At 41.7% G+C, this 123,208-nt stretch overlaps 3 protein-coding genes across 7 annotated transcripts; 1 reads left to right on the top strand and 2 right to left on the bottom strand.

Annotated features, from left to right (window-relative positions):
- The first annotated feature begins 30,302 nt into the window (after positions 1 to 30,302).
- On the top strand, positions 30,303 to 97,064 carry Ca-alpha1d (Ca[2+]-channel protein alpha[[1]] subunit D). Of its 4 annotated transcripts, none has more exons than XM_076785010.1 (41): positions 30,303 to 30,740; positions 31,922 to 32,027; positions 42,501 to 42,640; positions 44,918 to 45,024; positions 45,211 to 45,363; positions 46,693 to 46,889; positions 47,844 to 47,947; positions 49,158 to 49,321; positions 49,400 to 49,502; positions 49,762 to 49,907; positions 50,005 to 50,078; positions 51,190 to 51,341; positions 51,426 to 51,543; positions 51,625 to 51,717; positions 52,260 to 52,380; positions 52,907 to 52,998; positions 61,122 to 61,291; positions 62,148 to 62,254; positions 62,340 to 62,460; positions 63,029 to 63,158; positions 63,234 to 63,400; positions 63,670 to 63,757; positions 65,322 to 65,429; positions 80,831 to 80,883; positions 81,506 to 81,652; positions 81,891 to 82,092; positions 83,579 to 83,848; positions 83,946 to 84,029; positions 84,532 to 84,720; positions 84,803 to 84,905; positions 85,334 to 85,485; positions 85,565 to 85,789; positions 85,873 to 86,077; positions 86,359 to 86,594; positions 86,679 to 86,777; positions 86,946 to 87,064; positions 87,664 to 87,810; positions 89,433 to 89,758; positions 91,768 to 92,223; positions 93,749 to 93,876; positions 94,919 to 97,064. In XM_076785010.1, the coding sequence occupies exons 1-41, from the start codon at positions 30,430 to 30,432 to the stop codon at positions 95,267 to 95,269; spliced, it is 6,564 nt and encodes a 2,187-aa protein (XP_076641125.1). In that variant the 5' UTR covers positions 30,303 to 30,429; the 3' UTR covers positions 95,270 to 97,064. The 4 variants fall into 4 exon arrangements, with proteins under 4 accessions (XP_076641125.1, XP_076641126.1, XP_076641127.1 ...); XM_076785011.1 differs by having other exon boundaries at positions 93,788 to 93,876; XM_076785012.1 differs by lacking the exons at positions 89,433 to 89,758; positions 91,768 to 92,223 and adding an exon at positions 88,172 to 88,215.
- Positions 97,065 to 104,329: 7,265 nt separating this feature from the next.
- Positions 104,330 to 108,836, bottom strand: LOC143352490 (dnaJ homolog subfamily C member 2). 2 transcript variants are annotated; one of them, XM_076785016.1, is made up of 5 exons: positions 108,655 to 108,836; positions 107,993 to 108,265; positions 107,491 to 107,875; positions 105,722 to 106,826; positions 104,330 to 105,394 (listed from the first exon to the last, which is right to left on the bottom strand). In XM_076785016.1, the coding sequence occupies exons 1-5, from the start codon at positions 108,704 to 108,706 to the stop codon at positions 105,344 to 105,346; spliced, it is 1,866 nt and encodes a 621-aa protein (XP_076641131.1). In that variant the 5' UTR covers positions 108,707 to 108,836; the 3' UTR covers positions 104,330 to 105,343. The 2 variants fall into 2 exon arrangements, with proteins under 2 accessions (XP_076641131.1, XP_076641130.1); XM_076785015.1 differs by having other exon boundaries at positions 107,993 to 108,271.
- Positions 108,837 to 109,297: 461 nt separating this feature from the next.
- Rip11 (Rab11 interacting protein) lies at positions 109,298 to 120,331 on the bottom strand. The gene is made up of 7 exons (XM_076785017.1): positions 120,027 to 120,331; positions 113,970 to 114,008; positions 112,466 to 112,712; positions 111,342 to 111,723; positions 111,002 to 111,282; positions 110,411 to 110,858; positions 109,298 to 110,219 (listed from the first exon to the last, which is right to left on the bottom strand). The coding sequence occupies exons 1-7, from the start codon at positions 120,055 to 120,057 to the stop codon at positions 110,043 to 110,045; spliced, it is 1,605 nt and encodes a 534-aa protein (XP_076641132.1). The 5' UTR covers positions 120,058 to 120,331; the 3' UTR covers positions 109,298 to 110,042.
- Positions 120,332 to 123,208: the final 2,877 nt, after the last annotated feature.

Below are 123,208 nucleotides of genomic sequence, written 5' to 3' on the forward strand. Positions count from 1 at the left end.
CCTCACCGTTGTATTACGCATATACATAAGGATACGCCGTTGCAAACTACACGTTCGAACCTATCTCAGTCGTCCACAGACGCTGCTAAGGTATATGCGTAATCATTACATTTCATCGAAAAATATTCAAAACTTTCGAATTTCGGCTTCTGAACAATTTGCGGTGTGTACCAAACAAATTCAGCTTTCTAAGTCACTATTTCTTGTATGATAAATCAACGTATATATTTCAAAAGTAGAAAAACTAACCTCTTTAAATCGATGTTACCCACGCCTCTTGTCAATGCTTTATTGCCTTTACGCCGAGGCGTTTTGTATCCAAGAATTTACAAAACGCCCCATATCAAAATCATATCGTTTATGTATTATGCCGCATTTCTTTTCTTCATTGTTAATAGAAATGCCGCGTAAATATCTAAGGACCACATTAAGGGCGTCATGGTCTGAGAAAGATCTCAATGAGGCAATGGAGAAGGTAAAAACCAAACAAATGGGAGTTAACGAAGCTTCTAGAATGTTCAGTATACCTTCAAGGACTCTAAGAAGTCATATTGGTACAGGAAAATCTAAAGTTCCTTTAGGTCGTTCAACAGTTCTTAGCAAAGACCATGACACAGCGAACAGAACACTGTTCTTTAGAACATACTAAAGATTTAGCCAAGAATAAACATCCTAAAAAGAAACCAAAGACAAAAAAAGGTATAGAAATACTAAACCGAAGACAAAAGGAAGTAAGAATAGAACATCTTCTTCTGAAAGTAGCAATGAGATAGAAGTGAATAAGGATACTTCAGAAGAAGAAATTTCCGACGAAGACACTAATAAGTGCGTAGAGTGTACTGAATACTATTATTGTACTAAATCAACAGAAGACTGGGTACAATGTACATCACGTTTAGCTTGGTTACATGAGTTCTGTACAATGTACAATCCTTTTTACAATCGTTGTGGTCGAAAAGCCAAAAGAGCAGCCCTTAATAAGAAATAATATAATTTCATTAGATATTACTCTATTTTTGTTCGTAACTCTGGTATTTCTTGCTTTTGTTTAAACTTTTATAATACTTTATTAAGCATAATATACCTAAAGTAGTGAATAATTTGTGTAGAGGCGTATTGTCACATGGATGAGGCATTTTACCCGTCTACTGTGTTACAATATGCCCCACCTAAGGTTAACAAAAATAATTATTTTCTGCTACTTTTTATTCCGTTTTGTTCATGATCAAGGAATAGTTGTGAAGAGAAATGAACAATTTATGTGATTTGACAGATAAAATAAAAAATGACTGAACATTTTTTTTTATTGATTTTTCTTTAAAAATGGGGCGTATTGTATAGTTTTACCCTAGAAAAAATCGACTGAACACGATCGTCTGCTCAGATATATGATTATAAAGGGATTCTTCGATTCGATTTTGGAATTTTTTTGAAGTGGCATCTTCCACCTTCAATTTAAGCGGTCGGGAGTAACAAAAATTCCAAAATCGAATCGAAGAATCCCTTTCGAATCATATAAAATTTATCTGAGCAGACGATCGTGTTCAGTTGATTTTTTCTAAAGGTGGAAGATGCCACTTTATATTAAGGGCACTCAGGTTTAAAAGGAAATACAAGATCACGTTGAAGAATTGATGAAATCCGACCGCGTCAACTCGGTAAAAATTGAATCTATTTTAAGAGGATACTTTTGAGTCAGTTTTAGAACATGTTCCCGTAGGAATTCTTTGACTCTCGAGATCTTAAATTAAAGGTGACAGATAGAGTGATAGAGTTGCTGTGGTTTGAAAACATACGAAATCGTATTGAAAAATTAAGAAATCCAGGTTGTGGTAACTTGGAGGAAAAGATGATTCTTCGAGACGATTTTAAAATGTATTCCCGTAGGATTTTTTGAAAGTTTCAAGGCTGGAATTAAAGCTGAAAGATCGGACTTTATGATAGGCTTTTTTGGTGTGAAAGTAAACTCGACGTCATCGATTGAAAAATCGAAGTCGACAGTTCGGACGAGAATGACTATCGTCGAAATGATTTTGAAATTCGCAGTTTCTGGGAACCATGCGATGTTGATCAAACATTCACGAAGTCTCACTCGTGTGTTCGGCAGTTCTAGAATTAATTGCGTGCACGCGGTCTCGTCATAGCAAACGAGGACCCTCCCACCGAAAGGCGAAGCCGTCCGAAAACAGACCCAGCACTGTTGTTTCCCACGTTAAAGACGCATTCAGAGGTTCCGATCACGAAGAGCACCACGCAAACAAATGCTAAGAGCCACACGAATTCCCAAACGAATTTCTGCTCTGCTCTTCCAACAGCGTATCCGCTTTTACCTCGATCAAAGATCGATTCTGCGAACCCGCAGACGACACGGTGAAACGTTTTACTCGCTGGTGACGAGTTAATAGTCCTCTCGAATTGAAAAAAGAAAACAAACGAGTGGAAAACCAATAAGTTGTCTCGAATAACGTAATTCAATCCATTCCCCTGTAATTCGTATTCAAATCCTTCCTTTTGCCATCCTCTCCGCGTTTTCCGGTGGCATCGTCGATTTGCATTTTTGTAAATTTATGCAATGGAAACATCTGTGCAATTTTATCGCGAATCGAACGTTCCTTCTAGAATGATTGAAAGAAAATTATTCAATTTGCTTTTGGATTTACGACAGTCACTGTCGCGCGGACTGCTACATCGGTTATACAAAATTCATTTTTATTAAGACACTTTTATTAGGAAGGGTTCAGAAGGGTTGAAGAGTCACTACGATAAATTCTATATTTCCGGTTTTGGTTTCCATTTACATTTCTTACACATCACAAATGATTTGTTGATTTCGAGTGTAAGATGAAAATGGGTGAAATATTATCCTAGGTTCTTTCATGCAACTATTTCTAAGAGGCGTACGGGGGAGTGGGAGGAGTGTTAATTAGATTGATCTGATTTGTCGAATTTTCTGAAGCTCATCCGGAAATGAGACCATCTGTCTATCTGATGTTAATTTTTCTGGCTACTGGAGAGGATAATCAAGGAGATTAGAGGATCGCGGAACGAGCATACGATAAAAGTAACGCGGTGAAGAAATCGGCCGCGATAAATGTCTATGATCGAGCGATTCGGGCTGGACCATAAAGGTTAGATGACGTTTTTACGGCTCGTATTTACACGCCATCCGAAACGGATGTGATGGCGCAAATTTGCTATATCCACGTTAACTGGCGCGCCGGACAACTGTACGGCTAATAAAGCGAACGGTGTCTTTCCATCAACTTTTTCATCGTTCAGTCGCAGAGATCCTCCATGGAGGATGCGGAATATGCGCCGAAAATGTGGAACAGCATCTCTGCGAAATAAAGGATTCCATAAAAAAGAAACAGCCGATCCGGCGCGAAATTTGATGAATTTTTTCGACGTACAAACCTACAACTAAACAATCCGAAAGTCGTGAACATAAAGCTCTCTTAGAAAGTTGTGACTAGATGAATTTTTCTCATGCGTTCATGTTCGTGGCAATCGGTGAAACACGAAACAGTTGAAGAATTTGAATAGTGTATCAGCTACCGTCGCTCAATTTCCAACTTAACCAAACCATTAAGAGACTAAATGTTTTGCAGTTTTGCTAAATGTTCCGCAGTTTAATCGCGACGAAAATGTTTGAAGCTTCGCGGTGAAGCCCGAAGCTAAAAGTGCATCATCGTACGAGAATAATTCGTCGCGTGCGGAATTGATCCATAAAGTCAATGATAAAAATTCGCTGAAATAAAACGGAGTAACAGCGTCCGTTGCAGAAAATAATAGATACTATTCTCGTTCGTTTATCCTCTGCAAAGATGAGATTGATAGTCGCGCGAGCCGGAAAGAATAGCGAAGGAACAGAAAACGAAGATTAAGGATTAAATCATCTTCGTTCAGTTCTATCATCGCCGAGTATTTTCCGCGCACGAGTTAATCGAGTAAAAGCATTCCATTCGTTGAACATGGTAATTCTAATCGATACGCTCGGATGGCTACATACTCGGCGAAAGACTCCCCCGATCGATCTAAAAGCGAAACGAACACGGTGTTTGGACTCGTTGCGCCGTTTTATTGTCCTCCGTTCGCGAAGACGATCTTGTGGATTCGTTAAACACCCTTCAGAAATTATTCCCGCCGGCTGTCGACATCATCGCCGTTGGTAATCAGTCTTGCTACGATAATCTAGTAGCCGAGGATCGTCCGTTTCGATTAAGGACGATGGCCGATTGCTATTTAGATTACTGAAGATGTTCACTCCGACAGGGATTCCTGACGCCGACGCTTGTTTGGCTGCTTGTAATTACAATTTCGAGAACTGAAGATTTCGACATTTTTCAGAGAGGAGACTGATGAGACAGAAGTCTTACACACGGTAACCAAATTTTTGTTGCAATTTATCGAGACCATTTGACTCCTTTACTTACAATTTTATGGGCTAACGATTTCGAAATAGGTCGGATAGGAGACGGTATCGATTTACTCCGTCTTACACGCGTTACAAAATTTTTTAAACCATTTGACTCCTTTATTTACAATTTTAACGGCTAAAGATTTAGAGATAGGTCGGATAGGAGACGGTTTCGATTTATTCCGTCTTACACGCGTTACAAAATTTTTTACACCATTTGGCTCCTTTATTTACAATTTTAACGGCTAAAGATTTAGAGATAGGTCGGATAGGAGACGGTTTCGATTTATTCCGTCTTACACGCGTTACAAATTTTTTTACACCATTTAGCTCCTTTATTTACAATTTTAATGGCTAAAGATTTAGAGATAGGTCGGATAGGAGACGGTTTCGATTTATTCCGTCTTACACGCGTTACAAAATTTTTTACACCATTTGGCTCCTTTATTTACAATTTTAAGGGCTAAAGATTTACAGATAGGTCGGATAGGAGACGGTTTCGATTTATTCCGTCTTACACGCGTTACAAAATTTTTTACACCATTTGGCTCCTTTATTTACAATTTTAAGGCAAAGCTAAAGCTTTAGAGATAGGTCGGATAGGAGACTATTTCAATTTAATTACAAAATTTTTGTTACAGTTTATTGAGACCGTTTGGCTCTATTGCATGGAATTTTATGCGATTCTAAAATCGGGCAAAGATCTTACGACGGTCAACAAAATGAATTTTATCGAGGGATTAAGACTGTTACGGTAAAGTCTTGATCTAAGCCTAATCTTTGGGTCCGTGCTGTGACATAGATCGTGGAGGGCTACCATTTTCTTGTGACCCCGTGGACCGCGCCTAACGTGGAAAAGGACAGCGCGTGTAAACACGGACCTTACGTCCGAACTCGCACTACATACCGTCAATTAAACCATTAAATACAGTTCAAATCATGTCATGTTTAGTGTCATTTCAATCAGAAATATGCCACAAATCAGTCGGTGAAAGTCCCATAAAAAAGTAATGAAAAATACGGAAGTTTTGTAATTGGATTAGTAGTGGTTCACACGCGACTGGCTAAGATCGTGTAACTCCGTTCAAGACTTTACTATAGTTAGGCTTTATGAAATTAATCTATAGATGTTCCTCCAATTGTTTGACACTTTTTCAGAAGGTTAAAATACAAATTAGATTTCACGATGGTCATCAAAATGAATTTTTCACCAAGGTAACTAGGCTTTACAAAACTATTTTATAGAGGTTCCTCCAGTTGTTTGAGTAGTGTAGTTCTTCATTAACTCGCAATAAAAATAGGAAAATTTTACTACGGCTACGAAAGCGTCTTTTCACCAAATTTTGTGCTTTGCAGAATTGTTCGCAGATGTTTCTTCCCAAAGTGTCTTTGATGTAGATTGAAAATCGCAGAGAACTTTTGTCTGTCTCTACCCGAGATTCGACAACAACGTCTTCGTGCTTCTTCGCGCATCTTCAGACTAACAGTGCGTGGTAGAGAGCAAACTTTGGCAATGAGTGGCGTCCCATACAAGAATGGGGGAAAAACATGTCGCTCGTGAAACCAGTGCCTCGGTGAAAGCTGCAGGGTTGAAAGGGGACGAAATAAAGAACGAACGAGAGTGTGGGAGTGAGAGAAAGCGGAAAAGTGAGAGAAGAGAGACCATGGAAAGGGTAAGGGAGAAGGCGGAGGAGCAACGTTTCCAGCGATATGCATCCTACGTAATTCTATTGTCCGTTAATGCGAGCCGATTTTCCAAGCTGATATTAATATTTCAGCGTCGCGCAGTCCTTTATCGACACGATGAAAGAAGCCTGATCGTTTGTGAAATACGCACTTCCCCTTTTGCTCCCTCGTGCTTTCTATCGGTCTCCTTCTTATTTTTCTTGTTTCCTGGATTTCGTCTCTGTCCGACCGCTGGGACAGGTAATAATAATCTCGTTATCGCGCGCACGACGGGACAAAATATTTATAACGGACGGCTTGGAGAATAGTGAAACAAGGATAAACGCGTCGTATGGTACAATGGACGGAGGAAAAAAATTTCACCCACGCGATTTGACGTAAATGCATAGGGACCCGAAGTTCATGAACCGGCAAAGAAGATAACGAGAGACACATTTATAAAATGTACACGATCGCGTTGCATAATAGAAGAAATATCGGAAAACGCATGAAACGTAGATATTAGTGAAACGTAATACAGCTTCATTCTATTCTATATCTGTACAGATGAGTAACAAATATCACACGAAGGGTTATGTAAACGAATTCCCTTCTCCGTACATTCCTTGTTTATTTATAGGCAAACGAATTCCCTTCTTCATAAATTTCTCCTTTATTTATAGGCAAACGAATTCCCTTCTGCATAAATTCCTTATTTATTTATAGGCGATTGGCATAAAGAACGAGGAAAAAATTAATCACCCTATTAGAGGGTGCTGTCTTCTTATTGTCGCCCCACGCTGTATACAGTGGGGGGAACAATATGTCCTATATGTTCTCTATATATGTCGCCAAGGCCTGGATGATAAACGTCGCGAGGTTATCCCCACTACCGCGGGGTACGAGGGGCCACAAAGCTCGACAGACCTTGGACCTTTATTGAGATATGCTTTTGCAAAAGACAGTCTTCTTTTCGATTTACCGCATTAATATATGGCTTCTTTCGTGGTACACTGCCATGAAAATCATTATTTCGTAAGATTCGTCGACATAATTCGGGATGAACTACTTTATGAAACATATCAGCTACCATATTTGTGAGTTTAGGAGCGGATATAGTAGGATCTTTTTTTTTATTTCGCGAATGATAATTTTCTGTTCTCTTTCAGTTAATTTCTTTCGTCGACCTGATCGAGCGTTGTTCGCAATTGTTTCTTCATTTTTTGATTTTTCAATAATATAATGTATTGTAGACTTACTTCTGTTTATAATTTCTGCAATCTCGTTACATGATTTTCCATCCTTATGCAATCGAAGTATCATTTCTCTTTCACACTTTTGTGTTTCTGACTTTTTAGTCTTCATTTTAACTACTACTGTGCACAGTTCTACGTTGCCGTTACGGAAACGATGCCTTAACATCAACTGAACGTACCAATGTTTGCATTTAGCAGTAATGTGTACATTCCTTTCTAAGAAAGATGAAAACATATCAACAGCGTTACAGCGTTCGAATACTTTTGTGAGTCACTTATTTCGCGTGTTTCTAATAAATATATCATAACTTCTGCCTACGTTGTTGAATCCTTTTCAAATTTTACTGACATAATCTTGAAACTTCCCCCGTACTACAGATACCAAATTGTTCTATACAGATTAGTTTAGTACATCTTATTTTATTCATTAAAATTTGTAAACGTAAGCGTTCGAATACTTTCGTGAGCCACTGTATATCGAGAATTCGCTGTATTTGAAAACGTAACAGTTCGGTCGACACGGGATCGGAAAAGGTTGTCGGCGAACGTGCTAATTCGTAGTTGATCGCCGGCGATAATTCCGTTTCGAGAGTCCTTAAAATTCCGAGCGAAAGCCCGCAAGCGACACGTTTCGCTCGATCCGTCAAACGTTCTCGTCGAAGGACGGGCTCCGATTAATCGGGAAAAATCTATCGACGACCCGCGACACCCGGGAAAACGGAAACACCGGCTGTCGCGATGAAAGAGCGGATGTGCGAATTGATCGCCGCTGTGCGATACAATTCGCGCATCTGGAGCACGAGTGTCCGCGATTCCAGGAACAATATCAAACGCGAAATTGATCGTGTTTCGACACTGCCGCATTTACTGGCCCGTGGTGATCGTAATTGGGCGTTGTGATCTCCTGTTCAGGCTCAAAAATTTATTTTCAGTTGCACTAAATATGCCTATTCTACATTATTTTATAAAGATAACGAAAAAACGTATCTATCCAAATTTTTAAGCCATTTCTCTTTTACAGCACCGAAAGAAATGAACTTGTTGAATCATTTCTCATTTGTGCGTCTTTTAAGAGTACAATTGTAAATATATTTATTTGACAATAATTGAGAGAAAGTTTTTATTCTGCACAAAAATCCACGATATAACGGTCACTCTGATAGAAGTTTTAGGGTACGGTTTTATTCAATAAATTGCTCTGATTTTGTGCAGATATTGAGAATGTTTGCTCGGCGATAAACCTGTTGAAACTAAACGAATTCACCTTAGTTAAACGATCGATATTTTTATCGTCCGATTTATTATTGAAATTATAAAAATGCATTCGGTCGTAAATTCTTTAGCGAATGTTCTTACATTCGTGTGGTAGATTCATTCTTGTTATACATTGTCTATTTATTGTTATTGCTCGGTGAATTCGGCGTTAATTCGGCGCGGTCCGTGGCTGAATAGGCGATCGCAATTCGGTAGGCAAGATTCGCAGTGCAACTGTTCCCATTCAAATGTTCCCAGCGTATTCCTCGCGGTCTCCTTGCTCCTTGCACGCCCCTTTCGGATCTCTTGTCGAGCTTTAGAATACGTCTAGCTGAAGTTGCACAGCGAACGATTCGTCGAACTGAATTTCATCGATGATGCATCCGAGTTGCACGCGTGCGAACGTGACTCGCCTTTTTGAACTCCGAGCTGCGAGGCAGCTCGAGAAGATGGCCTTTCCGACGCGTTTACGGTCTCATATCGCAGCCTTTGATCGAAGAAAATTAGTCGTGTGTCGTGTAGATATAGTGACAATATTTTCAATCTATTTTCTCTGCGAGACTGGTTAATAATAATTTATACAATATGGACTGCACCTGGCCGCGTCCAGCTTGTTATATAAAGCAACGGTAAAATCGATATTGCAAATTTATGTCGCACTCTTCTGAGTTGACACACACACGCATATGTTCACATTTATGTATGTCGAGAAATTAGTAATTCAAGAGATATTTCAACTTTAATTTCGTTGAATTCTGCAGATCACAATTCTGGTGGACAAAGTTTTTCATATTTTTAAAAACTGCGGAGATAATCACGTGCTAATATGTACCGGACCAACCTGTACAAATACTAACCATTTAGAGTGAGCAAAAATTTCAAAATCAAAATTTGATACTTAACGCTAAACCTACCAGCGCCGGTCAAAATGACCGGTTCCAGATTTTTCATTTTACAATTACTGAAATTATGAAGACGCTTTCGGGGGAAAATGATTAAATAAGTATATTTAGTACCGCACAAAATCCAAATAAATTCAATCTCGTAATTTTTATAAGACAACACGTATCAGTTGCTTTTAAAGCTCGGTGGGTTTAGTGTTAATATGATGATCAGTTTCAGTGTTCGGTGCTCCACAGTGAAGTCTGATCTCTACACGTATCAATTTCTATGAAAATATTCGGAATTCCTTGAAATGTGAGGTCGTCCCATAAGTTCGTGCCGTTTACTCTTGTACCATTTCAATTCTAAAAATAAAATATGTAATCACCCTTTCATTCCACAACCTGTTCTGACCTTTTTGGCAAAGACATCACACCGTCACTATAAAATTTCTGCGGGTTTTCATTAAAATACTTTTCAATGGTGTATAATATAAACATATCCACGGCACGAACTTATGGGACGACCCAATATATGCGCGTACGATACTGAAAAATTGCTCGATGGAGCCGGTGTTCTCATAAAGAGGACCAAGATGGGAATTCGATGTGACACCTCCGTCAATTCCGAATTCAGACGGCCGATCCCCCGAGCAACGTTAACTCTGTCAAAAGAAGACAAAAGGAACAGAATGATCGGTCACTATACGGCGCCCGTGGAGCAGCTACGATTGGAGCTTCTTCTCGAAGCCGTACTCGAGATATTTTTACTCCTAGACATATGTCCGGGTACCCGTCAAGATCGTCGAACTCCTCTTATCTATCGTGTAGAAATAGAACGAACTCGAATTGTTCGCTCGAACCTCGCTACGAATCTTCCCTTTGTTCCGAAACAGCGTCGTTTGAAGTATTCAAGCACTTTATTCGAGAGAACACTGCTACCCCCCTCCTTAGCGTCGCGTTGGCCACGTGGCGTTGCATAGCGTTCGTCAGAAAAATCATATTCAGTCACGTTTTATCAAAAGCGAGAAACGAGGAGAGAAGGATTCAAGAGGAAATATGTTTCGATTGGCACCGTGCTTATACGAATTGCGAAGCATTATGGCTTTGTTTAAAATTGTGTAAAAATAAAGAAACTTCATATTTGCAGTTGTGGAATACAGTAGCGACAATTAGAGAAATTTTCTCGAGGTCATGCGAGACCCCAGGACATCGTTGCAGGGTTCAACGGTTGAAGTAGGTACAGCTATCTTCTCCCGGGAAGACAGTGGACTCTGTGATCGAAGAGAGTAAAGATCATCGAATATCGTAACAGAAAAATCGCCGACAAGGAAACTAGTCCGAGAAGATAGAGGACTCTGTGATCGAAAACTAGGGATCAAGAGGAGGATAGAAATCGTATTGCCCAAAAAGAAAGGGCCGAGGCTGCGATCTTAAAAACGAAGATCGAGGGTCTGGAATCGGGACAAGGATAGAAAAACACATCAGCGTGGAGGCATTAGGCTCGCGTTCCGTGTGGAAGAACGTGGAAATTGCGTGATAAAGCTGGGCGTAAATAAAGCGGGAAAGAGAGAGGATGAAGAGAGGGAAAGAAATAGTGAACGAAGACGAATCGGTCGCGCGCGGCTCCACGGACCGGATAGAACGGGGAAGAAGCCTTTAAAAATAGTTGGTACTCTAGGTCACGAAGCCGAGAGCATTCGGGATGATATCCCAGCCCCGAATCTGCAGAATTAACGTTTCTCCCCTGAAAGAGACACTTGTGACACATCGATGACTCGGTTCGGCCTCTCTTTCACTCTCTTCGTCTTCTCTCTCGCTCTCTCTTTCCCTTTCATCTCGCGGGCCAAGTGGATGATGCCCTTGCGACTCGCGAGGAACGCGCACTCGACCATCGCACACCCACGCCACATTTTACCCGGCACCTTTTTCGACTAACTTCCACATGTGTGTCACCGGCGAGCCGCGTCGACTCTGTATATCGTTTTCGTCTTCCTCGAAGTATACACTCGACTACAAAAATACTCGGAGATTCATTGAAAAGCGACGCCGTTTTCGAACACCCCGAGAGAACCGAGCCACTTCAACACGTTCCACAGTGGGCCAGAACCGCCAAAACGGTCAAGCTTACAATTTTACGGAAATTGAATTTTTTTTTTGTGCGTGTACCGTGGATGCTGTTCCTGGAAGTAAATACCATACATAATAATAACGTTGGATTTATATTAATTAATGCTTGGAATGTATGAAGTGAACGATAAAACTTAGTGCACAGATTTGACAAATGTATACTAAAAATTGTATATTCCACAATATTCCACGGAGATTCTTGTCGAGTCTTGTAGTAGATACTATTGTTTAACATTATTTTGAAAAAGTAGCTGCCCGAAACTGCCCCTTTCGTAATGCGATCCATTTTTGTGACGCAGAGGTAGTCATGGTACTAGTTACAAGCATGTTTTCTCGAGAAATTTAGATGTTATAATAAAATTTGTCAAATAAGCATTGTGTGGTTCCACTTATAGAATTTTCTGATAAAACAATTTTTTTTTAACAATAATTTTTTTATTGTTTAAACAAAATTTTATTTTTGTTTTTTGTAATTTTGACATCGGATTCCTATTCGCCGGCCAAGAAAAATATGGGAATACTAATTTTCAAGAAAGTCCAATCATTTTTTTGGTTACGCATCCGCTATATTGAATAAGTCATTTTATTTTTTGTAATTTTGACATCAGATTCATATTCGCCGGCCCGAAAAATATGGGAATACTAATTTTTAAAAAAGTCCAATAACTTTTTTGGTTACGCCTCCGCCATATTGAATCCGCCATTTTGCTTTCTTTTTATAATTTTGACATCAGATTCATATTCGTCGGCCCGAAACATATGGGAATACTAATTTTCAAGAAAGTCCAATAATTTTTTTGGTTACGCATCCGCCATATTGAATCTGCCATTTTGTTTTGGTAATTTTGACATCAGATTCATATTCGCCGGCCCGAAAAATATGGGAATACTAATTTTCAAGAAAGTCCAATCATTTTTTTGGTTACGCATCCGCTATATTGAATAAGCCATTTTATTTTTTGTAATTTTGACATCAGATTCATATTCGCCGGCCCGAAAAATATGGGAATACTAATTTTTAAAAAAGTCCAATAACTTTTTTGGTTACGCATCCGCCATATTGAATCTGCCATTTTGTTTTGGTAATTTTTACATCAGATTCATATTCGTCGGCCCGAAACATATGGGAATACTAATTTTCAAGAAAGTCCAATAATTTTTTTGGTTACGCATCCGCCATATTGAATCTGCCATTTTGTTTTGGTAATTTTGACATCAGATTCATATTCGCCGGCCCGAAAAATATAGGAATACTAATTTTTAAAAAAGCCCAACAATTTTTTTGGTTACGCATCCGTCATATTGTTTTTTGTAATTTTGACATCAGATTTATATTCAGCGACCCGAGAAACCTATGAGTATCAATTTTGAACGAAATTGAAGTACTCCTTCCTATTTTGGCCACGTTTTGGCGCTTTTGGCCCACTGTGCGTTCGCCCGGCGGACTACACGCTGCGATCATGATTTCACAGTTTGTGCACAGAAAATCAATCTCGTTTTTTATAAATACCTCCGCTTCGGTTCTATCCGCCGTTCGGAAACCGCCTCCGTGCAATGTTTCACGGTCTGTTCGAATTCATTGAGAAATATTAGACGTTCCTATTAAAAACACGAAGGTGCCTTTCGTCGCTCGATAAAAAAACCAATGTAACGATAAAAACGATTACGGTATTTTATGCGTTTCCCGAAGCTATGCAACTTTCGCCGAGAACATTTTTGTCTACTGCGAATAATTTACGATCGAAGAATACGTCACGTTACGAGAATAGCCTGGAACAATACCAATTTGTTAACATAACTTTTTTGTTTCTAATTATTTTCTTACGCAACTGTTATCGACACGTTCGTCACGCTTTTCTGAATAAAATGAGACCAAACACGGCACTGTTTGATTCGCGTTTACTCGATGAATTCACGATAATGTGGAACCTCTGTTATCCGAACCTATCTCTACCTCGATAACCTGGGAAAATATTCGGTTATCATTATCCAAGTGCAGATTAACGCGTTCGTTATTTAATATTTTAATATAGAGGGTGGTTGGTAACTGGTGGTATAAACGGAAAGGGGGTGATTCTACGCGAAAAAAAGAAGTCGAAAATGTAGAATAAAATGTTGTCATCCGAAGCTTCGTTTTCGAGAACATTGAGTTTGAAAACGCAGCCAATGCGCGTGTTATTCGATAGGAATTGTCTGCTGCGTCTGATCATGACCTACCAATTCTACTTCCTGCGCACACTAAAGCACGCGAACCCGACGGATCTTTAAATTCGATTTTCTCGAAAACAAAACCTCAAACGAAAAATTTTTATTCTATATTTTCGACTTCTATTCTCGCGTAGAATCACCCCCTTTCCGCTTGTACCACCAGTTACCAACCACCCTGTATAATCGTTGGAACGTCGAATGCTTAAAGCGTTAATGGGAAACAACAAATAGTGGAATGAAATTTCGCTGCGGACATAAACGGCCCAGGTTGCGGACGGAGGGTTAAAATGGCAAAGTGTGTAGAACTAATTCGACTGCCTTCAAGTAGATTGCAAGATCGTAATCGTCACACGGGTGGTGTTTGCGAACGTGTTAAGCCTTTGCTGCTTTTGTGTAAAAATGAATCGTGTTCTACATCGTTACAGATTGCGAATTCAATTGTGTAGATAATAGCACGCGATCGGTTGGAGGATATCGCAGGGGCTTCGAAAGCGAAAAAGGAAGAAGCGAACGACGGAAAGAGAGATTGCGGAAAGAGAAAAGGTCGCAGCAAAAGACAGAACGTATAGCTGGCACAGCGGTACACAGATATCGCGAGTGTGCCGTGTTTCCCGATCGATCGCCTCGCCCGAAAACAACGTTTCCCGCCGCGCCGGAGACGCGTTCGCTAAAAGAAAAAAGAGAAAGAAATCGCTGGGCTGTCTGGCTGGTGGTCTGCTTTTGATCGCCGGAGAAAAGTCGGCCATTTATCCGCTCGGATAAATGGAACGGCGAAAAAAAAAAAGGAGAAAGAGAAACATCGTTCGAGCATCGAGATAGGCAACGGGGAAGGAGTCCGAAGAGGGCAGGCCCTGAATCGATTTCCGACCCGAATAATGCCAGTAATATCCACGGGCTTGAAACTTTCTCTCTCTCTCTCTCTCTCTCTCCCTCTCTCTCTCTCCCCGTTCGAAATTCCGCGGATCCTTTAACTCTTTACCCGTTAACCGCTCAGAATTCCTCCTTTCCGAACCGACTGCGACCGCTGCGCTCTTCGTTCGACTCCGAGGAACAAACAAACTTCCCCGATTTAAGCTTTTAACCCTTCCCCGGATGAAACTTCCCCGAAAATATCAGCCAGTGAGCTTTTCAAGCGGCGAGAATCGGCTTCTTCTTCGTGCAGATGATTATTGCAAGGTTTCCTGTTATTCGTTGCCTCCTTCCAAATGCAGTAACGACGAGATACATTTATAGTGGAACAGACTTGGAAAATTTGTTCCCACTACCGAGGCCCGGAAGCTTGATCATTGAAATGTTTATCGTAGTTTTTTATAGGTGACTTCTTTCTTCTCAATTAATTTTTGATGAATCTTCCATCGGCATATTCGGGACATTTTTCCGAGTAAAAAGAGATCAAGCACGGTACAGTTCGGACCTTATTTACTTGTTTAATCCACGATTTAGTAGAACCTCCATTATCCGAACCGACGATGTCTCCATTATTCGAATACGTGTTCCACATGTTTTAGCAGTTCGATCTAAAGCGGTTCATGTAGAACACGATGTATTGTGCAAATTTGTACATATTTAATCTAACATTGCATTTATCTAAGTAATTGACTGATTAGTTCGGATAATCGAGGTTCTACCGAGTGTATAATACGATACAAGTTGTATTGTTTTTGGACTCGTTTTAACCAGAAAAATGAGACGATCATGTATCGTATTTGACACTAAACCTACCATGGCCGGTCAAATTAAACTTTTAAAACTTCTGCGTGCAATTTCGTACATACAACATGATCACATCGCTGTTTATCTTTACCACTTTTCTTAAAGTATGTGTACAATGTATTTTTCATTACTTATTTCTCGTTTAATTTTTTTTTTTTTATCCTGCCTACCGCACGAGATAATATCGTATTTAAATAGCTCTTCTAAACCTAAACAATCGGTATAAAAGAAAGGCTACTCTCAATGTGGCATGCCCAACTCAAAATAAATGAGACGCTATCAAGTCAAGCACGGGCCTGTTTGATAATACTATTTCATGGCAAATACACCAGAGGTGAACCACACAGTACAATTTTGTAAATCGAGGAGAGAGCATCGAAGTATTTTTTATATAATCGTAATTATATGGAAACAAATTTGTATCGTCATTTTATGGAAGACTATTATCTATGTTTAATGATATTAACCATAACTTGTTTTAAGGTCTGGTCATAGGAATAGGTAGGAATAGGTATACAAGAAGTATCGGTAGGTTTAACTGGTTTAGTGTTAACTGAAACAGAGTTGTTTAATTTAAAAACAGAGTTACTTGATTGAATAGATTGCTGATCTTCGTGAGATACAGAAGCTGAATCAAAATTCTTCGTCCGTTGATCACTTTAATAAATATACATACGTACGTCACTCGTCCATCTTTCTTCGAAGTGCACAAGATCCTCAGTCTATTTGCAAGCGTTAATATGGTTGGTTTCATGTTTCCCGAACGGAGTTCCGTTCGCAGCGACTGAGAATAATCATTGACCGACGATTCCAAGGATTCTATCGCGATGTTTCCCGCTAATCCGGAAGAACGCTCCTTCGATTAACGCCGATCGATATCGGAACTCGAGCCGGTGTCGTCCCGCGTACTATCCAGATAGAAAAGGAAACGACATTTCCTCGCCGCTAAAGTAATCCGTCGACGGAAGCGTGACGAAACGGAAACCCAATGGAATTGCAATATCGAACATCGTCGCGCCGATTCTGCGTCTGCAAAGAATATTATCGCGGATCCGATCCCGCGTTCTCGTCGAATCGCGCGAACAATTCGGGGCTTCTCTCTCTTTCATTGATCTCTCTTCTCTTTCTTTCTCTCGTTGTTCCCTCTCTCTCTCTCTTTCCTTTCTCCACTGTTATCTCGTGGCAAGGGAAATTGCGATTGCTCGTTACCACGGGAACCGATCGCTTCTTTTTTTTGTTTAGTGATGAACGACACAGGGACGAAGCAGTTTAGAGCTCGTGTTTTGCGTCGGAATAATAGAAGTTGGTTGCATAATAGAAGAAATATCGGAAAATGCATGAAACGTAGATATTAGTGAAACGTAATACAGCTTCATTCTATTCTGTGTTTGTACAGATGAGTAACAAATATCACACGAAGGGTTATGTAAACGAATTCCCTTCTCCGTAAATTCCTTGTTTATTTATAGGCAAACGAATTCCCTTCTGCATAAATTCCTTATTTATTTATAGGCGATTGGCACAAAAGAACGAGGAAAAAATTTGATCACCCTATTAGAGGGTGCTGTCTTCTTATTGTCGCCCCACGCTGTATACAGTGGGGGGAACAGTATGTCCTATATGTTCTCTATATATGTCGCCAAGGCCTGGATGATAAACGTCGCGGGGTTATCCCCACTACCGCGTGGTAGGAGGGGCCACGAAGCTCGACAGACCTTGGACGCCGAGGAGTGTAAACATAACACGGCTCGGGTATGTCCCCTGGACGATACAAGACGTTGCATAGACCCGTGTTGTTGACATATATCGAGAATTCGCTGTATTTGAAAACGTAACAGTTCGGTCGACACGGGATCGGAAAAGGTTGTGGAAACAGCTCGATTTTTATTTATTTGCGAAGTTGTTTCTGGTGGAAATTGTTGCATTTTTTGGTCTAAATTATTTCTACGCTTGTGTCTGAGTTGTATTTTTTGATTGTTACATTAGTGAGTTTTTAAATAATCAAATCATTGGTTCTTAAAATAATCTATTTCGTGGTATTTACCACTTTTGTTATAATTAATTCGAATAGCAGCTGTGTGTAGTCTGTGTTTGACGAATATACTCGTCATTAATTAATCTGAATTACGCAAGCAGACGCACAGTTTTAAAATGAAAGTTCAGTATTAAAAGACTAAGAACAATCGTTTTGCAATGACTAATTGCACCGAGCAACGCCGCGTCGTGTTCGCGTACTGAATAAGTGCACCGTGTCTGACCACTGCACGACCCTTTCTACTTACGGTAAACGACACGTGCCGGCAGTGCATTATCATCTCCATCTGTTACTTTGCATCGCGTTATTAATGATGTTACGCGGAATATAAATTTTCAAGAGGAAAGACTGCTTTTTCCAACGCTTCTTTCTTTAATGATCCACGGCGATTGCTTCGCTCGTTATAAATAATTAAAGCATAAGGGACCATTTTGTCTTTGAAGTTGAATAAGTCGGTTCAAAAAAATCGTACGACAACCAATTTAGACTCATTTTGCATAGAAAAATAGCCACTTTCGACTGGTATAATTGTAGGTTCCTTTAAAAGTTCCGCTCGCTCTGCATAACATTACATAGTTGGCCAGAATTTTAAAAAATTCTGTTCTTTTTTTTTGTTATAACTTTTTTGAAAATCAATACAACTAGAATTTTGAACAAATAACTTTTCAATGCCATCGATACACTATTTTTTGCCAGAGTTGCGGCCATTTGAACTCGACCCGTTTTCTTAAAGTATAACCATTTCTTAACGTGCTCTTCGCCCGACCAATTTTCGTTTACTTTACGATCAAGCGTAGCTCGCGCACGCCTCTCGTTATTAGAATTAATGATTTCGCTATATATCAGCGGGAGTAGAAGTAGCCTGGCGCACACGAACACGTGACCCACTGCTCTAATTCATCGTCGTTTATCGACAAAAAGAATTGATGACAACGAGCGAGCGCAACTTCGAGGCAGCAGAAAAATTAAAACAACCAATTAAATGTCCGCCCGCCTCCTGTCTCCAGCACTTGACACAGAACAGTTTGCTTTCGCACAAAAATCCACATCTAAGATTATTATAACGTAACCGAAGAACATCAGTTATCTTCAACGTATTATTTTCCAACTATTAAAATTCTTAAAAGAAGAACTCTAAAAGAAAAATATAGTAGAAAGCTCCGTAGTTGCAATTAAAGTAACAGAAAAATATCAATATAAATATTTTGAACCTTTAAATTTATTAAGAAGAGACTCAAGTGTCTATCTGCCTCCAATGTCTTCCAATTGATGCAGAAAAATATAGTAGAAAGCCCCGTAGTTGCAATTAAAGTAACAGAAAAATATCAATATAAATATTTCGAACCTTTAAATTTATTAAGAAAAGACTCAAGTGTCTATCTGCCTCCAATGTCTTCCAATTGATGCAGAAAAATATAGTAGAAAGCTCCGCAGTTGCAATTAAAGTAACAGAAAAATATCAATATAAATATTTTGAACCTTTAAATTTTTTAAGAAAAGACTCAAGTGTCTATCTGCCTCCAACGTCTTCCAATTGGTGCAGAAAAATATAGTAGAAAGCTCCGCAGTTGCAATTAAAGTAACAGAAAAATATCAATATAAATATTTCGAACCTTTAAATTTATTAAGAAAAGACTCAAGTGTCTATCTGCCTCCAATGTCTTCCAATTGATGCAGAAAAATATAGTAGAAAGCCCCGTAGTTGCAATTAAAGTAACAGAGAAATATCAATATAAATATTTCGAACCTTTAAATTTATTAAGAAAAGACTCAAGTGTCTATCTGCCTCCAATGTCTTCCAATTGATGCAGAAAAATATAGTAGAAAGCCCCGCAGTTGCAATTAAAGTAACAGAAAAATATCAATATAAATATTTCGAACCTTTAAATTTATTAAGAAAAGACTCAAGTGTCTATCTGCCTCCAATGTCTTCCAATTGATGCAGAAAAATATAGTAGAAAGCCCCGTAGTTGCAATTAAAGTAACAGAAAAATATCAATATAAATATTTCGAACCTTTAAATTTATTAAGAAAAGACTCAAGTGTCTATCTGCCTCCAATGTCTTCCAATTGATGCAGAAAAATATAGTAGAAAGCCCCGTAGTTGCAATTAAAGTAACAGAAAAATATCAATATAAATATTTCGAACCTTTAAATTTATTAAGAAAAGACTCAAGTGTCTATCTGCCTCCAATGTCTTCCAATTGATGCAGAAAAATATAGTAGAAAGCCCCGTAGTTGCAATTAAAGTAACAGAAAAATATCAATATAAATATTTCGAACCTTTAAATTTATTAAGAAAAGACTCAAGTGTCTATCTGCCTCCAATGTCTTCCAATTGATGCAGAAAAATATAGTAGAAAGCCCCGTAGTTGCAATTAAAGTAACAGAAAAATATCAATATAAATATTTCGAACCTTTAAATTTATTAAGAAAAGACTCAAGTGTCTATCTGCCTCCAATGTCTTCCAATTGATGCAGAAAAATATAGTAGAAAGCCCCGTAGTTGCAATCAAAGTAACAGAAAAATATCAATGTAAATATTTTGAACCTTTAAATTTATTTAGAAAAGACTCAAGTGTCTATCTGCCTCCAACGTCTTCCAATTGATGCAGAACAATATGGTACAAAGCACCACAGTCTGGTCGCACGAAACACGACCACTAAAAGTCGTCTATTTTCTCGTAGAACGAAGAAAGTGGCGAGTAAATTTCAAAAATGAAGAGCAACATCTCGTCTCGCGGCAAGGTAATAATGTTTCCCGTCGATCGGGACAAGGCGCGACAGGTTTCATTAATGGAACGACAGAGGGGAAGATGGCGGTGAGGAAGGGTGGGGGGGGGGGGGGGGTGCGGTGTTTCCGAGGGAAATCAGAGCCGATCTCTTTGTCCCACGGCTTGTAGCGCTCGCGTGACTAGTCCCAACGAAACCGAATATCATTAGCCTGAATATCGAGCGAACACGCCCGAACCCCGCGCTTTTGTTTTTCGTCGGCCGGGAGACAGCATGCGAGAGAGATAGAGAGGGGGGGGGGAGAGAGGGAGAGAGAGAGAGAGAGATCAGACGACAACGACGGTTCCCTCGAGCGTGTGCAGCAGCAGCAGCAGCAGCAGCATCGTCCTCCGTGTCCTCGTAAACCATCGAGCAGGACGCGTAGTCCTGGCGCCAGCCTCCTAATAATGGATCGAGGATCGCTGTCGTCGCGACCCACGGAACCGAAACGAGTATCACCAACTTTTCATGATCTCCACCGTCGACTTTCTCCTTTCGCCTCCGCCCGCGAAATCTTTTCCGCCGTCCTTTTCGACTCGGAGAAAAATATTAGCTTGCCCCAAAAGTTCCTCTAGCGACGAGGTTCATGCTGTTAGGCGACTGCGGACAAACAGTCTCGTCATTAGACCGACGATTTTACAAATTGCCGAGAAAAATTGGTAGATGCAGCATAGAGCTGTGTGCACACCGAGGCAAGCTACTGTTCTTTGTCGCCTCTTGCTCCTGTTTTTCTTTTCTTACCGAATAAAACAAGAACGAGGCGACGAAAGTTGCTCGATGTTGCTTCTGTGTGGACCGTAGCTTATGGGTACAATAGTAAATTCTCCTCTTTAGTACACTCAACTTGACGAAATTAAGTAACAGTAGGTATAGTACATTCTACTCTTTACTATTGTACATTCTACCTTTTAGTCCGTTCTATTTGACAATATTAACACGTTCACGGACAGTAAAAATTTCAGTGAGCTGCAAAAATAGACAGGCAATTTTTCTTGAAACTAGTTGTACTATCCGAAATCTGATTAGACGTAAACAATAATAATAAGTTAACTGTCATTAGTAATGACAGTTGGTCATTACTTTGAAATGTATATTAATTACAAAACCTTAAGGTTGTATAAAACTAAATGAATAAAAATTGGCTTTAAAATTTGAATGCTACAGCATTCGTGTCATTTTGCATCACTATGAAAATGAATGCTATAGCATTCACACGTCCGCGAACGTGTTAAATAAAAGGTCAAGTTTTAACCCGAGAGGATCACTCACAGACTCTCATGGTTCTATCACTCGATCCTTGTGCTTTCCATGGGGTTTTTATCGCTGATAAAGGAGTCAAAGGTTAGAAAGATGAATAGAGAGATACTAATAGCCTTTAATATAAAGATACTTAGAGTGTCTAACTTTCCCAGTTCAAGAAAAGCCTTCATTCTCGCGGTTGCCTGTGGCGCCTTCTGGGTTATCATGGGGTTTCCATGGTTGGACGAGCAGTTGGGGGGAAGAGTGAGTAACAGAGGGATTCTGGGGTCCTCGGTCTTGGTTCCATCGAAAGAAAAAGCGAGGTGCACGCGCCAGGAGGTAAACGGGTAAGCGGGTAAGCGGCCCAGCTCGGCTGACGCTTCCGTGGGAGCGAACGCGGCGAACTAAATTTAACTCGTTAGCACCGGTCGGTGACTATCTTACGAGCGAGACCGTGTCTCTTTATACCTATCCGTTCGACACCGGGAAAAGTTTGCCGACGGTTTTGGATCGGCGATCGATGCCCGATAGGACGCGAACGAGTCACCTGGCAGCGCACCTCGGTTCAGGAACCCCGAAAACTTGGCAGAACTTGTCGTTTTTTCAATCCGCTCCGAGAAAAGAACGCGCAGCGAATGCATATTGTAATGTTCTATTCGGAACACGTACCGCCACAATTCTGGTGTATTACCCATCGAAATGCGAATCTCTCTCTCTTTGCACAAAATAACAGTTTATGAAATAATGTCTTTCATGTAAGATATCATCCGGGGAAAATGTTCATTACATGTGCATTCACGTTTTCAACCTTTCACGTTTTCTCAAAAGTGAGATTTAACACCCAAGTTGTTAGCCAGGTTAATGGTGTCACCTTACAAGAGAACAAACTGTCCATTGCTTGAAAACCACTGCTCTATAATAATACAAGAACATCCTGACAATAACAATTTTTCATACACCAAGTCCACGGTGACAGTGTGTTGCTCAGCATGTCTCGTTGCTGACGAGACTCAGCATGTATCTGAAAACCGCGCTGTTAGAAAATCGTCCGGAGAAAATCGCTTAAAGAAAATCATGCAGCAAAAATCGCTTAAATCAAATCTTCCAGCGAATACGCTGAAAGAAAATCGTCTCGAGAAAATCGCTTAAATAAAATCTTCCATCGAACTCGCTGAAAGAAAGTCGTTCCGAGAAAATCGTTCATAGAAAATCGCTTAAACAAAAACGTCCAGCAAAAATCGCTTAAATAAAATCGTTCTGCAAAAATCGCTTAAATAAATCTTCCAACGAATTCGCTGAAAGAAAATCGTTCAGAAAAAATGACTTAAAGAAAATAGACCAGCGAAAATAGCTTAAAGAAAATCGTCCAGCAAAAATCGCTTAAATAAAATCGTTCAGCTACAATCGCTTAAATAAATCTTCCAACGAATTCGTTGAAAGAAAATCGTTCAGAGAAAATCACTTAAAGAAAATAGTCCAGTGAAAATCGCTTAAACAAAATCGTCCAGCAAAAATCGCTTAAATAAAATCTTCCAGTGAATTTGCTGAAAGAAAACCGTTCCGAGAAAATCGTTCAGCGAAAATAGCTTAAATAAAATCTTCCATCGAACTCGCTGAAAGAAAATCGTACAGAGAAAATCACTTAAAGAAAATAGTCCAGCGAAAATCGCTTAAACAAAATCGTCCGGCAAAAATCGGAAAAATAAAATCGTTCGGCAAAAATCGATTAAATAAAATCGTTCAGCAAAAATCGCTGAAATAAAATCTTCCAACGAATTCGCTGAAGGAAAATCGTTCAGCGGAAATCGCTTAAATAAAATCTTCCAACGAATTCGCTGAAGGAAAATCGTTCAGCGAAAATCGCTTAAACAAAATCGTCCAGCAAAAATCGCTTGAATAAAATCGTTCAGCAAAAATCGCTGAAATAAAATTGTCCAACTTCTTCAGCAAATTCGTTGAAGGAAAATGGTTCAGCGAAAATCGCTTAAACAAAATCGTCCATCAAAAATTGAATAAAATCGTTCAGCAAAAATCGCTGAAATAAAATCTTCCAGCGAATTCATTGAAAGAAAATCGTCTCGAGAAAATCGCTTAAATAAAATCGTTTGGACGGCGGTTTCAATCGGTGGCGTCCGTTTGTTTGCACGGATAATGACCGCACGGAGATCGGCGGCAATTCAATTACCCATAAACCGATTAGCCGGCAAATCCGTTTCGATATTATATGGACAAGTCCGCGCGAAATGCGTGACGCGGCCGCGTAATTGATTCGACGAGGAGGCCGCGACCCTCGATTGAACCGCGTGGATCGCAGATCGTTCGTTGGATCTGCCTCGTTGTCACGGCACGCACACACCGGGAGGACTGCCTTTTATTTTCGTCCCTCGCGGACGATCGATCCTGCCAGTGGTTCGCAGATATTCTGCAATTCCTTTTGGGAAGTCCTTGCGAGAGTGTATCCTCGGTTTTCCCGGATTCCGTTCGCGAGCTTGGCTCTCCCTTCGGGCCGAAGAAGGCGGTCTCTTCGGTCCTTCGCAGATAGTTCCATTTCAGGAATTGCTTCCTACAAGAAACGCCACTTCCCTCATCGATTCGCCAGGGTTTTGGCAAGATTTGCCCGGATAAATAGGGAACAGCCCGATGGAGGCCCGGCCCGACCCGGCCCGAACCGCACGCGAGGGGAAAATCTCGCGGATGCACGATTTTCCGCGAAATTCGGGAACCACGATGCTTTAAACTTAGGATGCGGTTGTACTGAATACCTATTCTGACAATTAGCTCTTGTAAATTATCGAGAAGTTCTTCAAGTACCAGACCACATAAGGTCTTTTGAAATATACAAAATTATTCACGTTTTCTCGATCTTTTCTTTGCATGGAATTGACATAAACGGAGGAGTCAGAAGAAACGCATTTAACCCTTAGCACTCGAATGGCGACTGTAAGGCGCCACTAAAAATTGCTGTATCATTATTCAAAATATGTTTTACACTATTAAATTTGTTTGTATGTAATAAATTACTAAACACTTCAGTATTGTACGAGTAAAATGCAGCATTCTCATGTGTATAACAAAAAAAAAAATATATACAAGGGAAATATTCTGTCAGAAGAAATGTTTCGTTTCGGAGTTAAAATACCTTCGAGTGCAAAGGGTTAATCCACATGAATATTCTTCAGTTTCCTAATATTGAACAATAAAAAAAAACACGTTAGACTTGTTGGAAGTACACTTTTAAACAAGTTTAAACGTTTAGAACCGACGACTCTCCATTGTTTAGGAAATTAATGATTTTTCTTATTAGAATTGTTGGCAAACTATTATATCTCGTACTATCTGAACATGGATTACAGAAGAGATATGAGATTACAATAAAAATCTTGTTTCGAATTGCTATTTCCTGTCGCTGAATTCTTCGATCTGGACCACTGATTGAATTTGTGGATTGTGCTTCGAAGTTTTAGATCAGAATTTTTAATTCAATGGAACTGTAGGGATACTCGCAAGTTGGCGTTATTTTTCTGTTGAACGAAATAGTTCATTGAAAGCCTGAGTAGGTAATGTACATCGCCGATTGCCGATTCCAGGCGAGTTCGCGCGATGAAACGACCACGCGCTCGACTCTGCTCGCAGGTAGAACTTTCTAGTATTTGGGCTCACTAAATATAGCGCGAGTTTGCTATAAATCCCAGACTCCCGGACTTGCCGAAACTCCGGCGGCTTGTCTCGCTACGGTTTCCCTCGAACAGGCCGATTTTTTCGCGAACTGACCAAACACGTTCCATCAAATAAAATTTGCCAGTGTCAGGAGAAGTAGAAACGGCCCACCACGCGCAGACAAATCGCGTACGTGTTTCGGTAGTAGCAAACATATTAGTTACATTTATAACAAAAATTCCATAAAATTCAAATGTATTAACCATCTGCCCCCGAATGGTGACTCTGAGGCATCACTAAAAATTGTTAAATGATTATTTAGAATATTTTTTACATTACCGAATATGCTTGCATTGTATGAACTACGAAATATTTAAGTATTGCACGAATAAATTCGGTCAATTTCATACGCATAAAATGAAGACAATCGCGTAGAATGAAAATATTCTCGACCGGAAGAAATATGTGGTTTTGAGTTGAAATAGCTTCGAGTGCAGCGTGAGTGTTAACCCTTTGCACTCGGCGCTATTTTCATTCTAAAACTAAATTTTTCTTCCGTCTTGGAATATTTTCATTTTATTCGTACGAAACTGATCCGATTTCCACATATAATATTTAAATGTTTAGTAATCTATTAAGTAAAAATTTTGTAATGTAACAAATATTTTGTAATATTTTTTGTAATTTCTTTGAAATAATGCCACAACAATTTCTAGTGGTGCTGTAGAGTCACCACTCGAGTGCAAAGGGTTAATAACAAAATTAAATTAGCCAGGATGCGGAGAAGTACATACAGCCAGCCAAATTGATTAGCATGAAGAAATTCGATTGTGTCTCCGGACACGTGGGGCTCAATCGGTCCAGTGACGATTCCGGTTGCGACACAGGACTAATAAGGCGTCCTTTGATCAAGGGTTCGGGTCTTCCCGGCAATCTGGCCAGCCGCGTTACGATTCCACCCGGATATTCGAGGCTTGGATCTTGATCCACGTTTCGGTGTGTCTCGCGAATGCTAAATGGGCGTTCCAGGACGGAGGAAAACAACGAACGGCTTTTAACTGTCGACAGGCTTTTCCGAAACTTTCGTTTCGGTGCTCTCGCGGGGGAGGGTGACGTAGTTCTTCGCGGCTCGAGTACAGCCTTAAATGTTAACGAGGCAAGAAACGGGGAACTACTTCTCGTCCCGCGGCTATAAATATTTATCGCTTTCAGCGCGAACTCTCGATCGTCGAAGGCGTCACCGGTGCCAGATTGCTGGTCTCGCGAACCTTCAGAATATTCACGGGAAGCGTCGATCGACCGGCTTCTTTCGATGGCCCTCGTTCGAACACCGCTGGACCAAGAGGGCCGAGGGTCCCGCGCCCTTTTGTCGACGATCTTCCACTTTTCTTTGTTGTTGCGGTTCTTGACCCCGGACGATGCTCGCTGCAACAAACAGTCCATGTTACCGAGTTCAGTTTAGTCTCGGCATCAATGGTCCTGAAAAGGATTTTTAATTCCATTGTGCTTTATTACATACTTACTATTACACAGGATGTCCGAAAACTCAGTCAACTCCGTGAAATGGGTGGTTCCTGAGGTCATTTGAAGCAACATTTTCCTTTGCAAAAATGTCCGTCTCGGCTTTGTTAACATTAGGTTTACGGAGCACTATAAGTGACTATTTTATATTACGTTATAAAGTAAACAAGAATGTGCTGTCCAAATTTTTAGCAATTTTTTTTTTTAATAATATACACAAAGAAATAAATTTGTTGAATAATTTCTCATGGATGTATCTTTAGAGACTTAACAATTGTAAATTAAAAATATTAGAACCCGTCATTTTGACGGGTCCCGTAAACTTATAAACATGCGTAATGCCCTTCCTAAACTGTTCAGAAAAATCTTGCGCAGGACCAGTGTCGTTCTTAGACTTGTCAATTTAAAAATCACGGTTACCAATACGTGTGTTTTTAATAATCATATTTAAACTAATCACTAGACTCCGGAATATTGTGCAAAATAAAAGTTGGCTGCTGCTATTGCAATGGACAGGAGCCAGACAGATAGTGGATTCTTGCTTTAATCATTTTAACAAGTTGAAAATAATAAGTTGGTGTTTTTGAATTATTTTAATCTCTTTACTGTTTTAAAGTGCACCTACTCACTTTTGCTACGAATGTGCATGACATTCGCAGTCTGGTGACCACGTTAACTGATTGTTGTGATTTTTGGTTCAATGCAAGCGATATTGCAATTGTTATTAGTACATAGCTATGCGTTGGCAAATGTGAACAGAGAGCGTGAGCGTGGACAAATTTCAGGGCATCTGTGCGAAATAAACATACGATTAATTTATCGATAAGACAGTGAAAGTGGAAGTCAGGTTCATTGACCTGACCGTATGTCCCTTAGTTATCGGCATTGCCGCATACCTGAAGTCAGCTGTGAAGTTCAACCCGAATGGCCCAGTGACACGCATTTCGAAGCAGCAAGTGCATTTACGGCTGACAAAGCGAATTCTAATTATTATAAATTAATTTCTGTTCCTTCTGTTGTTCACTCTTTCTTCCATCTCGCGACTCTCTCCGCCATCGCGCGCCGTTCTGCGCTCTGATTGGTCCGTGTTTTTCGTTAATACATAACTCCTCAACAAAGTCCAGGCGGACATTTTTCCAAAGGATAATGTCGCTTCAAATGACCTCAGGAACCACCCATTTCACGGAATTGATTTAATTTTGGGACACCCTGTATACAGGGTGAGTCAGTAGGAACTACTATCTAACTCGAAATCTATTGGTTCTATCAAAAACTTTTGAATAAACTAAGTAGCATTTTAGGGGACGCATTAAACGTGTGCAATTTGATTTTTTATATCGCTTTTTTCTCTGACATCAAGGTAACCTTGAGTATTTTCAGAGGTTTCTCAAGATCAATTCAAGGTTACCATGTTACAGGTCGCTGAATTCGTCCTTCCATTGGTAACAGCGTGGTATTGAAACAAGGTTGCATTGACTTTGAAAAGCCTCAAGGTCACCTTGATATCTCGGAAAAAATGAGATATAGAAAAATCATATTGTACTCATTCGACGCTTAAAATGCTACATAATCGAGTAAAAACTTTTTTGATACAACGATTGTTATAGAACCGTTTAGATATCGAGTTATTTCAGATAGTCGTTGTTACTCACCCTGTATATACAATATATTTATCCAATTTCAACCTCGCAGTCATGAAATAGGAATTGGTTTACTATTCCCTATCTCTTATACAATAATTATGTATCCTCATACTTCGTTATCAACGCAGTACACGATTGATTGCTGTCGATTACGTCGTGGGTTCCTCGAAAGGAATTTCTTTTAGACCCACCCACATTGTTATTGCTCTAACCTTTTAATAAGATAGCTTTGCACTTACGAACACGCTTGTAAAAATGTGCCGTAAGACAAATTGAAATTGACGTAACGAAGATTGTCCTGCAATCGATATGAATACAATATACATAGTTTGCATCAGAGTGGATTGATTGTGATATGATAAAACTTGTTGGATTAAGGGGAATGTGAAAGGTTCCTAAACGAGTTCATTCGTCATATCCTGTTCAAAGATTAATACTGTTACGACTATGTAATTATCTCTTAATAAGTCGTTCCATCAATATTTTAAAATTGCTTTCACATATGAGAAACGCAAAAGAAAATTGTCACTAATGTACACGTCTCTCTTTTCTCAGTATTAACACATTTCTTTTTAATTTTTAGCCTCAATCTATACAGAGTGTTTCAATTAATGTGGACATCTAAATTCCAGTCCCATTTACTGTCGAATAAACAAACTGTTCAAGACATAAATACACCGTTTCACAATTGTATTTATTACATAATTTCACTGGACAGGCATATCGGGTGAGAAGGATTCTCTCTCAAGGTCATCTGTTTAGGCAATTTCAAGGTCACCGATATATTTTTGAATAGTATCCTATATTTTTTCTTAGATGTCCTTATGGAGCATTCAAGGACGAATCCAACAACTATAATAACCATACTATTTCGAGATATTTGTGTTTGAAAGACTTTCAAGTACCCTATCTTTCAGACAAACATTTCGAGAGTTAAATTATCACTCTGGTATAGTTATTATACTCTTTGCATTCGTCTTTCTATTCTCCATAAGCACATTCGAACAAAAACACAAGGTTCCAATCAAAATCATGCCCGTGACCTTGAAATCTTCTACAATGATGACCTTGAGAAAAACTGTTTGCTCCCTTTACACGCAACCCTTAAAACAGTACAACTTTACTCTAAGAAATGTCTTCATACAGCGAACACAAATAAAACCAAACATTTACACGATCTCCCTAATCTGATACACTTTGTATGTCACGCAACATTTTAGCAAATTTTCCAAAGATTCTCGATACACCGTTTCACAGCCTGGAGCATTGTACCGAGACAGTGTCAAGAGACAATTCCGACTCGTTTAACCCCCTTATTTCGATAACAATAAGAGTCGCAATGCTCCTCGCAACTTGAGGCACAGTTTTCCTCCGCGGCAGGTTTTCTCGGTGACGACGGAAAACAGACGGAAAAGCGGTCTATCGTCAGGATAACGAGACTAATATCGACCGGCGTCGCGTTGCAGCGGGTGTCCATATTGGTTCCGAAGGGAAGCGAAGCGGAGCGTGAAGCGTAGAGCGTAGAGACAAAAGCCCCCTCTCTTTCTCTCTCTCTCTCTCTCTCTCACTCCGCGCGCGCGGAATCTCGATGACAACGCGGATAATAACGATGTTGCGTGTAATGTTTAGGTCACGGAGGGAGGTTCGAAAGAGCCCAGTGCCGTAGCATGCCGGCGAGCTGCAGCGGGTGGTGGGGCGTCTCTGAGAGAGCGCGTCGAACGGCGTCGTCGTCGTCGTCGTCAGACGTCTGCACGGGCGTCTGCGTGCAGGCCAGGCAGCAGGGTCCAGAGGAGCGTGGTTACGCGTGCAGAACCGGAAGAGGAGTCGGCGGCGGAGGCGAGGCACCGATCAGACAGGACGGTGAAGGGAGAGGAGGAGGAGGCGGAGGCTTTGCAGGCGGAGGAATAGAAGGTGGTGGGGGCGGAGGAGGCGGCGTCGGTGTAGGTAAGCGAAAGCGGAGGAGAAGGGGGAGGAGAAGAAGAAGAGGTGAACTGGGAGCGGTAAGCACGGGACCGATCGCGGCGAGGAGCAGCGACCGATGAGCGCGGGGGGGGATGGGGGCTCATTGTTGGGCCCCCCTGGGCTGTCGGGGGGCCAGCCGACTGCCGCGACCCCCCCCATCCTCGGGCAGCACCGGAACTCCCAAACTGCCCAGGACGGACAGCCGACGACTGCGCAGTCGCAGACAGGACAAAATACCGGGACCAGCCAAGGTGCCGCGAAGTCCGCCCCTAAGAGGCCGGCTCGAAGGGGCGGCAAACCACCGCCGGACAGACCCGTCAGGGCACTGTTCTGTCTACCCCTCAAGAATCCCGTGCGCAAGATGTGCATCGACGTCGTCGAGTGGAAGTATCCTTTTCGGAATTATTTCTTCGACACACCCTTCCACATTCCCTCTATTTTTTCTTCATCCCCTCCAATTCTTCTACATCCCCCTCTCAGTGTTCCTATGTTCCATCTAGTTCGTTTACATATTCTACATCCTAGGTTCTTCTACATCCGCTCCAGTTATTTCACATCCCTTCTACTTCTCCCACCATCGAACCAACCAAGCTGCCTTTCTCCACCAATTAACATCCGCGTACCTCCATTTAGGTCTTCTTCAGTTCATTCCAAAAAACAGGGAAAGGGAAATAGAGCTATTTCACTAGCCCCGCCATTTTTTTAACTATGCCAGTTCAATACAGTAGTGGAAGTGATTCAGGTGGCCCGCGGACCACGGAGTCAACTATGAATTAAACTAGTAAAAGTAAGATCCAAATTGTTTCAATTAACACGTTGAATGCCACGTCACCCGTATGTGGGTGACAGAATTATTTGTGCAGGTTTTAAAATGAATTTTCACGTTGATATATTCATCGTGCTGAACTTGATTAGGATCTGTAACATGCAAGAAAGTTGGAGGATTACTCAGTATCACACATTTAATTTTTTGCAATTTTTATTTCATTAAATAATTTACTTTGATTTTATGGAATTTTTGGGATTTCTAGTTCGGCGTTCGAAGTGTTCATTAATTAATTTCATCAAAATATATTTACGAGAAAACATCAATTTTCATGTTAAAATCAATACGTGAACGCATTGCAAACGAACAGTTGAACGTTAGAACAACACGCTACTCAAATATACTTTGGAGAGTTCACATAACAATTCCTAAGATAAATTTTGACGTGGGAACTGTATCAACAAATGACTCACTGTGCACGTGTATGGAAATCATTGGCTACCATCCACGAGAACGATCGGACCGTCTTTCTTTTATGATTGAACGCGACGTTCTTTCTCTTCGAGCAATGCGGAATCGAAGCTTCCTTCTCTTTATTTATTTCTGCGAGAAAAGTTTTTACGGTTTGCATCTAAGAGGTCTTAAGTATCCTGGGAACCGAGCGCATCGGTTCTCAACGAAGAGACCGGAGGAAAAGTTGAAGAGAAGTTCGCTAGGCCGGGACGAGGCCGGCCTGATACGATTCCTCCTGTTATTTTCATTTTCCTTAACCAGAGAAATTCTCATCGACGCAACTTTCCAGACCTTTCGAGTGGCTTATTCTCGTGACGATATTCGCGAACTGCGTCGCCCTGGCAGTCTACACTCCCTACCCGTTCGGCGATTCTAATCTGACCAACCAGTATTTGGTAAGTACCAAATCTTCTATTTCAAGATTCTTCCAGGAACTGTCGAACAAATCCAACGTATACAAGGAGTTCATTTGAAAACTTTCCAGCCGAATATCTCGAAAAGTATGGAAGATATTAAAAAAGTGTAAAATACGTGTCCAAGGATTTCGAGGGGGGTAGTATCAGTTTTTTATTTGGGCGGCGTTTTTAAGGTCATTTGAAGGTCAACTTGGTTTTTCAAATGGAAACCTATATTTTTTATTATGGGATCGTATCGTGCGTAAAAAGACCAGCGATTTTCGTAGGATACTTTTTCTATTTAAAATTTATTATTTTTATTTAAAGAGAAGTAGAGCGAGTCATACTTATACTGCGAGACAGTTTGTAATTTCCTATAACTATAACAAATTTTCAAAATGCTCTCCGTTGTTTTCTAAACAATAATACAGACGATTCTCAAATTCTGAATCAACATTTTTGAAGGCATCTGTTGGAATAGCTCTACATTCCTGTACAATTCTGCGACGCAAATCGTCGACGCTTTCTGGTTGTGTTTTATAAACAACAGACTTTAAGTGTCCCCACAAAAAGAAGTCGACTGGAGTTAGATCTGGTGATTTTGGTGGCCACTCAATAACACCTCTTCTACCGATCCATCTTAGTGGGAATCGATTGTTTAACCACTGGCGAACTGGTAACGTGTAATGTGGGGGAGCACCATCATGTTGGATGTACAAAAGTTCTTCATTTAACAAAAATTTTCATCTCTTTGGTTTTCAAGACTTCTGTTATAAGTGGATCAATGATGTCGTCCAGTAAATTTATATACAGATTGCCATTCAAATTCGGTTGGAAAAACAGAGGACCTATAATAGCATTTCCAAAAATGCCTGCTCAAACATTTATTTTTTCCAGCCATTGAGTATTACTTTCTCTAATAAGTTGTGGATTTTCGTCACTCCAATAACGACAGTTATGACGATTTACAGCATCGTTTAAGGAAAAAGTGCATTCGTCACTAAAACAAATGTTTTTAATTAGATTAGGAGTGACGTTGATCATATTTGTTAATTCCTCACAAAACTCAATCCGCCTGTCAAAGTCATCTTTCAATAACTTTTGATGCAACTGCATTTTATAAGGATGAAACTTGTTATGTTTAAGTAATTTGTGCACAGATCCCACGGATACACCAGTTACCATTGAAACTTGTCGAATTGAACTAGTAGGATTCACAGTAAACTGTTCTATAATTCCGATTTGATCAGTTTCTTTTATGAATTTTGGCTGGTTTCTTTTTGTCACTGAATCTGTTTCTTTAAACTTTGCAACTAATTTTAACACGTATGTACGTATGCGAAACATGTGTATCAGGATGTCTCTCATTAAACCTATCAGCAGTTCAACGAGCACACTCATCAGCTTCATATATAAAAATTATTTCTACTCCTTCTTCTAAAGAATACACCATTTTATACAATTAATTGTACTACTATGTAGTATCTCTTATTACGATAACACTTGGCTAAATAGTACAATCTTCTATTGAAAGACAGACAACAGAAACAAAAGATCAATAGAGGACAATTTTGTTTTCAAACGGTGCGTGCTAGTGCAACTGGAAAACATCAACGATTTGCGTCAAAGAATTTTACACAATAATATGCCTCGCTCTACTTCTCTTTAAATATCTCCGAAATTAGTGCGCAGACAAAAAAAAGTATCCTACGAAAATTGCTGATCTTTTTCCATTTGAAAAATCACAGTTGACTTTCAAATGACCTTGAAAACGCCACCCAAATAAAAAATTTATACTGCCTCCTTCTTTCCCTCTCGAAATCTCCCATGAACACCCTGTATAAGCGTTCCTTGAAAAATGATCAAAATGAAAGCGAGCTTGACGTTTCAATACAGTTTCAAATACGTGAAAATCTAATCTTGAATTATGAAAATCTAATTCAGTGCACTGGTGAGCCGTGATTTAAAAGTAGAACGTAAAGATTCCATTTATTGTTGGTATCTGCCTGTCTTGCAGAACAACCAACGAGGTCCCTTAAAATTTGAGGAACTGCAATGAAGTTTCCCGTCGTAAGAAAAGTTTAAGGAACGCCGTCCTATTGTATCAATCTCACGTACCAGTTCCGCAGACAAGACGCAACGAGCGCGGGAAATATTCTTCCCCTTTCTCTTCGCGAAAATTGAAGTTGCAAAGACTTCGGAGTCTATTCGGGTCATTCGGGAGTCTGAAACTGAAATTCGATTCCTAATGGCGTCGCTTTAACGCTGGAAGCACGTAAACTGGTGGCCCGCGTACTCTTCTACGAATTGAATCTCGATTTCATCGGCGTGCAAATAAGACGGTTTGATCCTTAAGTGGACTATTCGAACTGCCACGGCCTGTGCAATTTTACGTTAAAAATTGCTTACCCTCAAAAATAAGTGTTTTGACCGAAGCCTGTTCAAAAATATGTGAAAGAAAATCGAGGGGTAAGGTTTTCAGTGGATTTGGGTATACTAGGAACTGCCTGGCATAATCGTGTTTCTAATTTGATATCTAGTTACCAAGTCGTGAAAGGTCAATATTGAACATACTCATTGAGTTGGCTACATTATCCAAGATCATTCCGAAATCCTCTGAAGGGCGAAGAATTTCACACAGGAGTATCGCGCTCTCGATGACTGGGAAAGAGAAAGTTGGAAATTCTGTTATTTGCTGACTTAAACGTCGTTCTAAAACGTTGTGCGCGGGGGTGTGAAATTCTCCGACAAGAACCGCACAAGCCCAACGCCAATTAGTGGGTTCTGCCACCAGTTAGTTGTCTATCCACTCCCGCCACGATTCAGCTGACACGTGACCGCAGCTCGTGCAATAGTTGATTGATAAACATAAAGGCGTGGAGATATCTCGAACCTGCAAAGACTCGAAGCGGTTTTATTCGTCGCAAAAGCGTCTCGCAACCGAGCCCCGGATCTCAAATGGAAGTTAGGGGATTCCGGTCGCGTATAATTCTACTACGAACGACGTAGAATACGTCCACACGAGAATCCATGAAGGGATCAGAGCGTGAGATCTTCCCGTCGACGAAAGTAGAACACTAGACGGAAACACGGGGGGTGGGAACTGTCCGCTCGTCACCCCCCGATCATTGTACGCGAGCCTAAACTCCTGGGACGAGACCCGGTTAGATTCCATCTGGTCGAATGATAGTGGAAGCCTTGTGCTTCTCTGTTTTCCCCGTGCCTTGTCCTCCAAGGGTCGGCACACGCTGTGAACTTCGACCGAAAATTTTCGATCGAGGCCAAGAATAGACGGGCGCGCGTTGCGAAGGAAGATTCCGTTCATCGAACCGTCCCCGGGCTATCGATAAACAAACCGTGTGTCCGACTGACGGAGTCGACGGCATGAAATTTATTCGAGCTGAAACTTCGATAATTGTTCAATCTTGCTGACACCGTCTTGCACCGCGGCCTCGCCATTAACGGCAATGATAGCACCGGGAATGCCGCTGGTAGTACAATCTGCAGTATAGCGCAGGAGTTTCTTGGAAATGCAGGACTCATTTTGAACAGTGGTTGTAGATATTATTGTATGGGGTTGGTTATACACCTAACTTGTCCAGATACGGAGAAGTAGACGGCTATACTACTATTACAAGAAGCGAGAATGATACTTTAAGATCTTATTAAAAGAAGATGTACGTTTCAGCTAAAAATGTGCCACAAACAAACGACTTCGTATAAAACACTGTAATCAATACAGCGTGCAGTAGAGGGTTCGCACTAACTATACCAATTGGTAAAATAGCGATACCCACAACTGGCACACCTGAAAAAAATTCAAGATCACAGTCTGACCACTGCTTCTCATTTCACTTAAAGAATCGTAACGATTGTAGGAAACGTACTAGATCTAAAAATGTGTCACGAATAAACGACTTCACAGAAATCAATACAATTAATAGAGAATATAGTAGTGGGATCTTACTAACTATACCAATTGGTAAAATAGCGATACCCACAGCTGGCACGTCTGAAAAAATTCAGGACCACAGTCTGACCACTGCATCTCATTTCACTTAAAGAATCGTAACGATTGTAGGAAACGTACTAGATCTAAAAATGTGTCACGAATAAACGACTTCACAGAAATCAATACAATTAATACAGAATATAATAGAGGGTTCGCACTAACTATACCAATTCGTAAAATAGCGATACCCACAACTGGCACACCTGAAAAAAATTCAGGACCACAGTCTGACCACTGCATCTCATTTCACTTAAAGAATCGTAACGATTGTAGGAAACGTACTAGATCTAAAAATGTGTCACGAATAAACGACTTCACAGAAATCAATACAATTAATACAGAATATAGTAGAGGAATCTTACTAACTATACCAATTGGTAAAATAGCGATACCACAGCTGGCACGTCTGAAAAAATTCAGGACCACAGTCTGACCACTGCATCTCATTTCACTTAAAGAATCGTAACGATTGTAGGAAACGTACTAGATCTAAAAATGTGTCACGAATAAACGACTTCACAGAAATCAGTACAATTAATACAGAATATAGTAGAGGGATCTTACTAATTATACCAATTGGTAAAATAGCGATACCACAACTGGCACGTCTGAAACAATTCAGGACCACAGTCTGACCACTGCATCTCATTTCACTTAAAGAATCGTAACGATTGTAGGAAACGTACTAGATCTAAAAATGTGTCACGAATAAACGACTTCACAGAAATCAATACAATTAATACAGAATATAGTAGAGGAATCTTACTAACTATACCAATTGGTAAAATAGCGATACCCACAACTGGCACGTCTGAAAAAATTCAGGACCACAGTCTGACCACTGCATCTCATTTCACTTAAGGAATCATGATAATTGTAGGAAACGTACTAGATCTAAAAATGTGTCACGAACAAACGACTACAGAGAAATCAATACAATTAATAGAGAATATAGTAGAGGGATCTTACTAACTATACCAATTGGTAAAATAGCGATACCCACAGCTGGCATGTCTGAGAAAAATTCAGGAACACAGTCTGACCCCAGCTTCCGGTTCAATTAAAAAAATCTCGACGTGAAATGCACTAGATTAAAAAATGCGTTACAGCCGAACAACTTCACAGAAATCGATATAATTAATACAGGACGTTGTAGAAGGTTCACGCTAACTATACCAATCGGTAAACCGTAGAGCCAGCTACCGCAACGCCTACGTTCATTACTCAACAAATACACCGCGTGCACCAGAACCTGAACCTCCTAATCAGACGTTGCAGGATTGCCATGGAAATTGCGCTGCCGCGATCACCACGGCGTTTCCGCCATCGATCGCGTTCCACCGAGGGCTGTGTTCGGCGATCGTGACATTCGGTTTCGATTCACCGAAAGTCGTATGATCGGATCCGGGGGTACGCAACGACGCGTCGTATGGTCGTTGTCGGTGAAAGATTACGATCGTTCGGGCTCGTAAAACGTCCCAGCTCGTCCGCAAATAGCCGGGTTGATTTCCACGCGGCGTGAATCTCGTTGGGGAACGATCGGAGCCAGCCGAGGTCGAAGCGGTCGTTTGCTCTCTGTCTTTCTCTCTTCCTCTGCGCGAGGAACGCTCGAAGAAGAACTATCCCGAAGGAGGACAGGCGCCGAGAGGGGGACACGAAGGAAAGTGTTTCGAGGGTGAAAGGAGTCGTGTGTTCGTGCTCGGATAGAATCGAAAGTGGCGAGCCCGTGTCCCGGAAAATGGGTAAAAGGCTCGCCCGACGTAGGATCCGTTCTTCGAGGCGGATCGCGCGGACCCTTTTATTAGAGGCCGGGAAGGTTCTTTTTTTTTTTTTTTTCTCGCGGCCGATAGAGCAAACGAGTCTATGCATCGCGCCAGACCGGAAACTCCGGCAAAAGCCGTGTGTTCCGTACATGCACGATATCTAATGCTTGCTCGGACACCAAGAACGAGTCCCGGATCCAGGTCACAAACACCGTAAAAATGTCCCCGTAAACGCCCCTTCGTCGTCGTCGTCGTCGTCGTCGTCGCATTCGACATCGTCGCGTTCCGACGACGTCGCCTTGTCTCTTTGACCTCGTTTCCGTAATTCAACCGCGTTTGCGTTTTCATTAATTGTGCGGCCGGCCGCGTCGGATCCTAGCAACTCGAAGAATCTCGTGATCGAACGATACCACTGCTCGAGGTCCACTATAATGCACGACGTGAGAGCATTCTCTTCCTTCGAATGAACTTGGCTTTTAGCGCTAGCGACAATGTTGGACGACGCCTTTTCCGTTCCGTCGGCATTTTATCTTCCGCCGTCGAATCCCGTGAGCTTCTTTTTACGGGAACATTCCAGAAACAATTCTTATTTCCCACAACGATCCACAGTCTAAATTCGCTAAAAATTACAAGGGGAAGCGCGCGCAAGTTACGAGCTCCCGTGGGCGTTCATGACCGGAAAATCGCCGTTTATCAGGTTAATCCCGAAACATCGTGCCGGCGCATAATTTCTATTGTATGCATAAATCATTATTCGATGCTCGGTTTGCACTGTCGGCTCGATTGCACGGTATATTTAACAATCTGAATTTTGTTTAAACGTACCAGTAATGGGAGTCTTCATTTGCCTACCTGTTAGGACGAACCTTCTGCTGCAACCTCCGATATTAATTTTTCTTTTTTTTTTTTGCGTTTGCTTACGCCACATTTTTGAAGTCAACCACGACAAAACTGAGAATGTCACCGAGCGAGGACCAAATGCGACTCGAGGAACAGAGGACGATGAACAACGGAGAAGGTGATAGGAAAAGTTGGATGAGCAAGGACGTCGGAGCAGTCGGATGCTCTCGGAGCGTCCATTACTTTTAATATCCGAAATCGATCGATCATTGGCCGTGGTGGCCGATTGGCTCCGGCTAGCGTTATATTACCGGCCTATCGCTCCTGGAGATTTCTGTCACCCCGTCCACCCACGAGGACCACCATATCCCCCTGTATTATCTTGAAATACGTCCAAAAAAGCTGCCGGGACAACGCGGCTATTTTTGTTTTCTTTTCGGCGTGTTTTTTTTTCTCTCTGTTTGGCAACGTTGCGCGGAAAGTTTGCCACGTCTGGAAATATTTGCTCTTCCGTAACGTCGAAAATCGGTGGTGAGGGGGGCGGGGGGTATGATCAATGGCCGATCAAACTCAGTCCACACCCACTCGCCGGCTTCGCGTCGCGTTCATACTAGTCGCGGCGGCTCAATACACCTTCGCGCGCAGCTTATCGATGGCCGATCAAAACCGTCTACATTCGCTCGCCGGCGATCGTAGACGATCTGTCTCGCACGCGATGTTGTTGTAAACTTCCTTCGGGTAACCTCTTCAAGGATACCCCCGCCCGCCTTATCGGATCGTTGCATAACTTCCGTTCTATTTTTGTCAGCTTCCGTGTCCTAACGCTGAAAATTTGAATGCGACCTTTCGAGGACAGTGTCGAGCCAGAAGGGTGTGTGTGCTACCAATTTTCTGAAATGGTGTCTTCAGTGTCAATGTACATTCGTGCTTCTGAACACGATGCCACCGGCAAGTAAAAAATTCAAGAATACGTTTTGATCTCTTCGCCTCGTTTGAGAAATACGTGACGAGCATAGCAAATGTGCTGAATATAAAAATGCGGCGCAAGCAAACGACTTCGAGGAATTCGATGAAATTAATACTGATGGTAGCAGAAGGTTCGCTACAACTAGTCCAGTTGTCCAAACACAGATTCTGTCTCCAGTACGTCTGGAAAAAATTCAGAAACACGATTCATTGTGTCGAAAAAATCGTGGCGATCATAGAAAACGTACTAGATGTAAAAATGTGGGATAAACAAACGACTTCAAGGAATGCGATGAAATTAATACTAAAGGTAGCAGAAGGTTCACTTTAACTAGTCCCATTGGTAAAATGGAGATTCTTTCACTAGTACGTCTGGAAAAAATTCAGAAACACGATTCATTGTGTCGAAAAAATTGTGGCGATCATAGGAAACGTACTAGATGTAAAAATGTGAGATAAGCAAACGACTTTAAGGAATGCGATGAAATTAATACTAAAGGTAGCAGAAGGTTCACTTTAACTAGTCCCATTGGTAAAATGAAGATTCTTTCACTAGTACGTCTGGAAAAAATTCAGAAACACGATTCATTGTGTCGAAAAAATTGTGGCGATCATAGAAAACGTACTAGATGTAAAAATGTGGGATAAACAAACGACTTTAAGGAATACGATGAAATTAATACTAAAGGTAGCAGAAGGTTCACTTTAACTAGTCCCATTGGTAAAATGAAGATTCTTTCACTAGTACGTCTGGAAAAAATTCAGAAACACGATTCATTGTGTCGAAAAAATCGTGGCGATCATAGAAAACGTACTAGATGTAAAAATGTGGGATAAGCAAACGACTTTAAGGAGTGCGATGAAATTAATACTAAAGGTAGCAGAAGGTTCACTTTAACTAGTCCCATTGGTAAAATAAAGATTCTTTCACTAGTACGTCTGGAAAAAATTCAGAAACACGATTCATTGTGTCGAAAAAATCGTGGCGATCATAGAAAACGTACTAGATGTAAAAATGTGGGATAAACAAACGACTTCAAGGAATGCGATGAAATTAATACTAAAGGTAGCAGAAGGTTCACTTTAACTAGTCCCATTGGTAAAATGGAGATTCTTTCACTAGTACGTCTGGAAAAAATTCAGAAACACGATTCATTGTGTCGAAAAAATTGTGGCGATCATAGGAAACGTACTAGATGTAAAAATGTGAGATAAGCAAACGACTTTAAGGAGTGCGATGAAATTAATACTAAAGGTAGCAGAAGGTTCACTTTAACTAGTCCCATTGGTAAAATAAAGATTCTTTCACTAGTACGTCTGGAAAAAATTCAGAAACACGATTCATTGTGTCGAAAAAATCGTGGCGATCATAGGAAACGTACTAGATGTAAAAATGTGGGATAAACAAACGACTTCAAGGAATGCGATGAAATTAATACCAAAGGTAGCAGAAGGTTCACTTTAACTAGTCCCATTGGTAAAATGAAGATTCTTTCACTAGTACGTCTGGAAAAAATTTAGAAACATGATTCAGTGTGTCCAAAAAATTGTGACGATCATAGGAAACGTACTAGATGTAAAAATGTGGGATAAACAAACGACTTCAAGGAATGCGATGAAATTAATACTAAAGGTAGCAGAAGGTTCACTTTAACTAGTCCCATTGGTAAAATGAAGATTCTTTCACTAGTACGTCTGGAAAAAAATTGAGGAACACGATTTTGTCGCGACTCTTCGTCTCGTTTAAAAAATGGTGACGATCGTACAACATGTACTGGATCTAAAAATCTGTCACGACCGGACGACTTTACAGAAATCGATACAATTAATAGAGGATATAGTAAAGGGTTTGCACCATCTAGTCGAATTGAGAAATCGACGATCCAGCTACTGGAACGTCTGAAGAAAGTACGGAAACACAATTGGATCTGTTCGTATCGTTAAAAATGTCGTGGCGATCACAGAAAGCGCGTACCTTCCGAATGTAAAACAGCGACATAAGCAAACTCACGAAGTTCCCGTTAACCAGTCCAACTGGCAAAACGAACATCCTGCCCCTGATACATCCACTTCCCGTGTTTTCCATCGTTTTCCATTCTTCTCTCTTGGTATTCGATCCTTGTCCGGTTCCATTCTCCGCGGAGACTCGACTTTTTCGTGTTCAGGAAAGTTTGAGCTTGTCCCGACAGTGTTTCTTGCGATGGTGGTTGGAGCCGTGGTATCGATCAATTTGATTAGAAAAACAGATGGGGACTCTCAATATTCATCATAGCTGCCGCGATCGTCCGTCAGCTTTTCCACGAAGCTGCCAACGAATTTTCGGAACTGTAAATGTCTGGAACGTGGTTGTTCGACCTGTGAGCGAATTAACGTCGCGTTAACACTCTGGGATTTAGCTGTTCACGATTGTCGTAAATTTAAGTGTTTTACGATGAATTTTAGACGCGGGAACATTGTTATAGAATCGTTTAGAGCGATTTGGTAACAGGATTTCGAACCTCGTTGATTTCTTCCGGATACGAGAACTAAGCAAACATTTATTTCCCTAGTTAATGATTTGAAAATGTTCAAAATAATAGACATTCTTGAACTCCTCGAATCTTTTCACTGTGTTAAATTCAGTTTTGTTCTAAATGCGGAAAATCCATAGTTTATTTCTAAATCGTGATCTATTAACACCGCTAGTAATATCGTAAGTATTTTTCTTGTTAGAGTACGAAGCTAAACCAGATTCAAAGCATAATTTCTAATGAATTAGGCTACTCTCACCTACACAGTAAGCGTGGGAGTAAATGCGTTTAAAGAAAAAAAAAAAGAATACCGAATCCTTTTCTATCGAACAGGGATAACTGATTTTGTCTAATTGTGATTTTTTCAATTGTTGTGTTTCAGGAAAAAATAGAGTATATATTTCTTGTGATTTTTACGGTCGAGTGCGTAATGAAGATCATCGCCTACGGCTTCGTGGCTCATCCAGGGGCTTATCTCCGGAACGGATGGAACATTCTAGATTTCTCGATAGTAGTGATAGGGTGAGTACAATCGCATTCTATACCTGTTTCGTTTATATTCCGTTTTAATCATGCGAGAGCGTATCGCGCGCGCCAATTACGGAACCAATGGAATCTGGAAACGAGAGAAAGCCTTGCAGGGATTATACCAACAACTTTAATTTCACACCTAACATACAATTAGACGAAGGATTCTAAATTGCACGAAGACCCGCTCATAAAATCTATTCGTATATTTATGTAATGAAAAAAATTCACTTCCGTCCCAAACGCTGTAACCTTTTTTCTCTGCACGAAAACGACGTTTGCAGCGCTGAGAGGGTTGACAAAATTGCGCACTGTTCAATGAATAACTGAACAAATGCAACTTAAAAAATGTCCTCGTGTGGTCCAAAGATGTATCTTCACATCCTGAAAAAGTTTGATCCGATATCATCAATAGTTTTCTCAAAAAAAAATTCATAAATGTCACTTGCTCTCATATACTGTTGCACGAAAAACTCTCTTCAATTTATCGCGTCTGACCGTCTCTCTATGCTAGGTATTTTAACCCTTTGCACTCGAGTGGTGACTCTGAAGCACCACTAGAAATTATTGTGGCATTATTTCAAAGAAATTACAAAAAATATTACAAAATATTTGTTACATTACAAAATTTGTATTTAATAGATTACTAAACATTTAAATATTATACGTAGAAATCGGATCGGTTTCGTACGAATAACATGAAAATATTGCAAGACGGAAGAAAAATTTAGCTTTAGATTGAAAATAGCGCCGAGTGCAAAGGGTTAACATTATCAATTCCAAGTTACGAAATGGTGATTCCGCAATGATAAAGAAGATCCCTGTGCTGTAACTTGGCTTGGTGTTTCCGATATGACAAGAAGAAGCGCGTGACCGGTCAGAATTTGCTGTTCACACCTCGCGCAAGTTTATCGGCCCGTGGGGGGACCCGTGGCCGTCGTAAATCGACGAATATGGGAATCGCCGGGCTGGTTTAGTGCTCGCAGCACGGATTTTCGCGATCGTGGTCCTCTTTCTCTCCTCGAATTTCATCGCGTGCCGTTTTATCGGCGCCTGTTCCCCGCTTGGTCCAATAACGCGCTCGCGATGACACTGGACTGGCACGCGACCCTCTCTCCCTCTCTATCTTCGCTTCCTTTCCTACTCGCTCCACTTTTATTCTATAACTTTGCTCAGTTCGCGAAACAAAAGGGTTTTCATCGTTTCCTCGAGGCCTTCCTACGGGACGGCGACGGGAACGGCCAACGTCGCTTCCTCGCAATCTCTTTTCAAAGTAAAGCGCGTTCCTGCGGATTTCTCTGTAATTTTTAAACAATCGAAGCAACCATAGCAGTCTCCAGATATATGTGGAGGAAACATGCACGATGTTTGTGGAAAATTCGTCTCTGGGAACGTTGGGCGTACTCACTGACGGGCCGAGAAGTTCGTCTATCGAAAAGAGGAACGCACTTTTTTTAACATAACAGTTTTGTTTGCAATTATTTTTCAATAAGACCTTTACTGGCGTGTTCGTCACACTTTTCCGGTTAAAACGAGACCAAGCGCGGTACAATTTCGATCGTTCTTACTTGTGTAATCCACGATTTAGCGGAACCTCTGCTATCCGAACTGACGATATATACATTATTTGTACACGTGTTTCACATTCGTCAGTGGTTCAATCGAAAGCCAGTCATATGCAACGTGATTCATCTTACGTATCAGTAGTTTTAATCCAGCACTGTAATTAAATAACTGTCTCATTGTATGATCATTCACGTGCCTCTGATTAGTTTGGATGATCGAGGTTCTACTATATCGTGCATTAAACGAGTAAATGTGACCCGAACTGCATCGTGTCTATATCATTTCAACCAGAAAAGTATGGCAAATATGTTGATGAAAGTCCCATACAAAAAATGATTAATAAACGAAACAGTTTTCTGACTGAATTGGTATCGTGTCACTGACACGTCGGTGTTGATACATCGTTTACTCTTAATTTTTCTGTATGAGAGATAACAATTGGGATCGAGGGTTAATTCGATGGGTTGTTTTTCCATTCACTATGTAAAAGAGCACAGTTACAGGAGGTGAATTACGGTGCAGAAACACATCGATTCTGTGGGTACTGCGAACGCGTTTAGGCCATTTATCACAAGGTTCTCGATACCGGTTGCCTTCTAGAAAGCAACAATGAAGTGGGGGGGGGGGGGAGACCGTGGAGAATTCGCGAATGGCAAAAGCGTCGGTGTATCAATCTGATTTTCCCTGTGTGTCTGTTGTTTGCAGAATGGTGAGCACGGTGTTGACGATGCTCATGAAGGAAGGCTTCGACGTGAAAGCGTTAAGAGCTTTTCGAGTGTTACGACCTCTCAGGCTGGTCTCCGGCGTGCCAAGTAAGCGGATTTCCGTATCAAAGCGCGATGACGACGACGACGACGACGACGCAGCCGAATCAGGGCGGATATCGCGATACCGTCGATCGTTTTCGCGCGTGTCCTCCGGCCTTGCTCGAGACCGTAAACCGATCCTCCGTATCCTCCCCGTTAACGAATATCCGCGATCGTTTTATCTGTTCCCAGGTCTTCAAGTGGTCCTAAACTCTATTCTGAGAGCGATGATACCCCTGCTACATATCGCTCTGCTGGTCCTGTTCGTCATCATTATTTACGCTATCATCGGCCTCGAACTGTTCTCCGGGAAAATGCACAAAACCTGCAGGCACAACGTCACTGGTAAGCTGCTCGCCGGTTTGTTCGAGTTCTTGGTAGCGAACACACGGATCCTGGGTCCATTCTGGTCCGTGACATCATCGATTATCATCAGACATTGAAGTTGCAAAATATCGGTCAATTTTTTTTAAATACTGCTTTGCATTTGGTCTACCGATTTTTGTCACAAACGCATAAAATCTGCAGTCTGGTCATCAACATTTTCCAAGATCTTGCTTTTTTCAACGGTAGCCTCCGTGTTTACGGTATTCTATTAAGTGCTACGAGTCTCCTCTTGTAAAACATCTTCTGTTAATAATTTTCCGTAGCGTTAAAGGTAATGTGTCATCTTGCAAAATATCTTGTGCCGATAATGTTCGATAATTCCCGTGGTTGCAATATTCTATTAGGTTTACAATAGTTAATGTTACGGTATTCAATTAAATGCAACGCGTCCCCTTGCGAAATATCTTCTGTTTACGGTTTGGCCGTGATAGTTGCGGGAACGGTTCGGAATCGTTAGGGACGTGTTGGGACGAGCGAGACGGTTAGTGGCATGCGATCGAAAATCGTGTTCAGCATAACCGCGCCCTTTACGCAAGATCCTCTCGGGCCGGGACATCGATCGGCACACACGGGTTCCCGAAGAATTTCCTTGGAAAATGAAATATCGAAGAAACGGTGCCAGCGGCCGAGGGAGTTCCCAGTTTAACCCCGAAACACACTTTGCACCGGCGCTATTTTAGATATGATTCAGCCACGGCGACAACTAACGTCTAATTATTCTTAGCGCGGGGAACGCGAGCTCCAAAGTCCCACGTTGAACAGCTGATTCACGGAAACTTGTTCCTCTTGCCCCTAGAAACCTCGCCGTCAAATAGAATCCTTCAAACTCGAAGATCCTGAAGATCCTGTGTGAGATAATAAAGCTAATCAACACGTCCACTTCCCCGTCGTGTCTCTTTCCAATGGAATTATTTATCCAGGCTCGAACATTAACTCTTGCATTTATCAAAATTGATACACAGTACATCGGATAATCGAGGTTCCACTAAATCCTCGATTAAACATGTAAATACGATCCAAACTGCTTGGTCTCATTTTCACTGGGAAAGTGTCGCGAATGTGCTGGTCAGAGATTCAAAAGAAGAATAATTAAGAACAAAACAGCTCCACCAATTTTCTTGCATATACATTTTGGAACCCGCTTCTTTGAGGTCCCCTTGGACCTAGCATGCTAAAAATTGAGACTACCTGGTAAAAAGTTGTTTTTAGCTGGATGAAAGCCAATGAAGAAGAAGAAGAGAGAAGTGAGCAATTTGCATTTGAAGGGTTCGCTTCATTGAATTGCAGAGGCGATCATGGAAGATCCTATTCCATGCGGTCCAGGCGGCTTCCAGTGCAGCGACGTTGGGCCTGAGTATTACTGCAGCAAACAGTTCTGGGAGGGCCCTAATTGGGGCATCACGAACTTCGACAACTTCGGCCTGGCCATGTTGACAGTCTTCCAGTGTGTGACACTCGAGGGCTGGACGGACGTGCTCTACAGCGTAAGAATAGTTCCATAGTTTCAATAGCTTAAACCTCTCCTCTGATTCGACGCTTCCGACAGAAGCCGATCTTTGAGAATTTTTTTAACGAGATCCACTACGTACTATACTCCCAAACTTTACAGACCTGTTGACTAACGTTTCACGAGCGTACGCGCATTTTTTAAAGTAATGATATCAATTTTCTCCGAAGTTATGGCGGTAATAGTAAGAGCATCGAAGAAAGACTGCGTTCCGGCAAGCCTGCCTTCGGGAATTTTTTCAAAGACACGTATTGAGTATCGCATGTTGGAACTTTGCAGACTTGTTGACCAACATCTGAAGAACGTGCTGACATTTTTTTAAGTAACACATAGAATCGTAATAAACGATGCAAAGATCGGTCTTTCCAACGGGGGTCGAGTAACGCTCCAGCGGAATCGCAAGGAAACGCAAAGGAAATGAACAAGGACCTTTACGAGCCGTCAAACTGGAGAGACCTCTTTAGCTAGGAAAGCGTTTAGCGACCGCGAGAACCTCCTTTATCGCCGGACTTTACGCGTATTCCATGAACCGGCGGGGACGATCTCCGCCGATCTCCTACGACCAGGATACGCAAACCATCCGTTTTATGTCTCATCGAAGTCGCTTAACAGATGGCATAAACGTTTCTGCGCCGTCCGCTTTTAGTAAGATGAATTCTGGAAACGCGCATTTGCATCAACGTCCCCCGGTTATTATCCTGGCCTCGATCGTGCAAGAGAATTCCGCGCGCGCGCGCGGGCGAGTATGCAAATATGTGGAAGCTTTTGATCTCCTGCGGGAAGCTACGCGTTTTATAATTTCGATACGCTTCCAGTCAAAATACTCGACTATAATTTGAAAGACGAACAATTTACTGCAGAACAGTCGACGAACTCAAAGTAACTCTAAGCGAAATTAATGTGTAAAAATGTTTCTTCTTTTTTTTTTTAGATTGAAGATGCGATGGGAAGCTCGTGGCAGTGGATCTATTTCATTTCTATGGTGATACTGGGAGCTTTCTTCGTGATGAACCTGATTCTCGGTGTGTTGTCCGGGTAAGTGGCATGCACAGATTTATGATACACAAGGAAGCGCCGTCGTTAACCAAAGTTAATAGTGTTCTTATGTTGATCTGGAAGAATTGTCTGCTTGTACTGTTTCTGCCAAAAGGAACTTCTTCTCGAAACAGTGTCGATTGAGACGACTATGAACGCTTGATCATTTTCATAGAGTATGTTGATCATTAAGTAAACCGGTGTTTAGGATATTTCTGATTTTGTGAAAGTTTAGCGACCGCGTAATCACGATAAGGATGCATGCATGATGATGTTGAAATATTTTGGTCAGCTGGCACGATCGTGCGCGTGTTTTTACGTTTCAACTCACTATCTCGCGATAGAGGCAATCGATGGGGGAGTTGAACGCGCTCGAGCAACGCGTAATCGATGAACGCGAACAAAGGGAAAATAGGGCAGAAAGTTTCGAACAAAGTTGCCGGCTTCAGACACGAAAGCGGAGGTTTTATACTGCTTCGCGTCAGGGTTTATTTATTTATCGGTACAACAGGATTTCTGTGGGAAAGGGTGATTCCTCGCGCAGAGCACCCTGCATACACATTAAATATTCCAAGACAAACATCCCGCATGTCGATAAAACAACGGAATACCAGAACACTAATTATTACAACGTCCCGCTTGATACCTATTTTAGTCGTACAATTTTATTCCGATATAACGTGACGCTTTTTATCTCGAAATAAGAAAATCGCTATCTCCCTCTTTTTCTTCTTCGTCCGAAATACGACGAGAGCCGGTCCCGAACCATCGCCTTATATCGAAAGAAAACTGTAGCGAAATATTGGTGGAAATATTGGACTGCGGCATAGGACTCGAACTCGCAGGAGTCCGAGGGTTAAACAGTCTCCGTTTAAAGCATTCTTTTACACGTTAAACAGTCTACAAAGAGATTTAGGCGGAATAGTTGAATGACCCAACCTGCGCATTGTTATGATACGCACCCTTGTTGAAATCAATTTTCTGCGAGATTACCGATGCTTCGAAAAAAGGAAAAATTTGATCGAGATCTTTATTATGATGGGCGCTTGCTTTGAAAGAATTTACCCAATCGTTTCCCATGTAAACATTTTCGTAACAATTATACTATTGGTACGTGAAAGACCAGTTCGATAAGAATTTGATCAACTAGTGGTTGGTTCGGCAACAATTGTACTAATAAACGATCAAATTTGGATTAACTGGGATGCAGAGAGTTCTCCAAAGAGAGGGAAAAAGCGAAAGCAAGGGGTGACTTCCACAAACTCAGGGAGAAGCAACAGATAGAAGAAGATCTTAGGGGCTATCTGGACTGGATCACACAGGCTGAAGACATCGAGCCCGAAACTGACGAGACGAAGATGCAGGATGGCAAATGTAAGATGACGTTTGTCAACGGAACCATGACTACGAGGGTCCGGGGCAAGGTAATATCGAACCAAATGATTTTTTCAGCGACGCAGCAGAATGAGATGGAGAGCACCGATCAGCTGGAGGGCGATGATAAGGAGATCGAAGAGGATTCCGTTTGGAAGAGGAGAAGACGGGACTTCGACAAGTAAGTTCCACATTGGATGCCTTAATCCTGGCCAAAAGTCGAGAATTGTTGAACTCTTCGGACATATTCGATGTAAATGATTTATGAGACATTCAGGAATTTTTAGTGATTTATTCTTGAAGAATCTCTTTGATCTGTCGATAACGATAATTCGTAGGATATCGTAACATTATGCTCACAATGATTTCATTAGTGCAAGTCGATCGTCAAGGTTGCGAAAAATATTAAAAATATGGGTCGGATGGAACCATATTTTCAGGGTGAACAGGAGAATGAGAAGGGCCTGCAGGAAAGCCGTCAAGTCACAAGTTTTCTATTGGCTGATCATAGTGCTGGTCTTCTTGAACACCGGAGTTCTTGCAACCGAGCATTACAATCAACCTCATTGGCTGGACGAATTTCAAGGTACACGAGAATCCCAATAACAATTCCCCCGACGAAACGGGGGGCTTCTCTTAAACCATCGTGTCCTATCACACCTTTTTCTGTCTTGCTCGCGCAGAGATCACGAACATGTTCTTTATCGCGCTGTTCTCCATGGAGATGATGCTGAAGTTGTACAGTTTAGGATTTCAGGTAAGTTGCTCTGGAATTAGGTTGCGATTGCAGTCGATGCATTTTCTGACGAATATAACGGAACGATCAAGTCAATTCATTCTCATACGCACGAGTCAAATGATTTCGCCGAAATCAGATCCCCGTAGAAAATAAAAATTCTCTGCGTCAACTGCAAGAAATACAATCCAAATAAAACACCTTCGACTGCTACGTCGAAATATTTGCTACTGGGATCACTGCTACGAATGCAAACTACAGAGAAGTCTTGATCCTCGGTCCGTGCTGTGACATAGATCGTGTAGGGCTACTATTAAGGCGCACCACATACCGACGATCCAACCACTAAATACAGTTCAAATCATATCGTGTTTAGTGCCATTTCAATTAGAAAAATGCCTCAAATAAGTTGGCGAAAGTCCCATAAAAAAATAATGAAAAATGGAGAAGTTCTGCGGGGTATTCCCTCCAGTGTAGGGGGTAGGCGAACTGACTAAGATCGTGCAGCACCGTTCGGCTTAGATCAAGACTTTACTGTACTACTGTCAGAACTCTGCTAGGATCTTCAAGGTATAAGAAACTTGCAGATTGTCAATATATTATCACTAGACTGCGGATTTTTATGCAAAATAAAAATTTCCTATCTGAATTGCAACAGAGTGGAGTAAAGTAGAAAGTTATTTTCTTTCTCAATATGTTTAATAGGTTGAAAATAATGCAACAGGCTCTTCAAATTTTTCTATTGTTTTTAGTGCTTTAAAATACATAAATGCATAAAATCCGCAGTCTAATTATCACTATACTGCGGATTTGTATGCAAAATAATCGTCTGCATTAATAATGCAAGATACAGTGGCTGCATACACATTTAGTTTTCTTTCTTTTCACAACAATTTGACCCAGTTTGAAATAATACAACAATGCTTTTAGCTTCCGTGAATGCCTCTACTGTTTCGCGTTTGATCTCGTGTTCGTCATAAACGCATAAAATCCACAGTCTAATTATCACAGTTTGTCGGACGTTTTCGTTTGTGAAATTCGTCGGAGAATCGGCATCTCTCTGCGACCAACAAACTCGAAACTAATTTTCCTTCCGATCATTGTTGTCCGCACGCGCTATGCCGTTGTCCAGGGTTACTTTGTCTCGTTGTTCAACCGTTTCGACTGTTTCGTCGTGATCGGCTCGATCACCGAGATGATCTTGACGAACACGCACATAATGCCGCCGCTCGGCGTTTCCGTTCTACGTTGCGTCCGGCTGCTCAGGGTATTCAAAGTGACCAAGTAAGTCAATCACGATCGATCTGATCTCGACCATGGTCGAGGATACGTCCTCGATCGAGGCTCCGCTAACAATCGGCTTTCCAGGTATTGGAGATCGCTATCGAATCTGGTGGCGTCTCTGTTGAATTCGATCCAATCGATCGCCTCTCTGTTGCTTCTCCTCTTCCTCTTCATCGTGATCTTCGCTCTGCTCGGCATGCAGGTACGATACCACCACGGTCGCACCTCTTCTCTATCGACCCACCTGTAGATCCCGGAGTTGGCAAGCTCTGTTTGTTCGCAGGTGTTCGGCGGAAAGTTCAACTTCAGCGAACTGCACGACAAGCCCCGCCACAATTTCGACAGCTTCTGGCAGAGCCTGTTGACCGTCTTTCAGGTGAGCGTTATTGTCAAACACACCGTTCGTAGACCACAAGGTAGATCGTATGATTTATCTTTGATTTCTGAATGATTTTACGTGTAGTTTCTGTGCAGCAATTTTTCTTTGCTGAACACGAGACCCGAAGAGGTTGCAATTTCCTTTTTTCAGGATTGCAAAGATCAAACTGTACATGCATCGTTAACGCTGGGTTTACTTGACGCGTTGCAATACTTTTTGATTCGCGATTATTCAGATTGCAACGATGCATCGATGAGTAATTACAGTGAATTCTCGATATATGTCACGGGTCTTGTCAGCGTCGTGTATCGTACAGGAGACATACCCCGCGGTAGTGAGGATAATTGCGCGACGTTTATCATCCAAGCCTTGGCGACATATATAGAGAAATCATTGTATTCACATTAAAAAAATAGCTGAAAATTTGAACAGACACGTTCACGTTGTTTTTATAAAATAACGTGTAATAGTAACGTTCAAAGCTCCGTAAATCTAGTGTTAAGAAATTTTTCGCAAGCAATGCTTATGGTTTTTCGCAGATACTGACTGGCGAGGATTGGAATATGGTGATGTACGACGGGATAAGAGCGTATGGGGGTGTCGCAAGCTTCGGCATGCTCGCCTGTTTCTACTTCATCATTCTCTTCATATGCGGCAACTGTATCCTTTTCACTGAAAAAAGACAATATTCGCAAACTAAAAAGATGGCAGTCAAAACGGTGACGAGTAGACTGTGGATTTTTATGCAAAGTCAAAATTCTCTGAACTGCGACAAACTGTAGGAAAATGGAAAATTATTTTCTTTCTGAATTTTTTTAATAGGCCGAAAATAATAATACAATATTTTTACATTCTTCTTATGAGTTTACTGTTTGAAATTGGAGCTACCCAAGCGCATAAAATCCGCAGTCTACTCATTAGACGATTTTCATCCGCGCTTAAATTCTATCGACTGTCGATAAAGATAGTCCTACGGATCCAATCACAAATGACAGTCGACTGCCATCATCTCGGCACAAATCGCACCGAGTCGCGATCGCAAATCGGTACAGAGCGCTGAAAAGAAAGCTCGAAGACTCGCGAAGGGCGGAACGAATTCAAATAGATTCAGTTGACGCGGCATTAAAGATCCTCGTGATCCACGGGTGCTCCCGGTAAATGATCCTTAACGTAAGAAGTAACGCAGATATTCTACTGAACGTCTTCTTGGCTATCGCCGTCGACAATCTCGCGGACGCCGAGTCGTTAACTGCCATTGAGAAGGAAGCCGAGGAGGAGGTGAGTTCTTTTGTTCGAGCTTTCAAAGTTATTCCACCATTTTTCAAGCGGTGCCCCACTCGTAGAACGACTTTTGCATTAGCACGCGTTTATGTTCCACCTGCGACCCTAGCTCGAGGAGCTACTGCCACTAAAAGCTCAAACATGTCTTTCTTTTGTGCGTTTCTAGTAGAGCTGCCATGACAGTCTGACAGTATTGGCTCCCTATCTTTTTAGCCAATTACATAGTGAACGCGCACACGTTGTGTCCATTCTATTGTATTTATTTCTACAAATGGACCTGTACATTGTATGAATTCTATTCATTTCTAAAAATGGACATGTACATTGTTTGAATTCTATTTATTTTTAAAAATGGACATGTACATTGTGCCCATTCTATTTATTTCTAAAAATGGACATGTACATTGTTTGAATTCTATTTATTTTTAAAAATGGACATGTACATTGTGTCCATTCTATTTATTTCTAAAAATGGACATGTACATTGTTTGAATTCTATTTATTTTTAAAAATGGACATGTACATTGTGCCCATTCTATTTATTTCTAAAAATGGATATGTACATTGTTTGAATTCTATTTATTTTTAAAAATGGACATGTACATTGTGTCCATTCTATTTATTTCTAAAAATGGACATGTATATTGTAAAAATTCTATTTATTTCCAAGAATGGACATGTACATTGTTTGAATTTTGTTTATTTCTAAAAATGGACGTGTACATTGTATGAATTCTATTTACTTCTAAAAATGGACCTGTACATTGTATGAATTCTATTTATTTCTACAAATGAACATGTACATTGTTTGAATTTTGTTTATTTCTAAAAATGGACGTGTACATTGTATGAATTCTATTTACTTCTAAAAATGGACCTGTACATTGTATGAATTCTATTTATTTCTACAAATGAACATGTACATTGTTTGAATTCTATTTATTTTTAAAAATGGACATGTACATTGTGCCCATTCTATTTATTTCTAAAAATGGACATGTACATTGTTTGAATTCTATTTATTTTTAAAAATGGACATGTACATTGTGCCCATTCTATTTATTTCTAAAAATGGACATGTACATTGTTTGAATTCTATTTATTTTTAAAAATGGACATGTACATTGTGCCCATTCTATTTATTTCTAAAAATGGACATGTACATTGTTTGAATTCTATTTATTTTTAAAAATGGACATGTACATTGTGTCCATTCTATTTATTTCTAAAAATGGACATGTATATTGTAAAAATTCTATTTATTTCCAAGAATGGACATGTACATTGTTTGAATTTTGTTTATTTCTAAAAATGGACGTGTACATTGTATGAATTCTATTTACTTCTAAAAATGGACATGTACATTCTATGAATTCTATTTATTTCTAACAACTAACGTACACATAGTGTCCATTCAATTAATTCTAAAAGTGAGCATATTCATTGTGTCCGGTGTATTAATTCTAATAATGAATATATATATGTATATTGTGTCTATTCAATTAATTCGAAAAATGAATACGTACATTGTGTCCATTCTATTAATTCTAATAACGAAGATATACATCGTGTCTGTTCAATCAATCTAAAATTGAAGAGCTATTTATATGAAGATCAATAAGAAAATCAATATTGATCGCAAACAAGTTGGTTGAGAAATATGTAAAAAACAATTGATGCATAAAGGTTTCAATGCATCTAGCCACGGATGCAATGAAATAGTGACAAGTCAAAGAAAATCGTCATACTAATAATATAAAACAGCCCTCTCCGCATTGTCTAGTTCTCACTATCTCGTTCCATAATGCCGATTGTCGACTCTGTCCTGCGACAGGACATGTGTGAAATCGTGTGGATTAAAAATTTGCACGAAATTGCATCAAATTCAAAATAGCGAAAATATTCTCGGAATTTAAAAATGCTGTTCTAGAATTTCTATAATTCTGTAAAATCATTTGTATCGACTAGCGAATTGTATGGCGAAAATTGGACAATGCGGTAGAACCTTTTATGGGGAAAGAGCTCGTGATTGGACAACGCGGGGAGGCTCTTACGCGAGAAGATGTTGTCTTATCGGAGAATCGAAGAAGAGGTTCATCGGCGGAGGATAAGAACGAAACGCGACGCGCTCGGCTTCAATAAACATTTGGTCGTTGCGTTTACTTAGGGCCGAGATGGCGGGAAGATTAGAATGCAGGTCGGTTTATCGTTCCCTCAAAGAGCGTCGAATAGGGGGCTCGTTTGCCATCGGCCGTAATCACCGTCGCCGACGGCGACGCCGACGCCGACGCTGACGCCGACGGCGACGCCGACGCCGTTCGACCGGCTTTTTATTGCTCGTTACGCCGCCGCGAGTTTGATTCTTACGAATATTCGACGCGTCCCTCGTAATTACCAAGAATCTGGAACGCTCTCGAACCGGTCGTCCAGACTACGTTCTTGCTAAATCCAAAACCGAACCCCCCCGTTCATGGCTTTTACTACTTTTCTATCGCAAATCATTCCATCATGTTCCTCTAACGCTAAACACACCGCGGTCACAATGACCGACTTGCCATTTCAAAATTGATTGAAATTATAAACACGCTTCCGTAGGAAACGACTGAATTGACTCCTTTATTTAAGTACATCTAATAATAAAAACATTACAAAGTTTAAGTAAATTCAATCTTCAGCGTTTCAGTATTATGTTTTGTACCCGGTAGGCTTAGTGTTAAGTTCTATATAATTCTTGAAAATCATTGTACAATATAAAAATGCCCTGTTACTAAATAAACAAAAAAATGTCCTGTTTCAATTGCAACAAACGGCACTTAGCTGAAATGTCAATTCTCGTCTTAACACTTTGAGTGGCACCAGAAATAGGAGACAGAATTGCGTTAATTTATTGAGTGTAGCAAAGATTTAGATCTGCGATACGCATAGAGGCGTTCTTTAACTTTTCGAATATTATCCCGTTCATTAAATTACTACGATTTCATGCATTTTTTCTGGCTGAAAGGTAGGAACTCAAAATGTTCATTTTAGCAAGTTAATTTGTAACACATTCTTAAATTCTTCCGATATTTTCATCGTTCCCCACCATTTTCGTCGTAAATGCATAAAATCTCATTGTCAGAGCGTTTCAATCGTCTACTGTATTCACGTTTACCAAAACTTTAAAGTATGCAGCACATGGCTGACACACACAACGCGACCAACCTTTCGCGTTCGGTGAACTTTCAACCCATCCTATTTGCCACGAATAAAAATTGCAAATGTCCCTTACAAGCTCGATGACCTTAAAATCTCGTAAAAATACTGACCTTAAAACCCTTTCTCGCGCCACACGTGCCCTTTGGACGAGCGTAACTTTGTCATAACAAATTGTGTTGTCACACGATCGCAAATAACAGACGTATTTCGAGGTTCACATGCAAATGACCTTTTTCTTGAACGTTACCGTAGACTGGGAACGTTCTTACATCGTTCGAATGACTGTCCTATAGTGTTCTCGGCCCCATGGGATGTTTTTCATCCTTCTGTAAAGATTAGAACGTGTTCCACATCTTTAGCGGAATTTTTCACAAATGGTCAACCTTACGTTTCAAAATTTTAGCTCGTGGACGAGGAAATGCTATTTTTGAAAATTTTTGCACCGTGAATGACCATCACTATAGTGTTCTCGGCCCCATGGAATGTTTTTCATCCTTCTGTAAAGATTATAACGTGTTCCACATCTTTAGCGGAATTTTTCGCAAATGGTCAACCTTACGTTTCAAAATTTTAGCTCGTGGACGAGGAAATGCTATTTTTGAAAATTTTTGCACCGTGAATGACCATCACTATAGTGTTCTCGGCCCCATGGAATGTTTTTCATCCTTCTGTAAAGATTAGAACGTGTTCCACATCTTTAGCGGAATTTTTCGCAAATGGTCAACCTTACGTTTCAAAATTTTAGCTCGTGGACGAGGAAATGCTATTTTTGAAAATTTTTGCACCGTGAATGACCATCACTATAGTGTTCTCGGCCCCATGGAATGTTTTTCATCCTTCTGTAAAGATTAGAACGTGTTCCACATCTTTAGCGGAATTTTTCACAAATGGTCAACCTTACGTTTCAAAATTTTAGCTCGTGAACGGGGAAATGCTATTTTTGAAAATTTTTGCACCGTGAATGACCATCACTATAGTGTTCTCGGCCCCATGGAATGTTTTTCATCCTTCTGTAAAGATTAGAACGTGTTCCACATATTGAGTGGAAATTTAAAAAAATGGTCAACTTTCCGTTTCAAAGTCTCTCAGTTCGTGAACGGGGAAATGCTCTTTTCGAAAATTTTTGCACCGTGAACGACTATTACTGTAGCGTTCTTGTCCCCATGGAACGTTTTTCCTCCTTTAAAGATTAGAACGTGTTCCACGTTTTTATCGGAAAGTTTCTGAAAAGGTCCAGTTGCGCTTTCCGTGGCAGAATCGCAGTTTCTCGGCTCGCGGACGTGAAAACGCTCGTTTCCGATAGCGTAACGGAAACGGAGGAAATGTCGTGGGTACTTAAAGAGCGACATACTTGAGCGCGAGGTCATCTAGTAAACGGGTCTTTAATAAACAAGGCACGCGAGACCGCCTCGCATCTCTCGGTTTTAATAAAGCGGTCGTACAGCGTCCTGGAATGGACCCTGCTCATAGTCCTTGTACCACAAAGATAACGATTCCAAGGGCAAGCCACGAGATTCTGGGCAAATATTGAATATTTTCGAGATTATGTACGCACTTGAAATAGTTGTCCATTGCCCCACATCTCCTGTAACGACCCCTAGGATCCTCCGAAGGTCAAGTTCCATTTTCAATGAAGATCAAAAGAATTCACCCGATATGTTCTTTTGTTCAGTATCTCAGATAAAATCACGCTGCTTATACAGAGGAGAAGTAGATGATGTAAAAATCGACGGCGGCAGAGTCCGGGTCCATTTTGACCCGAGCCATTAAAATCATTCAGTTGCTCAGTTTCTGGCGAAGCAATGAACATGTTCGCTACCAGCGTCCGTGTCGCTATTTGCGTTTACGTTTACCGAGTATTTATTTTGCGAACACTATAATAGCGAGAATCAACGTCCCGGAAAGCTACCGACTCACAGTGTGTCGAGTATATGGGAATTCGGGAAAAAAGTCATAACTCTTAAATTATGAAATTTTCGAGTAAAGTACCTTAATACTTTTTGTAATAAAATGCAAAGGCGAATCGATTGGTATATAAAAAAATTTTTTTTTAATTATTAAAAAAAAATTTTTTTTTAATTGCGATAACTCTTATGTTTTAATAAATTCTTATGTTTTTTTTACTGCATAAAACGTAGTTTACAATTTTAACGAAAATTTAAAAAAAAAGTACAATACTGTATACATTACTTATTCAAATCTTCACAAGGAGGAATTAAAACTTAGGAATCCTTAAGAGAATTCCTTTATTTTACCTAGAAATAAATAAAATGAATAAATTAATTAATTAATAAATTAACATAGATAATATGTTATTAAATAATATGTGTACGTACTATACTACTTCAGTTTCACTATCATCAGAACAAGTGTTTGAGTTGGAATCTTATAAGTAGGATGTTTCATTTAATAATAAATAGTCTCTTATATCTGCAAAATCCTTTTTTTCTTTTTTCGTATGTTTTTTTTTATAATGGGCAATAATTGGATCCGACTCCAGTAGAAGACGATTTAATAGGTTTTTATTTGAATTTTCTCTTGATGTCTTGCGGGTATTATGTTCCCGAAAATATTTTATATTTTTATGTTGAGCCTCTAGAGCTTCTTCGGATAATTTGCCAATAGGAACAATTGTATTTTTAATAATTTCAACTGCATGGAAAAGTAATGTATGCGTAGTTACCGGCATCACATACCAATTATAATGTTTTAAATATAATTCTCTAGCTTCTTGAATTATTTCTTGGAATTTAATAATATTTATATTTTCTCCGCTTGAGCAAATGTGAGCAGATTTAAACCAATGCGAAATTAAAGTTTAATGTGCCACCAATTACTGTAAAATAATTCACGGGTGTACTTTGATGTACTTTTTTTAAAACTCTAATCAAAGTTGATAAATGTTAAACATAAAAAATTAGGACAAACTGCGATAATTTAAAAAAACTTTTTGGGAGATTGAAGGTCTAATAATGCTAAACACACCCTGTAAAAATCAAATTAAAAAACCAAATAGCTTGCGAGGGACGCATGTTTTCAAAAATGCGCGGAATTTGACAGTGAAGTTTCAGCCTCAATTTTAATAACAAATTGATTTATTCAGTTAAAATTTAAGGCAGTTTTAGAAACTACGTTTTGTTACGAACATTTTAGGATACATAAATTTGCAGATCTTACACTTTGATTTTCGGACTTTTTTCCATTGGACGACACACTGTGCGACTGTGCGCAACGACGAATCCTCGAAGCAGAAATGTGCATTCCCGAGAAATGAAAGGAAGAGAGCGGAGCCGGGGCGAATTGCAAGAGCGCGATGGAGTACCCGGGGAAAAGTAATCGCGGGGATTGGTGCCGGTATTAGGATCGGGACGAAAATACTAAAAGAGAGAAATGTCCGAAAGCGTAAAACGGCGAAGACGCGAATCGCGTGTCGCGACAGTGGCATAGTTGGCAGCGGGACTCGTTTCAGAATTATCTCGCGGTTGAGTTCCATCGGCCGAGTATCGGTTAAAAACTGTGTCATCTGGTTTAATTGATGCCGCGGCCGGACGCTCGAAAAACTGTAGAAACGACGAAGCTCGCGCACACGCAAAATCGGGGCCATCGGGAATCGAATACCGATACACCGGAATTAAAGCTGTTATCTGCGGGGGACATCTGCCGGAGAAGGGAGGGAGGCCCCCGTCATTGTTACCTCGTCGCCTAGGCCGTTTTCCTATTTTTCTCTCGGACACGTACATATATACATTTTCTCTGTTCTTCTTCTTGTTTTTCTTTTTTTTTTCGTAGTGTTTCATAACGAACAGGACTATAAATACGCGTGGGAGAGCTCGGGCGTGAACGCTCGCAACAAGGGTGGAGAAAAGAGGTCTCCGTTGTTGAACAATAGACGCCGCTGACCCGACGACGGCCGCGTTGCCGCGTAGCTTAACGCTAAAAGTTTAATCGTTCGTGATTCGTCGATAAGCTAATGGAAAATCGTTAGCTATCGAGCGTTAACCCGGCCCGACCGAGAGAGAGAGAGAGAGAGAGAGAGAGAGAGAGAGAGAGAGGCGGCTGTGTCGTCGAGGAATTCGACGGGATACTCGCTGGCTTTAAATAGGAGGCCGAGTCAACAGCCTTCTCGAACAGCATTTCGTTAGATTTTGTCTAGGAGCGCAGATTTTGTATAATAGTAGCGTCCATCTCGCGGGGACCACTTTAGAACCTGTCCAAATCGGCGCGTTTTCCCCTAAGTGCGCCTAATTTCATGTCTAACTTGCGTAAAACACTTTCGAACCACCCCAAACCAGTTGAAGCGTGCTTGTATCCAACGCCAATCAATTACGACTATCTATGTCATTTATTACTGGACTGCGGATCTTTATGCGAAAGAAAAATGTTGTGCATCAATTTTAAGAAACAGGTGCCATATACAAATTTCTTTTTTCCTTTAACCCTTTGCCTAGACAATTTTTTTTTCATTTTGTGCATATAATCAAAAAATATTTTGATATAGTAAGTTTTAGTGGCGCCTCAGACTCGCGTCGCTCAAATCCTAAGGGTTAATAATTCTATTAAGTTGAAAATGACGCATAGATGTTCCTAAATTCTTTTAACGTTTACACCATTGCAAGTTGTGCCTGTCCATTTTTGTCATAAATGCATACAATCCACTGTCCATTTATTGCACTGCTGCGAGCATCTAAAGGCACCTTATTCACGAAACTTTCGAATCGTTTTGCGACTTGCAACAATTCACTTTATCGTCTCTGTCGTACGTCCAAAACGGTTTATGATTGCTGAGCAACTTCGCTGACTGTGTTGGTGCAGTAGTTCCTTGACAACCCTTTTTCTTCTACCGTTTATTCGGGGTTGTTCGTCGCAGGATGGTATTAAATTGCAGCAATTTCGTATTAAACATGTCGCTGCAACCAATTTTTCAGGCCGAGAAGAACAAATCCCATAGCGAATCTCCAGCTAGAGACGAAGCGAGTGAGGATCAAGGCGATGATGGCGAAGGAACAGGTGCCGAAGACGAGGGTGGAGGGACTGACCTTGAACAGGATCCTAACGAAACAATGGAGGACTACGAGGCAGCCCTGGATACGGAAACGTAAGTCGATAGACGAAGAATGATAGATACTAGGGTCAGGGACCCAATTACTGTGGGGGTGCTAATTACTGTGCCTATATGCTTTAAAAATACGTATAATCTAATATAATTATATATAAGCATAATTACAAGTATAATTTATGCTTTAAAAATAAGTATAATTAATATAGGCACGGTAACTGGCACCCCCACAGTAATTGGATCCCTTACCCTGTTGCACGATAAGAAGTGTGATCCAATTCATGCTAAAATATATGTAATAATTAGACATTCATGACGAAATTGCAAAGATCTAAGAGAATGTACGAAAATTGTACCATTTTTCTCGACTTATTAAAATGATACATTTTTTATTTGTCTGCTGTCCCCTACAGTCGAGTTGGAAAATTTTTATTTTGCACAAAGATCCACAGTCTAGTAATAATCTTTTCGATTCGGACGTAGAACAACACTGTTATCCGAAGAGAAGCTTGATCTATAGTTCTGTATGAAAAAGATGATTTGCATATTTATCGTGTATCCGCATTCAGTCTACCGGCTATAAATATCGATAGCAAGAAAATATAATTGCGTTTCAATTTGAAAGGAACGAATAACGTAAATATTTAGCGGACGAATTATTCGAAAGTGTGCATCACTGGCACGACATTACAAAGCAACGGGTTAAAAAACTTAATCAAGTTTGATCAAATTAATCAAGTTCAACACCGAATATGTAGATTTCGAATAGATTCGCATGTGATAGCGGCGCAGCAATTTCTGCCATTATAGAAGTTTATTTCGATCACCTGACCCCCGGAGTACTCACAGCCGGAATTCGGAATTTGTTCATCGAAAGTTTATTTCTGAACCGCAGGTCGGAGAAGAGCGAGGACATGAACACGCACGCGAAAGTGCGGCTGAACATCGAATCCGACGAGGAGGTCGAGGAGGAGGAGGAGATTGAGCAGGGAGAGATGCAGGGTATTCTTCTTGTCTTCTACAGTCGAGAAAACTTTCCGGGAGAAACAAACGAGAATAAACTGAAATGTTCGGTGACGTTTTGCAGACGACGGCACAGACCAAGGAGTGTCCGCGAGGCCGCGCAGGATGTCCGAGTTCAACATGGCCACCAAGATGCAGCCAATACCTCCTGGCTCGGCTTTCTTCATCTTCTCGCAAAACAACAGGTGCCACGCACTTCTCTGTTCATCTCCTCGCAGCGCAAAACAATTTTTATACGTCAGAGTTTCTTAAAGTCTATCGAAAGGTCTCAAGAGTTTATGGCAGTTCGAAAAGGGTCGATGGGGTCTGAAGGGTAAGGGACCTAATTACTGCGGAGGTACCAACTGTGCGTACTAAAGCGTAATGAATATTAAAAAAGAGATATTAAATTTTTTCATTAAAATTAGTTATATTCATTACAACTTTAAAAATAAGTGTAATTGATATAGGCACAGTAATTGGTACCCCCACAGTAATGGGATCGCTTACCCTAGAGGTCTTCTGGGGGCCTACGAACCTTTCGGGTCTTGATCTTTTCTGCTGTAAGATCTACAATTGTAAAATAATTCTTTTGCAACATTTCTTCAAAGAAGGTTCACACTGTTGCATGTACTTCTCGTTATGTGTAGAGTCAATGCTAATTAACGAAAGATTAGAAATCCCTATTGCATATCGTGTGACTCGTTTCTACATTTTTCTGTACACTAATGTATTATAGCGAGAATAGTGCTATATCTTTGGCGATGTTTCCAGGTTTCGAGTGTTCTGCCACTGGCTATGCAACCACAGTTATTTCGGCAACGTGATTCTCGTGTGTATCATGATCTCGTCGGCCATGTTGGCGGCCGAGGATCCTCTGAGCGCATCGTCGCCTAGAAATCAGGTAATTACGATCATTCGATCAATGATATCTATCCATCTACCAATTAATCCACGATTTCCTCTCTTTTTGTTGCAGGTGTTGCTGAATTTTGACTATTTTTTCACCACAGTGTTTACGATCGAGATCTGGCTGAAGATGATTTCCTACGGTTTTATCATACACGACGGCGCGTTCTGTCGTTCGGCGTTTAATCTGCTCGACCTGTTGGTCGTCTGCTCTTCTCTGATTTCGATGTCTTTCAGGTAGGCTTGCAAACAACGTTTACGATTTCTCAAGCTTCTAATTGTTGACCCGTTGCGATTTGCTTACCTCAAAAACCGTTCAGCATGGTACAATTTAATCGAAAACGCGGCAAGCATTTTGTGAAAACGCTGAAATAGAAATCTTTCAATTTAGTAAAATATTATTGAAAGACAATTATTTAATAAGAAGAGCATACCAACGGGCTAAGTGTGAAGATGATTGTCGGTACGATAGCAGGTGAAATTGTGATTGTACGTTGGTTTTCCAGTTCTGGCGCGTTTTCGGTGGTGAAGGTCCTCCGAGTGTTGCGCGTGCTGAGGCCGCTGCGCGCCATCAACCGTGCCAAGGGATTAAAGGTATTTTTCTTGGCGTATTACCCTTTAGAACGATCGGTAAACTTTGCTATAAGATCGGTCCCAATGGTATACAGCAGAACTTACCCGGTAGTTGAGCGCGAGTAACGCTTCGGACCGAAGTATTATAAATTCTAGTAGATTCCGTCGCAGTATACATGGCGGGTTGCTCGGCAACGGATCAGAGAAAGCTTAAGGAATTATTCGTTGGGCACGATATTCGAGCAACAATCGAGAATAGAAAAGTTCGATCGACTTGGCACCTCTTGAAAACGGATCGAAAATTTTTCTATTCTCGATTTTTCACTCGTATCGTCGCAGAGGATTTTTCTTCGCGATTTTCTGTGATTCGTCGTCAAGCATCCTAAGTACCGAGTCTATCGCGAGACCTTACTCGTTTGTATTCTCCGCGGTAGACTGCTCGCGATCGCTTCTGAGAATCGGGGGCGGTAATCGTTCCCGTGCTACGAAATGGAATAAAGTATTGTTGGTAGTATCTCGAGCCTCGCGTCGAGCAGGAAATACCTCGCGGAGAGATCCTTGGCAGATCATTCTCGTGATCGTTAGAAATTGTTGCTGTCATCCTAGAAAATCTTTATCACCGATGAGTCTTTCATCTCCGGGAGATTTGCTGCGCGACGCGGAATTGTAGTGCCTTTCGGAATAACGCAGTGACCGAAGTAAAACAAAGGGCCATTCCGCGGTAACCGATTACCCTTTATAAGCATGCAATCGTCGATTGTTAAACGATTGCATTGGCTTCGAATGAAAAGCGATGTAAAAAATTGACGAACAACTGCCTAAATGAAGCTATAACACAGGCTTTCACCCCGTATTTGTTTCTTCTTAAAGAAATTAACTCTGATCTTTCGATTCCCGTAACTCGACAAGCATAAACATCGAGGAGTTAAAAATCGCTTTCCAATCCGACCCTATGCAGTTTCACAAAAATCCATGATTGCGTGTGTACAAAGCGTGAACGCTTACAAGGGAAGGATCTCCGACTTCGATTTTAATCGATTTTTGTACGATACAGATCTACTCACAATGATATGAATGAAATATCAGCCGTGGTTACTGGACAATATCAAAAATACAAACAAGTGAAGTTACTATCTCTCTTTGTGTACTATCAGAGATTGTTGCTTAGTTCGTTAATCGGAAGTTCTACGATCAATTCTCATGTAAAACAATCTCTTTTTCTACTAAAAGATTTTTACGCTCGTTGTACTTACACAAAGAGGAATGTAACATTAATTGCCTATATCTTTGGAACTGCTAAGTAGTTACGGCTGATACCTCTTACTTATCATTAAGGACCTGTATGCTAGAAGAATACGGAAACTCGTTAATATCAAAGTCGAGGAATTAGGATCTTTTCCTTGTCAAAGTGGAATGGTCCGTGACCGATCCCGAAAAAAAGAACAGCGTTCGAAAAAAAAGAAAAAAAGAAAAGCAAACGATAGGCAAGAGAAACGAGATGCAGCCGAGAGTAAATTAAGAAATCGGCACCCGTAACCCCGTTTCGAATGGAACGGATCTACATTATAATTAATGTTGAACCCAGCACGTAGTACAGTGCGTCATCGTAGCGGTTAAGACTATCGGAAACATAGTCCTCGTCACCAGCCTCCTGCAGTTCGTGTTCGCCGTCATTGGCGTACAACTGTTCAAGGTAGGAACGCCAGGCCCTGCACACTAAAAAAAAAAAAGAAATGAAAACCGATAAAAAAATAAGTATATATAAACGGTCCTGGGAGAAACATTCCTTCCGAACCTCTCGTAGTACACTAGAGTGGCATATAATAATTATACAACCAACCCTAAAACCCGCAAATAAACCCTCCAAAAACCAACCACACCCCCCCCCCCTACCCCCACAGTCTTCGGACCGTCAGAACCCTATCAGACCTTTCTTACGATCCGATATGCATCGTCATATCTTCGTTCATCCATCTACTTCTCACATTACTCTCGACGCAACGCCAAAATAATCAATTCACCATCACCAAACGATTCTCTCACCACAATCAAGTTCGTCTGCCGCCTCGGTACGCCTTTGCTGGACTTATCCCGGACACCTTTCGCCACGACTATCCGCGAACTTCCCCAAACTTGTCCGAGAAATTGTTATACTTCGCCACGTCGCACAGTAATTTTTCTTATATTCTCCGACCCGTTTCGGGACTGTTGGAGCAACTGAAACAGGCCTACACTTGTGTTAGAATCGATTTGTTCGTGTAGACAGAAAGGTTCGAATAAAACGGGATCATTGTAGACATTATTTTGTATGGATTGTACGCATTCCCGACAACAATCAAATGCCAAAGATGAACGTTAAAGGTCAAATGCAAAACGGCGAAAGCATTTAAAGAATTTAGAGACGCTGTTCCATGAAATTCTTAAGAAAAGAACTGTACTGTAACTCTAGCGTCTTGCAATTAATGCGGACAATTTTTAATTTGCATGGCAATTCGTGCCACCTTGAAACGCTTGTGGTATTAGCTACAAATTTCAGAGAATATATTAAGTTTTGAAAGCACATTGAAAGCTTGCAAAATACGTTCTTAGTTGATACATTCTGTAAATTTTGTTTGAAAATTGATTTGTTTGTCGGTGAATCTGCCTCATTCTTCACACTGTGCGACATGGCGATCTCCCGTGGATCTCTCTCTCTCTCTCTCTCTCTCTCTCTCTTTCTTTTTCTCTCTCTCTCTCTCTCTTTCTCATTTTCGAGGATTTTTGTAAACGCAAACCGGAAGTGCGCGAAGTATAATCGTGGAGAGGTGCGGGCACGAGGCAGACGTTGTTTTTTTCCGACCAATGCACCTCTGGGTATCTCTTCCCCTATGAAACGAGCTGTCTAAGTGTGTCACTTTGATCGTTGGGTTTCTTATCTCGACACTCTCTCCCCGAAAAGACCTCTCACCGAGACACACTACCTTGTTTTTTCTGTTTTCTCTGTGTCCCCTCACCCCCCTTACCCCCTTATAAACAAATGAATGTACATTTTCTCTCTCTCTCTCTCTCTCTCTCTCTCTTCGTTTTGTCTTGACTCCACCGACACAGCGTGTATACCCACGAACGAATTCGCGAATATAAACGACTGCCCTCCGCGATACATTGTTTTCGCAGTACTCCTTCGAACAATCTTGGAGAATTCGACACCAATCAGTTTTTTCTTTGGATCACCGTCTAACCGCCGCTGGTTCACTTAACCGTCCTATCCAGGGATCGAAATAAATGGTGAAGCCTGATTTTTAAAGAAATCGATCGGAAATTGTTTGTTCTGAACGTTTGAACTTGCATATTTTTAGGGTAAGGGACCAAATTACTGTGGGGGTGCCAATTACTGTGCCTGTATCAATTATACTTACTTTTCAATTTTACTTACTTTTTGGAATAGTAAAAAAAAGATATTAAATTTTCTTCATTAAAATTAGTTAATATGTTATATATCTCTCTTTTTGATAATTATTATGCTTTAAAAGCAGGTATAATTAATATGGGCAGAGTACCCTATTAAAACTATTTATGTTCGTGCGGAATTTTTGTTAAAAGAAAAGTTATCCATCGAAACTTCTTTAACCATGTGTCTGATTTTGTTTAACATTATTGCCTGGCATTAGATAATTGGCCTCTAGCGGACGTCAATTTTAAATTCCATTTTTATGTATTTCTGTTATAACTTGGAGTTAATTGCAACTATATTAAATATAATTATTTTTCATATTTCTATTCATGTATTAATTTCTTGTATTCCTATAAACAAGAATTTTATGTTATTCGCGGTTCTTAAAAGACATCAGGACGTTCTGTTACGTATTTTAAATGAAATTAGTCCTTGTGCCAGATACAGTGTTAAAAAAGCGTTCTTGCGAAACAGATGTTTAGGAATCTGTGGAATAAAAGTTTTATGGAAACTGGTTATGTAGTTCACTAGATATGTTCTTTCATTGGAGAAACGCAAATAACCTTCGAACTGTTAATTATCCACATAATTATTAACACAGAACCTGTTGAAGATAAATTAAAGTGGTTTCGATCCCTGGTCCAATTAAACGAGAGCTCTGGCTTGTCCGGTTGATCATCCCTCGTCCGTGTAGCTTAGAGTTTGGCTTCACCATTAACCCGGTCCAGTTTCCGTGTAACTTTACATCGTTCGAGCAGCGAGCGAAACGTTGTTATGTTGTACATATTTGCGGAGAACTTTGTAGAAATTAATGTTTGCACAGGTTTGTTTGAATATTGATCCCTGTAATTTTCCAAGCACCACTGATCGTTGTACGAAAAAATATTTCAATAAAAGAATGATCACTTTCCAATCGACTACGAACCGCAACATGAAGAATTTAAAAAAGAATTCTACTTTCTATAAAAGGTCAAGGTTGCTTTCGCCCTTTTAAACGGCACTGTATGTTTTTAACTATATAGCACTGTAGACGACCTTGAATTCGATGACCTCATTATGTGACCTTATTAATTGACCTTAGCACATTGTAACCTTGAGGTAACCTTGAACAGAGAAATCGTCACGAAAAATCATAATGAAAATAAATGAATACTTGCAACTCCACAAAATAAACAGCACAATAATCGAGAATACATTACTGGAATAAACAGTAATTTATTGAAAAGAGTTAGTTACTCTCAACTAATCTTCTTCAATCAACACCATCAGCTTCAAACAATTTGAATTGACATGGCCTACATTATTGACAAAATATCGCAGACAAAAATAAACGAGATACTATTTTGAAATATTTAGGAACACGCAGCAACAAGAGCAATTTTTTAACGGGAATAATTTTGTACAACAACGTTGCGATCGTTGTCGAACGATACAAGACGCTTGTCGCTTGGTGACCTTTCTCTCGTTTAGAGCAGGGATCGAAATTGAACATCTCTCGCAACAATAATTCTTCAATGACACATCTAGGTTCTCATTGCAGAAAAATGATTTTCATGTTTTCTAATTTCCATTCAAGTTCAGAACTTTCAACTTTTCTTTTTATCTGACAGTTCACATACATCACATTCTAAACAGAATCCAAGAGACCCATTCAAGCAGCACCTAAATAGTTACCATAAATCCTTCGATCCCTGGTTTATGTCTTCGTGATCGCGGATGGGAATCGTTTGCCTTCGTGATATAGACACACCGCGAGACAGTTCATGCTGGTTTATAGGCGGGAGGATTACAAATGTGAAACCTCTTTCGCTGTCGATCATTTCGTTTCGAGAGATCTACGATCGCTTAGAGATCGTGAGGATCTATGCTAGACGAGTGTGACCGGGGGGGAGATGAGACTAGCACAAACTAGATCAAACTAGATCGAACTAGATCGAACTAGCTGAAACTAGAGACAATGCGAAATCGTTGTCCCTTCCGTACGGTTTCACGAGAGATTCAACGATATAAAGTATTATAAAGCATCCACAACGATCGACTTTCCACGGAAAGTCCATGCCCTTGGTCTTTCGACTACGGCTTTCGGATATCTTCGGTTTATTTCTGGACGTCTACGAGTTTCTTTGTCTCTCTTTTACACTTTCTCCCTCTTTCTTGTCTCTTCTTTCTCTCTATTTCTCTTTTCCTATCTTTCTCTATTTCATTGATCGACTACTACTCTTCCTCTCTCTTTTCTCATCAATCTTTCACTCTTTCTTTTTCTCTCACACACTCTCTCTCTCTCTCTCTCTTCCTTTTTCTTTTTGCCTTCACTTCGCTGCTCGAGACTCTGTATAGCTGGAAGACGAAGTTTTATCAAACACACAACAACTCGAAGAGACACTTGGAGATAGTTTCACGCGAGCCAATTACTATACACGGGAGAGACGAGATATCGTTAGAGATTATGGTTTCATGTAACGCAGACGCGCGGTGGAACGAGTCGCCTATTTTCTTGGACAATGAAACGGTATTTCAAGGGACAGGCACGGACGATTTCGGCATCGTCTCGTGGAATATAACAGGGGAGAGGAGTTCTCTGTGCGAAACAAGTTTACCATGCAAAAATCGAAAACAACGGGTACCGGTTATTTCCGTTTTGCTCGTTCCATTGTGAAACGTCGTGACGCTGACGGGACATCGACAGGACATCCGACGTGACGTGTACATACACTCGGGTAGAATATTGTTGAGGTACACACAGAAAAATAGGGAAACACACGCAGGCTTCGTGGTTTAAAGAACTGATGGTAGAGGATTGTTTGACAATTGCATGCTTGTGCCGGCTGAGCGTTGCAGTGGTGTGTTCGCTATATTAACACGAGAGAAAGGAAAGGAAAGGAAAAGAAAGAAAGAAAAAAAAGAAAGAAAGAAAGAAAGAAAGAAAGAAAGAAAGGGCAGCCCCGTGAATTCTCGTGAATCTCGAGCACCGACGGGATTCAAAAAGAGCGTGAAAGAGAGGGAAGGAAATCGAGTACCCTGGAAAGGGAGGATTCTTCGTTCGCTGAGGGAAACGCGTCCCCATAATTGCTGCGAATTGTGCTCGGTATGGCGGGCATTCCCGGTTCGATCGGAATCGATAATCTATCGAGATCACGTTTGTTGGTTGTGCGAAAAGAAAGACGGCTTTGATCTTTGGAGCAGTTTTTATTGACTATTTTGTGGACACCATGGTAATAGAAACTTTGAAGTACTAGAACAGTCATCGAGCCATTTTTCAACCTCTTTAACTTGTGAACCATTTTGTTCGGCTAAACTTCACTTCAGAGAACCAGAAATTTTTAACTCTTTTTACGTAATCCGATAGATTTTCGCGAGAAAATGCGGAAAATCCAAGTTTTAATCTTAGGAGATCAGTAGTTCAATAGTTATGCTTGTGGAAACGTGTGCGATTTTCAGCGTTTGACAGGTAAAGGCGCCGCCATATTGGTATGTACTCAGATATCGTTCAATGAGCAGAGCCGTGCTTGTGCTGCCACCTGGAGGCTCCGCTCTACCGACATGGCGGCCCCCTTACCTGTCAAAAACGTTTAAAATTACTCAACTTTGAACACGCATAACTTTTGGAACAGTAAATTCCTAGCATTAAAACTTGGATTTTCGACATTTTTCCGTCAAAATGTACAGGATTACATTTAAAAAAGTCAAAAATTTCTGGTTTCCCGAGGCAAAGTCTAACCTTTCGTTCTGTTCGTAACGAATACCCAATTCAAATGAAAAATGGTTTGTTTTCGTTGGTGTGTAAATATTCTTGCGTACATGAGATCGCTCAATTTGATTAAATGTTGTTGACACTGTTTCACGTAGTATTAAAACGATCATTTCCATAGCTAATGTACATAGAGATCTATTTTTGTAAAGACTTCGATGTACGCTAATACAAATGCTCCTGGACGACTACGATATTTACTGCACACACTTCACTATCGAAGGAATCTACATGCAAAGTATTAGCTCGAAATAGTGCGTTCGAGTTGTACATTTAAAATTTTTATGTTCCAAGGCCGACTTTCTTTTTGCACACATGCGAGAATCCCGTTGAAACACCGGCCCTCGGTGTGTCGTCGAGCGAATGCTTGGACCGTTGCTTTTCCACAGGATTTTCTCTCTCTTGCACCCTTTGTCTTTCTCCGTTCCCATCCCAAGAATAAGAATACGAAATATAATGACAAAGAGACGCGCGCGCGCGAAAGCGAACGAGCGAACAGAGAGACAAAGCACAGCGAGAGAAGCAAAGAGTTTGACGCCCGGGAAGAAGTTACTTATTCGTAGTTATTACTGTCTACATAGCGTAGTTTAGGTCCCATAGGCAAGAGCAGTGTCGTCGTTGCACACAATTAGACGTAGACGGTACGATTAATCAGTCTGAACACAACGTAGTCGAACGTGTCGTAGCTCGCCGCGTGTATCGATCGCTTGTTGGCCACTATACACGCTCCCTGACAGTGATCCACGCACACATCAATCCACATCGACGCGTGCAAAAACGGTTGCAATCATGATTGTCAATGGTATCGGGTCAGCTAGCCTCTAAACAGACATCCGAAACTATGACCTGTCTCTCGGAAGAAAGTATTTGTTTAGTCAAAACGGTTCTTCTAGAGACATACGAAAAGATTTTTCCCTTTAGCGATTTTTCCTTTAAGACAGGCACAGAATAATTGATTTCTAGAGTTGCAAGTCTGAAGCTAGAGACTCTTATTTAGAGCTGGCTCTGACAGAGCAGCAACTAGAGATTCTTATTTAGAGCTGGCTCTGATAGAGCAGCAACTAGAAAGTCTTATTTAGAGCTGACTCTGATAGAACAGTAACTATAGATTCATAATTTAACTTAACAGCATCTAAGAATCTTATTGAGAGCTAACTCTAATAGAGCTGGAGCTAAAAATCGTATTTAGGTCTAGCTCTAATAGAGCATCTGCTAGAGATTCTTATTTAGAGCTGGTTACAATAGAGCAGCAACCAGAGATTTCTGTTTAGACCTGGCTCTAATAGAGCAACAACTAGAGATACTTATTTGGAGCTGGCTCTGATAGAGCAGCAACTAATGATTCTTATTTAGAGCTGACTCTGATAGAACAGTAACTATAGATTCATAATTTAACTTAGCAGCATCTAAGAATCTTATTGAGAGCTAACTCTAATAGAGCTGGAGCTAAAAATCGTATTTAGGTCTAGCTCTAATAGAGCATCTGCTAGAGATTCTTATTTAGAGCTGGTTACAATAGACCAGCAACCAGAGATTTCTGTTTAGACCTGGCTCTAATAGAGCAACAACTAGAGATACTTATTTGGAGCTGGCTCTGATAGAGCAGCGACTAATGATTCTTATTTATAGCTAGCTCTAATAGAGCAGCATTTAACAATCTCGTTAAGAGCTAACTCTAATAAATCTAGAGCTAGAGATCGTATTTAGATCTGGCTCTAATAGAGCATCTGCTAGATATTCTTATTTAGAGCTGGTTACAATAGAGCAGCAACCAGAGATTTCTATTTAGACCTGGCTCTAATAGAGCAACAACTAGAGATACTTATTTGGAGCTGGCTCTGATAGAGCAGCAACTAATGATTCTTATTTAGAGCTGACTCTGATAGAACAGTAACTATAGATTCATAATTTAACTTAGCAGCATCTAAGAATCTTATTGAGAGCTAACTCTAATAGAGCTGGAGCTAAAAATCGTATTTAGGTCTAGCTCTAATAGAGCATCTGCTAGAGATTCTTATTTAGAGCTGGTTACAATAGACCAGCAACCAGAGATTTCTGTTTAGACCTGGCTCTAATAGAGCAACAACTAGAGATACTTATTTGGAGCTGGCTCTAATAGAGCAGCGACTAATGATTCTTATTTATAGCTAGCTCTAATAGAGCAGCATTTAACAATCTCGTTAAGAGCTAACTCTAATAAATCTAGAGCTAGAGATCGTATTTAGATCTGGCTCTAATAGAGCATCTGCTAGATATTCTTATTTAGAGCTGGTTACAATAGAGCAGCAACCAGAGATTTCTATTTAGACCTGGCTCTAATAGAGCAACAACTAGAGATACTTATTTGGAGCTGGCTCTGATAGAGCAGCAACTAATGATTCTTATTTAGAGCTGACTCTGATAGAACAGTAACTATAGATTCATAATTTAACTTAGCAGCATCTAAGAATCTTATTGAGAGCTAACTCTAATAGAGCTGGAGCTAAAAATCGTATTTAGGTCTAGCTCTAATAGAGTATCTGCTAGAGATTCTTATTTAGAGCTGGTTACAATAGACCAGCAACCAGAGATTTCTGTTTAGACCTGGTTCTAATAGAGCAGCAAATAATGATTCTTATTTATAGCTAGCTCTAATAGAGCAGCATTTAAGGGTCTTATTAAGAGCTAACTCTAATAAATTTAGAGCATCTGCTAGAGATTCTCATTTAGAGGTGGTTACAATAGAGCAGCAACCAGAGATTCTAGTTTATAGCTAGCTCTAATAGAGCATCAGTTACAGATCGTACAGCTAATTCTAATGAAACTAGCTCTAATAGAGTTGGAGCTGGAGGTCTCCTATTTACAGACCTAGACATCCATTCTGAGTTCCCTATGTAAAGGGAGAAGATGCTTAAGGGAAAAATTCCTTGAGCCAGCTCTAAAAAAACCGAGTAAACTGTTTGGCCAACAATACGGTAGCTGACCACTTCATTCCTCTTGCTTGAACGTGGCAACGTAGGGATTGGAGTGGACAAGTATTTTCCTTGGAGAAATGGAGCACAGTTGCGAACAGAGTCTCAGAGAGTCCACGATTTCGAATCGATCTTGCTGGGTTCTCGCAGAAAAGCGGACTCGGTTCCCCGGAAGCGATTCCCGCGGTGTTCAAGCGAACTTCATCGATACCCGAGAGAAACTATCTAATGGAAACCTTGAAAGGTTCATCCGCGTGTTTGTGCTTAGGTGTAACGCTAGCCTTCGGAAAGCTTTCACGTTTCCGTCCAGTTCACGACGGTGTCCGGTTTCGAAAGACTTAGGAACGATTTAATAAACGATGAAGAGTAGTCTCGTCAGCTGTAGCAGATGAAGACCCAGACACCGTCGTCACGAGATCGACGATCGATGGTCTCTGTGCCCGAACGAGGCCCATGGGTGCATTGCCGGGAGAAAACATCGAGCACTGGTGGGTTGGATGGATGGCGAGGGCTTAGTTCACGATTCCTTAGTGCGAACCGAGTCGAGGGTACAATGTCGAAATCGTGATCGTGATCGGACTTAGAAATGGAAGAAACGACACAGACGCGCGAATGAATCGATGGAGAACGTTGGGGGAAAAATAAAGCGGTTGATTCTCGCGGAGAGATGAAAGAGTATCGGACGAGCGATCGATTTAGGCTCGATGCGACGATCAGGCAGGGACCGATGCGAAATCGTTTCCCGCGGAACAACGGTGAGCGTATACGTGAACGTCAGAGACGAAAACGAAGCCGGATGAAAGAGATATCATCGAAGGTGAACGAACGTATTATGGAAAACCACGCGCAGACCGTTGAAAGGTTACGTTGTTCGCTGCGATAGTTTCTCGACTTTGCTCCCCATAGCCACCGCCCTAGAGACCCCCCCATAGCCACTAGCCACCCATTAATTAGGCCTCTTAGAACCCCCCGTAGCCCGCTCTAAGCCCAATTAGTCCAGCCCTTGAAAGCGGAGAAAAAACAAAAGCGATTAAAAAGTGAAAAACACCGCCCATTAAAATACACTCTCGACTCCAGAAGCGAATACTAGCAGACCACCTCACGATTAATGCTACTTTGTATATTTTTTTGTTTTCTCTTTCCGTCTGTCTGTCTCACGATCCCGTGTTCCCCGCTGTGCTCGCTCGCCCTGCTCACCTGCCCTCAACCAACTACGTAAAAAGTACGTAGTGAAGTGTGTGATTGTCGCCATTAAAACGATCGGCAACATTATGTTGGTCACCTATCTCCTACAGTTCATGTTCGCTGTTATCGGGGTACAGCTGTTTAAGGTAAAGCCAAACCACCAAACCACTTAGAACGTTTAAACTAAGCCGAATCTTCGAGAGAACTTCTCTACTTCTCTACTTCTCTACTTCTCTTCTACTTCCACTTCTACTCTTCTTGTATCTCTCTCTCTCTCTCTCTCTCTCTCTCTCTCTCTCTCCATCTCGCTCTCTGTCTTCCTCTATCTTCTTCGACTTCTTCTTCTTCTTCTACTTCTTCTATCATCTATATTTTCTTCTACCTTGTTTCGACACTTTTGTTTTTTCGTCTGTTCTATGTTCATTGGTTTTTCTCTCCTTCTTCTCAGTTGTTTTTCTCTCCTTCTCTTCTTACTTTCCAAGTTTTTCTGTTCTTTCGTCGTCGTTGCTCTTCGTCGTCGACGTCAGGCCGACGGAACCGCGTCACAGCCGGAGAAAAGCTTCAAATCGCGCGTCGAAACGCGAGAAACCAAGATTTACCTCGCTGGACACGGGGCGTCGGGATGATAGAGAGATCGTTCTCGATCCTCGAGTCTTCGTTTAACACTTTATTGGAATTTTTCGGTTGGTGAACCGTTGTCGACCGTTGGTCGATTAATTGGTTAACCCCTTGCGCTATAACGTCGAATCAGACTCGTGATCAGGATTTCCAACGGAGTCCAATAGATTATTAACCTTTTAAACACTGTACTCCACTATAGTGGTTTCCGTGTAAAGCATCAGTTTGAACGATACGCCACTATAGTGGTTTCCGTGGAAAGCATCAGTTTGAACGATACGCCACTATAGTGGTTTCCGTGGAAAGCATCAGTTTGAACGATACGCCACTATAGTGGTTTCCGTGGAAAGCATTAGTCTGAACGGTACGAACCACTATAGTGGCTTTTGCGCCGTCCGCGGCCAGGCGCGCCGTCCCTGGGAGACAGAGTTGCGGACGAGCGTGCCGTCCCTGGGAGACAGAGTTGCGGACGAGCGTGCCGTACCTGGGAGATAGATTTGCGGACGAGCGCGCCGTGCTTAAGAGGTTAATTTCCTTTAAGCTGGAACAAAATTCTTCCAGAAAATTATGAACGATGCAAAACTTCTGCTCAGCGCAAAGAGCTCGTAGTGCAAGGGGTTTATGCCGGCCCGTTACCGACGACGAATCCGCGCACAACTGCGTCGGTCGTTCGAGAGCGGCAATTTCATGTACGACCGGTTGATAAAGTGTCGATAGTGGGGAACAAGGGTGGGAAAAATGGCAATGATCGAATCCGCCATCCCGTGTCCAGCGAAACGCTGCACGCTGACACCCATCGCAACCTCCACCAACCCTGCCAACCTTTAACCTTCCTATGATCCAGCTAGACTCTCTTTTCTCGATCCTTTGGCTCCCGGAGGAGAATATCGACGACTGTAGTGTCGACGTGATAGAACGAGAACACTTTCAACGATCAGGCAAAGTTAGAATTAGCAACGTTCAGCGACGAAGATTCTAATACCTGATCGGTAATGAGATCGATAAATGATGAGAAATCTTTTGTAGATGTGTGCCTCTGTTCTCGAAATTCTTCGTTGTTTTCGATGGTACAAAATGGGTAAGAGATGTTTTCTTCATTGAGGAAATTATTGTTTCAGAAATTATAATATGTATAATAACATAATCTAAAAGTAAGGCAGTAGATTAATTATGAGAGGATTAAACAGAGAATGTCAGTATGTAATCTTGAATGTATTGAGATCAAGGAAGATGAGAATATCTTTTTATTTGGTTCATGCGATTGACACAGAAAATTTTTATTTTGCATACAAATCCGCAGTCCACCGATTACAGACCTTCCTCGAATTGCTTCTAAAATTATTTAAAAAGCAATTTGAAATATACTGAAACAGCCAAAGTTGAATACGAAACCATTAAACAGTATAATTACCAGAAATCTTCTCTATCTGAACAACTACTCCGCTAAAGCAAACATTCTTCCTTTCATCATTAAAAACGACGAAGAAGAACAAAATGCAACGATTTCAGATGAAAATGTCGTCACGATAAACATGTATACAGAGTACTCCGAATCTGGTGTTGAAAAAGGAGAATGATCCACATCCGAAAAGGAAATGACTCGCATCCACAAAGTGCATGATGCAACAGAGGAAGAAGTAAAGTCGAAAATATGCAATTAAAAATTTGTTCAATGAAGTATCCGTTCTCAAGAATATCGTCTTCGAACATCCATCAGGTTCTCACGCATTGATCGAATGCATACAGTAACAAGTAGAATTGTCCGGCCATGGTCAGACACACTCGTAACTCCTCGAACCGTCAAGTTCGATTTTCTCTCAAACGAAGCGTCGTACGACAAAATTTCATTGCACATTTTCGACGAATTTTTTCATCCTGCACCCTCCTGTTGTGTCCTTGGATTGGAGATAATCCTTGCGTTTTGTAGAGTATCGTTAACGAAACGGCGATATTGTCCTTCGAAGGAGCCTCTGCGCCGTCGATAACACCTTCGAGCACGGTCACGCGCTGTACAAAGATCGAGAACTGTATCTTTTTCACCAAGAGAATCAGCCGGCGCTGCGATAACTAACAAACGACTTGTCCGAGAGTGAAACACACGTTACACGCACATTATAGACACACGGACCACCACAGGCTTGCCAGATGAGAAACGCGAGTGCTTTTTCGTAGACGTCGAACTCTCCGGACACAGTGTTTACTCGATATACGTCCAAAACACGGGTCTAGCCGCGGACATATATCGGCCAGGAGACCGGCCGATATATCGTCGGTTCTTTGGTCCACGCGACCTCGCACTCCTCGGCGATCAAGGTCTCGGCAGTGGGGATAGTTCTGGGACTTTTATCGGCTGGGCATTTGGGGCATATATAGAGTAAACACTGTATATGCATATACAGAGAGAGGACACACGCTTCAACACAGAGAGGCATGCGAGTTGTCGACTGTGTATGCGACTGAGAACAAAGCTTTGATCGTAGTGCATGCGAGTTGCAACACCGGAACCACGAGTCACCGCTGCTGACACGGCAATATCAACTAATCACGTTCTATCGATATCTACCCATCTGTCTGTCTCACTGTCTGTCCAACTTCCTATCTGGGGTCCATTCTGGGAAAATTGCAAACATTCGTTTGGAACTGTAGCTTTCGATCAACCCCATGATCTATTGTAGCTTTTGTAACTGATTCGACGCGTTTTAAAAACTGTATATCGCTTGAAGATCTGCAATGAATCGAAACATACTCACAATTAAAAGTCACGATAAGATATTGAAAATACTCAGAAGATGACGCAACCGCTTCTATACAAAAGTGTCAAGTGACCGGTTTCAAATTTTTTGTTTCACAATTATTTAAACTATAAAACTGCATCCGTGAGAATTGATTCAAAAAAGATTTCTTCATCCACGTATTATAATAAAAATCGCACAAAATCTAAATAAATTTGATCTTGTTATTTTCATAAGACAATCCATACTAGACACTTTTAATGCTCGGTAGGTTTAGTGTTACATATAGAATCCTCTTTCCTTAAAAAAAAATTCATCGAACATGTTCTATAGCTTGTAACCGAGACCAGGATCAGAGCATAATCATTTTAATTCTGGACAGTCCTTCGGCTGATTAAACTGCACAGATGATCTTGATAAAAGAATTTCCCTCTCTGCCATGTCCAGCGAGGGAGTCCAGAAACAAAGAATTTAAGCTTAACACCACCAAACGCGTAGAACACGTGTAGTCGTAGACAGTTACAGTAGCTTCTTCATAGTTAGCACCGAGACATCGTAGCGTTACTGAAACACACAACGACGATTGATATAGGGAAGGAACAGTCTGAGAATCTCGTGGTTTCTGTAGCGTGAACAGCCAATTGCATGCCGCTCGCTTCCTTTCGTTCCATTCGCAAACCGTACTAACTGTGAACGTTGATCCAGCCATCAAACAACCGAGGAACATCCTTCGCGTGTCTCCATTGTTAGAATCCTAAATTTCGTCGGAAACGGTCAGGCGAAACCGATCCGATCCGATCGCGTCTCGCGTTCCATCCGAGAACATTCGAAGGAAGCGCTCGATCAGGGACCAATTCGCCGAAGAGTATCGATCTTTTGCGTTCTCCTCGATCTTGCAAGCAATTATGGACGGAACGAAAGTCGGCGTAGATCGCGAGAAATTCGCGTGAACGGCATTTTCGAGGACAGTGAAACACGTGTTCGCCGTAATTACTCGAAACGCGTGCAACTCGAATGGAAATTCGACGTTCCCGGTGCTTGTTCTCGGTGAAACGAGCCTGGCGATCTTCAGGAAAGCGAGAAATCGAAGGTTACGATCGAGATTAATCGTTATGTGCTTGGCAATGCACCGGCTTTCTGCGTTCGATGCGTTTTTATTGCAGCCGAAACGTTCTTGTAAGAATTAATCGATTCATTGGCGTCTTGTTAGAGGACTTTCAGAGCTGGGCATTGACCGATTAAAATTTGTACGTTTTGATCGAACGATTTACACATCGGTACACAGCGGATATTCATGGAAAATAAAAATGTTCTACTCGAGTCGTAACAGACTGGAGTGAGATAGGAATTTATTTTCTTTCTGAATATGTTCAACCGATTTGTAAATAATACGACCTGCAGTGATTTCTCTGTATATGTCGCCAAGGCCTGGATGATAAACGACGCGTAATTATCCCCACTACCGCGGAGCTCGGGAGGCCTCGGACGCCGAGGAGTGTAACCATAACACGGCTCCGGTATGTCTCCTGGACGATACACGACGCTGACAAGACCCGTGTTGTTGACATTTATCGAGAATTCACTGTATTTTAGAATTCTTCCAATGTTTCTTCTTAAATAACACGTACTCATTTTTTTCTTGTAAACGTATAAAATCAGCAGCCTGTTTATCACCAACTATTTCGATTTTTCGCCGTGAGCAACATTTAAGAACAAGCGGAGAAAATAATAAACAGAGCCCGTACAAAATACTAAGTTCGCTTTGCTGCAGAATATTTTCAGAGTTCTTTCGGGCGCACTGAAAACGCGTCGAAACAAGTGGATCGGTAACGAAGATCGACGCGGTTATGAAATCGAACGGTAAAGAAAATTGCCAAATGATCTAGAGATCGCCATACTCGTTCCATCGATGGTATATATTTGGATAACTCGGTCGTCGAGCAAACCATAGGTCGGAAGGTAGATCGTAGAACGTATCTCCGGACTCTCGATCCCACTCGTGCACGATCCACGTCGCCTCGATCGGCGCAGGCGAAACGAGACAGCCTGTACATACAACTATGTACATAAATATTGTATATTGTATAATATATACATAATGTTCTGTATTATATTGTGCACGTCAAAAGGAATGCTTCTGTCTCTGTCACTTCTCCACACATATATACATATATATTTTTTTTTTCTTTCATCTTTCCTTTACTTTTGCTCGACTTTGCTCCAAGCTAGTGAATGGCCAATTAACAATCGAACGGTCGAGCGTCGCCGATCGTGACATCTCGTTAGCATTGTTCGAACGTGGTTCGACGTAGAATGAAATATCGAAAGGAACGAAGAAGATCGGCGCACGCTCGGTCGATCACGCTTTTTCAAAATCGTCTCGAGAGGACTCGGTTCGCGTCGCATTAATAGGATTCTTGTGTTGTGTAGGGGAAATTTTTCTCTTGTAACGATGCATCGAAAATGACGGAGGACGACTGCCAGTAAGTTACCCTTGGCATTTACCTTGGCAGAAAGTGGTGTTCGCGCGGATGAATATGTGTTGCATACAAAAATCTTGCAGAGTTGAGCAGATTTTTACAAAGAACGACGATGTTTACTCGTTTATCTAAGTGCAATAAATAATTGAATCGTTATTCAACCCCTTGTGCTACAACATCGCGTCAGACTCGCGACGAACACTTTTAACAGAATCCACGAAATACGTGTGTTATTAATTATTCATTTCTGGCACATATTTCTACGATCTCGTACTTTTTCGTGAAATTAGTTCAATTTCTTGTAAACTGTCATTTGAAATCACAGACCGTAGCATAACGTTCAGAGTCTTCTATTTTCTTTTAATAAATTGTTTTAGTATCACCTTATTCTTCTAAAAAATTATGAAATTTTGAATTATGAACGGGTTCTAATCTCTGTAACCGTAAATGAACGTGTAGGTGAGGGTGAGTTGTTAACGTTTACATAGATTTTTTCCATTGTCGAACGAAGAGATTGTAGAAGATAGAAGACGAAATTGAAGACTCACGAGTACCACTTTCTCGCCACGATTTTTCAACAGAAAGTCGTTTTCGACGGCTTGACTATGATCGAAATCGTTTCCAGGGGTACGTACCTAGAGTTCGAGAACGGGAACATCAACCAGCCACTGATGAAGGAGAGAAACTGGACTCGGAACCGTTTACATTTCGACGATGTTGCGAAGGCGATGCTGACCCTGTTCACCGTTTCAACGTTCGAGGGCTGGCCGCAGTAAGTAAGCTCTCGGGATCTCGTCTCGTCTCGTCGCAACAAGCAATTCTCACTTTCTCTATTGTCTCTCACTCGAAACGAGGAATCTGAAAATTCCTAAGAAAAAAAAAAAAAAAAGAAAGAAAAACAATCGATTAGCCTCGACCAAACAAAAAGATCGTGTTACTTTGATTAAAGACGAAGAAACCGTCCGGAAGAGTGTCCGGTGCGCATCGTTTAGCGTTTTCTCTCCCAACAGATTGCTAGACGTGTCGATCGACTCTAACAAGGAGGATCATGGACCAATTCATAATTTTCGGCCGATAGTGGCCGCGTACTACATCATTTACATCATTATCATAGCATTCTTCATGGTGAACATCTTCGTTGGTTTCGTTATTGTCACTTTCCAGAACGAGGGTGAGCAAGAGTACAAAAACTGCGAGCTCGACAAGAATCAGGTGAGCCGATCATGTTCCTATATGCTAATTAATTCAGGACATCGGCGTTCAGGATGTTGTGTCGCCAATTATGACATGCCGACCGAGAAATCGACGAACAAAATTCTCTTTTGTTGCGAATATGAAGAGCAGTAGCAATATTTCGACCGGTGCCTTGGTTGATCGTCATTAGATCGCCGATTTTATGAGAAAAATAAATAGGTCTAACACAGAATATACAGTAAGGAGCATAACTGAACCAATAACCACAACTTTTGTGTAAATCATTATTTATTACTAGGAATATAGAAGAATAACAAAAAATAAATATTATAATTATTTTTATCATAGTTAGAAGTAACTCGAGAAATTTTTTTCAATAACTAATGTCTCCTCGTTTAGCAATGACGAACAAAATAGATTGACTCGGTTTTGCACCGGTCCGTAGAAGAAATGTGTGCGTGGAATGTTCTAGTAGTATGTTTACATGTAGCACTTTGGTATGTATGTTTAGAAAATATTCTACATCTTAACACTCAGTTCTTCGCAGTCGGTCGAACGGAAATTGCTCCAAATTGTTTAAAAAAAGTAATTTCTCTTTTGAATAACGGTTTGTCAACGCGTAATACGGCGAAAAATTGCAGTGTTAGTCAGTCAACAGTGCAGAGAATAAGAAAAAAATACTGTAAAGCTATATTATTAAATGTTGGAGGAAGACCAAAGAAATTATCACCGCAGGATGAATGAAGGATTATACGGTTTGTCTCATCTGGTGAAGCTTCAAGTGCCAATATGGCTGCAAAATTATTAAAAGAAGATACAAGTGTACAAATAAGCCAGTGGACTGAAAAATTGATTATTGTAAATAATTAGTAGAAAGTATACCAAAGCGAATTAGTGCAGTTTTACAAGCAAAAGGGCTGTGGACGAAATATTAAAAGTAAATAATGTATTAAATATTGCCAAGTATTGAACGTGGTGCAAAACCGAGTCAATTTATTTTTTTTTTGTCATTGCTAAACGAGGAGACATTAATTAAAAAAAATTTCTTCAGTTACTTCTAACTATGATAAAAATAATGATAATATTTAATTTTGTTATTCTTCTATATTCCTAGCAATAAATAATAATTTACACAAAAGTTGTGGTTATTGGTTCAGTTATGCTCCTTACTGTAAGTAAAAATATAAAATATAGTGTATATATAATACGTAAGTAAAAGTACAGGTAAAAATAATTGTTAAACAAATATCAATAGACACGAAAAGAAGAATGCCAAGACAGTAACCAACAATAAAAATCCTTCGGGCATTTATATATCTCGGATATATGATATATGATATATCTCGGTGAGGAAAAATATTAGCGGGGTTATTAGCGGAGTTAACGAACCACGTGTAGCGAATTAGGGGTTCAATTTAGGTGCCGGTCCGAATTTTGCTGCTCTCCTCTAATCGGATGTCCACGGATCTGTTTACGGGATACATTCTCTTGGTTGACTGTGCAGCGAAATTGCATCGAGTTCGCGTTAAAAGCGAAACCAGTGCGACGATACATACCGAAGCATCGAATACAGTACAAAGTCTGGTGGTTCGTCACCTCCCAGCCGTTCGAGTACACCATTTTCACACTGATCATGATCAACACGGTCACGCTCGCGATGAAGTTCTACCGGCAGCCGGAGATCTACACGGACGCGTTGGACGTCCTCAACATGATCTTCACCGCGGTGTTCGCGCTCGAGTTTGTCTTCAAGCTGGCCGCCTTCCGGTTTAAGGTACCAAAAAGATCTCAAAGAAATCTCCTTTCACCGTTATCCATTACACTAGCGCTTGGCAACAGCATATTTCTCACGTGGAAAATCATGTTCGCAGAACTACTTCGGCGACGCGTGGAACGTGTTCGACTTCATCATCGTCCTCGGAAGTTTCATCGACATCGTTTACTCGGAGGTCAATGTAAGTATCATCCTGGAAGGAAAGAAAATATTGAATTAATTCTTGTACAATCAATTTGCAAATATTCGGGAAGGTAAAAGTCACTAGCAATTCTATTTGTGAAGAAGAACATTAACACTAGGTTTAAACCAGTCAAAATGACAAGTAAAACGAAGTCCGTTCAACATTTCTTTAGGTATGTATTATAAAAAGAAATATTTAATTCCTGTTATTGTTACAAAGCAATGTAAAATTGTGATTTTTAGGGCTCCGTGACGCTAGTGTTATAGTACATTTTCAGAATATATTAAAAGTAGACGCAGAGTTAATCATTGACATTTATGATTTAATGACATACATTTCTAATGGATTGTGTTAAAAATCCTTCACCACAAATCTGACTCGATTAATTCGTTTCGAAGGGCCGAAGGCGAGGGTCTGCTTTTGAATTAAATTGATCGGAAGAGAGCAAACGACATTGATTGAATAACAAAATTTAATAGCAAAAACTTGATGCTTTTAGCCCGGCTCCACCATCATCTCCATCAACTTCTTTCGATTGTTCCGAGTGATGCGGCTGGTAAAGCTGCTGAGCAGAGGGGAAGGCATCAGAACGCTTCTCTGGACCTTCATAAAGTCTTTCCAAGCTCTGCCCTACGTAGCTCTACTCATTATAATGCTATTTTTTATTTACGCCGTAATAGGTATGCAGGTGAGTCACTGTCATACTTGTAAGTTTGAAAGACAGCAAGCCTTAGGGACAATATCAAGGATGAGCATGTTCTCTGTTGCAGGTGTTTGGAAAGATCGCGATCAACAACGACACGTCGATAGATCGTAACAACAACTTCCAGTCGTTCCCGCAAGCAGTGTTGGTCCTGTTTAGATCAGCTACGGGTACGTGGCGAACAAGTGTACAATTTACTTTGTACGCACAAGCCAAAAGTTTGGGTATACCTTGTCGAACGACGGCTTTTGTCTTTTATCTACCGGTAGCCAATTAATAGACTTCCCAATAAATGTGCTGCACCAATAGGAAGCTTAACGATCATTACTTTATATAATAATTCCAAACGAAATTATTGGATCACGTTATTGGGGGTGAGTTATTGGTTCACCACTCGCATCGTCTATTAAAAAATCCTTAGCCATAGATCGTAGATTTTCAAAAATTTCGAATTAATCGCCGGTAGACAATATGTTAAAATCTTGCTCGAGAATTCAGTTAAAAATGAATTCTGCAGCCACTAGCCAAACTTTTGGTCATCAGTGTACACGCAATATGTACACTGTTAATCACAACGTCGATTGTTTCAACTTTCAAGGCGAAGCTTGGCAAGATATCATGTTGGACTGTTCCGCGCAGCCAGACGCCAAATGCGACCCTAACAGCGACGAATCCAAAAACACAAATGGCTGTGGATCCGACATCGCGATTCCCTACTTTATATCTTTCTACGTTTTATGCTCGTTCCTCGTGAGTAGATGATCCTGTCCAAGTTTCATCAGATTTCCCAATGAACGGCTGATTGAACTGGTGACCCGTCTCCTTTCAGATCATCAATCTCTTCGTCGCTGTAATCATGGACAATTTCGATTACCTGACGAGGGATTGGTCGATCCTGGGTCCCCACCATTTGGACGAGTTCATTCGCCTTTGGTCCGAGTACGATCCCGATGCTAAGGGTCGCATTAAGCATCTGGATGTCGTGACGCTTCTCAGAAAAATATCGCCGCCGTTGGGATTCGGCAAACTCTGTCCGCATCGTGTCGCGTGCAAAGTTAGTATTGTCGAAATCTGCTCGTACGTCGATCGTCGAAGGGTTTATCCAGCGACTAACTCGGTTTTGCACGCACGCTGCAGAGATTGGTGTCGATGAACATGCCGCTGAACAGCGACGGTACTGTCTTGTTCAACGCGACCTTGTTCGCCGTGGTGAGGACCTCGTTGAGGATCAAGACCGAGGGGAACATCGACGACGCTAATACCGAGCTTAGGGCGGTGATCAAGAAGATCTGGAAGAGGACCAGTCCGAAGCTTCTTGATCAAGTGGTGCCGCCGCCCGGAGGTATACCAACATTGCCAGACGTCCTCAATTGAAAACTGTCTCTTAAAATGTTATTATTGGACTGCAATTACTGGAATTGCGACAAACTCGAGCAAAGTAGAAAATTATTTTCTTTTTTAATATGTTTTACAGGCTAAACATAATACGGTAACGTTTTTAAATTCGTTTTAATGTCTTCGCTGTTTCAAATTACACCTGCTCATGTTCGTCATAAATGCATAAAATCCACAGTTCAGTTATTATCCTTCGCATCGTTATGTTCAACGAAACGGATTTTCCAGTGGACGACGAGGTGACAGTCGGCAAGTTCTACGCGACCTTCCTGATCCAGGACTACTTCCGGCGGTTCAAGAAACGCAAGGAACAGGAGATGAAGGACGGCGACAAAGACTGCCACAACACCGTCACCCTCCAGGCAGGGCTGAGGACCCTGCACGAGGCGGGACCCGAGCTGAAGAGGGCCATTTCTGGAAACCTGGAGGAGCTTCTCGACGACAATCCGCAGCCCATGCACAGGGTACTGCGACAGAGAAAAATCTACTTCAGCGAGATTGTCTACTCTTCGTATCTCGTTGATGCTGACCAGATTTTTCTTTCGCAGAGAAATCACAGGCTGTTCGGTAGCGTCTGGCTGAGCATGAAGAAAGGTCACCACGGCTTCAACAGGGCGAGGTCGCTTAAAGTGAACCCCACGAACAAGGTAGTTCAGCAAACTTAACGCTATGACCATTCGCAAACGTTCTGTTACCTCAGTAGCTATTCGTTACCTCGTATTTTGTTCACGCTGAAGCAGGTTGTTAGTTGTTGCTTCAGCGTGGACCCACGCTCGAGTAAGACGATACTAACGTGATTGTTGTCCGATTTGCAGGCTTCCCCGACGAATTCGATCGAGTTTCTGCCATACTGGTCGCTGCGACGAGGAGGCGGACACAACGCACCGAATCAGATCACCGCGAGGTCTCATCAGGTTGTGCCAAACGTAGCAGGGTTAGTTTCAGCACAGTTTTTCGCGAGCAAACCTACAGATATCCCTCGTACAACATTGCAGAATAAACAAACGAAGTATCGAGAAAGTTTCAATGACACGAGACCTGAAGATGTTGCGAGAGTCACAGCACTCGAAGTGTTAATTCCGAGCTGAAGCTTAAAAATGTAGTTGCTGGTGCTAATTGTAATGACTGGAAAATTGGATCCAATGTAGGTTCACTGGTTCACATTTAGCTAACCTCCCTTGTAAGTTATATCTAGACTGCGGATCTTTATGCAAAATAAACAATATTTGCATTGATTACGAGACACAGGAGCGAAATAAAAATTTCTTTCTTCTTTTAATTATTTTATTAAACTGAATCCAATACGCTGGTGCACTTAAATCTTTTTAATACTGCTTTAAATTGTGCTTACTCATTTTTGTCATAAACGCATAAAATCCGCAGTCTAGTTCTATGGTACAAACCGTATCGCGTAGCACAGACTCACCTGAGACATCAATCTTGTAACACCTAACTGCCATGTTATGCGAGAGACATCTGTAAAGAAAGGACTAGAGCTTAACAAAAGCGTTTTCTTCTTTTTTTTTTGTGCAGTGGACTGAGCGACAGCGCGATGAATCAGATGGGCATGGACTCGAAGCCAACCGGGATGGAGGAAAGCATTCCTCTGCGTCCGTTGGCCACGTTCGGCAATCCCGTCCAGCAGCTGCCGTACCATCATCCTCCGTACAAAGTGATCGAGTAAGTAAAAGACCATAGTAAAAATATCGCGAAGGCTTCGCAAGTTCGGCGAGAAAATTCAGCCGTTTTCGTCTCGGTTGTCTCGATGCTCCGGCGACGAAACAAGATCGATGGCAATCGCGTCGCAATGATCTCGCTACGTCCGGGAAATCATTCCGCTAGAACGCAGATTCTTTGGGCGATCGGCGATCGTTACGATCAGATTCTATCTCTCTCTCTCTCTCTCTCTCTCTCTGTCTCTTAAAATTCTAACTCTCATTCTGTCACTATACTTTGTCTATTCACTTTCTCTCTATCTCTCTCTCTCTAATGTTGATGTCTGATATCTGCACGGTCTTCTGTTTACTGTCGTACGTTTCAGTGGTCCAGGTAGCGGTAACTACCTACATCCGAATAGCGAATATGGTAAGACAATAAGCTGGGGCTATGGGACATGATATAATAGTTTGCTTTTACGTACGAGTCGATCTTTTTGATTAGCATTAATATTATAACCGCTTGCGCGCTTGCATGCGTAACCAGACTAACAACTATACATATAATAACCGTGCGCCGGGTTCTCGAGCGAGACGAGATCCACGGGATCATAGAACGCGCGATAGCTGACGAAAACGAACCGGTTGAGAACCGACGAGAACTGGGGTCCAGACTGGTCCGGCACGGTTGCATGTCCTTCCGTTCCATGCGGTTCGTCCTGCCGATCGACGGGTCGACACCGATTCTCGCGATTCTCAGCCCTCCGCAAGATCGTCGAGCGCCTCGAGGACTCTGAACCATGATCGCAGCGATGCTGGAAGCATAACAGGGAGACGAATCTGCTGAATCCGGTCGATCCTCGAGGTTCTCGAGGACGCGGATCGGCCGCAGAGCCGGATCGAGGACCGAGGAAACCGAAAGACTCTCTTTTGCTACCTTGGAACGCTATCTCAGCGAAAATGGCCACAATTTATTTCGATAGGATTTTCATGTTACTATGAAATTTATACAGCGATTCCGCACGTTTCTCCATATTGTGTACTTCTCAAGTCGAAATTGATCTTAAACATTGTTGGGTGATCTTATCCCCGTTGCCGTTCGATGTTGATAACAGTACAATATTGACAACAGACGCATACAATTTAAAACCGAGAAATGACATTCGTCTTTACCAGCTTCTGATTTAATAGAAGGAGGTACGAAGGTCAGAAACTAGATGATAATAATAACAATTTCGATATTAGCCGAGCATTCAAGAGATACACTGGAGCTTCTAAGTGTTGAAGAAAGGATCACGACCAGTAGATTCTGGCCAAATGAAAAGAACAATGACGAAGTAATGAACTGGCTGACAATAATAACAATTTCGATGTTCATTGATGATTCTGAAGATAAAATAAAACTTTTCTTTGGAAAGGGAGGGGTGGCAAATGATGATGTGTGCACAAGGAGAGGTCCATAGAGATCCGGCTCTGGTCAGGTGTTGCACGCGCTGGCATAGTAAGCCCCTAACAAAACTAAGAGAGTGGTTTTTTGCCCGTTTTTCCGTGTGCTCGTGTGCTCGCGCGGGTGTCGGCCTATCCGACGCTCGTGATCGCCGCCCTGTTGCTGTGTTGCGGTGTTGGGGTTGCTCTCCTCGAAAGCAGTCTTCAGGACGGAATCGAGCGGCAGCTGACCCCACCGACGCCACCACCCCGAAGGAACCACCCACCCCAGTCCATTGCCCCGAGCACCGGCATACTCCCGCACCCCGAGCAACACTCCAGCAAGTCCAGCAAGTCCAGCAAGTCCAGCAAGTCCGCCAGCGCCACAACGTCGATCGTCACGTGCACGAGCACGAGCACGTCGAGCACGAACACGTCGACCGCCACGAGCAGCTCGAGCCTCGGCTCATCCTCCAACGGGACGCGCTGTTACTATTCCTTCGCGACAAGGGGATGCTGCGACGAATATGCCGTCTGGAGCAATCACGGTACGATCTACTCTCTCTCTCTCTCTCTTTCTCTCTTCCTCTGTCTCTAATTCTCTATCTCTCTCTAGCTTTCTCAGCTCTCTATCTCTCTAGCTCTCTACATCTCTAACTCTCTATCTCTCTAGCTCTCTACATCTCTAACTCTCAAGCTCTCTATCTCTGTAGCTCTCTGGCTCTCTAGTTCTCTAGCTCTCTAGCTCTCTATTTTTATATCTCTCTAGCTCTTGAGCGTTCTAATTCTCTAGCTCTATATTTCCCTATCTCTATATATCTCTAGCTCTATATATCTCTAGCTCTATATTTCACCAGCTCTATATTTCTCTATCTCTATGTTTCTCTAGCTCTCTATCTCTCTAGCTCTCTGTCTCTCTAGCTCCCTACATCTCTAACTCTGCATCTCTCTGTCTCTGTAGCTCTCTGGCTCTTTAGCTTTCTATCTCTCTACATGTCTAACTCTTAATCTCTCTATCTCTGTAGCTCTCTTGCTCTCTAGTTCTCTAGCTCTCTAGCTCTCTAGTTCTCTAGCTCTTGAGCGTTCTAATTCTCTAGCTCTATATTTCTCTAGCTCTATATTTCTCTAGTTCTATATTTCTCTAGCTCTATATTTCACTAGCTCTATATTTCTCTACCTCTCTGTTTCTCTAGCTCTCTATCTCTCTAGCTCTATATCTCTCCAGCTCTCTACATCTCTAACTCTCTATCTCTCTGTCTCTGTAGCTCTCTGGCTCTCTAACTCTCTGTCTCTCTAGCTCTCTAGCTCTCTACATCTCTAACTCTCAATCTCTCTATCTCTGTAGCTGTCTTGCTCTCTAGTTCTCTAGCTCTCTAGCTCTCTAGCTCTCTAGCTCTCTAGCTCTTGAGCGTTCTAATTCTCTAGCTCTATATTTCTCTATCTCTATATATCTCTAGCTCTATATTTCTCTAGCTCTATATCTCACTAGCTCTCCATTTCACCAGCTCTATATTTTCCTAGCTCTATGTTTCTCTATCTCTCTAGCTCTCTATCTCTCCAGCTATCTACATCTCTAACTCTCTATCTCCCTGTCTCTGTAGCTCTCTAGCTCTCTATTTTTATAGCTCTCTAGCTCTCGAGCGTTCTACTTCTCTAGCTCTATATTTCTCTAGCTCTGTATCTCTCTAGCTCTATGTTTCTCTAGCTCTCTTTCTCTCTATCTCTCTATCTCTCTAACTCTCCATCTGTCAAGCTCTAATCTCTCTATCTTCTCTGTCTCTTTCTTCTCGCTCCCTCTATCTGTCTCTTTCGATATCTTGTGTTACGGGCCAAAGAGTTATCTCGCCCATCGATGATACGCGCGTTTGTTAAATGCTAAACGTTCTCAGTCGTCCGTTCTGTAAACCTGAAAAAGAGTATTCGATCAAACAGATTTAGAATCTGGCGATGTACTGTCTGCGGCTGAAAACAAGGCGCGCGTTACCGCACAATAGGCAAAAGGAGGCCCTACCTGTTCATAATTTAATTCGTTGACGTTGCCACTTCGACCAACAGCAAAATTATGTATACACATTCGTTCCAGACGCCTTCTTTACGACCACGGACAGTGCCTTCCTGTACAATACTTGATCTGGAAAACAAGTTTTTGATTAACCCTTCGTCAGCGGAATCCGGGTCTACTTTGACCCGCAGTATCAAAGTCGTCATTTCTGGCGAATTGATAAACTAGACAGCAGCTGTATGAGGAACAACAGAAAGATTAACGTATCCGCGAGGAGTGCTCTCAAAAAGATGGTTTAAAAAATTGATAAACAAAGCACCGATTGGACCGAAACAGCGTTGATTGTACATTTATAAAAACTGATCCGAGGGTTAAGGGTGATCAAATACAATGACAAAAATCGTCCGGAGAAAATGTGAAAAGCAAAGTTGCATTCTCGCGAATTCGAGGCGAGATAGTCTCCGAAGGACCCCGCAGAGGATCCACTCGTGGATCCTGCGGATCCCTGTGGTGGATCACGGTTGTTAAACTGTTCGGGGTTGGCTGAACGGGCAGCCGTAGATCGTGACGACGGTGATTCGTCGGCGGGAAGCGAGTTCAGCGCGTCAGGTGGTACCGGAAGTTCCGGGGACTCGAACGGTTGGACCAGCTCGAAGAAGCTGAAGCGACGCCGCCGGGGAGGGTCTCTCAGACAGGACTCGTCCGTGGTGTCTCGTTCCCGTGCTCGTGACCGACGCGATCTCCCTCTAGTCGGGAAATCGGCGCCGCCGAGTTTCCGCAGACGGACGGCCGCGGGCAGCGGTTGCGGCGGCGGTTGCGGCGGCGGTGGTCAGTCGAGCAGCTCGGCCGCGTCGGCATTGAACGTCGACGGGAAACGGACCGTCGCCAACGGCCTGAAACTCGCCCAGACGCAGACGATCGCCGTCGCCGGCCTGCTCGCGGACGTCGAGTCGCGACAGTGCCGCGACTGCTCTTCCTGCCTGCCGCATCGGGCCTCTTACCACGGCAGAGGTGACTAACTGATCCTGGTCCAATGCTTCGCCGCTCCATTTAGCTCCTCTTACCTCCATTCAAATCCTCTTCCTCCTGAAATGAGACCTATAGTTCAGTGCAAGTCGCAAGAGCTGACGCACAGTGGTCGAAAATCGTCAAAACGCGGAATACAGTGTTTACTCGATACATGTCCAAAACACAGATCTAGCCACTGACATATATCGGCCAGGATATGCTATTCTTCGATTCGCGCGACTTTACGCTCCTCGGCGGCTGAGGTCCGTCGAGCTCTTGCCCCTCGCGAGGTAGCGAGGCATTTGGGACATATATAGAGTAAACACTGTAAAGCTTGACTGTCTCGATCATACCAAACTTTTGAAGATTCGAATTCCAATGGTGCATTTCACCAATCACTTTTCACTTATTACTAGACTGCAGATTTTTACGCAAAATCAAAAATTGTCTATGAACAGGACATACAGTGAATTCTCGTTACTAGTCAGTTCCGCCGTTCTGGTGACTGACTCTTATACGAAATCGGAGGTTCTCGCCGAGCGTCGCGTTTGAAATACGCAAGGCACACTGAAAACCTAAGAGTCATATCCGTCTATAAGTCACAAAAACCACTAAGCGATAGTGACAAGAAGACTGAGAAAATGTCTTTCTCCAATACAATGTTGCACGGAGAAACGGACATCGAAGCTCGAGAGCCGTCGCCGCCGAGGAGTGTGCTACACATTGTCGGCTATATCGGTGTGAGACCAGAAGACCACTGCTAGTCGAATTACAAAACTTCTTTATTTTTTTATGAAACTTTCACCAACACATTCGTGGCATTTTTCTGATTAAAATGAAACCAAATATGATATAGACGACAATGTTGTGGCGGCGACGGCTCTCGAGCTTCGGCCCCTGGCCGCGGTGGTGTGGGTACTTCCACTGACTCCAAACTGTAAGGTTGGTACCGACTCGTAATGAGAATTCACTGTATTATCTCCTACGAATCAAAGAGTATCTAGCCGGTGTCAAAAGGACATAAGTCTGTCTGATCCTGCATCCCAATCCCAAAATTGTTGCGTCGATGGGCAGACGTCGAGCGACTTGCTCGTGTTCCCGACGCAATACAAGATACCGTCTCCGTGTCCTCGACTCACAGTTTGGTTCTTTTGCGCACGCACGCACTAACGCACTAACCGCACGCTGCATCGCACGCCGCTTTTTCTTTGCTGCACGATCGCATCGGCCGCGATTCGCAACGTACGCACGCAGACACGAAGAGAGACGCTGATGGGACGAGACGCGCGTACCGCATGATGACGACGCTCTCGCTCGAGGCATGCGTTCTGCCGAGTTCTGGCTCGCTTAACACCGTTTGACTTGGCTTTGACCGATCCGATGTTGGCTGTCGCCGCGCTAACCGCACCGAATGCTGCGCACGACTTTCTTTCGCTCCGGGATTGTGCGCGTCTTGTCGAGATCGTTAGTGGCAGAACGTAACGCGACGAGCGAAATCCCTTTGACGGCTCTCCTCCTCGTTCGTCAGTTTCCTGGCCCGGAGAGAGTAACGGAAGCATCGGCGCAGAGCGCCTATCCCACAGCCTTCCCGGAAGCCCGGCGGACCGGAAGCCGAACTTCGAGGTGATCGGAAGTGCGGAGAGTCTCGTCGGTCGGGTAAGTTTCGAAAAAGGATCTGATCTGAATGTCACGAGGATATAACCAGTCGTTCGATCGCAATTAGAGCTTCTTTCTTCCCCAGTTAGCCAAATGCTGTTTCGAGCAAATTTTGCGCAATGTTTGTATCACACTTTGCGAGCAAGAAGCTTGTCCATTTGGTACCAAACCCTGCTTGGGGCAGTATTTGGTCCCTATTTTGTATGAATCTGGCACCAAAACTTGTGGACAAATTCCTAGCTAAATGCGGAAACAGATGGATCGGAATTTGCGTGCAAAATTCCATGCCAAATTGGTGCCAAACCTTGGCTTCGTCGTAGAGGGCAGGTCGGTCGCACTAAGTCCTTGCTCTACGAGTACATATCCGAAAAAATCAGAGTAAACCTTGCTGTAGGAGGAAAAATAGAATTCTATTTAAACTTCTAAATTACATAATTCTAAGTTTCATATATTTTCAATCATTTAATTCCGTTTACCCTCTTACAAGCAAGTTTCACTCTTGGAACAAGGTTAGCTCCGCTCTTAGTGCGACCGACCTACCCTCTATAACGAAACTAAGGTTTGGCTTCGATTTGGTCTTCATTTCGCATAGAATTTTGACTGTAAACTTTGCACTCAAACACCGAGCCTAACGCGGAAACAGATGCATCGGAATTTGTAGACTTTCGATAGCAAATTCATAGTATATTGTTTACCGGGTCAATACTAATCCTATCGAGCATAAAACGCGATCGGCACCCATTGCCTTATGAGATTGGCAAGATTGAATTTGTCTAGACTTTTTTCTGTTTTTATTATCAAGTACATCGCATCGTAGCTGTCTTCCCAAAGATCAATCCGAACAACCTAGACAATCCAGACCAACTTAGACAACTATCTTATCCTTCCAACGACGAACGAATCGAACAATCACACATAAGCGACTGCCTGAATTCCCTAAATGTTACGTTAGAATTGTCCTAAAATCTTCTCAATCGATTTTAGACTGGATATCTTCCTCGGACGGAATACAGAGGCTAATATACAACACCTGGCATTTCAGGTGCTCGTGGAGCAAGGGCTGGGCAAGTACTGCGACCCGGACTTCGTCAGATACACGTCGAGGGAGATGCAAGAGGCTTTGGACATGACGCCGGAGGAGATGGACCGTGCAGCTCACCAGCTGCTTCTCCAGGAACGTCGGGGTCAACCGTTAACCTACCAGCTGCAGCAGGCGACAGGTGATCCACAATGGACACCGCCGTACCAGCCTGTAGGTGGTCAACAAGCAAGTGGTATCGGGTACCAGCCTTTGCAGGAGCAACAACCGGGTGGTCCCCGTTACCATTACTACCCAGGCCAAGCACCTGGCCAGCAGCCACCTCCTCAACAGCAGCAGCCACCACCATCTTAGCGACGCGACGATCCTCCTACCGATTCTTTTTCTAGCACCGCCGTGTAACCGATTCGGGGGAGGAATCGTGGGGAATGATGGTCGGAGGTGGTCCAGTGGTCATTGACGCAATGGTCCGCATGGTTTCCGTATGGTCGTGTCCAATGGTTTCTCGCTTCCATTCTCCAGAAACAAAAGAAAAAGAAACAAATTCGATTTCCGAAGAGGAGGACTCCGATACGCGAGGAATAGAACGGGTTGACGCAAGCAATAAAGCAACGAGAGCAACGACCGCGTGCCCGCGTCCGCGACTCGTCTTTCTGTACCCGGTGGCGGGTCGGGTCGGGTCGTTTTTGTATGTACGTAGCGCGAGCAGACCCGGCGAGCGAGCGGAAACGCCGGTCGAGGCTTCGAGGGACCCGATATCTCGACGGGCGATCGATAAATCCGCGGACAAATCAAGATCCAAGGACGATCGAGATCCGGAGAGGATCAAGATTGAGATCCAACGGACAAGATCCGAGGCTCGCTCGAGTCGGGTAAAGAAGCGAGGCGCGTTCCAAGTTCCAAACGGATCCGAGTTTCGGGACGATCCGGTTCGACTCGAAACGACGGGTCACTCTCTCTCTTTCTCTCCCTCTCTTTCTTTCTCTCTCTCTCTCTCTCTCTCTCTCTCTCTCTCTCTCTCTTTCTACTCATACTTTCTCTCTCTTTCTTGAGACGATAGAAGGGGTTTCGATAAATCCCTCTAACCGTGCTCTCATTCTTATCGTAAACACAAAAACACTCAAGATATATATACACACACACACAAAAGAATACACACAGAGACGGACACACGGAACATACAGACACTTAATTCCTCCGATTTACCGTTGTTAGGTATAAGAAAAACCGAGAAACTCGTTAAATTGCTCTTCGTACGATGGATTCTAGATGAGATAACAAGTGCCTAAGTATCTGTAACTTTTTTCGGACCAGAGAAGAGACTTTTATCAACTTAGAACGAAGTACCGTTATACCGCGAATTACAAAAGCGAGTTGCGTGTTGAGTGTGTACGCTACCGAATACTTGTAAACGATATTATAGATAATTATTATATATTCGTATTGTAATTGTACGCATAAGCCGCGCCCGCGCGAGGATGAATGGCCGATAAAAACGGACGCGTACGCCCGCCGCCGCGAGAGTCGTTCTCGTTTTTTGTATAGCCTAGGTTTTGTGTCTGCGCGAGATCCAACGGAGGCTGGACGAACAAATGCCGAACCTATTGTCAAGAGTACAGCCTGGAAAATCGAGCGCTGCTCGATCGCTCGCTCGTCACCGAGCTTTCCCGATTTTGCCATTCGCGATCGATCGGATCGACGGAAACGCGCTCGAATTGACAAACAATTTTACTCTTCCCTTCCCCACCCCCATTTTAGACTCGATTTTTACAAATTACAATCCCAACGAAATTTCGACTAGTATACGCAGGGTGTCCTAAAATAGTCGTCCACATATGGGAAACAGTGGTTTGATGGGAATAATTCTAATGAACTGTCGAGACTTTTCGAGTTCCTTATAGAACCACTATGCTCTGGTTCAACGCGTCTTTCGACAGACAAATTTTACATGATTGTTTTATATCTGTAGCAAGGAATACGATTTTATTGAATTTGAAAGTTACGACATGCTTTTGATTCGAAGCGGTGCTAAATGAGCTCCTTCCGATTGTCTTTTTATTCATTGAAACATTCGTTCTTACATCTTGAGTACTGTACGCCACTATAGTGGTTTCCTTGGAAAGCATTAGTTCGAACGGTACGAACCACTATAGTGAGAGAGAGAGAGAGAGTCGCGGACGAGGTTAAGAGGTTAAGAGGTTAAAGGATTGACAGGGACGGACGAATGGTCTCGGACACCCTGTGTACACACGTATATATACATATATATATATATTCTTGTAGCCGCAATGGAAACGCGTACAAACATGAGTGTGTGGAACCAACAGAAAGAAAGAGTTTGCGAGCGTGTTTGCGAGATCGAACGAAACAGAATGGAAGAAAATACGCGACCGCCATTATCCAAAGCTTCTCCCAGGTACATTTATCAAGATCGGGGGTTACCGAGTCGATCGGGAGTGGCAGGTGTTCCCCTTTCGCACGCGAGAAAACGAAACGAACCTAAGCAAACGGAATCGAATCGAATCGAAACGATCCAACGGGCGTGGTTCTGCTGATGTTCCACCGACGATGATTCGCAAGTAGTTACTCATGCTCGTAGCCGAGAACTAGCGTTGAATGGCGTCGCATTCCTCGATCTACAATCAGCCACAAACGTCTCCGCACACCCTTCACAAATTTAAACATAACTTTCGAAAAACGAGTCCGAACGACTTGAATTTTGTACAAGGTACTAGAAGGATGTCAGTTATGTGTGTACTGAAAATTTCATCGAAATCAGTTAGCGGGGAGACAAGGGGCAGGCTTCGGAAGTTTCAAAAAACGAAGGAAGCAAGGCATCGTGTTTCTATTCTATCTGATATTTTCAATCGTTTATAACTCGTGACAGGGCTCGTGGCTTAATTTCGATGAAACTTTCAGGATATATACAATTGATATAGAGCTAGAATACGTATTTTTTAAATTTTCATTAAAAGCTCAGGTAAGGGAGCTATTTATACAGTTTCCATTGTTGAGGCTTTCAAGTGTAAGGAAAATAGTGTAGTTCTCTTATAGAATTGTTTTCCTCACGTTTCACAAGCATCGCAGCTATGTAGCTTCGCCAAGGGTTAGAAGACACGCTGATAGGCACCTCAAGAAGAAAGAAAATTGATAACAGTATCGATGTGCCTTGTGACCCCTGATGAAGCTACCATGAGCGTCTCGAATGCTCTCGAAGCCTCAACAGTAGAAATGGCACAATGGCGAACTGTAGAAGCCTCAGGTCACTATAAAATCGATCACGATTTCCTCAACAAACTTTCTTATAAACAGTAAATTAATCCTTCCGAGTTCCCGAAGAGGTTACTCAAGGGTGTTTGGAGAGACTTTTCTGAATGATTGCAGATTTTAGCAGCAGATCGGTTCTCCCTCGAGGAAAACGAGCCCTCAGCCTCGACCCTCGGGGCCCTTCGACTTCTCCTTCTTCTCGCGTACCTTGAAACGACGTTGACAATAATTCTCATCGATGACATTCACAGAACCACGCGCTATCCGGACCGACCTTAACACCGACACTTCCACCGAATTTCAAGCGTTCCACCTTCGACTCGTCGCAGACATCATCATCGTGTCCCGTTCCCTTATCCTCCCCCCCCCCCAACCCACCCACCCTCCAGCCTCGAACACAAGCCAAGTTTTCTAGGGTGTAAGAAACTATAAGAACAAAAGGAGAGCCGCGGCTGACGCGAGCCTTTCGCCGATCACAAGGGAACCAAAACTAAAACTGACAACTGTTCTGACGATGCGGACAGATTCGAACGTTTCCGACGCGGTACGGTGTTCAACTAATAGCTTCCGCTACCTTCTGTTCAACGAGACAAACCGGCAATTAAGATGGTAGATTTGGATGGTAGACGGTCGAGGATGGTTGCTGGTGTCACCATTTCGGGACTGTCAACCCTTCTATCGACTGAGTTTTCAATTATGAACCCTTTACGAATCAATGCAGTTACAATTTTGAGCTTATCAACCCTTCTATTGACCGAATTTTCAATTGTAAACCCTTTACGAATCAATGGACTTACAATTTTGGGACTGTCAACCCTTCTATCAACTGACTTTTCAATTATGAACCCTTTACGAATTAGTGGCGTCAGAATTTGGGACTGTCAACCCTTCTATTCACTGAGTTTTCAATTTCGAGCCCTTTACGAATTAATACAGTTACAATTTTGAGCTTATCAACCCTTCTATTGACCGAATTTTCAATTGTAAACCCTTTACGAATCAATGGACTTACAATTTTGGGACTGTCAACCCTTCTATCAACTGACTTTTCAATTATGAACCCTTTACGAATTAGTGGCGTCAGAATTTGGGACTGTCAACCCTTCTATTCACTGAGTTTTCAATTTCGAGCCCTTTACGAATTAATACAGTTACAATTTTGAGCTTATCAACCCTTCTATTGACCGAATTTTCAATTGTAAACCATTTACGAATCAATGGACTTACAATTTTGGGACTGTCAACCCTTCTACCAACTGACTTTTTAATTATGAATCCTTTATGAATTAATGGCGTCACAATTTGGGACTGTCAACCCTTCTATTAGCTGAATTTTCAATTATAAACCCTTTACAAATTAATCCAGTTACATTTTGAGCTTATCAACCCTTCTATTGACCGAATTTTCAATTATAAACCCTTTACGAATTAATCCAGTTACATTTTGGGCTTATCAACTCAATTGACTGAATTTTCAATTATAAACCCTTTACGAATTAATCCAGTTACATTTTGAGCTTATCAACTCAATTGACTGAATTTTCAATTATAAATCCTTTACGAATCAATGACGTCACAATTTGGGGCTTTCAAACCCTCTATTAATCGAGTTTTCAATGTCGAGCACTTCACAAAGTCGTAAGAGAAATAAAATTAGCAGGTGATGAAAGAACCTACAGGAAAATAGAATATAGACTGGTGTGCAACTTTCCAGTGTACTGGTTTCGTTAAGTGAGTGATTTCGATCCTCGCTTATTTCAGGGTTGCGATTCGACAGCATAATCGAGGCTGTTTTGCGTGCCAGAACCGGACTCGTCTCGTTGAGCAGAGCACAGAGACGAGCGTGTTGTGTGAGTGTGAGAGCCGAGAGACGATCGAAGCGAGCATCGATAAACGAAAATAAAACTTGAAGAGCGACAACAACCTTCGGACAAGCTTGATACACTGATCGTCCCGAGGTCACGGTTGCTCGTACACGCATTGTACTCGACATCTTTCGTATTCGTTTTTATTCCAGCGTCTTTATAATAACACGGTTACGTGCGTTTGTCTATAGCGGTCTTTTTATACTGTTGTAAAGTGGCGTTTACACCGAGAACCGTAGGATTATTGCGCGTAGACGAGAACTTCTATACCTTTGAATCGTAATGATTAACGAATTGCACGTCCCGTAGTCTCGTCGCGTTAGCATCTCGAAGACAAAGGGTGAGAGCCGTCGTCGATCAATTATTGTCAGAGCTTCGCGGAAGCTTCGAATCTCCGGTTAGACAGTGACAAATGACTGCGAGAACGGATCAAAGGACTGCTCGGACGAAGAACGCGACGAGCTTGCACGGAGACCGGCGATAAAGGGAATTTCTGCGATCTTAAGGGAAACAATTTGCAGAGGGGATCCTGTAAGGATTCGCAATATTGTCGATCACTCGCTCAGGCTCTCATACACACAAGCTGTTCTCTCTCTCTCTCTCTCTCTTTTGTTTTTTTTTTTTTTTTATTAAAACCTTCTTTATAGCCGCGGTTGAACGATGCTCGCGCGAATGCGACCGGCTTTATCTTCTCTTTGTTTAAAAAGACACAATCTATATGTTCCGAGAGCAGCTACAAAGCGTTCTTCGAAACGCAATATGGCCGTTCTCGTTCTCCCTATACGTTTGCTTCCGTTTCTTCGCTCATTCGTTTACGCCCGAGAAACAGGACCCCCGCAAAATGTTAGACGAAACTGTCGGAAAGCTACTTCTCTCTTTGACTAAACATTTTTCAACTTGTCACGGTGTGCATATAACGCGAGAAAATAATCGAGAAGACGGTCAATTGTCGACGATCTTGCGATAAAATGAAATGCTGCGTTACTGATCGAAAACTTTGTCTAAACAGGAAGTAGCTTTCCCATAGGTTCGACTAGAATAACAGTAGTGGCTATGAATATTGCGACGTCCCGAAAGGTGTCAAATGTTTCTTGGTTCGGCTGTCGCACGAGCGTGTTTATGTGAGATTATTAAAAAAGATTACGTCTGGATAATTTTAATGTAAGTGCCGCGGCATCCGCGAAGTGTTTAGATTGACACGAAATTTGTATTGTTAAGCAGCGATGCGATTTTAATGGCCACTACAAGGATCCGTGACACGACGAACCAGAATCGCGATCTTGCGGATACTGATAAATCAGTGGAACGATTGTGAAAACTGTTGCGTTCGAATTCGAATATCAGATACGGCGTTATCCGCAACGATGTCCTCGGTTAACCCTTTACGAGGCAGTTTCTTTTTCTGTCTGATGCACAAAGTATTCGCAAAGGCTTTGTCGTCGTTTTACATTCTGCGCGATGTTTGTTAGCCGCCTCGTTACTTCTACCAAATTTAACAATTTACATGCCGAAACAGGATTTTTAACGAGCATGCTACTGCTCAGTCGCAAAAGTCTACGTTTGTGCAGGTCTGAATTTAAAAAATTCAAAATGACACTAATAAAATTACCGTGTATAGGAAAGTCGATTCATTTTTTAGTTGAAATTGCTGTACGATGGGGGTGTATCAATTATGACAGAAATGAATACATTCGATTTGAAACAGTAGAAACGTCTCTGACTTATTGAATTTGTTAAAGAAAGAAACCATATTTGATTGCTGTTTCTTACAATTAATGCAGATAATGTTTATTTCGCAGACAAATCCGCAATCTAACGTAAAGGATGTAAACTACCATTACTATGGCAATGGATGTGGTATATTTTAATATAATAGCATCTGTTCATAGCATTTCATATGTTCCTACTTTCTACTTATATTTTAATAAATGTAACAACATCGTCATTCACTCAGAGCTTGCTTAATCTTAATTAATAAACGAACTAATATCAATAAAAATATGCAATCCGACTTCTTTCTTTTGAATATGAAAAATTCGACGTGTAGACTTTTGCAACTGACTATGCAAAACTAACTCAATAATCTTCTTTCAAATAACAAATCTCAAAGGAACAATTAAATCATCCAGGAATGGGTGACTTGTCGATTTACGAGTACGATTTCCATTAATATTTAAAAAAAAATTGATTGACATTAAATACACGTTTGCTACCAGCGTCTGTATCCGTCACGATCTTCATTGTTATAATATTCTATAAAATACGATGTATGTTCTTAACAAGTATAAAAGAAAAACATTGTCATGAAGAACCTAGATGTTGCAATTTTAAATAAGCACATGAACAAACGTAATTCAACTTTCTTTACATAGTATGTATACCCGGTTCTCTTTTTACACGGTGGAAAAAATCGCACGAGAAAAACTTGTTTAAAAGATCAATAAAGCCTACTTGACAAAAATGATATAAAACAGCAAAGAAAACGAGCCAGTAATTGTTGTATCGAATTTTGGCAAACATTATTCGTATAAAACCGTGCCGTGTAAAAGGGTGTATATGAAAATCATGGTTGCCATAAACATGTAACGCTGGCAGCGAACGTATCAAAAGATCTCCAACTTTCTTCAAGAATCACAGATTCTGACAACCGGAAAATTGAGTGCCAAACAATGCGTTAACGAAAAATTCGCCTGAAGGGTTAACACTCGATTGCCGTGGTTCGCGACCGTCGCTAATCGTTTGAGAAATGAAACCGAATATTGTTTGACCATCACGAAGGCTCGTTTGTAAATATTTTGAATGTTCGAGGATTGAAAAAGAAAACGTGGTTGCTCGATATCGGAGCAGCCAGTGCTCGCTTACTTCTGAACGAAAAATGGAAGATGGCGAGCACACCTTGTCGCACATTCACGATTCTAGTCCGTTAAGGAATTTTACAGAGGTAAGGATCCCGATGCACAAAACCAACGGACACGCACACGACATATATACTGCCGGTTTTCTGTTCGATCATCCCACTTCCTGTTGCTTCTCAAGCCGTTTAACGCTTTGTGGATCACGGTCCGTCTTGTTTCAGTTTGATCGACGTCCTTTTCTTTTTTTAGACATCATTCGTGCACTGTGGTGGACAATAAAACCGCGCAAAAATAGATACACGAATTTTTCACAGTTAAATTCATTTGATGACAACGTAGCTGTGCAATGAATTCTTTTCGAGCATTAAAAATAACAAATTTGCACCGAGAGTTAAAAATAGTAAGCTCATTTCTTAATTACAAGATCTGTTTGGTTAAATAAATTTGTTGACTTAATTCTCAGAAATGCATCTGTAAAATATCAATAACTATAACGTAAGGAATCAGATATTTTAATTAGTAACATCAGGAGACGATGAAATTAACGATACATTTAATTAAGTCGACCTGGTCTGGCTAAAGAGGAAACTGTTTGCGAATGAACAACATCTGTAGTAACAAATAAACGAGCAAGAGTTCCACATTTGTTAAGTTGTTCCTCAGAAAAGCGTCCTTAGAATTTCAATAGTTATAAAATAAATAATCAAGTCTTTTTGACCGATTCAGCAGTTCCAGAATTCATAGTTCTGCATTAATTTGTGTATCCGGATTGGTAGTGCGAGATTCAAACAAAGGGAGCTGTTATCTTTGATACAGGGCATCTTCTGCGATCACCACAGTAGCATAATTGTCACTTAAATGACATTACGTAATTGAAAACGATTATTTAGACGGACCACAAAGCGTTAACCCGTTCCAGCGTGTCGACTCGCGCGACTGTCGACGATTCGTGGCGAAAGCTTTGCAACCCTTGAACAACCGGGTCAATTTCGACCCACACTAAACTTTTCTACATGTTTTCCAATCCGTTCAACACAAACCATTATCCAATGATGCTTACGGTAGCCATAAAAAAGAAATTTGTTCAAAACATGCATCTTTGGTACGACCGAGGGTCAAGAGTGACCCGGTTGAGTAAGGGTTACAGAAAAATAGAGAATCCTGGAATTTCGAGCTCTGGTATTGTACGATTCTCGAAGCGCGATTTGAGCAGGATTCTATCTCGGAAACTATGGTTGTTGAATGGCCGAGAGATATCGAAAAGAGCAGAGTCGCCGAGTGCTCGTGCTCTTTGAACGGAATTGAGGAACAAGGCAAACGCGAGAGTCGGGATTCCGAAATCGACTCGCATAGGCTTAAGCTACCAGATCGTTAAACGTTTGAGTCATTTATTTCTCGTCTGGGCGGCAAATTAAGCCTGATCGATATTTCTTTCTTCTTCTTCTTTTTTTTTTCTTTCCTTTGTCCCCGTTTTCCGCGCGACGAACTGATTTTGGGATCCGTTTCTAAAGCCGAGAAACCGCGAAAAAAACACTTGAATTTTGGCGACAGCGAAATCGTTTAGCGCGGGGAGAAACATTCGAACGTTGCGCAAAAACATTTGTACGTTCCATGCAATTTTGTGAAAGAAACTGCATGGGACACCCACACGGTATTCGCTGAATAGAGATGAAGAGAAAAATCACGGGAAAACTAACGGAAAAAATTGTTGTTGTTAATGTTGTCAGAAAATGTGTCAAATTAAAATATAAGGATTTCAAACATCCAACGGTGTTCTTTCACATATTTAGCCGTCCCATTCTTCGTGTGTCACATCACTCAAGTCTCTTTATTTAATAACAATACTTGATGCGCGCGTGTGTCGTTCGCGAATACCAGTATCTTACATTACTTACAAAATAGGTGTGTGTGTGTGTGTGTGTGTGTGTGTCTCTAGAGAGAAAAAAAGAGGAACAACAGGCGAACGAGAACAGAAAAAATAAAAACGGAGTTTTATTCTCGTGAAATCGCTTTTCCTGCTTGGCGAACACTGGGTCCTCGAAGCCGAGTTCCTGGGTCCTGGCGGTGGTCGGAACATATGATCTTCTCTTCCTTTTTCCACGCGATTAACCATTTCCATGAACAATTGTACAGTGACTAAGTGCAGCGAGATTGTTTCGACGCGTGTTAAGTAGCGGATAAATTGGTTCCTAAAAACGGTCAACGAACTGTGCACGCACGGACTAAAAAGCAAGGCACAGGTATATACAACGGCTGGGCGTTTTTCCATACGTTTTTTTTTTGTTTTTTCTTTTTTGTATCTCTTTCGGTGAAAGCTAGAATTCATCTGTTTTCCAAACTCAATGAACAAGTTCCTACCCGAAAAATGATTCGCGAGAGTCGTCTGAATCCGAGTTTCGAATAAGTTAAAAAAGAATTTTCACTTTAAAGATAGACTACTATTATTTCATCACTTGCGCCGCCTTTTTCGCTTTGACCAGCTCCACCAGCTCCTGCAAACGTTATTCGTTATATTACGTTCGAATAAATGTGGGTGAATGTACTGTCTAGAACACTTCCGCCTCCAATCACCATAACTGTCTAGTTGTTCCGCAGTCTTGCGGATTTTATGCATTTACGACAAAAATTAGTAAAACGTCAAATAGTAACGAAATTTAAGTGTTAAATTCAAGTGGCTTAAACCGCTTGAGAACTACTCAGGAAATTGTCTGCGACAACACATGGTAAAAATCATGATGATTAAAAGCAGGTCCTCTAGACAGCAATTTAAAAAATTTTTTAAATGTTTCTTCAGGTCCTACTTCAACGTGCACACTCACCTTATATCTCCTGACGCACTCTTTTTTCGTCCTAGTCGGTATGCACGCAGCGATTTGGTCCCACCTATCGGGCACGGTGGTGGGATAGGTTTTCAGCGCTTGCTCGAGCAGCTTCTGCTCAGCTGGAGTCCACGGTTGGGGTTCCTTCTTGGTTTCCTTCTGCTCCGTGGAGATCCCGTTAGCCATAGGATGGTCCAATCGCTCCGTGACCGCCGGCATTCGTTCCTCGACCGACTCCTTGGTCTTCTTCTCCGCGATGAAGTTGTCAAAGGCCTTCTTATTAGCCTGCTCCTTCAGACTGGACTTGCTGAAGTCCGTGGATTGCAGGTCTTTGGCTTTCGCGAGGACTTCCTTCGCGTCGCGAGTAACTCCAGCTGTCGAGCTGCTATGTTGATTAATGAAGTTAGCGACCACCTCCCAACGTTGATTAGTCCCAGCCGGGAACAGGTTCACAGCCTTGATGAGCAACTGGAGGTCGTTCTCATTCCACGGAACGGCGTGAGACTTGACCTGCTTCTCCGGTGTATTTCGCGTGTCGTTCGTGGTGAAGCCTACTCTGCGCTCCGCCTCTATTCTCTTCTCAGTGTCCTCCACGATGTCGATGAACGCCGACCGGCCCTCAGCCTGCAGCTTCTTCATCGCCTCCTCTAGCTGCACCAGCTTGAACAGCTCGCAAATCTTCTCCACGCTCTCCATATGCCTGATGCTCTCCGTCGCGTTATTCGCGAAGTAATTGTTCGCCTTGCAGAAATCCCTGAGCGCCTTCCTCTCCTTCCGGAGAGCCTTCTTCTGCACCTCCCTCTCCTGCTTCAAGGCGTCCATCTTCGCCTTCTCCTCGCTCTCGCGCTTCTCCTTCTCCAACCGCTCTTTTTCCGCCGCGTCCCTCGCTATCCTCTCCTCTTCCAGCTGCCTTGCTTTAGCCGCCTCTTGCTTCGCCTTCTTTGCCGCAGTCTTCTTGTCCTTGTCGTCCTGCTGGAACTTCTTTATCCTCGGGTCCAGGTTGTAAGCCATATGCACCAGGCTACGGATACGCGCCATTTCCTCCTTCTTCCGCTTCGCACGCGTCGCTTTGTTCTTCTTCTCGATCCACTTGCGCATATCTCGGCTGAAAGAACGACGTAGATTGAAACGGGCCACAGTGTGCCGTTTTTATAAAATAGAGGGAATCAATTTGAAAATGTTCATGTCATGAAATAGGTTAAAACTAGGTCATAGTTAAAACTAAGTCTAAAAATAGATTAGATCTAGATGAATTCAAAATTTAGCTGTAACCGGGAGACAATTTTTCGTTTTGGAGTCGTTTAACAAGTTGAGAGAAGATTGTATGATGCAACAAATAATAATGTAACAATAATTTCAATGCTAAATTTTGTTCAAATTACTAACAAACTACTAATTTTTGTAATTTTAAGTCTCTATTCATTTAAAATTCGTTTAGGCGTGTCGAACTCACAATTGGTAGAAATCGTAACTTTCGTTGACATAAACTCTTTAACTATTTACTTCCAAAGATGTGTCCATAAGACATTAATTGCTGAAAATTACATTTGAAATCAACTAGTAAAGTTTCAGTTATTAAGGGTAGTTTTATAAAGACAGTTTCTCATTTTAGCAAATAATACCAGAATTATGCTCTACAACCTCAAAAACTTCTACTTGTATTTCATAATATATAATTAACAGAAACATGCGTTTTGTTCAGGTTTTTACGATTCTGGCCTACTGTGCGGGCTAAGAAAAGGCAAAAGAAATTTGAAACTGGAACTTACTCTTGTCCGCTTTCTTTGTCCTCCTCGTCCAGGTAGGAGTATTCACGCCATGACTCGAAGTCGTACCAAAATGAATAAAACTGTTCGACTTTGGCTCTGGGTGTGTCCGGCACGCCTAATCGCGGCACCGGCTGTTTCACAGACCACCTGGCATTGTCCCTGAATGCTTTGCCCATCGTCACGTAGAAATTGCTTTTACAGTCTTTCTCGTCCGGCAAATCGTCGTTAAAGTACGGATCTACGCTGTCGTAGCTCCTCCTCTTGGCGGTGCTGCCCAGGGTCTCCCACGCCCTGGTGATGCAGGTGAAATAATCGTCGTCCGGCCGGATCTCCTCACCCAGCGCCTTCCGCTTGTCCGGATGATGCTTCAGGATCTTCTGCTTGTCTGTAATTTACCAATGAAATACTTCTGAGCCACGCTAATCACAGCGCTGAGCAAGACAGCGAACGATATAACACCTACATTCCTTTACAGAGTATACTTTGAACTTTCTTTACGTACAAGCCCTTTTAATAATCTCTTCGGTCGCTTTGTGCCTGAGCTTTTTCAATCCTAGCACGGCGTAATGATCTTGGTCTTTCCACTCCTTTGGGTCCAACGACCTCAGGTACTCGAGGTCATCCTCGAACTGATAATTGGAAAGATCTTCTTCATCCGACGATTCCGATATCATGTAGGGCTGTGCAATACTCCGATAAAATTGAGCTTGCCATGCTTGCGCCGTCGAGTAGAGAACGAGCGGGCCAGCCGTGCTTGTCTCTGCTTTCGACGAGTCTGAAACTTATTTTAAATCAGCTTTGCTGTCGCGTTCGATCACGATTCGCGCGTTTATTTATTCTATATATATGTACGTTTATCTATATACATCTATACCAAAAACGAGCTATAGCTCGTAACCGCGTGGTATATATGAAAGCAACGAAATATCCGCAATTTTAAGGTCACCTCTACCGATTCCGAACCAAATTCTCCGCTTAAAACACTCTCGATTACCCATATTTCCACAAACGAAAGCCTTCACGGTGTCCAGCTATCGAACAAGTGGATTTTAAACAGTTTCACGCAAATCCTTTTGTGTGAGAAAAACCGTTGCGCTTCGAGGCAACCTAACCTCGAAGGACCGGTGTCAAAACGGAAAAGCGGACGGGAGCAAGAAACTTTACCAGATATCGTATTGAAGGCAGTGGTGTCATCGTTGCCCGTGCCGTCTGTCATTGTTCACTATCAACGGCGTACGATTCCCACAGAGAAAGTGCTAAGAAAATCGCAGCGAAAACATAAGCGATCGAATGCCACCGTGCTCTGAACTGTTCAGTGAGAACGAGCGGGTACTGCGAGAGCTGCACAGATGTATTAGAATAAATACTGACTACGCGACCCGAAAACATTGACCGTGAACACTCGGATTTCATTTATACGTTCAACCCGTATACAGGGTGTCCCAAGATGTTGTATTTCCTTGGGACGGGTGATTTCTGAGGTGATTTGAAGTAACTTTTTCCTTTGCGAAAACAAAGTAGTTTTAATTAAGTAGTAATTTAACAAAAAACATACCAGTCAGAACGCAGTTACAGGGTCGAAATCCGTCCGCTGTAGCTGTGCTCTGATTGGTCCATGTTTTCCGTCAAATAACTCCTTAACAAAACCGCGGAGAATATTTTTGCAAAGGAAAAATTTTCTTCAAATGACCTCAGAGATCACCTGTTTCAAGGAAGTACAACATTTTGGTGCTACGAATTCACCGAACGAAAAATCCAAGCGGTACCACAATCTGGTCCGAAAATCAGATCGATGAAAACGTCTGTATTTAATAATAGCAATCATTTTATTTGCATACATACACGCGCGTGTATAGGTGTGAATAACGCGTAATCGAATACGTAATTGGACCTCCTCGATTATTCTTTGTCTTCTTACATAAATATGTATTTGCGAAAATATGATATACAACAACGCGCGAGAACCGATCCTCGCGCGCCCGCGCGCGCGAAATTCGAATTCTACAAAGAACCTTAATCGTGTGAATCGTAAATTTCTTTTTCCTTTTCTCATGATAATACTTTGGACGGACACATTAGGTTTTTTGGGATGAACGATACATATATAACGCTTTCTCTCTCGGGAAGACTAGGGGAGTATTCGCATCTTTTTTTCCCACGTTTCAAAGCGGTTGGCACAAGTGTCGCGCCGTTTCCATTTGCCCCTTTTTTTCAAACGCATATAAACTTATGAATAAAATACTTTCATTCCAACGATAACAAATTGTTGAATGTTTTGGCGGTAGTCTCTGAAATCAAGAGAAAGCAACGAACAAAACGCTATGTGCAACTTTACTTAAGAGTTACGGTACTAATTGTTAGTCGAGAATAAATTAAAGCGCGTGGTTTATAAAATAAAAATCGGTTGCACGGCAGCAGCAGTCGAACATACATCAAAAGTAACGATCGGGAACGGATCGAACGGGCGCTATGCAATTATCACTAATCACGCCGGGAGACGTAATCAACCTCGACATCAGGAAACGTCACCAGATGGAAGAGTATTTAACTGTTTACTGATGCCCGGGCGATGACAAACGTCTCTGCGATTGATAGGGATTCTGCAGCAAGCGTGGCGAGCATTCAATTACTCGTAATAACAGTGCGTCTATGTAATCTTCAAGGTCGCTCAGACGTTTCTTCTTTTCCATCACTTCCGACTGCAGCTGCAGCGTTAGCTCTATCAGATCCTACAAGAAAACATATCAATTAACCTACTACAGAGACAACAAGTTTTGTTCCATAAATATTTTATCAGATCTGTAACTTTGAAAGACAATCTAAGACAATTTACAGATTCATTATAGAAAACCTATCAGGAATATCTACTCAAGGTTACAAATCCAAGCATGTGTTGAATACAGAAGAGTCCAGCAATCACCTCTCTTGATTTCCCATCAAATTGAGAAAGAACCTCATGCGGCAAGTGACTTTTGCCAGTAATGGTGCTTCGAATCGCGTCCTCGCCGCCGATGATAATTCTTTCCGAAGACAAATGACTGTTATCGTCGTTTAGCTCCTTCAGCTTATTCTCTTTCTCCTTCTTCTTGTCTTTCCTCGACTGTTTGTCGTCCTTGGGACTCCAACAACTGTATCTGTCCTCCTTTTTCTCCTTCAGCTTTTCTTCTTTCGCGCTTTTATCTTTATTCGACACGGGTCTCTCTTCTTTGTTCTTGTTCTGCAAGACTTCACGGGGCGCTGGCACCGGTGGTTCAGGTGTTTCTTGGAATCTCAGGGTCGTCGACGACGGAGAACCAACCGGTGACGCTTCGCGATGGTCCTCTTTTGGCTCATCGATCACTATCTTTGGACTTGCTTTGTTCTCCCACCTGAAAGAACAGCGCTTTATTAAAAATTAAATCTACCCAGTATCTTGGTCAATTCGTCATGAATTATTTTGAATGATTGTTGTAGCAGAATATTTGTAGAATCTAGAACATTTCTTAAATTTCGCTTAAGGATTGCTTTGTACCGTTTGACGTTGTTATGAGCTTGCTTCCCATAGAGTTTGAGACCCCACTCGTCATCCTTGATGTTATCGACCTTCGATAAATTGGTGGTGGATACGCTCATGGAGTATCTAGGTGGTTTGCTTGGCGCAGCGTTAGCTGGCGCTGGTGGTGGGTGATTGGCCTCATTGGAATGATTACCGGAAGAGACGCTGGAGGAAACGGAAACCACGCTGTTGCTATTTCCACCGACCACAGGTGCATTCAAAGACGACGCTGAACTCTTATGAGACAAGTCATCAAACTAAAGAAGAAACACACTATTTTCAAATAATTCCATTACTTTCAATCTTTAAAGATTACCGTAAATTCGTCCTCATCCTCGCTGATCACACCAGGATCAGCTTCACCCGGTTGTTGCCTAGTGGGGGTCTTAAACTTCCTCTCGTCCCTCTCATCCAAATCATCCTCTTTATCAATATTATGCTTGCTTTTCCCTTTCACGCGGTTACCGATGGATTTCGCCAATTTTTTCAGGCCTTTCCGCTTCTCCAAGCTACCTATGCTCAGCAAACTTCCTCCGATAGAATGAGCGGCGTTGGATAGTTGCCCTAGGGAACTCTTGTGCCGCTCTTTGTGGCTCAAATCGGTCAAACTGCCTGCTTTGACGATGAAGCCGATCTTCACCTCGAGTTCACCTCGCTCCTTCGTATTCTCCTTGCCTGGTTTACTTCCCAGGGTGTACCTAAATAGCAGATGGTCATTAGGATAGTGACATAGCGTTTTTAGAGGAAATTAGTATTCCCTGGAGCAAGTACACTTTGTAGCGAAAGAGTATGCCTAGGTAAGGGATCGGAAATGTCTTTAATTCTCTATAACTTAAGTTTGAAGACGCTAATTTATTATTCATTTATTATAAACTACCTCCTACTAATAACTATCGACCTGATCAAGGTAGAATGAACTTTCACGCAAAATGATGTTTTCTTAACATGAAAAGCAAATAATTTTTAAGCAAGGACACGTTTTACTCTCTTGTTACATCCTCTCAACTTTCTCAAAGCTCTGCTGATCTTGTTATTTTCATGAGAACAAGTGGCCGCGAGACGGAAATTTCCTGAACGATTATTGCAACTTTCCAAAATGCCATAAGCGGGGTACCGCTATACGTTCACTCGCGGTACTTTCCTAGCCGTGTGCACGTGTGTGAACATGCACAGGAAGGTACATGATGCGCGCTATAATTCCGATAACAACTCTGCTTTCAACGAGGACGAGGAGGAGTTGCTTTAGGAAGAGATCGCTGTTTCTCCATCGTTAACGGGGTATTCTGGTTTTTCAATTTAAAAATATCGACTTTCTGTTTTTCGCATTTTCTGTAAATCTAAGTGTAGATTATTTGTGTAAAAGGATTTTAAGGAAAAAAAATTGGCGATCATAGATCCCCCGCGTAAGGAAAAAAAATTGGCGATCATAGATTAACGCACCATCTGTTCCTGGGTCTCTCGTAGACGTCGAAGCTGGACAGGGGTATGCTGATGGTGCCGAGGAACTCGTCGACACCCAGGAAATTACGATGGAGGGCGGTCAGCACGATTTCCGCGGTGTTCCCCTGCTCCGGGATAATTAATTCGCATTCCTCGTGCCATTCGACGTCCCTCGCTGCCTTCTCCTTCACAGACGTCTGGTACTTCTCCTTGCCGAGGGCGATCGTCACGAAACAATCGTTCGTCTCTGCGTTATTAAGCTCAAGTGAGATTGCGTGGGCGGACGGAGACGGTCGACAACAAGGTCAGAATTAGCCCCGGCCACGTGACGGATATTAAATCTCGCGGGAGACAGTGCTGATCCATTGTGTACTTGTTGCTTCATCGTTATCGTATAGAAATTACCTTCTAGACCCGCTATACCAGCTATCATTTCCTATAATGCTACCGATTTCAACGCGTTTGCGTCGTTAGGGTGGTTGGCAACAGTTGGAAGAAAACTTAGGGGGTGGTTCTTCAAGGTAAGGCGAAAAGGAATTAGAACTACTGGGTGAGTACAGATGATTTTTTTTCAGACTTTTCATTTTACTATTATCGAAACTATAAAAATGTTTTCATGAAAGATTCAGATGAAAATTTGAATTCAGGGGGGGGGGGGGAGAAAAAGTGAAATGAAGAACATTTATTCATACCACAGATAAATTTATAGCAATTTATTGAATACAAGAAATTCAGTAATGTAAAAATTGTTCTGAATTGTGGTCTGATTATTTTCAGTGGCGCCTCAGAGACGCCATTAGAGTGCAAAGGGATAATATACATACTTCTTTATTCAAGTACATATTATCAGTCTTATTATTATAAACGAATATATTCGCAATTAAGTCTTCCTAATTCACGGGTAATAATATGCACGAGTGTGATCAAAAGACGAAGACGCTGGTTGGCGAGTCGCTATTATTTAGCCGTGATTGTTAATAATTTACACGGCTTAAGCTTCCTCGTAATGTAAACTGATTACACCGATCTCGATTGTGGCCTGATTCGTATACGTCAGTGTCTTGTAGTGCCAGATAAGTATGACTCAAGAGAAGAAAGTGTCGTTATCTAGCCAGGAGTAATTCCAAAGTGCAAACCGTCGAATAAACTCAATGATTCATGTACACATTGACATTAACTATGCCACAAACCAGCCGCGAGAGCTGTTAGACTGTTCTAACGTTGTACACACATGAGTCCCTACGAATCCGATATCTTTTTTTCGTTTACGACTTACGCAAGGATTACGTGGTCGAGAGTTTTCGCGTGCCTCGCGAAATTCGATTTGTACACACACGAAAAGAGTGCAACGCTATGCAATGCGACGGTCATCGAAATAACCTCGATGTGGTTTGTTTTGAAACGTGATCCTCTTGGACGAAAGTAGACCGCAAAATGCGAGGACAATTGTCGTAACGTGTAAACATTGCTTTTTTTTTTTTATTGAAATTAGGGCGATACTTACTGTGCTTTCCCTTCGTCAACAAGTTCTTCGCTCTCTGAACTGTAAACAAAGAAAGGCTCGAATTAGTCGTTATTTGGAGAACGTGCGATTAGGTTTGATAATGAATGCTAGTAGCATCTCTGTATTTGTGCATTAATTAATTTCAATATTTTCGTTTTAAATGAACTGTGAGAGTGGCGAACACTGAAATTGCCTCATAAAATTAAAAAGATTGATTTTATTTATATATCGCGCTTCAATAAAGAAACTTTTTCATTTCTCCTAGAAATATCTTTGTAATTTTAGCAATTGTAAAATAAAGTATATGAAAGTCGTTCTAACTTCGATTTAGAAGAACGGGAAGAGGGGCGATAATGTAAGATAATTTTATTCGACTAAACGTTTGCACAGGAAGCCTTACAAGTAATCTTATGCATCGGTCTGAAGTTGTTAGACATAAGTGATCATTTAGCGCATGCTTAAGAGGATGCCACCCTGAAGCGCACCAACGTAAGGTAACTTTCCGAATTTATGTCAGAGATAATTACCTAGTAAAAAATTCTAATTTTTTCGGCAACTAAATACCCGACTTTCAGCTTAATATATCAATTTTTGTCAAAGCAAAATATTGAAAAATGGCGGCGATATCTATTTATTTCAAAACTACGGACCGGGTGCTGTCCGCCATTGTTATACGGAACAGAAGCATCCAAAATTAAAAATTGCAATTTACTTATGAGCAGAAATGTATTACCTGTGATATAGCATAAGGACTTTCGAGCATTTCAATTATTGTGGAAACGACAGCAATTTAAAGCGGAAAAAATCTGTTGTGGTTTGGTATAAGGGTTAATTATTATTAAGTATCATTTTGGTACAGGGTTTTTAAAGTTTGGACTATAGTGTGCCTCGGTACAGCATTCAACGATAATAATTGGTCATGTTTCCTCGATCATCGATCGTTTCAGGTCGCGGTCCCGTTGGGACCGAAAAATGCGATACGGGAGCGTGGGCGTACCCAGAGATAAATCATTTCGGCATGCTGGTCACGCGCGATAAAACATTAACGCGACCGGAGCGTGAAGAAGGAGTGCGAAGAAGCCCGAAGATGCTGATCAGGATAACGCTCGGTTAAATTTCGACAGATTATTAGGATCATTTCGATTAGGATCGTTTGACGAACTCGCGCGCCGTGCCGGCGATCGTTCTTTCTCGCACGGCGCGGCGAAGTTTCTCTTTCCTTCGAGAGCGACTTTCGTCGCTCGGGTACTTTGGGATAATGTTTTGCAGAACGGAGCCACGTTATGCCCGGCGAGCATAATCACGCGCCTACCTGTATCGCGGTAAAAGCGTTCAACGTGGTTATCGGTTCCCGCCCCATTATTCTTCGGCATTCTTACCGCGAAACCGCATCGTTCGATCACTATTTTCGTCAGGGTATCGCTCCGATAGATTTTTCCTTTACCCCAGCTATTTCATTCATTTTGCAATACCATGCTGTTGCGAATTTCGAACGAAAACGTTCGAGTTCGTTCTCCGACGGTCGTGGTCATTTTCAAGAATTTTACTCTTGGGAATTAGTAGACCGAGGATTATTATGCATTCATGACATGTACCAGTTGAGTGTGTATTCAGTGTACATGAATTATAATTAATAATTCTTGTATTCCATGTTTGCCAGATTCATTTGTATCGGGAACCGTTTAGGTAATGAAAGAAATTTTTCCGATATTTTAGTTTTCACCATGTTAGATAAAATGGGAATATGCATGAAGATCTGCAGTCTAGTAATTACGGAGGAGATGCCGACCAAGTATAATTCAATTTTATCCAGTACATTTATCCAATAAATGTTAGAATGACATTTGTTTTCACATACAACATAATAATTTAACCGCTTGGAAAAATGTCATCCAGCAACGTCCACATCAAGTCTTGCTGCCTGATGCAGTGGGATATAAATAAGATGCCATGTAAGTACATATTACAGGTGAAGAGTCATCGTCTTTTCTGGTTGTTTAATCATTCCTGTTCGATTTCCTATTTAAATATTTATTCAATAACTAGTCCCCAAAGTCTCTAAATAATTCTTCATTCTTTCAATATTCTATTTTCAATTTTGCTTTACCCTCAAAAAAATAAAGGTAGCGATAAAAATTCATGGATGACGTTCTAGGAACATGAAAGAATATTCAAGAATTTTTTGGAGCGTCCGAATGAAGACTCTAATTGAATGGAAATTGAATCCTAAAGACTAAGATTGCGGATGGAGGGTTAAAATAATTATTCAATTTGCATTTTTCTTTCTGCAGCACAGCGTTGCTCGGTTCAGTCGGTCTAAATATGCAGCTTGAATGAAAGTGTGACTACGGGTTGGAGGAACAGGAAGTGTATAGTCTTCCTGAGAATTGGATCGGCAATATCGGTAAAACAGTTTCGGCAGAAGATCCCGAGGAGAACACACGCGCATTGTCTCGCGCGTTCTCACAATCAGCTGGCGCACAACGTATCGGTTTCTTATTCCATTTCTACACGCACAACACAACCGTCTAGCTTGCTGGCTGGGAAAATCGACTCTCTCGCAGCATTCTTCCACAACATGATCGGACGAGCTGCGAAGCCTTTTGCCTCGCTGCATCCGAATACCGTTTCCCCTGAAAGGTGCATTCTTAACGGTACGGCACTGCGGCTACCGTGTTGATTAACCAAGAATAACGCGATGCATATCTCGCTCGAGAATTTTTCATTTATATCGCCCTGCTAACCAGGAGAACCGAGTGAACTCGTCCGGGAACGCTCTTCGTTAATTCTAGCTTATTTGTTCCCCTAAAGACTGAATTGAATTCTATTATAAAATGAAGCAATACAATATAGCGAACAGGCTATTCAATTGTTTAACCCTTTGCCTTCGGAGAAATCTCTTGATTTTGGGATTAAAATTGCTTCCAGGATTCGGACAGAAGTGGTCAATAATCTGACTTTGAGTCAGAAGAAGAAGGAAATGTTCTAAAACAATGTTTCGCAAGGGGTTGAAAAATTGAAGGCGTGGGTATGCAAATAGCCTTTGCATAAAGGGGCTCTATGGAAGGACTAGAATCCAGAATCTGGATAGAGTCTAGGTCCAGAACCTAGAGCCTAGTGCTCATTGCTTCCTCCAGAATTATTAGTGCAGTTGCGTTCAAAACTTGCCCCCGAGGTATATTAAGAGTATCCCTGAAACGAACTAGCAAAGAGTTTTGAGCCAAAGTGTGCTCCCCTTGCGAACATGAATCGAACAGGGTCTATGGGGTGCAGGTACGATCCTGGAAAGAGGATCCAAGCCCAGGAACGAAAAGGGGGGTACCATCAGCTGCTTCAACACATGCTTTCACGCTTTACCTATTTTGCATGGAAACGAAAGCGCTGGGAACTTGTCAACCGACATGTAAACGCGCGTCGTCGAGGCTCTAATTAACGGCGAGCGTGTAATTAGAAGAAAGCTAAATAATGAAGTAAAAACGTGTCAGGGTCTACCATTCGGTATGTATCATCGCGATGGGGTACCGCTCGGACGGTTACACTTCTTTTGTGTTCGGCATATAGTGTTGTTCACCGGTCAAATTCTATCGAGCGAAACCACGCAGACCAATTTTCATCGGTTGAGTCATCGAGTATCTGGGGCGTGGATGATCGCGCCGCGTTTTAAATACGCTCTGTCCCTGTTGGCAATCCGTCTCGGACAACAGGAAGCCAACATCAACGTTACGACATTAGCCTACTCGCCGATTAGACGGAACCTCCCAGGAAAACCGCAAGAAAGCTCGACTAAAAACGCTCAACTTTATAACTGAGCCATTGTTCGTGATGATGGCGAGTTGCCAATTAAAACCACGAATGTGAACTCCGTCTGTCTAACGACAAAAATATTTCACCTTACTAACAAACAGGATAAATGAACTGAAAAAAGTTACATTTGGTACTGAATTTATTAATCGAAGTAAAGACGATTCATCAAACGGGATAGTGGTCCTCAGGATCAAGAGGATATTCTGGTGTAACCAGTAAAACAAATCAATTTTTATATTTTGCAGTCCCTTATAATCTTTATTTGAAAAAAGATAGATTACAAGTTCATCCATTCGAGGCGAACGAACGATGCTCTTTGCTCCAACGATCGTACTATCTTTATTCTAATTCCCTAAATGTCGTTGTTTAACCGCGAGGAATATTATTGTGTGTATTGTTTCGCTGAGCGTGCAGCCCGAAAAGGGATCGTCTGGTAAACATTGCGAAACGCAATGGAGCGTCGCTAGAGAAAAACGTGTGCAGCCGAGTTGATTTACATGGCACCGGTGTCGTTTTCCTGTCGTGACACCCTTTGTTGACTACAAAGTCCTGAACCTCTCTTTGCAGTCTCGCCAACGTTTGCCAGAGAGCTCGGGCTCGTCTATGCGCATCGCTCTGGCAATGCCGTGCATGTGCAGTAGGTACGCGAAAATGCACACGGGCTCTCGCATCACGTTCCCGCATGCACGCGATCGAAACGCGCGCACGCAAATGCTAGATCGCAATCTTCTCGCCTCTCGATTCGCGACTATGTTCGTGCTTCGAAGGTATTCGAGTTTTCACTGCCTCTTCCCAATCGCAGCCGCGTCACGGGAGGCCTTATTTTCACGCGGATGCAGAATCTCTTAAATCCTGGCATTTCTGCCACTTTCTACGTCATAAGGTGCTGCGTACTGACGTCGTTCGACATCCAAAACTTAAACACTGATATGCCCGGCCTCTACCGAGAGTCTGAGTACCCAGCTTAAGGATTCTAACATGATTGCAACCTTGGCTCTTAATCGTAGACAAACTCCGTCTCGTTCTGAAATTCTGGCCTCGAAGACATTACTTTGCGAATCCTGTAAAGCCGGATGCTTTGCACTGATTTTATTGGAACCGAAGAGACCCCAATTACTGTGCCTATATTAATTATACTTATTTTTAAAGCGTAATGAATATTAAAAGAAGATATATAACATATATATATATATATATTTACTGATTTTAATGAAAAAAATTTGATATCTCTTTTATAATATTGATTATACTTTAAAAATAATTATAATTAATATAGGAACAGTAATTGGGCCCCTTACCGTAATACAAATAGAATTGATGTAGGTGGAAGGTTTGTAACGCTGGGCGATCGTATTTAAACATTTATTTGGTCATTTAATTCGACACATTTCTGAGCCTAATTCTCCGAAATCAACGTTAATCATACCGAACCTAATTACGAATAAGTTAACGACACGAATTGGCTAGAAGAATGGAATTTCGATGGAATGTAATTCTCTAACTCAAACTGAACCCAAGTATACTGCTATTCGAGGGTTAAAGGGCTAGTTAACGGACTGCAGAGTTGGGTACTATTCTAATAAATTTTCAAACGGGTTTACCCGTTATTCGAAATAACCTTTGCCCAACTTTGACTACCTTCAAAAGATTTGAAATGTTACGAATTCCAAGGAGAACGAAGCGCCACCCTTTTCGTACGGCAGTTTTTAGGTTAGTTTCGGGTAAATAAACAATGCAAGAACGACCGCTAGATACGGCCCTGACGGCCCGCTTTCCCGCTGCGTGAGACAATTTTGGCAGATTTTCCGCGACGCATGTCCACCGCCGATTGCACCACCGGATAGAATACGAAAATGTCAATTCGCCGAGATAGTCCGGCGACGACAGTGAATCTCCTCTCTCGGTCGAAAATCGACCGTTGTTCAGTTCTATCGTGACAATTGAGGTCGCTCGAACACGTCGCTCCGCGGATGACACGGAAAACAAACATGTAAGACTTTCGACGGCGTTCAAACGAGAGAACGAGACAGACTCGCCGATAACGAGCACAGATCTCTGGCTAATCGGTTTTCTCGTGGTAACGAGATTGCGAGGCTTCGATCACCTACATTCGTACACACACGTAACCTAGCTTTGGCTGAAGCGAATCGGTAATCGGTTTACGGTACATCTGGCTCGGTTCGAACCACCTGCCGCGCGGTACCACGTACACTCGAGACGTGTTTGCGTCGGGACTTGTCTGCCCTCGCTTACCTGTCACTTGGACGTGCGTCGGACTCCACATTTTCCTCGATTAAGTCACGCGTATACGCGCTCGCGAATATTCATCTGTTGTTGCTCCGTAGACGACGTGCCGAATACTACGCGGGCAACGCGGTACAGCACGGTACTGGCATCACGCGGCACTAGGTTCACAGATTTACTCGACGCTAGCCCGAGCCACCACACCACGATAAAATGCTCGCCGCAATGTATCAACGAGAACTATACTTCGCTGCCGTGTTCGAACAACCGCTACGTCCGCCTCGCGCACCGCGCACCATTACGGTAACCACTGCGCAACGAGTCTCGCGCATCCATCACACTCACGGGCCTCAGGAACGTCTCTAGTGGCGCTGTCGCCCTCTAGGCACTACTCGCGGTCCATTTATAAACTAAATCCATCGACCGTTTCAGGACGAATGTCGTCGTATTGGTGTCGTTAGATCCACGTATTTAATTCTTCCAGTTGCAAACAGATCTAATCTAATTGTTGCAGTAAGAAGAGTATGTATTTTTATTTTTTCCCTGAACTGAAGACTTTGATATAGGATTCTGAATGTCTTAAAAAACCCCGGTCAGCAAAGGATTAAACTTTATGTCCCTTCCTTAAAATATCGATATAATAATTTCAATGTTTTATATGTATATACTTCGCTTTTTTAAATTGAATAGAACGATTCTGTCTATTTTGTAACCCTTCGGTGCACGCGGATTGAGGCTGGAGTTACTCAATGAATTCTTGTTTTGTTAGAAGCAGCTTTATGCGATACAGCAACAATAACATTATGAAAAAAAGGCCCAACAGAAAAGTGAATACCCGTGCACTGAACGGTTAAGAAATCTTGATTGTCTGAGAACGGATGGAATCTGGAAAATTGTTGTAAACCGCTCGAAACCGTGCTGCACGATCGAAGATGCAAGTAGATAAACAGATTTGCAAAACAGAAATGCGTAGTTTCCAGAAAGTGGCATTCACGGCTGAAGCCTTCGGGAACAATTACACGCGACCTTTCCGTTCGTTTGCGTTAAATGAAAATTATTCCGCCCATGCCGCCGAAGAAGATACGCAACATGAATATTTAGACAAACTATGAAGTTTATGGACATTGCAGGCGGAGAGCCGATGCATCGTTGCACCTTGTAATCGTCGCTCGATTCGTCATCGGCAAGATACGCGGATACACGAGCAAGAATTCGACGGTAGAATATGTGTATACAACGTGTGGAACTGTACGGGCAATACCTGTGCAAACATCACCTAATGTTGCTTACCTTTTCCGTTTGACTTGCCGATAATATTGACAATAATTCAAAGACAAAGTTCTTGAATGCAAACGATGCCTACATAGAAACCGCACAACGATGTTTCTCCCATTAGTTCATTATTGCATCGAGATAAGTTTCGCTTATTCTCTGCAAAAAATTCTGATTTTTGCACGATTAGTTACGTTACCAGGTTTGCTAATTCGTGATTGCATAATGATCGAATGTTAATGATGGAACGATAAATAAAATTATGCATGTACATCGCGAATCGTACCAGCCGCCTTTTCGTACGTGCAGAAAGTTCCTCTAACAGCGTCGTCGATGTAACGTGCAATTTTCTTCAGATTATATGTCACCGGGTGACAGCTTTTATCTTTAGACGGTTTTGCAAGACGGAGATGCGAGTTGTTCCGCGAATAATATCTGATTAACTTATTCATCATCGACGGCGCCACGTCATTTCGTTTTATCTCGAATTTTTCACGATTACGTCATCCTACGACCCCATCCTTCCCTTATCATAATAGATTGTGTTTATTGTGTAGGTTTACCTGGCCATTGTTGTTTGATTGTGTCGCGAGTTCGCAGTAAGAAATCATTATTCTTTACGAGAATTCCTTAATTGCGATTTCATGTTGTTTCGTATGTCTCTGATCATGTTCGATCACCCTTCTATCAAATCATTTGTTGTAAGAATAACTCTACAATGCTTTTCATTACGGTACTCTTAAAACCTTGTGTTGTTCAAGAAATTTCCATCTTTTGTAATGCGATATTTTATCGCTAATACCACGATAAGTTATCTTGGTATAAAACTTGCAAATTTCGTACCTTGCAGAGGTTGACATATCTCCACGTTATGTCCTATATAGACTCTATGTACCCATAGTTTAAATTTTAAATATGCTTATTCGCGTTGCGCGAGCGCTTGTGGTAACTACGTTCAAGGTTTGAAAGTCTACAGTGTGAAATATTATTAAATATCACTTTCGGATCCATTTAACCCGACACAGGGGTTAATACTATATTAACCTGTTAACCGGGTTAACTCTGTCATTTATCTCCCACCGAATCCCAAGACAAGTTCTACCTTCTTCATTCTATATACGTAAACAATTTTATCAAATAAATACTCTGAAGTATTGACATCGACTTATACTCTTATTCTCATTCATTCGGAGTCTACATCTCGAAGAATAAAGAAAATTCCGACGCCAGAACGATCTCGTCTGCGTCAACAAATATACTGTGACTCACTATATACGGACGTCGTGCAACAGGTGTGCAGCTTTCGTTCTTTTCGGTAAAACAACGGTATGACGTGTAACAGCGTTCGAATACCCACAGAGATATTTCTACGTGGAATCATGTGAATACATAGCATATGGCCAAATACGTAAAACCCTCTGGGACTTGTTTATAAATTCCGAACGAACGCTCAGTTAAGTTTCATCGAATTGCCGACAGGTGGAGCTCGAATGATCATCTTGTGGCGAGGCTTCGCGATTTTACCAATAGAGGGCTACGGTAGATCATCGATCCTGGATCACTTTCTGACGAGATTTATTCGAGTCCTTTAATTAACAAAATGCTCCTCGAATATTGGGAATCTTAAAATTCCCATTTATTTACGACTTTTGCTGTGAATACTATACGGGTCTATACGTCTCGTAATCCTACTCTTTATTTTCACTAAAAAAAAAACAACAACACGCATTATGATCTGTTTTTCCAAAGAAGTAGCTTAAGACATTCCAGGTAGAGTGGACAGCTTTATAGACAGTCGACTATAATAAAAAAATAATTTATACAAATAGGTCATTGGTCCTACGCATCAAGACTTGTGTCCCCACTCCAGCTTCCTCTTCTACCCCGCTATTCCCCACGCTTCCGCCGCTGCCCGGTTA

Source organism: Halictus rubicundus, chromosome 3 (genome assembly GCF_050948215.1).
Source record: "Halictus rubicundus isolate RS-2024b chromosome 3, iyHalRubi1_principal, whole genome shotgun sequence".
Taxonomy (NCBI): domain Eukaryota; kingdom Metazoa; phylum Arthropoda; class Insecta; order Hymenoptera; family Halictidae; genus Halictus; species Halictus rubicundus.

Bases quoted from the DNA above. Each gene is read 5' to 3' on its own strand.
- Ca-alpha1d (XM_076785010.1), top strand. From the start codon at position 30,430: ATGAGCGCGGGGGGGGATGGGGGCTCATTGTTGGGCCCCCCTGGGCTG. The intron at 63,758-65,321 runs GTATTTTTCTTG...TGTTGAACCCAG, and splicing joins ACCGTGCCAAGGGATTAAAG to CACGTAGTACAGTGCGTCAT. The intron at 87,811-89,432 runs GTAAGTAAAAGA...CCTCGAAAGCAG, and splicing joins CCTCCGTACAAAGTGATCGA to TCTTCAGGACGGAATCGAGC.
- LOC143352490 (XM_076785015.1), bottom strand. From the start codon at position 108,706: ATGACAGACGGCACGGGCAACGATGACACCACTGCCTTCAATACGATA. The intron at 108,272-108,654 runs GTAAAGTTTCTT...ATTTAAAATAAG, and splicing joins TGCCTTCAATACGATATCTG to TTTCAGACTCGTCGAAAGCA. The intron at 105,395-105,721 runs GTGAGTGTGCAC...TAACGTTTGCAG, and splicing joins AGTGCGTCAGGAGATATAAG to GAGCTGGTGGAGCTGGTCAA.
- Rip11 (XM_076785017.1), bottom strand. From the start codon at position 120,057: ATGTGGAGTCCGACGCACGTCCAAGTGACAG. The intron at 114,009-120,026 runs GTAAGCGAGGGC...CTTTGTTTACAG, and splicing joins GACGCACGTCCAAGTGACAG to TTCAGAGAGCGAAGAACTTG. The intron at 110,220-110,410 runs GTGATTGCTGGA...GTTTTCTTGTAG, and splicing joins TTGATGGGAAATCAAGAGAG to GATCTGATAGAGCTAACGCT.